Source organism: Hyla sarda, chromosome 2 (assembly GCF_029499605.1).
Source record: "Hyla sarda isolate aHylSar1 chromosome 2, aHylSar1.hap1, whole genome shotgun sequence".
In the NCBI taxonomy this organism is placed as follows: Eukaryota; Metazoa; Chordata; class Amphibia; order Anura; family Hylidae; genus Hyla; species Hyla sarda.
In genome coordinates this window covers 174,351,868-174,496,046 of record NC_079190.1, presented here as the reverse complement: position 1 = coordinate 174,496,046, position 144,179 = coordinate 174,351,868, and the positions used below count along the sequence as shown (strand labels likewise).

Genomic DNA, 144,179 nt, shown 5'->3' with positions numbered 1-144,179 from the left:
CTGGATCCTCCATGAGAATATTTTGTAGCCTACACCCAAGTGGGGTGACTCTGTTTAGTGTAGGTTCCCATTATATACTAGATCTGATCGGCAGCACACTGCAAGTGCATATATGACATATTTAAAGATCGGGGACGTGAATTATTGGATCAGAATATCTGCTGTGCACTGAAAGTCTATTACTATAGTATATAGAGCAGTAACACAGTTCAAAATAATTTATATATCCAATATTAACATATGCATAGCAACCAATCAGATCACTTCTTTCATTCTTCAGAGGCCTTTTTTCAAAATGAAAGAAGCGATCTGATTGGGAACAACTCGGCAACTTTCACTCTGGACAGGTTTTGATAAATCTCCCCTTATATGTTTACTCTAAAAAATATAAACCATCCTACAGAAAAAGGTTCCTTGGAGTTAAAAATGAAAACACATGTAATACTTTTATTGTTAGAATAAAAAAATTTGGTGCCAACCTAATCATACCGACCCAGAGAATAAAGTCCTGTTATTTAAATCGCCAATTGAGACTCCAAAATGTCCAAAATTTTAAGACCAAAAAGGAACAAATGCAAAATTGTTGTCTTTTTTTTCTTCCAAAAAATGTAATAAAAGTAAAATAACAACCTAATATATATATATATATAACCTTGTATGGAAAAAGGGGAATACGTTACACTGCCACTTGGTGATGTCAGCTGACACAGTGACTATTATGACATCACCGAGTTTCATACAAGGAATCATTGGTCAGGAGCTGTAGATCTCTTTGAGAGAGAAGTGATAGGAGAGAGAGCATTGCTCAATTATTTATCGTGTGTTTTGTGCATTTTGAAAATGATTTTCCAATTATTTTTCATTGTGTGTTGGATGTGTGCTGTTAGTAGCCGTCCTCTGCCTCCAGTTGAGGAAAATACCATCATCCCTCATTCTGGACATGATGTGCCCACAGACAGTGCCAAGGACCAGGGACTCGTGAGTAAGTATCCTCCTCTATGTGTATAGTAGGAAATAAGATAAATACCTGTTTTAATAACATGATTTTGTGTTTTTCAGGAATCCGGAGATCATTATCTTCACAGATTCAAGACCTAAGCGATCGCTTCCAGTATATACCACGAAGCGTTATTATCGGCACTCCGTTCTTGATGCTGTTCCTGGCCCTGCTTTGCTGCTATAGGTATGTAATATTTCACATGAAATAAATACAGTTCACGCCCTCTCTCTATATCTAGTATAATAATAACATTGTGTTTTTTACAGCATCTGCCTGGATCCTCCAGAGACCTGAGGAACCATCCACCTACTGAATGATCCCACGGACATGACCTCGGCTAAGTTTTATTGACTATGATTCCCACCCGACCATGATTTGGCTTCATTCTGACTGATCTCCCGGTGACGACCCCTGGCTACGTTCCTGAATTCTTTTAATAAAGAATTTTTTAGACCAATCAAATGGTTGTATTGATGTTTCTGCCTATTATGGCCTTCCTCAAAAAGTTCTATAACATATGTAGTAAAAACAATGATGAATGCACCTCTTCCATCCACAATGAGTAATGTCACACACAGATTTGCGTATGGTTTCAACCTATTAGGCCTCTCCCTATGAGCCAGAAAGAAGAATCCTTCACAAAGTCCTTATTCTGGTAGACTCAGGCTATCCACGTGTTTAGAGATAAGCAAATCAAAGCTGACGAATCCGAATTTGTTATGAATTTCAGGAAAAATTAGATTTGCAATGAATGCGAATATTGTCGTGATTCTATCGCGTGAATCGCTTCTTTAAAGGGGTACTTCCATGGAAAACTTATCTTAAATCAACTGGTGCCAGAAAGTTAATTGGACACTAGTGTTGCTCGCGAATATCGCATATGCAAAATTTCACCTATGGTAAGTTTTTTATATGCTAATTTTCGCATATGCTAATTTTCGCATATGCGCATTTTCGCATATGCGAAAATAAAAACGCGAATATTACGAATATGCGAATTTAGCGAATATATGACGAATATTCGTTCATATATTCACGAAATATCGCGAATTCGAATATGGCATATGCCGCTCAACACTATTGGTATTTTAGTACAGTCACACTGCTGCTGTATACTCTGCTTGGTATTTAGTACAGTCACGTTTCTGCTGTATACTCTGCCTGGCATTTAGTATAGTCACGTCTCTGCTGTATACGCTGCCTGGTATTTAGTATAGTCACGTTTCTGCTGTATACTCTGCTTGGTATTTAGTACAGTCATGTTTCTGCTGTATACTCTGCCTGGTATTTTAGTACAGTCCCGTTTCTGCTATATACACTGCTAGGCATTTAGAACAGTCACGTTTCTGCTATATACACTGCTAGGCATTTAGAACAGTCTAGTTTCTGCTGTATACTCTGCCTGGCATTTAGTACAGTCACGCTTCTACTGTATACTCTGCCTGGTATTTTAATACAGTCACATTTCTGCTGTATACGCTGCTTGGTATTTTAGTACAGTCACACTTCTGCTGAATACTGCTTGGTATCTAGTGCAGTCACGCTTCTGCTGTATTCTCTGTATGACTTTTTATCCATCAGGATGCCAGGTTAGGGCGTTTCGGGAGTTAGTAATGAATTAAATACCTATGTGTCTGTAGGTCATTACCTAGTGTATTGTTCTTTGTCGCATTACACTCAGAAGTTTACCGTACGGCCTCAAACTTATTTTGTCAATCTTACCTGTATGACTATTATTTTCGGTGACTTTTCTTCTAGGTTTCATAGAGTTTTGCCACTCTTCCTTACATCTGGCGCATAATACCATCAAATTTATCTGGCGGGCATTCAGCTTTTATCAATCTAAAGTACCCAGATAGGTCCTTGCTCTTCACATCACATGCCATCAAAGCTGCTTAAAAAGGGGTAGCTAAGAGTCAGGTTCTCAAACCTTCTAGTAGGCAGCCTCTCTCAGGGATACGGTTTAGGGATTTGTTAGACGCTTTTAATCGTTCCCCATTCGACCTGGAGTATAGCCTGTCGTTGAAAGCTGCATTTTTCCTAGGCTATTACGGCTTCCTGAGACCAGGCTAATTTACAAGTAACGCCAATACAGTGTCATTTCTCAAGCTGGGTCAGTTACAATGGTTCACTGATCATTTCGCACTTATACTGAACTTTAGGAAAACATCTCTTTCCGGTCAAGAGATTCATATCCGGTATTTCCCAACCTCTCATATGTGGTCCTCAATACGTTACTCGCATGTCGCACACATGCTAGTGTTGATAGCCCCACTTTGTTGTTGTTTAATAATCCTGCCCTTACTACTGCTGTTCTGTACGTTATTTAGTGGAATCTTTAGGTCACAATGCTTCTGTTGTCTCGGGACACTCATGTATCAGCTCAGCAGCATCTGTTTCACATCACGGTATTCCTGCGCATGTAGTTAGAAAGTCAGGTCACTGGAGGTTAAGTGCCTATATGCGATATAGACCTAATCTTAATCTGAAATGCAGAACGCTTTAATCGCTTGTGGTGTTATTGCTCTTAGTATAGTTTTCTGTTCTAATATCTGAGTTTTGCCCTCTTATTATGCTCAAGGTGTACCCTTACGCGGCAGTATATGGCACAACTCAAACTGCCTAGTTAGTTAGGTACTTAGGTCAGTTGCTGTAAGTTAGGTAGGCTCGCTATCCTTTAGCGCCGAGCACAAATATATATATAGCTATGAGGAAAATTAGAATATATGCATGAAATTACAGGTAACCTTTAATGTATACTTCTGATATATATAAAAACTGTTGTTGGGAGATAGTAGAATACAAGTATGCAAAGTAAAATAGTAAAATATTAGTATGCATATGGACATATCTACAGCATAATAAAAGCTATATTAAAAATATTAGAAATACACCAATAGCATATATATTATTACCTTAAATGAACACTAATGAACAGTGTACAGCTGTTCTCAGGCATCTGTCAAAAGATAAACAGAATCTAAACTTAAAAATAGCATTCTGCAGATAAAGCTACACCCACCAGGGACTAACAAAAGAACGGATATAGAATTCCAAGATCCAAAGAGAAGTTTTTCCTTGAATCCTAGAATTTGACAGCTACAATTGTTGTAGATGTAAGGGTGTTCGAACACAGTCATGTAGAAATAAAGATACTACAAGATGTTATGAGTTTAGAGATTCTGCATGGAACTGCATCATATGCCTCTATAGCAGTGATTCCCAATTGGGTTGCCCCGGTGTTCGGCACTGCCCGGGGTACCGCAGGATTTTGCCGTGAATTTTTAATTATTATTTTATTTTTTTAAATGTCCCGCCCCGGCCTGTGTGCCTATGACTCACGCTGCTGCAGGGGGGAAGGGAAGCCTGCGTGCACATCGTGGACACAGCATCCCCCAGCATCCCTCTTGCGGCTCAGTGAGCCAAAAATGGTGTCCTGCATGCCTTGGAACGAACTGCAAGCTGCGCTGGATTCCCGTGCCGTGGGACTGCAAGCTGCACCGGATTCCCATGCCAGCTTGTTTAAGGTACTGTACTCTGTCCACCCCTCCCCTCTGTTACCCCTTCTCAACCCTGTCCAAACCCCCCGTCACCCATGTCCACCCTCCTGTCATCCATGTCCACCCCCCGTGTCACCCATGTCATCCCTTCCTGTCATCCATGTCCACCCCCCTGTCACCCATGTCCACCCTCCTGTCATCCATGTCAACCCCCTGTGTCAACAAGCCACTTCCCTAATAAACCCTTAAACTGCACCATACATGAAAAAGTGTTGAAAGGGTCCGAAAAGGAACATTTTAAGCATACTCGTTTTCTTACAAAAAGTATAAAACAAATTCTATAAAGTAGTTTAAAAAAAAACTATATAAATTGAGTATTCTGGTATATGTACTGACCTACTGAATAAAGATAATGTGCCATTTTAACTGCACTCTGGTAGTACCCAGGAAGTGGGCAAGTCAACGCCCGCACAAAGTGGCGCCCGACAGGCCCTCTCAATGTATCTCTATGGGAGAGCTGAAGATGCGTTTGGGTATTTACGGCTTTCCCATAGAGATAGTAACATAGTTCATAAGGTTGAAAAAAGACCAGAGTCCATCTAGTTCAACCTATATCCCTAATGAGTCCCTACTGAATTGATCAAGGGTAAGGCAAAAAAAAAAACTCATACTAGAGGTAAAAATTCCTTCCCGACTCCAATTATGGCAGTCAGAATAAATCTCTGGATCAACATGCTGTCCCTAAATATCTAGTATACATAACCCATCAATGTTATTATTCTCCAAAAATGCATCCAGACCCCTTTTGAACTCTTTTACAGAGTTCACCATGACCACCTCCTCCGGGAGAGAATTCCACAGTCTCACTGCTCTTACAGTAAAGAACGTATCTTTAGAAAGTGTTATAGATACAGTCCTGGGTATAAATAGATCATGGGAGAGATCTCTGTACTGCCCCCTGATATATTTATACATAGTTATTAGATATCCCCTAAGCCTTCTTTTTTCTAAACTAAATAACCCTAACTCTGATAATCTTTCTGGGTACTGTAGTCCTCCCATTCCCCGTATTACCCTGGTTGCCCGTCTTTGAACCCTCTCCAGCTCCACTATATCTTTCTTGTACACTGGTGCCCAGTACTGTGCACAGTATTCTATGTGTGGTCTGACTAGTGATTTGTACAGCGGTAGAATTATTTCCTTGTCGTGGGCATCTATGCCCCTATTGATGCACCCCATGATTTTATTTGCCTTGGCAGCAGCTGCCCGACACTGGTCACTACAGCTAAGTTTACTATTAACTAAGACCCCTAAGTCCTTTTCCACGTCAGTCGTCCCAAGTGTTCTCCCATTTAATATATAACCCCATCCCAGATTCCTCCCCATGTGCATTACCTTACATTTATCAGTGTTGAACCTAATCTGACACTTCTCAGCCCAAACCTCCAACCTATCCAGATCAATTTGTAACATTGAACAGTATGAATTGACATACTCCCTTCCTGAGAACTGCCGGGATGCCCTGCAGGAGATCACTGGGGATCCCAGCTGTTGGACCCCCATGATCTAAAACTTATCACTTATCAGTTTATTACTAGAAAATAAGTCTTCATTCTTTTTTTGATGATCTGTGTTCCTGTTTTCCTGATGTGCCTCTGTCTTATCCCTCAGTACTTTGCTGTTTCTCCAGTGTATGATCCGGACTGTCGGCAACACTTGTGCTCTTATCAAGCATGCACCACCTGGCTGCATCTGAGCTTCTCAACTCTGCTTTGCTACAGATTCAGCGCTGCTATAACACCCTTTCAGCTCTGCTACTTTATACACTGCTGTGCTGAACTTCTACCAACTATAGTGTCGGCTCGCACCTCCTGCCTGCCTGGCCAACTGCCACCTAATCAGGACTACTCTTGCAGTAGAGACCTGGTATCTCCTCTGCAGAAGAAGTCCAACATCTGCATCCTGGAGCAGCATAAAGGGTGACAACCAGGGTAATTCTTAGATTCTGCTCCCAATTTAGGCCCAAAGTCAAACCGGTAGGTGGCACATCGGGTCCATACCCATGGGATGTTATACCAACACAAAGGATGAAATCATGAACCTATGTAGAAAATGCTGCAGATCAAAGAACTGAGAATGAGGGGGTCTTTTTTGCAAACCACAACTCAGCAATACTGACTTTACAAACAAACCAGAGCCTCTGCTTTTAATCCTCAGTAGTCATTGGCTTGTTTTTCAGTTAGATCAAAGTTGACTTTTTGCGACTCCTCACTTAGATGCACTGTCAGGATGTCTGTCTTCTCTCCAGTTGACAGTTTCTCTGTATCTGCCAGTCTTTCAGACAAGGAATATTAGGCTTCTAGTAAACAATTTTTGTAATGCAGTCTGCACTTTTTTTTGCACTGCAACAGACACAACTAGTTCAGTGTAGCCTTTTGTTCCATTAGAAGGAAGTTAGTCTCCTGTTGCTGTGTCTTGTACTTGTTCTTGAGCCTGTAAAGCCTATGTTTTGTTGTGCTTAATCAGGCTTGTAGGGCTGCAGCAGCTTTCACCCAGGATACACATGTTCCTGCATCCTCAGCAAGTTTATTTTAGGCAGCTGCCCTTAGCAACCATGCTCGTGTCTCAGCCAGTTGTAAATCGGGACGTCACCATGCATGCTGTGATGGTTGGTACTCAGAAACCAGATAGACACAAGCAGGATAACATGTGCAAAACAGGGTTTATTGAAGGAAAAATAACAGGATGCTGGTTTATTTCTTCAGCAAAACAAATTGTTTACCCATGGTTAGAAAAAGGTATTTTGGTGCCCTAGACAGATGATACAAAGTAATGCCCACTCTCAAACGCCCTAGGCATCTGGGGGCCAAAGAATGGCATGAAAATCAGTTATTCTGCCGCCCCGTAAAAAGCAAAAAACAAACACATACAAATACGTTGCTAACGGACACTGCAGACTATTGATTAGAAGTAAATTTTCATACATAGAAATTGTCTTATAGATATGTTTTTAAACAAGTTATGACTTGATTTGCATATTTGACCCTTGTGCAAAACATAACTGGTACCGATAAAAACTAAAGATCATGGCACATAAAATGATTATGGCACATAAAATGAGCCCACATACATCCCCATATACGGAAAAAAAAAAAAAAAAAGATATAGGGGACAGAAAAGAATAATTTTAAGCACTCAAATTTTCGTTAAAAAAATTCTAATTTTTTATTGTGTCAATTTTAAAGAAAAGTGCACTGTGTTGAAACGGAAACCCGCCAAATTTACAAAACGGTGTTTTGTTTAGTTTTTTCAATTGTGCCCCAAAAATATATTTTTTGTTTCATCGTAGATTTTGTGGTAAAAAGGGTAATGTTATTACAAAGTAAAATTGGTGATGCAAAACACAAACCCTCATATGGGTCTGTAAATGGAAATTTGAAAGCGAGGAGGAAAAAGCAAAAGCGAAAAAATGTTTGCGTCCTTAAGGGGTTAATTATACAGCCTTGTTTTGACCTTAAAGCAAACCACATCACAGAAAAAAATAATGCTTATAAATGTTACTCACTAGGTCATACAGATGCTTTACATGTCTGTTTTATGTGTCTAGCTTCTGCATTTGGCTCACAAATCCCTCTGTTATGCTGCTCACTCATTTTGAAATCCACAGCTCAGGAAGGGGGGTGTCTGAGGTATGCGTTTAGCCTGCCCTTACTAACCATGCATTTACTTCCTCCCAGAGTCTGCTGTGCAATGCTGGGTTTCTTCATAGAATCACTGCAGACTGCTATATAACTGTTTATTTTCATGCTGCAGTCTAATAGACAGGACAAGATTGAGTGCTAGTCCTGCCCTCACTTCTTAGACTTTGTCCCAGCCTGTGTTTTAACTTGGACACAGATGCAGCCAGACAGGGTTATGTTCTGGATGGTATGGGGACCCCTAGTGTTTTGTTTTTTAAATCCATAACTCTTTACAGTTTTCACCTACAGGTTGTCATGTATGGGCAGGGAAGATGTGCAGAACTGATCGCACCCACTCCCTCTATCCTTGCCTACTTGCCTATCCACCCTAAATAGCGGATCGACAACCTCGGTGACATTCCTTCCCTAAATATGTGATGGAAGTCACTGACAACAAAATAAACTGACAATACAGACACAAGTCAGGATACAGTAAGGGAGCACATAGACTAACAAAAAAATGTCTAACGCACGCACAATGAGTCAACTGTCCACTAGCCGTGTCAATACCAGGAGTTGTGAAAGGTGCCAAGTCATAAATACAGAGAAGAGTCTGGAAGCCAAGCCAGAAAGTCACAAATACTGGAAGAAAAGGAATACAGATAACACTTGAGCAAGCTCTTTCACAGGCAAGGCCTGAAAGCAGAATGCAGGTTTATATATAGGCAACACACAGGTGAGGTAACAAGGTCAGCTGACCTGCCCAGAACTAGGTGTAGCCAAAGCAACCAGATAAACAAACACTCTCATGGATGATTAACCCTTCTGTTTCTTACACAGGGTCATATGTTTGTTTTTTTATATAACTGTTTTTTTATTAAATAATTTTTCTTTAAAACAGATATTTGAGAATAAGAAAATAAAAGTACATAGAATAATAAACAGAGTCATTACATATTAAAAAGACCAGGTTACAATATGATAACCTAGATCCGGCTGTAAAGATGTTGTAAAGTCCAGATTATTTCAGGTCGGCTCTGTGGGTATCCAGGGAAGACCCCATATCATGAGACATGAAGCTTAGATAAAAGCCGTTATCTAACAGATAATAAAGAATGAAGCGAGGATAATATGAAGTGCTATTAGAGGATACTAATAATATTTTATGCAGGATCATTAGTACTTTGTAATGTCCTCATTAATTATATCACAAAATCTACAGCGAGGCCCAAAAAACATAATGACCTCATTAATTATATCACAAAATCTACAGCGAGGCCCAAAAAAAAAATTTTTTGGTGGCGTTTCATTTCTACACAATGGCATATTATCCTTCTGTAGGTTAATACATCAATACCCTATTTATATAGGTTTTGTTTTATTGTTCTACTAGCTGAATACCCGGCGTTGCCCGGTTTTTCCTTCCTCATCCTTGTTGGGGAGGAAAATCAACAAAGGAGGAAGCTTTTGACTTCATATCCCGTCCTCATATTTTGTTGTCATATCCTAACCTCATATCCCGTCCTCATACCCCAACCTCCTATCCCGACCTCCTATCCCGTCCTCCTATCCAGTCCTCCTTTCTCGTCCTCATATCCCGACCTCCTATCCCGTCCTCCTATCCTGTCCTCCTTTCTCGTCCTCATATGCCAACCTCCTATCCCGACCTCCTATCCCGTCCTCCTATCCTCTCCTCCTTTCTCGTCCTCATATCCCAACCTCCTATCCCAACCTCCTATCCCGTCCTCCTATCCCATCCTCCTATCCCATCCTCCTATCCCATCCTCCTTTCTCGTCCTCATATCCCGACCTCCTATCCCGTCCTCCTATCCCGTCCTCCTATCCCGTCCTCCTATCCCGTCCTCCTATCCCGTCCTCCTATCTCGACCTCCTATCCAGACCATCCGGTCCTCCTATCTCGACCTCCCATCGCGTCCTCATATCCCGACCTGTAATATGTGTACCAGGTATTGATATATCTCCAGCCGTACGGATATTATGTGAGAACATACATTTCCCTTTGATTTGCATGGGATGTTAAACAAAAACTCTGACCCTCACAAATGAGGGTAGTTAAGGGTTAAATTAACTATCCTATATTTTAAGTGGACATATAAATAACATGTGACCAAGTATTATCAAAATATCTCCAGCCGTTTGGAAGTTATGCAGTAACATATATTTCCCATTGACTTATATGAGACTTTAAACATAAACCCCGCCCCTGGCAAATGGGGGTGAATAAGGGTTAAATCACCTATCCTATGTTTGTTGCTGACATATAAGTAACATGTGTGCCAAGTTTCATGTTAATATCTTTAGCCGTTTGGAAGTTTTTGTGGAACATACATACACACACACACACACACACGTTGAGTTTTATATACCGTATATACTCGAGTATAAGCCGACCCGAATATAAACCGAGGCCCCTAATTTCACCCCAAAATCCCAGGAAAAGTTATTGACTCGAGTATAAGCCTAGGGTGGGAAATACATCATCCCCCCCCCCCTGTCATCATCCAGACCCCCGTCATTAACATCCTCATCATTATCACTTCATCATGCCCTTGTCATCATCCCCTTGTCATCATCCCCACCCCCCTTCATCATCCCCTTGTCATCATCCCACACCCCCCCTTCACCATCCCCTTGTCATCATCCTCTTGTGAACTATCCGCCATCAGTGGTCTTCAACCTGCGGACCTCCAGAGGTTTCAAAACTACAACTCCCAGCAAGCCCGGGCAGCCATCGGCTGTCCAGGCTTGCTGGGAGTTGTAGTTTTGAAACCTCTGGAGGTCCGCAGGTTGAAGACCACTGGGGCCTTCAACATCATCCAGCCCCCTCTCACCCCCTTTAGTTCTGTACAGTACTCGCCTCCGCTCGGCGCTGGTCCGGTGCTGCAGGACTGTCCGGTGGGGAAGTTGTCCGGTGGGATACTGGTTCCGGGCTGCCATCTTCACCGGGGGCGCTTCTTCTCAGCGCTGCGGGCCCGGAATAGAGGCGTTGCCTTGACGATGACGCAGAAGGACGTTGGTAATGAACGCACCTCTGCGTCGTCGTCAAGGCAACGTGACTATTCTGGGGCCGGGCCCGAAGCGCTTAGAAGAGGCCTCCCCAGTGAAGATAGCAGCCCGGAACCACTATCCCACCGGACGACCTCCCCACCGGACAGTCCTGCAGCACCGGACCAGCGCCGAGCGGAGGCGAGTACTGTACAGAACTAAAGGGGATGAGAGGGGGCTGGATGATGTCGAAGGCCGCAGTGGTCTTCAACCTGCGGACCTCCAGAGGTTTCAAAACTACAACTCCCAGCAAGCCCGGACAGCCGATGGCTGCCCGGGATTGCTGGGAGTTGTAGTTTTGAAACCTCTGGAGGTCCGCAGGTTGAAGACCACTGCGGGTGGAGTGTTGACTCGAGTATAAGCCGAGGGGGGTGTTTTCAACACGAAAAATCGTGCTGAAAAACTCAGGTTATACTCGAGTATATACGGTATATAGATTTTAAAAGAAATATAAGTTTTTGCAAGAAAATGAGTATGCTTACAATAGTCCTCTTCTGACCCCTATAAGACTTTATTTTTCCATATATGGGGCTGTATGATGGCTAATTTTTTGTGCAGTGATAGGACTTTTTGATTGCTTTTTTATTAATTGCTGACAAAAAAAATTATCAGTATTTTTTTAGGTTTAAGCTGTTCACTGTGCAGTTTTATTATCATTATATTTTCATAGTTTGAAAATTTACACATGGCGATACAAAATATGTTTATATTTATTATTATTTACATTATTTTATTTGGAAAAAAAATGGAAATGGAAATTAGGGGGTGAAGCTTTTTCATTTGTTTTACCTTTTTTATCCCCTTACCTTTTTTATCCCCTTAACGACAATGGACGTAAATGTACGTCATGGTGACGTGGTACTTAACGTTAATCGCGGCATCCTGAATCACGGCATCCTGAACAGCTTACAGGACAGCCGGAGGGTCCCTACCTGCCTCCTCGCTGTCCGATCCCCGAATGACTGCTCAGTGCCTGAGATCCAGGCATGAGCAGTCAAGCGGCAGAATCATCGATCACTGGTTTCCTATGAGAAACCACTGATCAATGTGAAAGATCAGTGTGTGCAGTGTTATAGGTCCCTATGGGAGCTATAACACTGCAAAAAAAAAGTGCAAAAAAAGTGAATAAAGATCATTTAACCCCTCCCCTATTAAAAGTTTGAATCACCCCCATTTTCCCATAAAAAAAAAACACAGTGTAAATAAAAATAAACATATATGGTATCGCCAGGTGCGGAAATGTCCGACTTATAAAAATATATTGTTAATTAAACCGCACGGTCAATGTCGTACATGCAAAAAAAAGTCCAAAATAGTGCATTTTTGGTCACTTTTTATATCATGAAAAAATGAATAAAAAGCGATCAATAAGTCCTATCAATGCAAAAATAGTACCGTTAAAAACTTCAGATCACGACGCAAAAAAGAGCCCTCATACTGCCCCATACGCAGAAAAATAAAAAAGTTATAGGGGTCAGAATATGACAATTTTAAACATATTAATTTTCCTGCATGAAGTTATGATTTTTTCCAGAAGTACGACAAAAGCAAAACTATATAAGTAGGGTATCATTTTAATTGTATGGACCTACAGAATAAAGATAAGGTGTCATTTTTACCGAAAAATTTACTACGTAGAAACGGAAGCCCCCAAAGGTTACAAAACGTCGTTTTTTTTTTTCAATTTTGTCTCACAATGATTTTTTTTCCGTTTCATCGTAGATGTTTGGGCAAAATGACTGACGTCATTACAAAGTAGAATTGGTGGCGCAAAAAATAAGCAATCATATGGATTTTTAGGTGCAAAATTGAAAGAGTTATGATTTTTTAAAGACAAGGAGCAAAAAACGAAAGTGCAAAAATGGAAAAAAACCCCGGTCCTTAACTCTTTGGGGACGAAGGGCGTATACATACGCCCTCGCACCCCGTCACTTAAGGACGGAGGGCGTATCCATACGCCCTTGGCATTTCTGATCACTGCCGCTCGCCGGGCAGTGATCGGACCGGGATGCCTGCTGATATCCATATCGGCGTTCGCAGCAAATCGCAGGTCAATTCAGACCTGCGATTTGCCGCAATCCGAGCAAATCGGGTCACTGGTGACCCGATCTCCCGGAAAATAAGACTGATCGGAGCTGTCAGAGCCAGCTCCGACCAGCCTAAAGGATAGGAGCGAGGTGGCAGTGTTGCCACCCCCTCCTATCACCTGCCATTGGTCGGTCAGGCTGACCACCAATGGCAGGAGGGGGGCGGGGGGTTAGAGTTCATTTCCCCCCGCTTTGCGCACCAATCGAAGTCGGTACAGAGCGGGGGGAACACGGGGGGGGAACACGGGCGGCGAGGGGTGGGGACATGGCCCGGCTTACCCGGACCTGCGGCGGCGGAGGCGGCGGCATCCCGGGTAGCGGCGTCATCATCTGAGCGGAAAGTGCGGCGGAGAAGGCTGCAGTGAAGATCGCGATAAGTGATCTTCACTGTGGCCTTCAAAAAGCTGCAAAACTACAACTCCCAGCATGCCCAGACAGCCAAAGGCTGTCTGGGCATGCTGGGAGTTGTAGTTTTGCAACATCTGGAGGGTCACAGTTTGGAGACCACTATATGGTGGTCTCCAAACTGTAGCCCTCCAGATGTTGCAAAACTACAACTCCCAGCATGCCCAGACAGTCAGGGATGCTGGGCGTGTAGTTCTGCAATATCTGGCCCTTCAGATGTTGCATAACTACAACTCCTAGCATGACCAGACTGTCCAGGCATGCTGGGAGTTGTAGTTCTGCAACATCTGAAGGGCCAGATATTGCAGAACTACACGCCCAGCATCCCTGACTGTACAGGCATGCTGGTAATTGTAGTTTTGCAACAGCTGTAGGCACACTGGTTGGGAAACACTGAGCTTGAGTCTGTTTCCTAACGCAGTGATTCCAACCCGTGTGCCTCCAGCTGTTGCAAAACTACAACTCCCAGAGTGCACTGACAGACCGTACATGCTTCGAGTTGTAGTCTTGCAACAGCTGGAGGCACATGGGTTGGAATCACTTGAGCTAGAGTCTGTTTTCTAACTCAGTTGTTCCCCACCAGTGTGCCTACAGTTGTAAAACTACAACTCCCAGCATGTACAGTCTGTCAGTGCATTCTGGGAGTTGTCATGGGTACATTCACACGGGCGGGTTTACAGTGGGTTTCCTTCAAGGAAACTTACTGTGAACCCCTGCCTGTGTGAATGTACCCTAAAAACACTACACTACACTAACAAATAATAAAAGGTAAAACACTACACATACACCCCCTTACACGTTGCCCGCCCCCCCCCCCCCCCCCCCCCCCCAATAAAAGTGAAAAACTTCTCATACGCCAGTGTTTCCAGCTGTGGCAAAACCACAACTCCCAGTGTTGCCGGACAGCCATAGACTCTCCTGGCAGGCTGGGAGTCTTGCAACAGCTGGAGGCACCCTGTGGGAGACACTGCTGTAGGGTTTTGGTGGAGACAAGCCCCATCCTTGTAACCGGGTCCACCCCTACTGCAAATTCCTTGCTCAGGCCTCAAATGCGCATGGTGCTCTCTCACTTCAGAGCCCTGTCGTATTTCAAGGCAACAGTTTAGGGCCACATATGGGGTATATCTCCGTACTCGGGAGAAATTGCGTTACAAATTTTGGGGGGATTTTTCTCCCATTACCCTTTGTAGAAATGGTAAATTTGGAGAAAAAACCTGCACTTTAGTGAAAAATTATTTTTTTCATTTACACATCCGAATTTAACGAAAAGCCGTCAAACACCTGTGGGGTGTTAAGGCTCACCAGACCTCTTGTTACGTGCCTTGAGGGGTGAAGTTTCCAAAATAGTATGCCATGTGTTTTTTTTTTTTTTGCTGTTCTGGCACCATAGGGGCTTCCTAAATGCGACATGCCCCCAAAAACCATTTCACTCTCTAAAATCCCATTGTCGCTCCTTCCCTTCTGAGCCCTCTACAGCGCCCGCCGAACACTTGACATACACATATGAGGTATTTCCATACTCGAGAGAAATTGGGTTACAAATTTTGGGGGGCTTTTCTCCTTTTACCCCTTGTAAAATTTCAAAAACTGGGTCTACAAGACCATGTGAGTGTAAAAAATTAAGATTTTGAATTTTCTCCTTCCCTTTGCTGCTATTCCTGTGAAACACCTAAAGGGTTAACAAACTTACTGAATGTCATTTTGAATACTTTGAGGGGTGCAGTTTTTATAATGGGGTAATTTATGGGGTATTTCTAATATGAAGGCCCCTCAAATCCACTTCAAAACTGAACTGGCCCCTACAAAATTCCGATTTTGATAATTTTGTAAATAATTGTAAAATTGCTTCTGAACTTTTAAGCCCTCTGATGTCTTCCAAAAGTAAAAACATGTCAACGTTATGATGCAAACATAAAGTAGACATATTGTATATGTGAATCAAAATATTATTTATTTAGAATAGTTATTTTCCTTACAAGAAGAGAGCTTCAAAGTTAGAAAAATGCAAAATTTTCTATTTTTTCATCAAATTTTGGAATTTTTCACCAAGAAATGATGCAAGTATCGACAAAAATTTACCACTAACATAAAGTAGAATATGTCACGAAAAAACAATCTCGGAATCAGAATGAAAAGTAAAAGCATCCCAGAGTTATTAATGCTTAAAGTGACAGTGGTCAGAATTGCAAAAAATGCTCCCGTCCTTAGGGTTATAATGGGCTCCGTCCCCAAAGAGTTAAGGGGTTAACCTTTCTAATATACTTCATAAGAATATTGTATTTTTATAGAAATCATGGCTTATAAAAAAAAAAACCTGTTAGGGGTTCCTATACCATCCAGAACATAAACCTGGCAAGCTGCAGTATTATCTTTGTCCAAGCTGAAGCACAGGCTAGGACAAAGTGCAGTAAGTGAGGGTGGGACTAGCACTACTCTTTACCCACTCCTTACCTATAAAACTCCTGACTGAAAACAGAGAGGATGGGGTTACAGAGCAGACTGTATATTGATTGGATGAAAAGACCCAGTACAGCACAGCAGACTCAGGGAGAAAGATGAGTCATGCAGAGTGAGCGCACAGCCCCTCCAAAGCACAGAATGACAAAGTGAGACAGAAGAGAGAAATATAGGTTCTAGACACACACAAATTATATGTACACGATCAAGATTAGTACTGAGTAACATATAACATTTTTTGTGGAATATGACAGGTACTCTTCAAATGCTATGCAATGATGCAGATGATCATTGGCGCTCTGCTTATACAAGCTTCCTGTATCTTCATAGCACCGATCGAACAGCGCAGATTAAGGTAGGGACTCTCTGACCATTATCTCAGCTAATCAGGACCCCATGATTACTCCACAGAGGTCCTGATCATCCCCCCAAACCCACTGGCACCAGTAATTTAGATTTTTAGATCCACCTCGGCATCAGCATAATTGTCAATGCCTGCCATTAGTGGTAAGTCCTGGCTGTTGACAGCAGACTTTCCTCACCATTTATGAAGTGACTGCAGCTCCAGCACTGGCTTCATAGACTGTTAAAGTGCAACTTTCAGCAAGAATATGCTTGTGAAGCTGCACACTTAGTGCACTAGGGCTTCACAAGCATATTCTTAGCATACCTTTACCAATAAATTCGGCTGATTTATACTTACTAAAACACAGTTTTATAATTGCTCCGGCAGTCAGGAGAGGCAGAGTCTGGAGTCCTCAAGTATATAACTAAAAAAGATATAGGGTCAGCTCACCGCTTCACGATGCCTCAGTATATTGATGGCAGCACATATGTCTCCGTGTCCCAACGTGGATGATCCATAGAAATACAATAGATTAATCCAGCTCCCATAATTAGATATTTATTTCACAAAAGTTAAAAACGCATAATGGACCATATCAAAAAGGAAAAAATATAAATATCACACACGAAACACCAATGCATTTCGATCTGTTAACAGATCTTAGTAATGGCCTCGTCCGCTCTGCTCCGGGCCACACTGCCTTTATCTGCTTACGTTGCGCAGCTGATTGACACACAGGGCTCTCCTGCTTGCCGGCTGTCAATCAGCTGCGCGACGTAAGCAAAGAGAGACGGTGTGGCCTGGAGAAGAGTGGACTCCCGGCTCTGTCGCTCCAACAATTGCCTGACTGACTGCACTGAGTGTGCAGATTCAGCAGCATATTCTTGGTGAAAGTTGTGCTTTTAGGTTTCATGACGCAAATATACGTAATTTCGTGTTAACGTATTCACACCAATGATCTTACTATACGTTAATAATCTACTACTGACCTGTTACATAGACAGTGTTAAAAAAAATGTCAGGGGTTACTTTTCTAGCTCCATGTTTAGTCCATTCAATTAGCCCATAGGAGAATTTACTATGGGCTAATATGTGGCGCATACCATTCTATTTGGGGCCTACTGCACCATTATAAGAAAGCTATGAGAACAACATTTTTTGTATATGAAGAAAATATATAATTTTCTATTCAGTAAATAAATAAAACAAACAACCATTCTGATGTGTGTCCACATTCTTTTAACAGCCTAAATCTCCTAAATTGTAGTCTGTCCTGTAAAAGTTTTTTTTAATGTTTTTTTTTTCTTTTCAATTTAAGAGTACCTCAAGCCAACCATTATCTGATTATTTGGGGGCTGAACAGGCACATCATTACTTGTCCACTTGTTCTTTCAGTCACTGCTACACATGAATAGTTTCAGATGACTTATAATCCAATGCAAAAGGAAATTCTATATTTCTCAAGCAGCGAGATCATTCAATAACAACATTTAGAAATAGTTTGATCTACAGGAAGTATTATTTTCCATTGAGAACTTAACAAAGAAAACTGCCTACCTTTCAGGTAGAATTCTTTATATTATCTACGCACCTTTGTAACCCTGGTTTTATTCATATTTCTGCTGACTATGCTCATTGTACTACAGGTGTTAGAAATATAAACCTTGTCATACATATCTGATACTCTTTGTAAACCTATGTGTACAACCATAAAGTTCAACCAAAAAAAATAAATAAATAAATAAAATATATATATTATATATATAGATATATATTGTAAACGGTTTCACTCTGGGATCGTCCTTTGCCGTAGCCAAAGGACACGTTTTTCCACAATAAACCGGCAAACAGCGAGTCCTTTCTGCAATTCTGGCTCCTCGCTAGGTTTATTAAATGGGGTGCAGGATAAACAAAATAAACAAAACATAAAAATAACTCCTAGGCCGTCTAGCCACTCACTACACATGTAGCATGCCCTGACTAATAACTGATGGGCTTTTCCCTGCCAGTTTAAACACAATAAGTCCTGCAGCCTTATAAGACACAGTTCACATTTGAACATAAAGTCCCATTCGTATAGCCACCTGCTATATGTTACAGGAGCCGCGTCTCTCACTCCGGGAGTCCTCAGCAGCCCTTGCTGTGCCCGCCTGGCACTGGACACTGATTACTGAGCGCATCAAGTCTTTTCGTACATCAAATTGCACATGGAATCTAGACACTGACAGACATAAGCTTTCCAGATTCTTTCTGGCTTCTTTGATTCTCGATATCACAGACAATTTTGTCCGAAGACTTCGGAAATGGATGTTACTGTAACGCTGAGCGCTCCGGCCCCTGCTCCTAGACCGGAACGCTCACTGTGTTTGTCCCCGCAGAGTTCCCTGGTCAGACTCACTGACCGAGGACACTCTGTTTCTGTCACCGGTGGGGATGCGGTCCGCGCTGCGGGATGTCCCCGCGCGGCCCATTCTCACTTACCCGCATCCGCTCCGACTCTCTCCTCTGCTCCCCGGTCACGTGGTTCCCGCACTATAGGGCGCGCGCGCGCCGGCTGTGTAAAATCTAAAGGGCCAGTGCACCTATAAATATATAGCTGTCCCTATAAATGTATCCTGCCCCTTCCTCCCCTTGCCGGATCTTTGTTGCCTCAGTGCCCAAGAGAAAGCATTTACTGTGTACTCCTTGCCTGTTGCTGAACCCGTTGCTAACGACTACCTCCTCTGAATCTGTGCTGCCTGCCCTGACCTTTTGCTACGTCTGACTACGCCTCTGCCTGTCCCTTCTGTACTACGCCTGTCTCAGCAGTTAGTGAGGTTGAGTCGCTACCGGAGGACACAACCTGGTAGTTACCGCCGCAGCAAAACAATCCTGCTTTGCGGCGGGCTCTGGTGAAAACCAGTAACTATCCTCCGGTACGGTCCACGCCATTCCCTCACTGACACAGGGGATCCACTTCCAGTACCGCTTCCTGCTACCAGTCCGGATCCTTACAGTAAGATCCGGCCATGGATCCCGCTGAGGTGCCCCTGCCAAGTGTCGCGGACCTTACCACGGTTGTGGCCCAGCAGTCGCAGCAGATCGCCCAGCAAGGTCAACAGCTGGCACAGTTGACCGCCATGCTGCAACAACTTCTTCCAGCACCGCAGCAGCCGCTATCTCCGCCTGCACTAGCTTCACCACCACAGCCTGTGGCCGCCGCCACTTCTAGAGTCCGTTTGTCAATGCCGGCCAAGTATGACGGTGATCCCAAGTTATGCCGCGGATTCCTGTCCCAATGCTCTCTTCATCTTGAGATGTTGGCTGACCAGTTCCCCTCGGAGCGAGCCAAAGTGGCATTTGTCGTTAGCCTGCTTTCTGGGAAGGCCCTGGCCTGGGCTACACCGCTTTGGGACCGCAATGATCCAGCCACTGCAACTGTCCAGAGTTTCTTTCAGGAATTGCAGAGTGTCTTTGAGGAGCCAGCTCGGGCTTCCTCAGCAGAGACTGCCTTATTGAACTTGTACCAGGGAAGTTCTTCTGTGGGAGACTATGCTATTCGTTTCCGTACCCTTGCTTCGGAACTCTCCTGGAATAACGAGGCGCTCTGTGCTACTTTTAAGAAAGGCTTGTCCAGCGCCATAAAGGATGTCCTGGCCGCACGAGAAGTGCCTACCAACCTGAGTGACCTTATCCATTTGGCCACCAGGATTGACCTGCGTTTTGCTGAGAGACGAGAGGAACTGCTACAGGAAAAGGGAAGTGCTCATCCCAGACGCTTTCCTCGTCTGGCTCCTATCTTCCAGCATCAACCGCAACCCTCTTCTGGGCCTCCCGCCGAGGAAGCCATGCAGGTGGATCGGTCTTGCCTGACCACTCAAGAAAGGAACCGCCGTAGAGACGAAAACCTCTGCTTGTACTGTGCTAGTACTGAGCACTTCCTAAAGGACTGTCCTCTTCGTCCACCGCGTCAGGGAAACGCCCGCACCTAGTCAACATTGGAGAGGCGTTGCTAGGTGTGAATACTTCCTCTCCATGTCTCATGGTATCAGTGCAGCTTTCCATTTCCTCCAAGTTCACCTTCACTGCCTCTGCCTTCTTGGATTCTGGATCTGCTGGCAATTTCATCCATGCCTCCTTGGTTGACAAGCATCAAATCCCTGTGGTCCGTCTGCCCAAGCCATTTTTCATTTCTACGGTCAACGGGGAGAGACTTTCTGCCACTGTGCAGTACCGCACCTTGCCTTTACAGATGGGCATCGGATTTCTGCATTCTGAAATGCTGGAGTTTTTGGTCCTTCCCTTCTGCTCCTCAGAACTCCTCTTGGGTTTGCCATGGCTTCAGCACCACAGTCCCATCCTGGATTGGTCCTCCGGAGAGATCCTGAGGTGGGGTCCCTCCTGCTCCGATCGTTGTCTCAAGTCTGTTCTTGTCAAACGGGACTCCGTCATTCCTCCGTCCACCTGATCTCCCGGAGCCTTATCACTGCTTCGCTGACGTTTTTTGTAAGAAGCAGGGCGAAGTTCTTCCACCTCATAGACCTTACAATTGTCCTATCGACTTGGTGCCCGGTTCTACTCCACCCCGGGGTAGAATCTACCCACGCTCACCACCAGAGACTCTCAACATGTAGGAGTACATTCGTGAAAATCTGCAGAGAGGCTTCATAAGGAAATCTTCCTCCCCCCGCTGGGGCCGTTTTTTTCTTTGTTACCAAGAAGGACGGCTCCCTCCGTCCTTGCATAGATTACAGAGTTCTAATCAAGATTACTGTCAAGAATCATTATCCTCTTCCCTTGATCTTAGAGCTCTTTGACCGTCTACAAGGAGCCAAGTACTTCACCAAGTTGGATCTCAGGGGGGCCTATAACCTCATTCGTATTTGAAAGGGTGATGAGTGGAAGACGGCTTTTAATACCCGAGACGGTCATTTTGAGTACTTAGTCATGCCTTTCGGACTCTGTAACGCTCCAGCTGTCTTCCAGGAGTTCGTTAACGACATCTTCAGAGACCTGCTCTATACCTGTGTAGTAGTTTATCTGGATGATATCCTCATTTTCTCCTCAAATTTGGATCAACATCGTGCACATGTCCGCCTTGTACTCTCCCATCTACGGAAGAACCGTCTCTATGCTAAATTCGAGAAGTGCCAGTTTGACCGCACCAGTCTACCCTTCCTGGGCTATATCATTTCCACCAAGGGACTACAAATGGATCCTGCCAAGCTTTCTGCAGTCCTGGGCTGGCCTCGTCCCTCTGGCCTTAAAGCCATACAGCGGTTTCTCGGATTCGCTAATTATTATAGACAGTTCATCCCGCATTACTCTACCCTTGTGGCACCCATCGTGGCCTTGACCAAGAAGGGGGCAAGTTCGAAGTCTTGGCCTCCTCAGGCCGAGGAGGCCTTCTGTGCTCTCAAGTCTGCCTTTGCCACCGCTCCAGTCCTGTCCAGGCCTGATCCTTCAAAGCCTTTCTACCTGGAGGTAGACGCCTCCTCCGTGGGTGCTGGTGCCGTACTCACGCAAAAGACTCCGAGAGGCAAGTCTGTTACCTGTGGATTTTTCTCTAAAACTTTCTCTCCTGCAGAGAGAAATTATTCCATAGGAGACAGAGAACTGCTCGCCATCAAGTTGGCTCTGGAGGAGTGGAGACACTTACTTGAAGGATCAGTACACCCAGTGAACATCTTTACTGACCATAAAAACCTATCCTACCTCCAGTCTGCTCAGAGACTTAACCCCCGCCAAGATCGCTGGTCTCTATTTTTTGCCAGGTTTAATTTCCTGATCCACTTTCGTCCTGCGAGTAAGAACATCAGAGCCGACGCTCTTTCCCGCTCGTCCGATGTCTCGGGAGATGAAGTCAAGCCACAGCACATTGTACCGCCGGAGCGTTTGATCACCGTAGCTCCTGTTGACCTGCGCAATCTCCCTCCAGGGAAGACCTATGTTTCTCCCCGTCTACGCTTGAAAGTCCTTAAGTGGGGGCATTCTTCTTTGCTCGCTGGACATCCTGGAGTTCGGAAAACTTATCTCCAGAAGATACTGGTGGCCATGCCTTGAAAAGGACATCTCAGAATTTGTGCAGGCCTGTTCTGTATGCGCCAGAGACAAGACCCCTCGTCAGAGACCCGGTGGTTTTCTCCAGCCCCTTCCAGTATCGGACTCCCCATGGTCCCATATCACTATGGACTTTGTTATGGACCTGCCACCATTTCACAGCAAAACGGTAGTTTGGGTCGTCGTGGACAGCTTTTCTAAGATGGCGCACTTTATCCCATTGCCAGCTTTACCATCTGCGCCACAGTTGGCTAAGCATTTCTTACGGCACATCTTCCGTTTACATGGGCTACCCTCGCATATTGTCTCTGACAGGGGGGTACAATTTGTGTCCAAATTCTGGAGGGCCCTCTGTGGACAGCTTAAAGTCAAGTTGGATTTCTCCTCGTCATACCACCCTCAAACCAACGGCCAAGTGGAGCAAGTAAATCAAATTTTGGGCGACTATCTTCGTCACTTCATCTCCTCCCGCCAGGATGACTGGGTTGACCTACTCCCGTGGGCGGAATTCTCCTCTAACCACAAGGACTCTTCTTCCTCCAGCAGGTCTCCCTTCTTCGTGGTTTACGGCCGTCATCCTCAGCCGCCTCTACCCTTGTCCTCCTCCTCCGGTGTACCTGCTGTGGATGATCTGGTGTGGGACTTTACTACCATCTGGCGCGAGACGCGTCTCTCCCTACTACTGGCCTCTTCCCGTATGAAGGTCCAAGCAGACAAAAAACAACGGTCCCCTCCTGTCCTGGTTCCCGGGGACAGAGTTTGGCTTTCGTCTAGGTACATCCGCTTCAGGGTCCCTAGTTATAAGCTAGGTCCTCGCTACTTGGGACCCTACAGAGTCAAGAAGAGGATCAACCCAGTGTGCTACCAGCTCCCCCTCACTTCCTCCCTCAGAATTCCAAACTGTTTTCACGTCTCCCTCCTCAAGCCAGCAGTGTTCAATCGCTTCTCCCCCAAGAATCTTCCTCCCACACCTGTATCCGGATGTCTTCTCCTTTCGGGAGATATTGGCCTCTAAGTTGGTTAGAGGGAGAAGATTTTTTTCTGGTTGATTGGGAGGATTGCGGTCCTGAGGAGAGATCATGGGAGCCAGAAGAGAACATCTTGGATCGCAATCTCATCCTCAGGTTTCTGGGTACCAAGAGGAGGGGGAGACCAAAGGGGGGGGGGTACTGTAACGCTGAGTGCTCCGGCCCCTGCTCCTGGACCGGAGCGCTCACTGCGTTTGTCACCGCAGAGTGCCCCCCATCAGACTCACTGACCGGGGACACTCTGTTTCTGTCATCGGCGGGGACGCGGTCTGCGCTGCGGGTTGTCCCTGCGCTCGGCCCGCGGCCCATCCTCACTTACCCGCACCGACTCTCTCCTCTGCTCCCCGGTCACGTGGTTCCCGGCGTGCGTCCCTGCACTATAGGGCATGCGCGCGCCGGCTGTGTAAAATTTAAAGGGCCAGTGCACCATTGATTGGTGCCTGGCCCAATCCAATTATAGCTGTCCCTATAAATGTATCCTGCCCCTTCCTCCCCTTGCCGGATCTTTGTTGCCTCAGTGCCCAAGAGAAAGCGTTTACTGTGTACTCCTTGCCTGTTGCCGAACCCACTGCTAACAACTACCTCCTCTGAATCTGTGCTGCCTGCCCTGACCTTTTGGTACGTCTGACTACGCCTCTGCCTGTCCCTTCTGTACTACGCCTGTCTCAGCAGTTAGTGGGTTTGAGCCGCTACCGGAGGACACGACCTGGTAGTTACCGCCGCAGCAAAACCATCCTGCTTTGTGGCGGGCTCTGGTGAAAACCAGTAACTACTTAGAACCGATCCTCCGGTACGGTCCACGCCATTCCCTCACTGACAGAGGGGATCCATTTCCAGTACCGCTTCCTGCTACCAGTCCGGATCCTTACAGTTACCCAACATGTTCACCCTCTTATTGGTAACTTCATTGTCAGACAAGATGACCAGCTGGGTATTCTCTGAGTCATAAGACACCGAAAAGGCTTCCACTGCCTTTGAAAAGTCTTTATGAGCCGATTCCTTTACGCACATCTGCTGTAAGTCTTCAGGAACTTTCAGCTTCACTTTATAGAAACTGTTCTTCACAACTGGTGTTCCAAAGACTTCCTTGGAGCCTCCTACCTTCTTCATGTAGCTCAAGGCAATGCCCTGGACACTGGCTGCAAACAAGGTAGTCCTTTCAGGCCTCTGCCTTCTCTCACCAAAGGCTGGACTGTAGTGTGAGCTTCTCTGGCCCCGACCATCCAAGTCTGTACCGCCTTTATTTTTCTGATCACAGACTCTGCATCCAGACTCCGGAGCTTCTTGTGAGACTTGCTTCAGCTGCTTTGTTTCTTGAGTCCTTCGCTCAGACTCTGACACTTTTAGAGGAGGCATCTCCATCTCCTGCAGCTTCTTCTGCAGACTCTCGGTTTTCATTCTGAGTTCTTCATACAACTGAGCAATTTGCGCTTCAAGTCTCCCAATGGCAAGTTTCTCTTTGTGCAGTTCTGCTGCAGCCTGGTCACTGCTTTCTTTTAGGACCTTCATGTCCCCTTCCAGCTTTAAGTTTTTCTGCTGCTCCCTCTTGAGTTTAGAGGAGTTCACCTTCTCTCTTTCTAGCAATTCTGTCAAGTTATTGACAGTATCATCCAGGGACAGCAGTTGTTGTCTCATCTGCTCATTGTCTTTACTCAGTAGCTCCATCTCGGACACTTTCTGCTCATAGACTTTTAGCTGAGCCTCTTGTTCGGAGATCTGCCTTCCCAGCGAATTAAAGGTAGCTGCATGAGACTTAATGTGCATTTCGTACTGCGCCTCCAGGCTCTGCACCTTATGAGCCATTACCACTTTCTCCTTCTCGAGCTCTTCCATGGCTACCAACCTAGCCTGGTGATCACTTTGTAGAGCCTGATATGCCTCAGACAGAACATTCACTTCTTCCTCCTTGAGTGACAACTGCTGGAACAGACTCTCCAATTCGCTCTCCTTGCTGGTCACATGACCCTGGGAGCGGAACAGTTCATCCTGCAGAGCCACAAGCTCACTTTGGTGGATCTCCATATCTTTCTGCATCTGAAGCTTCGCTTCTTTCTCTTTCTTCAAGTCTACAAGCGATTTTTTTTTTGTCCTCCATCAGGTAATACACCTCTTCTTCTTTTTGTGCCAATTTTGAAGAAACCATCTGTAAGGTTTCTTCAAGATTCTGGATCTGCTCTATTTTCTTACAAAGTCCAGCTCGGTTTTTCCGAGATCTCTTTCTTACAGCGGTCTCTTCACTCTCGCTGCAGGAACTTGAGACATTCTCTTGTCTTCTGACTGTCACCTGTCCTTGGCCTGTCTCTTCCTTTGAGCCAACTTGATCCAGCTCTTCTCCTCCTTTAGGAGTTGTCTTCCCGTTTGCAAGGGACTTGGTCCCATGGGCCTTAGGGTAGTTCCTGGACAGTTTCTCACTGTCTCTCTGCTCACTCGCAGACTTCTCTTTCACTTCAACACTATCTCTCTGCTGTCCAGCAGAGACCTCAAGGGCCTTGGGGTCTGCAACAACATCTGGTTTAATGGTTCTACCTTCCCAGTCAAGATCCATCTCTGGTCCAGATGTCACATTTCCTTCACTCAGGACTCTGTCAGTGACAGTAAGCGCAGCACCCGGCTCCACATGTACTTTCTTCAGCACTTTTGCTTTATCCACAGCCATCACTGTAGCTTCCTTTTCGGCCCTCATCTTCCCTTCTAGATGACCACGCAATTTCAGCCCCCCTTTTGGCTCATCTTTAACATGAGGATGGAACCTATGTTCCAGAACCTGCTCCGTTTCTGGTTTTACTGAAGACTCTGTTTCAGTCAGAGGCACACTCTTCACTTGAGTCTCCGGATCATCTTGGACTTGACTCACAGTCTGTTCTTCAGCTCTCCCAGCAATCTGGCAGACCCCTACCAGACATGTGTCTAGTGACTGCTGATACTCCCCGTCCTCAGCCTCTGCTGAGTGACTCTCAACTACTGTGTGGCCTATCAGGTGTACCTGCTCTAGTCACCTGACAGTCTTCCCATAATTGCTGAAAAAATGGAAAATTTGTCCCCAGTACTTTGTCCTCATTCTCCAAGGAGGGCGCTATTGCAACCTTGTGACTCACTGTACCATAGGGAGTAGAAAAACAGACATCAACAGTTTTATAACCCCAAAAATCAGCCTGTATAGACACTATGTCAGGATCTGGCTTACTGCTACTGGTCTTTACCAGACTTATTGTCATCCTTGGGTCTAGAATAGCCGCCATCTTTTTACCATCTACAACCAACTCACACAAGTTTTCTTTTGTCCTGTCTGAGTTGGTAGCAGTACACATTACTTCAGAAGACATAGGCATGCATGTTTCACACAACACAATATCACATTGCACATGTTCAGAATTGACAGGACAGTTCATATCTACATGACCTAACTCATGCAAATTGCCTTTTGTAATATTTTCTCCCAGTCCTGCATTCAACATTTTCTGTTCACTAGACTTTTTTAGTCCAACCTGCAGAGTGTGAACAGTCCCATCAGCCTTCATGAGGGGTGCCCCACCCTCAAATGATTTTGCACTTAGACATAGGTTGGAAACATCTTGGACAGAGTTCACACAGTCATCTAGCGAGACAACGCCAACCTTTACCTCAGGAACTTTTGTGTGCGATTTCTCTGGCACATTCTCCCCATTCCACAAAGGCCAAAAATATGGGAAGTCTCTGCCCAGTAGAAACTCCACATTAAGCTCTGCACACACCTCCATAACATGGCTTACTGTCCCATAACAAGTTTCAAAGTCAATCAAAACAGTCTTACCAGTCTCTGGTCGGGTCTTCAAAAAGGATAGTATGTCCGGCATGACTCTGGATACAGCCTTGCGACAATTCAGTTCCACAAACAGCGGGATACCACCTACTATCATCTCACGAGTCCACAGGTCCATCTTTTCTGACCTCCTGGCCAGAGACTTATCAGGTGTGAAGACATCTTCTTGCTGAGCTGCCGCTGATCTCTTTAAGGTGCTCACCACTCCATGCCTCTTGGCGATATCCGGTGGCCATCCTTGTTGGTTGCTCCAAGCAACGGCCTTGCCACGTCGACCCATCTTTGCACAAAATCTTGCACAGCTCACTGCTGCTTTGAAAAACTTGTCAGACACTCCTGCTGTACCAACAGTCACTTGTCAGAAGGATCGTTGCCCCTAGCAACAATTCCAACATGTTGCGATCCGTTGCCCCTAGCAACGCCTTCACCACAGGCTCAGTCCTGCTCCACTTGTAACATGCACAGTTGGTTGCTCCCGGCAACAACTCCACTGCAACTTGACCACTGGTTGCTCCTAGCAATGTGTGCCGCGCATCCTCCACCAATTGTAAAGGGTTTCACTCTGGGATCGTCCTTTGCTGTAGCCAAAGGACACGTTTTTCCACAATGAACCGGCAAACAGCGAGTCCTTTCTGCAATTCTGGCTCCTCGCCAGGTTTATTAAATGGGGTGCAGGATAAACAAAATAAACAAAACATAAAAATAACTCCTAGGCCGTCTAGCCACTCACTACACATGTAGCATGCCCTGACTAATAACTGATGGGCTTTTCCCTGCCAGTTTAAACACAATAAGTCCTGCAGCCTTATAAGACACAGTTCACATTTGAACATAAAGTCCCATGCTATATGTTACAGGAGCCGCATCTCTCACTCCGGGAGTCTACGCTTGTGTCCTCAGCAGCCCTTGCTGTGCCCGCCTGGCACTGGACACGGTGTCTCCCCCCTCTAACAGCCACTTCTGTCTAGGAGAGAGCCCAGATTATTCTGTTTCTCTTGCTTTTAAGGACCCTTCCCCTTTCTGCTGCCTCATTGATGGAGATTTCTGCAGGATCAGTGTGGGAAATGCACCCTTTCCTTGCCACACTGTCACAATATATATATATATATATATATATATATATATATATTTATATATATATATATATATATATATATATATATTGTGATAAAGTGGATGGGAAAGTGATGGATGGGGTGTATATTTCACCTGGTTTCCTCAGCCAGGCATAATAAAGGAAATCCAGAAGGTTGTTTGCTGCTTTGGCAGAGAGCATAGTCTTCTAGGGATCATTTGTTTGTTACATGGGCTGGATTTCCTGGACTGGAGGACAGGTTGGGAGTGGCAGTGCTCCAGTCCACACCTCTAGTCCACTACAGGTTTCCCTAATCCAAGGTATTCTCAGGTAAGGCCTCCTGTGCTGATTTCTAGGGAGGAAGCCCAATTGTAAAGGGCTGTTCTGGTTTGTGTGCTGGAGAGACTGAGATGAGAAGCAGCCACAGCCAGAACTGCACCTTAAACCTACCAGGTCTGAACCTTCCTCTATGGACATTTTGTGAGTTTCCTCGGGGACAGACATTAGGCCCACAGTATATATATATATATATATATATATATATTGTGATGAATTGTACAGGAAAGTGGTGGATGGGGTGTATATTTCACCTGATTTCCTCAGCCAGGCACAGTAAAGGTAATCCAGAAGGTTATATGCTGCTTTAGTAGAGCATAGTCTGCTAGGGCTCTTTTGTTTCTTACATGGGCTGGATTTCCTGGACTGGAGGACAGGTTGGAAGTGGGAGGGCTCCATAGACATTTTGTGAGTTTCTTCTGGGCCAGACATTAGGCCCACAGTAGGATAGTGAGGTATTCTGATGTTTAGTTAGAGCCGGACAGGCTTAGGTTTTGTTGTTTTGTTTGCACTGCTGTGCTTTGTGCCTAAAATCATTTAAATAAACATCCTCTTGGATGTTCGAAACCTGCTGCCTGTGTGAATACTGTCATTGCCGACCCCACCGTTTGAGCTGTTCCCTACTATATATATTATATATTCCCTAGTGAAAACTTGTCTTGACTTGACTAAATGCCTTTGTGAAAACTAGTATTGACTGCTTTTCCCCAGTGAAAACTAGTTTTGACTGAACATCTTTGTGAAAACTAGAACTGATTGCATTTTCCTAGTTAAAACCAGTTTTTACTGAATGCCTTTGTTGAAACACCAGTTTTTACTAAAAGCCTTTGTACAAACTAGAATATTTACTGAATGCCTTCGTACAAACTAGAATACTTACTGAATGCCTTTGTACAAACTAGAATTTACTGCTAATCAAAAACCAAATGTCAATTGAAACTGGTTTAAAATAAAATAGAGAAAACTAGTTTTAACAAAATGACTCAGTTAAAACTGTTTCCACAGAGGTCAAAGTTCATCTAGCTTACATGTGACGCTTGAGATCAAAGTTCATTTCTAGCTCACACATCACGTCACTAAGGGACCCCATTCCTTTCTCGGACACTGATTAGTCCCGGAGCAGCATTAACTTGTCCACGAGTCATGGACAAAAGATGGCTGATGGACAAAGCTGCGGATGGGGACTAGCGTTCTGCTGTGCTCGCTACCGGCCTGTCACTTTGCCTTGGGGAGCGTACGGCTGCAGGGAGTGAGCGTTCATGAATTTACAGCATCATTACTAGGAGCCTCTGAGGATCGCCGCACAAGACCAGGAGTTCATAAACTTTTATGGAGCTTCACTTCAAGGGACACCATTATATTTTTTCTGTAAATATTTATACTTTGCTACTGTTTGTTTTGTTTTTTTTCTCTGTGGTGGCAAAGTTCAGCACAGGGGGAAAACGGCTGATTAGATGTGGGATATTATGGTGCTACTGGCAGTGAAGGACTTTACAAGATATGTGACTTTGACTTCTGTAATATGCTGACAGCCAGGGGCATCACTAGATTAAAACATTCAGGGCTTGTTCCCCAAATAACTAGACAACTGGCCAAAATGTCAGCTGCTGAGTGATTTCCCAAGCAGGGTGCCTCCAGCTGTTGCAAAACTACAACTCCTAGCATTCTTAGATAGAATTGTAGTTTTGAAACATCTGCTTGGGAAACACTGCCATACACTCAGCAATCTTGGCCTGTCATGTACGTTATGGAAGGTTCTCCTGACCTGTGACGTACATGTACGTCATGCAGATAATGGCTGCCAATGAACGTGTAGCGCTGTGCCTGGTATGATGGTGGCTGATAGCCAGCCATCTTGCCTCAAGACCACTGCCCCCACCACCACGATCGCTGTACCACGCTGCAGCAAACAGGGAGAAAAAAATAAGAGCCACAGGAGGTATGTATGCCGGGGGGGGGGGGGTCAATTGCTGCCTGCTATGGAGGAACTGTTGCCTACAATGGGGGAACAGCGGCCTCATATGGGGAAACTGGTGCATGCTTTGGGGGAACTGCTGACAACTATGGAGGAACTACTGCCAACTATGAGGAAATAGTTGCCTACTAAGGGGGGGACATCTGCTGGATACCTAATGTGGGGGACATCTGCTGGATACCTAATGTGTGGGACTTCTGCTGTCCACCTAATGTGGGGAGCTATCTACTACCTACAAGCTACTATGGAGACTAACTACCAAGCTAATAGGAGGTGCCACCTACATAGCTTTCTGGGGGATTTACTTTTACATTCATTATCCTTTGTTTTTTGTTTTTATATAAAAAATAAAGCCCTTCCCTAATAAAAACTGAAAACACCCCATTTATAAAAAAAAAAAAAAAAAAAAAAAGAAAGAAAACCTGTCACATGACATTTAAAATAGTTTTGTAATTGGTATCGGTGAGTACTTAAAAAAAAGTATAAAATGATATCGGGACATCCCTAATAACTAGATTTATTCAGCATGGCTAAGATTCCACTTTTTTTTTTTCTGGCAGTTTTTGGAAAACTGCCATTGCAGTTTTTGAGCGGAAGCCAGAATTGTATTCAAAAGGAATAGGACATATAAAGGAAGGATTTACACTTCTCCTCCCTTATGGACCAACTTCTGACTTTGGCTCAATAACTAAAAATGTACTACTAATATAAAGTACAATATGTAAAAAAAAACAATAAAAAAAAAAAACAACCTCAAGCAAAAAACAAAAGTCAATTCTAGTTTTCACAAAGGCATAAAATCTAGTTTGTACAAAGTCGTTCAGTAAGTATTCTAGTTTGTACGAAGGCGTTCAGTAAATATTCTAGTTTGTACGAAGGCGTTCAGTAAATATTCTAGTTTGTACGAAGGCGTTCAGTAAATATTCTAGTTTGTACGAAGGCGTTCAGTAAATATTCTAGTTTGTACGAATGCGTTCAGTAAATATTCTAGTTTGTACGAAGGCGTTCAGTAAATATTCTAGTTTGTACGAAGGCGTTCAGTAAATATTCTAGTTTCTACGAAGGCGCTTAGTAAAACCTGGTGTTTCAACAAAGGCATTCAGTAAAAACTGGTTTTAACTAGGAATAAGCAGTTGTTCAGTCAAAACTAGTTTTCACTGGGGAAAAGAAGTCAATACTAGTTTGACATTTAGGTATTTAGTCAAAACTTTCACTATGGAAAACTAGTTTTAACTAAAAACATATATATATATATATATATATATATATATATATATATACCAACAATAAGTCCAACAGCTCTCACGGGTTCAAGTAAAAAACACAACCGTGTTTATTTAAACCATGTTCAAATGCAACGTTTCAGTGATATCCACCACCTTTTTCAAGGTGGTGGATATCACTGAAACGTTGCATTTGAACATGGTTTAAATAAACACGGTTGTGTTTTTTACTTGAACCCGTGAGTGCTGTTGGACTTATTGTTGGAATTTATGGATGTGGTCTGCGACTGGGACCACGTTTCTTTCCTATTGCACCCGGATTACTATCTCAAGACTTACAGTGGTTGTGCTGTCCTCCGCCATTTGGAAATATATATATATACACTCAACTGAAGTAACAACAAAATACTCCAAGATGTAGGTCTCCCTGATTAATGAAACAATGTCAATCAGTTGGGAACCTTTAAAACTTCACTTTTAATAAATTCTCTTAAAAAATGTTACCATAGAAAAACACACCGTGTAGAAAAATATATAAAACTTCATGCAATTGCAACCACCATCTTGAGATAGTAGCCACCTTTATATTACAATCACTCAGATTGAGCGAGTGGCTTGTTCACATCCTATTTCTCTGTAACATATAAAGACCATTTGAACACCAACGCTAAGATACTATTCACACTTGCAGCGTTCTTTGATAATCAATACCTTGCTCACTACATCTATAATGGTTCTGCTTCCAATTTCTCATTGCATCTATATTAGTTGATAATTGCAGGATGCACTATAAGTGGAACTATTGCCCGTGTGAACTGGGACATTCCAATGTGGGAGATGTGTTATGTGCTCCTTTATTAAGATGGGGAAAATATTTTGCAGTGCCAGTACAAATGCACAGTACATGTGTAAAAATCTAGCGAACTGTAATACGAAGGGAGTCATACATATATACTTACCTGTCCTTGTCTGGCCAACTATGACGACAAAACATTCAGACCTTTTAAAAAAAAGATTACAAGAAAATGTTGTAGACATAGTTCAAGGCCGAGACACACCAATAGACAATCATTTTTCCCAATTCCATGAAAGCTGTCCTGAAGGACTGACAGCACAAGTAATAGAAGTAGTTCCATCCGCAAAAAAAAGGAGGGAATTGGGATAAAATGCTGTTACAGCGGGAGGCTATATGGACCTTCAATTTAGTGAAATCCAGGGGACTGAACGATTTCATTGGTTACTCCTGTTTTATTTAGATTCATCTCTCCTCCATTCAGTTCCATAACTTATGGTCAAAACCTAAATCTGTATCAGAAACACTCCGCTTAGCCAGCCAACTAATATGCTAACTAAGAAGTGGACAGAACTAAACTCGGAAACGGGATATATTCCCCTGAGACGATACCTTCCAATCTTGCAGTCGGCACTTGGATTACTAAGGGTCAGTCGTCCTTGAAAGTACGTGTTGACATAGAAAGGAAGGATTGGATGCTTCAGCAATTGAGCCGCTAATGGGAGGGACATACACCTGTTAAGATAACACGTTGTGATTGAATCCGTGTGCGACCGCCATCAGAGTCAAACACATAATAATATTTCCACTTATAGTTCATCCTGTGATTATCAACTAATATAGATGCAGTGAGAATTTGGATGCAGAATAAAGCCTCTATATTTGAATCTATCAAGAAGGTTCTGAATATCAAAGAACACTGCAAGTGTGAACAGTATCTTAGCATTGGTGTTCAAATGGACTTTATGTTACAGAGAAATAGGATGTGAACAAGCCACTCGCTCAATCTGAGTGATTGTAATATAAAGGTGGCTATCATCTCAGTAACTACAAGATGGCGGTTGCAATTGCATGAACTTTGATATATTTTTTTACACGGTGTGTTTTTCTATGGTAACATTTTTTAAGAGAATTTATTAAAAGTGAAGTTTTAAAGGTTCCCAATTGATATATATATATATATATATATATAGAATCAAGTAGAAGCGGCACACCAGTTTACCCGTGAAAGCGTGGGTTTATTCACACATCTGTGCAGAAAAAGCTACGTTTCGGCTCGACAATAGAGCCTTTCTCAAGCATATCAAACATTATACAAACATGTGTATATATAGGCCCTCCAATTAGATACACAAATGAGGGGGGTGTGCCCAAACCAAAATCAAAACAAACTAAAAAAGTACTCCAATAGACCATCATCGGTCTCATATACATGTGTTATAAATACAGCGGTATACAATCATATATAGTGCTTACATATTATTCATATAATACAGTGATTCAATAGTGTACCGTGCATATAAATATTAATAAATTCATCTGAGGTCCGGTTCAAGAGGCGGCGTTCACCTGTTGACAGCAGCATAGATGTCCAATCAGGGTCAACTTCCGTTGAGAACAATGTGTTTGTACACAAAGTCAGTGCGCAGGTGCCGTTTCGTTACTTCCGGTCGTCGCCGGAAGTCGTCACCAATTACCGGGTAAGATGTCCAAATCTCCACAGCGCATGTGTCAATATTCTGTGCGCACGCGCACATCAACAATTATAGTGCGGGCGCCATGTTGAGTATTGGCAAGTTTAAGGGCAAGGTAAAGTACTGAAGATGACCATACTAACCTGTAAATAAGGGCAAGAACCATTTTAAATAATTGTGTCATATATTCAAACTAAAAATATGGTTTAATACTAATGTTTGTGATCCGCAGCCACAGACCATGAGTGAACTCTCTTTAAAAAACTGGGGGTTGTCCAACAAGAGTGAATTTGTTCCCCAGCTCAATTCCCAAACTGTGGAGACGTTTTCTGAGCTTGTGAACAAAGATATTGATGGTTTAAAGCAGAAACGTAGAGGAATAGTGTGGTGGGGACGACCTAATTTGTCTAGAACAGAAAGAGATGCCCTTGAGTCCCTGGTCCATAATGACGACTTAGTCATAAAACCTGCAGATAAGGGAGGGGCAGTCGTCATTATGGACCGGTGTCTATATTTAGAAGAACTCTATAGACAGCTTGATGATACATCTGTATATAAATGTACTATGGTAGATCCCAAAACTATGATTACCAATAGATTGAAGACATTGGTGGATCATGCATTCGCGTTGGATGTGATAGATAGTGAATTACACAGATTTTTACTACCGTCCCACCCGGTGACCCCGGTCATATATATCTTGCCCAAGATCCACAAGAATCTGCAACGACCCCCTGGACGTCCAATTGTTTCAGGGCGTGAGTCTATTCTGAGTCCAGCAGCAATTTTTGTGGATCGGGTCCTAAGAGAATATGCTATTACAGCACGGTCATATCTACAGGACACAACAGATTTTTTGAATAAGATAGCTGATGTAACTTTGCCTGAGAATGTGATTCTAGTCTCCTTTGATGTCACTAGTTTGTATACTAGCATCAACCATGATAGGGGTCTGGAGTGTGTGAGGAGGGCCCTGATGAGCTCCCGGTACTCGGATGAGTGTAGGGAGTTCATTTTGGGACTCGTAGAAATCATTTTGACTTGTAATTACTTCTTATGTGACGACCAGTTCTATATCCAATTAAAAGGGACGGCCATGGGGTCTAACATGGCCCCCACCTATGCCAACATGGTTATGGCAGAGTTGGAGGAGATGTCGGTCTATGTATCCCACCACTTCAGCCTTGTGCTGAAGTGGTGGAGATACATAGATGACATCTTTGCCATTTGGAGTGGCAATGAAACACAGTTGGGTGAGTTTTTTAATTTCCTCAACTGTATTGATCAGGATATCAAATTTACTATGGTGTATTCCAAGGTAGGCATACAGTTTTTAGACACCTGGGTTTACATAGCAGGAAGGAGACTCAAAACTGACTTGTATGTGAAGGATACGGACAGAAACAACTTACTACATTATAGTAGCCTACATCCGAAAAGGATGGTCCGCTCCTTGCCATACAGTCAGTTTTTAAGAGTCAAAAGAATAGTGGATGACCCAATACAGCTTGAACAAAGATTAGGTGACATGGAAGATAAGTTCATGTCTAGAGGGTACCCTAAAAAACTTATTAGGGAACAACAAGAGAAAGCCAGAGGATTAAATAGGTCCACACTACTACAGACGACACCCAGGATCAAACACCAAAATAGGATACCCTTCATCTCCACGTATAATGGATATAGCAAAGAGGTGGCACAGATTATCCACAAACATTGGTCGGTGATATCACACTCGTACACAAATGTACCAGAACTTCAGACTCCTCCTTTGCTCTCATATAGACGATCAGTCAGTTTGAGAGACAAGGTTGTGAAATCAGACATCTTTCCAGTCAAACATGACTTGGCCACACAACTGAGACCTGGATGTTATCCCTGTCTCAGTTGTGAAAATTGTAGTCTCATGATCAAGGGTGATTGTTTCACCCATCCTCAAACTAAATATAAATACAACATTAGGCATCATGTTACATGTAAGACAGATTATGTGATTTATGTGATTATTTGCCCTTGCAATTTAATCTATGTAGGGGAAACTAGCAATTCATGCAAAACTAGACTCAACAATCACAAATCTTCCATCAGGACTAAAAAAACGGAATTACCCATCCCAAGACACTTCCTAGACGTTGGTCACAATGTGAATCAACTCAGATTCACTATTATTGAACATGTCCCCATGCCCAAAAGAGGAGGGAATAGACAGAGAATTCTTAAGCAAAAAGAGGTGATGTGGATTGACAAATTAAACAGGTGATGTGGATTGACAAATATATACATACATACAGCAGAAAAGTCCCAAGAGACAGCACTGGACCACTCGGCTGTGCCCGTACCTATCCGGAGGGCCAATCCAGAGTCACAACAATCAAAAAAAGAGATGTACAGCACAAGCAGGAGACTCCAATAGCAAAGGAAAGTGGCTTTTATTGGTAGTTACCCAGATGCAACGTTTCGGCAAACAAACTGCCTTTTTCAAGCATGCTTGAAAAAGGCAGTTTGTTTGCCGAAATGTTGCATCTGGGTAACTACCAATAAAAGTCACTTTCCTTTACTATTGGAGTCTCCGGCTTGTGCTGTACATCTCTTTTTGGATATATATATATTTATATATACATATATATATATATATTTCTAAAAAAAAATGTTCCTTGTCAGTACTTTAAATGGGTACTCCGGTGAAAACCTTTTTTTTGTGTTAAATCAACTGGTGCAAGAAAGTTAAACAGATTTGTAAATTACTTCTATTAAAAAATCTTAATCCTTCCTGTACTTATTAGCTGCTGAATACTACAGTGGAAATTCTTTTCCATTTGAAACACAGAGCTGTCTGCTGACATCATGAGCACAGTGCTCTCTGCTGACATCTCCATTTTAAGAACTGTCCAGAGTAAAAGGAAATCCCCATAGCAAACATATGCTGTTCTGGACAGTTCCTAAAATGGACAGAGATGTCAGTAGAGAGCACTGTGCTAGTGACGTCAGCAGACAGCTCTGTGTTTTAAAAAGAAAAGAATTTCCGCTGTAGTATTCAGCAGCTAATAAATACAGGAAGGATTAAGATTTTTTAATAGAAATAATTTACAAATCTACAAATTAGCTGCTGAAGAAAGGACCTAGTGGGTCCTGAAACGCGTCCAGCGACCCCCCCCTAAAAGAATTGAGAGACCACCTGTACCATTACTACTATCCGCAGTCAATAGAAATCACATCTCATCACTTTACCGAGACCTGTCAATCACCCTGTGAGCGCGCGGTCTGTGAATACGAGCGTGCTCTGTAACCACGAGGACGCCACTGAGAATACCTGCTTGTGGAAGCGCCGCAGCCCCCGAGAATTCTGCCCACCATCCTGAAGCCCCGCGTCAATAGGAGTCGGCCGAGACTCCAGCGGTGCGCTCTCCGGCTGGAGAGCGGGCACGGGACGGCCGCGGAACATCATTTCCAGTAACTCAAAAGTGGTAAATACACGATCTACAATCTGCATCTGGACTGGTGAGCGATCTCTATATTTTATGCTATGCACATAGTTTGATCAATTGCCGGCATTTATTGTTGAAATCAGCGGTACTGCACTAAAAGGTGACAGAATCCAGAGATCGCTACCTTTTGGTATAAGGATACATAATCATCACAACTATTACATTGTGAGGAATTGTTACATTGCGAGGAACTGTGATCCTATTGGCATATAGTAATACAGACATTTCTTTTGACTGCTACAGCGCTTCAATGAACATTTATTAGCAGCTTTTCAGTGAATAGCTGCTATGATTGAACTATAAAGTATCATTGAGTATAAGCTAGTTATTTATTTATTTATTATATCTACAGTGGTCTTGTTATATATATATATAGATTATATTTTAATACCTTTTATAATATTATCTTACCCATTTAATCACTCTGAACCTGTGGATTCACAAGGGCCCTGTGATCCCAGATCTATCAGTTTGATATTTATCATCTAACAATTATCTGTTACGCCGAGCGCTCCGGGTCCCCGCTCCTCCCCGGAGCGCTCGCTACACTCCTCTCACTGCAGCGCTCCGGTCGGTCCCACGGACCCGGGGCGCTGCGATACCGCCTCTGGCCGGGATGCGATTCGCGATGCGGGTAGCGCCCGCTCGCGATGCGCACCCCGGCTCCCGTACCTGACTCGCTCTCCGTCAGTTCTGTCCCGGCGCGCGCGGCCCCGCTCCCTAGGGCGCGCGCGCGCCGGGTCTTTGCGATTTAAAGGGCCACTGCGCCGCTGATTGGCGCAGTGGTTCCAATTAGTGTTTACACCTGTGCACTTCCCTATATCACCTCACTTCCCCTTCACTCCCTCGCCGGATCTTGTTGCCTTAGTGCCAGTGAAAGCGTTTCCTTGTGTGTTCCTAGCCTGTGTTCCAGACCTCCTGCCGTTGCCCCTGACTACGATCCTTGCTGCCTGCCCCGACCTTCTGCTACGTCCGACCTTGCTTCTGTCTACTCCCTTGTACCGCGCCTATCTTCAGCAGCCAGAGAGGTTGAGCCGTTGCTAGGGGATACGACCTGGTCACTACCGCCGCAGCAAGACCATCCCGCTTTGCGGCGGGCTCTGGTGAAAACCAGTAGTGACTTAGAACCGATCCTCTAGCACGGTCCACGCCAATCCCTCTCTGGCACAGAGGATCCACTACCTGCCAGCCGGCATCGTGACAGTAGATCCGGCCATGGATCCCGCTGAAGTTCCTCTGCCAGTTGTCGCTGACCTCACCACGGTGGTCGCCCAGCAGTCACAACAGATTGCGCAACAAGGCCAACAGCTGTCTCAACTGACTGTTATGCTACAACAGTTACTACCACAGCTCCAGCAACCATCTCCTCCGCCAGCTCCTGTACCTCCTCCGCAGCGAGTGGCCGCTTCTGGACTACGACTATCCTTGCCGGATAAATTTGATGGGGACTCTAAGTTTTGCCGTGGCTTCCTTTCCCAATGTTCATTACACTTGGAGATGATGTCGGACCAGTTCCCCACTGAAAGGTCTAAGGTGGCTTTCGTAGTCAGCCTGCTGTCTGGAAAAGCCCTGGCTTGGGCCACACCGCTCTGGGACCGCAATGACCCCGTCACTGCCTCTGTACACTCCTTCTTCTCGGAAATTCGAAGTGTCTTTGAGGAACCTGCCCGAGCCTCTTCTGCTGAGACTGCCCTGTGGAACCTGGTCCAGGGTAATTCTTCCGTTGGCGAGTATGCCGTACAATTCCGTACCCTTGCTTCTGAATTATCCTGGAACAATGAGGCCCTCTGCGCGACCTTTAAAAAAGGCCTATCCAGCAACATTAAAGATGTTCTGGCCGCACGAGAAATGCCTGCTAATCTTCATGAACTTATTCACCTAGCCACTCGCATTGACATGCGTTTTTCCGAAAGGCGTCAGGAGCTCCGCCAAGATATGGACTCTGTTCGCACGAGGCGTTTCTTCTCCTCGGCTCCTCTCTCCTCTGGTTCCCTGCAATCTGTTCCTGTGCCTCCCGCCGTGGAGGCTATGCAGGTCGACCGGTCTCGCCTGACATCTCAAGAGAGGACACGACGCCGCATGGAGAACCTCTGCCTGTACTGTGCTAGTACCGAACACTTCCTGAGGGATTGTCCTATCCGCCCTCCCCGCCTGGAAAGACGTACCCTGACTCCGCACAAAGGTGAGACAATCCTTGATGTCCACTCTGCTTCTCCACGTCTTACTGTGCCTGTGCGGATGTCTGCCTCTGCCTTCTCCTTCTCTTCTGTGGCCTTCTTAGACTCTGGATCTGCAGGAAATTTTATTTTGGCCTCTCTCGTCAACAGGTTCAACATCCCAGTGACCAGTCTCACCAGACCCCTTTACATCAATTGTATAAACAATGAAAGATTGGACTGTTCCATACGTTTCCGCACGGAGCCCCTTCTAATGAGCATCGGATCTCATCACGAGAGGATTGAACTTTTGGTCCTCCCCAATTGCACCTCGGAAATTCTCCTTGGACTTCCCTGGCTTCAACTTCATTCCCCAACCCTGGATTGGTCCACTGGGGAGATCAAGAGTTGGGGGCCCTCTTGTTCCAAGGACTGTCTAAAACCGGTTCCCAGTAACCCTTGCCGTAACTCTATGCTTCCTCCAGTAACCGGTCTCCCTAAGGCCTATATGGACTTCGCGGATGTTTTCTGCAAAAAACAAGCGGAGACTCTACCTCCTCACAGGCCTTATGATTGTCCTATCGACCTCCTCCCGGGCACTACTCCACCCCGGGGCAGAATTTATCCTCTCTCTGTCCCAGAGACTCTTGCCATGTCTGAATACGTCCAGGAGAATCTAAAAAAGGGCTTTATCCGTAAATCCTCCTCTCCTGCCGGAGCCGGATTTTTCTTTGTGTCCAAAAAAGATGGCTCTCTACGTCCTTGCATTGACTACCGCGGACTTAATAAAATCACGGTTAAGAACCGCTACCCCTTACCCCTCATCTCTGAACTCTTTGATCGCCTCCAAGGTGCCCACATCTTTACTAAATTGGACTTAAGAGGCGCCTATAACCTCATCCGCATCAGAGAGGGGGATGAGTGGAAAACAGCATTTAACACCAGAGATGGACACTTTGAGTATCTAGTCATGCCCTTTGGCCTGTGCAACGCCCCTGCTGTCTTCCAAGACTTTGTTAATGAAATTTTTCGTGATCTGTTATACTCCTGTGTTGTTGTATATCTTGATGATATCCTAATTTTTTCGGCCAATCTAGAAGAACACCGCCAGCATGTCCGTATGGTTCTTCAGAGACTTCGTGACAATCAACTCTATGCTAAAATTGAGAAATGTCTGTTTGAATGCCAATCTCTTCCTTTTCTAGGATACTTGGTCTCTGGCCAGGGACTACAAATGGATCCAGATAAACTCTCTGCCGTCTTAGATTGGCCACGCCCCTCCGGACTCCGTGCCATCCAACGTTTTTTGGGGTTCGCCAATTATTACAGGCAATTTATTCCACATTTTTCTACCATTGTGGCTCCTATTGTGGCTTTAACCAAAAAAAATGCCGATCCCAAGTCTTGGCCTCCTCAAGCGGAAGACGCCTTTAAACGACTCAAGTCTGCCTTCTCTTCGGCTCCCGTGCTCTCCAGACCTGACCCATCTAAACCCTTCCTATTGGAGGTTGATGCCTCCTCAGTGGGAGCTGGAGCTGTCCTTCTACAAAAAAACTCTTCCGGGCATGCTGTTACTTGTGGTTTTTTTTCTAGGACCTTCTCTCCGGCGGAGAGGAACTACTCCATCGGGGATCGAGAGCTTCTAGCCATTAAATTAGCACTTGAGGAATGGAGGCATCTGCTGGAGGGATCAAGATTTCCAGTTATTATTTACACCGATCACAAGAACCTCTCATACCTCGAGTCTGCCCAACGGCTGAATCCTCGTCAGGCCAGGTGGTCTCTGTTCTTTGCCCGATTTAATTTTGAAATTCACTTTCGGCCTGCTGATAAGAACATTAGGGCCGATGCTCTCTCTCGTTCCTCAGATGCTTCTGAAATTGAACTCTCTCCTCAACACATCATTCCTCCTGACTGCCTGATTTCCACTTCTCCAGCCTCCATCAGGCAAACTCCTCCAGGAAAGACCTTTGTTTCTCCACGCCAACGCCTCGGAATCCTCAAATGGGGTCACTCCTCCCATCTCGCAGGTCATGCGGGCATCAAGAAATCTGTGCAACTCATCTCTCGCTTCTATTGGTGGCCGACTCTAGAGACTGATGTGGTGGACTTTGTGCGAGCCTGCACTATCTGTGCCCGGGATAAGACTCCTCGCCAGAAGCCCGCTGGTTTTCTTCTTCCTCTGCCTGTTCCCGAACAACCTTGGTCTCTGATTGGTATGGATTTTATTACTGACTTACCCCCATCCCATGGCAACACTGTTATTTGGGTGGTCGTTGATCGATTCTCCAAAATGGCACATTTCATCCCTCTTCCTGGTCTTCCTTCAGCGCCTCAGTTGGCTAAACAATTTTTTGTACACATTTTTCGTCTTCACGGGTTGCCTACGCAGATCGTCTCGGATAGAGGCGTCCAATTTGTGTCTAAATTCTGGAGGGCCCTCTGTAAACAACTCAAAATTAAATTAAATTTTTCTTCTGCATACCATCCTCAATCCAATGGACAAGTAGAAAGAATTAACCAGATCTTGGGTGACTATTTACGACATTTTGTTTCCTCCCGCCAGGATGACTGGGCAGATCTTCTACCTTGGGCCGAATTCTCGTATAATTTCAGAATCTCTGAATCTTCCTCCAAATCCCCGTTTTTCGTGGTGTACGGCCGTCACCCTCTTCCCCCCCTCCCTACCCCCTTGCCCTCTGGTCTGCCCGCTGTGGATGAAATTTCTCGTGATCTTTCCATCATATGGAGAGAGACCCAAAATTCTCTCTTACAGGCTTCTTCACGCATGAAGAGATTCGCGGATAAGAAAAGAAGAGCTCCTCCCATTTTTTCCCCTGGAGACAAGGTATGGCTCTCCGCCAAATATGTCCGCTTCCGTGTCCCTAGCTATAAGTTGGGACCACGCTATCTTGGTCCTTTCAAGATTTTGCGCCAGATTAATCCTGTCTCTTACAAACTTCTTCTTCCTCCTTCTCTTCGTATTCCTAATGCCTTTCATGTTTCTCTTCTTAAACCACTTATCATTAACCGTTTCTCTCCCAAATCTGTTCCCCCCACTCCTGTCTCCGGCTCCTCGGACATCTTCTCCGTCAAAGAAATTTTAGCATCTAAAAAGGTCAGAGGGAAAACCTTCTTTTTAGTGGATTGGGAGGGTTGTGGTCCAGAAGAGAGGTCCTGGGAACCTGAGGACAATATCCTGGACAAAAGTCTGGTCCTCAGGTTCTCAGGCTCCAAGAAGAGGGGGAGACCCAAGGGGGGGGGTACTGTTACGCCGAGCGCTCCGGGTCCCCGCTCCTCCCCGGAGCGCTCGCTACACTCCTCTCACTGCAGCGCTCCGGTCGGTCCCACGGACCCGGGGCGCTGCGATACCGCCTCTGGCCGGGATGCGATTCGCGATGCGGGTAGCGCCCGCTCGCGATGCGCACCCCGGCTCCCGTACCTGACTCGCTCTCCGTCAGTTCTGTCCCGGCGCGCGCGGCCCCGCTCCCTAGGGCGCGCGCGCGCCGGGTCTTTGCGATTTAAAGGGCCACTGCGCCGCTGATTGGCGCAGTGGTTCCAATTAGTGTTTACACCTGTGCACTTCCCTATATCACCTCACTTCCCCTTCACTCCCTCGCCGGATCTTGTTGCCTTAGTGCCAGTGAAAGCGTTTCCTTGTGTGTTCCTAGCCTGTGTTCCAGACCTCCTGCCGTTGCCCCTGACTACGATCCTTGCTGCCTGCCCCGACCTTCTGCTACGTCCGACCTTGCTTCTGTCTACTCCCTTGTACCGCGCCTATCTTCAGCAGCCAGAGAGGTTGAGCCGTTGCTAGGGGATACGACCTGGTCACTACCGCCGCAGCAAGACCATCCCGCTTTGCGGCGGGCTCTGGTGAAAACCAGTAGTGACTTAGAACCGATCCTCTAGCACGGTCCACGCCAATCCCTCTCTGGCACAGAGGATCCACTACCTGCCAGCCGGCATCGTGACATTATCATTTAATAAATAAGTGTGTACATTATCTAACGACCTTGAGCCTCAATATTTCTTATCATTTAGTAGTCTTTTTCAGACACCTTAGGTACAGGTGCCAGATTGGGCAGCTCGGGTCATTTTGCAAACCTTCCCAAAGGAGCCTCTCTATTTTTTGTAATATTTGTAATTTACAAATCTGTTTAACTTTCTGGCACCAGTTGATTTAAAAAAAAAAAATAGTTTTTCACCGGAGTACCCCTTTAAACTTATTTGAAAAATAGGTAATTTATAGGGGTTAATAAACACTGACATAGTGAGATATAAAACTTGACTTTTATTCGGTCATTTAAAAGTAATAGAAACATTTGTGAAAAATTTGAAAAAAGTATAGCATAATTAATTATAACAGGTGCCATCAATATATGCAACAAATGTTCACATCAAACATACTACTCAAAGGTATATATGTCTTTAGATATAGGAATCCACACATCCAGTGTCATGAAGCATACTCCAAATAAAGTCCAGCAATTAATAATCCTCATTACAGTATTTATGTCTGCAGAAAAACTATATCTTTACGAGCACAATAGTCATCCATGCAAGTTCATCATACATCAAATGCAGTGCTTATAAATGTATAGCTTGATAGTACATGCTCTTGCAAAGCTGCATATGTCCAGATAGCATAAATGTAACCATATAATCCTTTTGAGAGTCAATACACACTGAACGTTGGTGTCATATTGGTTCCATCCAAGGCTATTATCTCAGTGTCCACATAGTAGGTATCCCATACTCTCATCAAGAGGATAGTCAGTGTCTCTATAGTTATGGTCACTGTGATTAGGCGTAGTCCGTATGGAATCTTATATGCGGTGTGAATCCTCTATAGTCGAACATGTAACATATGATAGGACACCATTAGCAGTATTGTCCACAGGTATAGCACTTAGGCTGGGTTCACACCACGTTTTGTTAAATACGGTTCCCGTATATGGTTGGGAGGAGGGGGGCGGGACTTAATCGGGGCGCCCGCACTCAGCCGTATTCGGGAACCATATTTAATGTATGTCTATGAGCTGACCGGAGTGAACCGCAGCCTCCGGTCGGCTTCGTTTTCGGCCGTATGCGGTTTCCCGACCGCAGGCAAAAACGTTGTCGACCACGTTTTTGTGCCTGCGGTCGGGAAACCGTATACGGCCGAAAACAAAGCCGACCGGAGGCTGCGGTTCACTCCGGTCGGCTCATAGACATACATTAAATACGGTTCCCGAATACGGCTGAGTGCGGGCTCCGCAATTAAGCCCCGCCCCCCCCTCCTCCCAACCGTATACGGGAACCGTATTTAACAAAACGTGGTGTGAACCCAGCCTTATGCAGATATCAAGGCAGATTATTGTGAATGTCCCACTTCTTAGTAATATGATTATAGCACGGGTCTACGTATCACAGGATAGACATGCTCAGACAGATATTAAAAACCGGAATTCCCCGACTGGCTTCGTTCTTGGTGTGGTCCATAAGTAAGTAGATAAACCATTCATAGATTCAATGCGTTTCTTGCTGCTGAAGTCATCAGGAATCTGTTAAAACAGCATTTCTTTCTTTGCAATATTCCAGCATGGAAAGCTCATTGTGGCATGTTGTGGACACAATTCTGATGGCGGCAATGTCACATTTATAGGGGTTGTCAATGGAGCAGAAAAGGTCTTACCTGTTCTGCTTCTGGGCTCTTACTTCCACCTTATGAATGATGAGAGGGGAAGGGTGCCAGTAACAATCATCATGTTTGGGGCCAAACCACGTCCATACGCAATGTCCAATAGCTGCAGGGTGTCACTGCCATATCATGCAGCTATTGGTCACCATGTGCCAGCATAGTTTCATCCACACTCGTTGTTTCTGACTGGCACCTGTCCCCTCTCCTCTCAGAAGGTATAGTTGCAGATGGCAGAAGAAAGCACCAAAGAGAAGCACAAGTAAGACCCTTTTTGCTCCCCAGACATAATATGTATAATCAGGGAGCTTCCCTCTGTTTAATGCTGCCTGTGGTTTTAGCAGTATAAAACTGATGACAGATTCCCTTTAACCCCTTAAGGACGCAGCCCTTTTTCACCTTAAGGACTGAGCCCTTTTTCGCAGTTCTGACCACCGTCGCTTTACGAATGAATAACTCGAAAACGCTTTTACCGAATATTGTGATTCTGAGACTCTTTTCTCGTGACATATTCTACTTTATTTTGGTGGTAAATTTTCGGTGTTACTTGCATCCTTTTTTGGGGAAAAATCCTAAAATTTCATGAAAATTTAGCATTTTCTAACTTTGAAGCTCTGTTCTTGTAAGGAAAATGGATATTCCCTATAAATGTTATTTTTATTCACAAATACAATATGTCCACTTTATGTTGGCATCATAAAATGGACATATTTTTGCTTTTTGAAAAAATGAGAGGGCTTCAAAGTAGAGCAGCAATTTTCAAAAATTTCATGAAAATTCCAAAATCTGAAGGGACAGATGTTACAGAACTACAACTCCCAGCATATCTGGGCAGTCTAGGCATGCTGAGAGTTTTAGTTTGGCAACATCTGGAGGGCTACTGTTTGGGCACCACTGTAACAGTGGTCTCCAAACTGTGACCCTCCAGATGTTGCAAAACTACAACTCCCAGCATGCCTTTGGCTGTCTAGGCATGCTAGGAGTTGCAGATTGGCCTTCCTAGTGGTTGCCACAGTAAAGATCACTTTACTTTCACTTTCATTCCCCCATAACCCCCCCACCACCACCGTCGTTTCCCTACCTCAGCCAGGATCGTTGCAGTCTACAGCGACGATCAGCGGTTCCCAGGCATCTTCTCTTCCAGGTACTGGCCTCCATCTTCTCCCCATGTTCCCCTCGACATCCAGGGGTGGGCAGAATGGGGGTTGCCATGGCAACCCACTGCCCTGCTCTGCCATTGGTCAGAATCAGTTCTGACCAATGACAGAGGATAGGAGGAGATCGCAGCACTGCAACCTCACTCCTAGCCCTCAGGACGGTCGGGGCTGTCACTGACAGCTCCGATCATCCCTATTTTCCAGGTGATCATGTCACCAGAGACCCGATCAGCCCGGAAAAGCAAAAAATTGCATGTCTGAATTGACGCGTTTTTCTGCGATCGCCGACATGGGGGGGGGTCTCAGGACCCCCCCTGGGCGATGTGCCGGGATGCCTGCTGAATGATTTCAGCAGGCATCCCAGTCCGGTCCCCAACTGGCTAGCGGCAGGGACAGGAATTCCCACGGTCGTATGCATACGCCCCACGTCCTTAAGGACTCAGGATGCAGGGCGTATGCATACGCCCGGCGTTCTGAAGAGGTTAAGAAATGATGTGGTGGGGCTGTTCTTTCCTAGTAGTAGTTTCTCTCCATTTTTGGTTTCTAAACACATTGGAGGGGGTGATTTACTTACTCACCCCTACCCCCCACACACACACATTTATTGAGAGATACGCACCTCCAATGCACCTGTGATTGCCTGTGCACAACAGCTTTAGAAATCTATGGAAGCTACAAGCTGACATAAATGTTCACTATAATTTACACTAGATACTGGAGTAAACTACAAAAACTGTAGGGTTCACACCTTTTGCATTTGCAGAGTATTTCATGTTGCGGATGTGCCAATGACCATTGCGAGAAACAGCTACTTGCTTTGCTCATGTGTCCTACGCGTCTGCTCTTAGCACCAATCTGCTGCTTCAAGCAGACACACAGAGACCTGCGAATCTGTTGTAAACTGTGCATGCGTGCGCAGTTTACTCTCAGACATTGTGGCAGCTCTCGGCCTAGCTCAGGGAGCAGATGGAGCCACCGCGATGTCTTTGAGTAAACTGGGCATGCGGATCCCTGTGTGTTTGATTTCTGCTATGAGCAGACACGCAGGACACACTGACACAGCAGGGAGCTCACTCTAGATTCAGTCATCCTCCCTAGGTCATCCGTAAAATATGCTGCGGATGCACTATATGTGACCCTACCCTACAGGTAGCAGACCATGGTGGTTCGGCCCACCCTGCAGCAAAGCCACACTGACTTTTTTTTTAAGTGGCAGGCTTGATGAAAAGGGGTCAAAAAGTTAAAAAAAAGACATAGTAAAACATGGCAGCCTTGCCTCAGCATACAGAGCAATGCAACTGAACAGTACCTTTTTCAGGCTATTTTGTACTTATGTTGGTAAGCTGCTGCCCTCTCTTTATTACACATTACTTTACTTACTAAGGAGGACTCAGCGTGGACTGTCAAACTGACTTTTATCACTTTCCCTCAACCCCCTGGCAGCCATAGGAAGATACCACCTGAGAGCAAAACCTGACAAACTGTGGACAGGTCTATCAGATGTGGTATCCTGATCTTGACAGTCTTGGGAGGCAGCTGGGCAAGTTCAGGATAGATATAATGTACTCTTGCAGGGACAAAGTGGGTTCTAGGAAAAGTTTAAAAAGAAGTTTTATCCTGCCACCTGGTCGCTTTCTTTTATGACGGTAGTGTAGCAGTGCTGCCACCTGGATGGTGACATCTGGAAGTTAAAACTCTGTTCACGTTTACTTATGAATGGGTTTTATTTGTGAGGGTAGTTGAGTAATATAGCAATAGGGTGTAGAGATTACAGCTGGAGTATGAGAAAAGTAAATACATAATAATTCAAGAAAGGATTCATAAGAAAGGAGGCTTGATCAAGACAGGAGCTTTTAAGACAGAGTGGACTTAGTATAAGATTTAAGAAAGTTTAAAATAGTAAAAGTTGATAGAGGGCTTTAGAGCCATTTATAAAGTTATAAATCGGCCTCCTTGAAGTACTCAATGGAATCTGGAGGGTTACAAGCTTAGGGAAAGTCTTTATTGGGGAGAATGGGAGTTATATGTTGTACATCTTGGCAAAACATTGACCTTTCTAATATACTTGATACAAAAATGTACTTCCTTTTTATACAAATTATGGCTAATAAAAAAATAAAATAAATACCACTAGGGGTCCCTATATCATCCAGAATGTGGTACTGCCCAGCTGAAGCATTATCTCTGTTCCAGCTGAAGAACACGATGGAATAAAGCCCAGTAAGTGCAGGTGAGACTAGCACTCTTCTGTGCTCACCCCTGTCCTGTCTATCAGACTGCAACATTGAAACAGAGACAAAGGGGTTACAAAGCAGCCCACAGTGATTGGATGAAGAGACCCAGCACAGCAGACTCAGGGAGGAAGTGAGTGAGTTCGGGCTCAGTGCTTGCCTCGGACAAACCCCTTCCTGAGCCGTAGATCTGGTAAGAAGCAGAAAAGAGGGATTTGTGAGCCAAATACAGAAGCTAGACAGAAAAAAAAGCATGTAAATAATCTGCATGACCTAGTGAGAAACATAAATAAGCACATTTTTTTTCTGTAATATAACAGGTAAGCTTTAAAGTAGATAAAGAGGAAACATACAGTTATATGGGTAGTTGACGTCTCCATAGCATAGCTGAGTGGGATTTAAGAGGTAAACCATACACTGGATTAAGGAAGAATTGGACCAGAAGAGGCTTGACCAGGAGAGTGTATTTAGCTTAGTGGACCCATACAGGGGCTGATTCACCAGAAGTAGTTACAAATAGTTCTGCTATCTCGGCTGTTTTATAATATTTCATATCTGGGGGCAAGTAATCCTCCTAGCTTTTTAAGCAGGGACATTCCATTCCATCTAATTCTAGGGAGCGTATCAATTAAGGTCAATTAACTATGAGGAAGGTTTGTCCCTTTTTTTAAGTTCATGTTTTTGGACCTTTGAAGGGTGTAGTAGATCTGTTAGCAAAGTGCATAAAGGTGATTTTAACACTCATTCCGTAATGGGGATGAGTCACCATAGGTTGTGGTAAATTTCATTTTAAGTTTGCAAGAGTACTGGTACAGTCCCCAAGCTGGTCCCTGGATAACAACCCCCTGTATACCGTGTTTCTCCGAAAATAGGACCAGGTCTTATATAAATTTTAGCCCCAAAAAACACACTAGGGCTAATTTTCAGGGTAGGGCTTATTTATCTATGGTATGCACATTGAACAACATGGCGGTTCCACGGTATTTCCCCTCCCCCCCCCATTATCACGGTATTTCCCCTCCCCCCCCCCATTATCATCATGTGATATGCGCGAGCTGCGCATATCACATGATGATAATGGGGGGGGGATGTGTAAATGCCCCCCAACGTTCCTAACTCCCCCCCACCCCTGCCGGTTTATCAGCCCAGCGCTGCACCCCACAATCCCCACATCGGGGTACTGATCATTTGTCACCCGCGAGCGCAGCTTCTCTCCCCCCCTTGCCAAATAATTATCAGCCGCTCCGCTGTATCTATTCCTGTGCCCGGGCTGCAAATATTAAAAAGCAATCTTTAACTTACCTTCGTCCTCCGTTCCCCCGTGGCTAAGGCACCCGCCTCATGGTCCCTCCGCTGTTCTTGCTGCTTCCTGGTGTTGTGACGTCTAAGAGCCTTCAGCCTATCACCGGCCGCAGCGATGTCCCGCCTCTGGTGATGATAGGCTGAGCCGACTGTCATGTAAGAAGCCGGCCGGCGAGCGAGAACAGCTAAGGACAGCGAGGCCGGTTCCTTAGCAACAGGGGAACGGAGGACGAAGGTAAGTTAAAGATTGCTTTTTAATATTTGCAGCCCGGGCATTGTCTAGGTCAGTGGTCTTCAACCTGCGGACCTCCAGATGTTGCAAACATTTGCAACATCTGGAGGTCCGCAGGTTGGAGACCACTGGTCTAGGTCTTATTATCGGGGTAGGGCTCATATTGCAGCCCACCACGATAATCCAGCTAGGGCCTATTTTCGGGGTTGGTACTATTTTCGGGGAAACATGGTAAATATTCAAGACTCTGCTCAGAAGTATGTAGCTGGTACGTGCTGTGAGATCTGTGTCACTATAAGTCTGTACCAGCAGGTTAAAAATGATCTGGTAGTTCTACAGGAAGGGAAACTATTGCCACTTTACTTCTGCTGTAAGAGGAAAATGTTATCTTTAACATAATCCTCATTATAATAATGGGTGAGGACTGGAATGATAGTACAACCTCAGAGTGACAGATTTACTGTTCCCTGGATAGGCCTAGAAAGGCATGGCTCAAGCTGACAATGTAGTTTTGTAGTTTCTAACAGACAAAGGCAATGTCTTCAATAGGACAGCCATCTGTGGGAGGTTGACATCAGGAGATTGTCCCAGCTTTTACACACATGTACCATACACACACTCACATGTACGCTCATCGGTGATATGCTGAGTGGGCTATCACTGTTGACACAAGTACATTTTGGAAGGTGGAGATCTGGAGATCACTGAGTGTTCCCAGAGGTCAGATCCCCTGCGATTAGACACAAGTGTGTAATTGCCGGATATCTCCTTTATGTAAAGAGGTAGGCCTATGGGTTTTAGCTGATGTATGATCTCTATTGGGCATGTGGATGACTCTCTCATGCAAATATTTCAATCATAGTATTTTCTTCTTTTCATTCTTTGTTTTTCTTTTATAGAACTTTATAGATGATATGGAACTTGTAAGTAAAGCTAGTAAAAAAAAAAGCTAATTCTTGTCTCAGCAAAATCAGAACCAGTACTGTGCTACTATAAGAATGGAAGTATTCTGAGGGTCAGTTTAGCTTTAACATCTGGTAAGCATTGTTATTATGAATATGTACTTTATTCTCATAAAGCTATCAAATATATAAAGGTATATAACATACAACCATATGGTCAGAATGATGGCTTAGTGGTTAGTACTGTTGCATTGCAGTGCTGAGGTCCTGGCTTTGTGTGTTCTCCATTTGCCTTCAAGCAACACATTCCACAGAAAACAACAAAATATTGCTACATAGAATGTGTCAGCAGATAAGAACCATTTGGCCCATCTAGTCTGCCCAATAATCTGAATCTTAACAATAGTCCCTGGCCCTATCTTATATGAAGGATAGCCTTATACTTATCCCATGCATTTTTAAACTCCTTCACTGTATTTGCAGTGACCACTTCTGCAGGAAGGCTATTCCATGCATCCACTACTCTCTCACTAAAGTAATACTTCCTGATATTACTTTTAAACCTTTGCCCTTCTAATTTAAAACTATGTCCTCTTGTGGTAGTTTTTCTTCTTTTAAATATGCTCTCCTCCTTTACTGTGTTGATTCCCTTTATGTATTAAAATGTTTCTATCATATCCCCTCTGTCTCTTCTTTCTTCCACACTATACATGTTAAGGTCCTTTAACCTTTCCTGGTAAGTTTTATCCTGTAATCCATGTACTAGTTTAGTAGCTCTTTTCTGAACTCTCTCTAGAGTATCCAGGACTCAAGTCCTGCAGGAACGCGTGGGAACTGAGTTCCTGCACATTTTCCACAGCTGGAATACCGTTCCTATTTGTAGGAGTCCTGTGAGACCAGCCCTTGAGTGAAAGAGTTCCCACATTTTTTTCCCCAGAACTTGACCCCTGAGAGTATCTATATACTTCTGGAGATACGGCCTCCAGTACTGTGCACAATATTCCAAGTGAGGTCTCACCAGTGTTCTGTACAGTGGCATGAGCACTTCCCTCTTTCTACTGCTTATACCTCTCCCTATACATCCAAGCATTCTGCTGGCGTTTCCTGCTGCTCTATTACTTTGTCTTCTTAAAGCCTTACTAAAATCTAGATATGTGATGTCTACTGCCCCTCCGCCATCTATTATTTTAGTCACACAGTCAAAAAAATCAATAAGATTTGTTTGACATGATCTCCCTGAAGTAAACCCATGTTTTTTTTCATCTTGCAATCCATGGGATTTTAGATGTTCCACAATCCTATACCTATGCAGTTGTGCATTTATGCTGGGAGAGCAGATCCTGCGCTTGTGGTCCGTTGATAAGGGCAATCCCCAGCATAAAATGCATACAATAGGGGATGCCTGCAGCAGACCACAAGTGCCACAATGGCATCCTACACCCGATAAAAAGTGTGGCTGTGTAACATATGGAATAATACATACATTTCGGTGCACTACTGTGGTAGATGTAAACAGTAACATATGACTAACCCTCAAAATGATGTTAAAATTGAGACAATAGCCAGTATATCATTATATGAAGGACATACCTGAGCACACACACCAACGCCAAGGTTTCTCAAGTGGCACAGGACCTAACACTAAACCTACCTGTGCCTTATGGGCAATACCAGGGGCCAGTGGGCAATTACAGCCGCATTAGGTCTGACTCACAGCCTGTTCCTAGTTCACTCCAGTGTGACTAAGCACACATACAGTGGGAGCAGGGAGGAAGGCTAAGAACCCCACCCAAGTAGGCTGATATGTTGCCGGCCTCAGAGGTGCACCAAAATGCTGCCTATAATAGTGAATAAGGTGCATTAGATATGGAGTTTATACACCTCCAAGTACAAGATTTGGACAACAAGAAAAAAAAAAAGTGGTTTCCAATGGCAGGAAATGCTCAACCCCAAATCCAGTTGTGTATTTATGCTGGGGGAGCAGATCCTGTGCTTGTGGTCCATTGCTAAGGGCAATCCTCAGCATAAAATGCATACAATGGTGGATGCCTGCAGCAGACCACAAGTGCCAAAATGGCATCCTACACCCGATGAAAAGTGTGGATGTGTAACATATAGAATAATACATAAATTTAGGTGCATTACTGTGGTAGATGTAAACAGTAACATATGCCTAACCCTCAAAATGATGTTAAAATTGGGACATTAGCCAGTATATCCTTATATGAAGGACATACCTGAGCCCGCACACCAACGCCAAGGTTTCTTCTCCTGTTACCAGTGATTGGTTAAATAAATCTGTTAATGGTTTTGCTAGTTCACCGCTAAGCTCTTTTAATAATTTTGGGTGTATCCCATCAGGCTCCTGTGACTTTTATGTCTTAACTTTAGACAGCAAACGTAGAACCTTTTCCTCTGTAAAGATACATGCATCAAACGATTCATTAGTCTTCCTCCCTAATTGAGGTCCATTTCCTTCTGTAAAAACTGAACAGAAGTATTCATTAATTATTGTGCTTTTCCATATTTTGATACCTGCTTCAATTGTAAGGACACTGGTGGTGACCGGAAATTTTGAGATTGCTGAAATCCAGAGAGCAAAATTAGTTGGTATTTTCATCTGATTTGCCTCTTTTGAAACCCATAATTTATGTTGCTGATTATGCCACCAATATTTTAGTTGATTCAATATGGTTGCTCTATATGTTTCAAATTCCGGGCACCCCAGTCCTCCCTCTCTCATAGGTGCATATAGTATACGAGCCCTGACTCTTTCCTTACCTCCTTTCCAAATGTAACTCCAAGCAATGGTTTGCAATTGTCTTATGCTAGAAACTGGGTAGATAAAAGGTAGATCTTGAAAAAGATATAGCACTTTGGGTAAAATAAACATTTTTATTACAGCTATATGCCCTATCCAAGACATAGGGAGCTTAGAATATAGTTCCAAGTCCTTCTTTATATTCAGTATTAATGGATTCAAATTTAACAAGGGTAGGCAAGATAAATCATAAGATAACTTTACACCATTAACATTAATAGATCGTTGGCGAAAAGGCCGATTTTATGTTCCTTATTCCCTATCCTGACTCCCGTTATATAGGGCGACAATCGCACGAGTTCCGCAAATGGCTCCATAATGATGGTAAACAATAATGGGGACAGGGGACAGCCTTGACGAGTACCATTATGTATTTTAAATTTTTTAGACATAGCACATCCCACAAATACTAGTGCACATGGTACTAGATACATAGCCATAACCAAATTTATGAACCCTATTGGGAGTCCATATTTACATAGGACTTCTCTCAGATATTTCCTACTCCCAACTTACTCGGTCAATGCCTTCTCCGCATCCAAAGACAGGAGTAGAGAAGGCATTCGGCCGAGCTGCGCCTCTGCAATTATATTCAAAAAACAACGAGTACCATCAAATGTTTGGCAACCCTTCACGAAACCTACTTGATCCGCATAGATCCTAGCAGGTAATATTTCAGCCAACCGTAATGTTAGGACTTTTACGTAGAGTTTGAGGTGTGTATTTAAAAGAGAGATTGGCCTATAATTTTCTACATTTATTGTAAGTTTACCAGGCTTGGGGATGGTTACAATAACAGCCTCCAGCATCTCAGCAGGCATTTTACCTGTAAGTTGACCATCCCTAAATAACCTAGTGAGATATGGAACAATGATCTCTAAAAGGGACTTATAAAAATCCTTAACAAGACTGTCCAGGCCTGGGGCTTTTCCACCTTTAAGAGTTTTAATTGCATTCAATACTTCTATTTCTGTTATATCACATGTTAAACATTGTAATTGTTCTAATAAATTTGGAGGGGATATGTCCAATAAAAATGCTTTAATTGAAGCTAATGTCGGATGGACAGTGCCCGAGTCATTTATGATGTTATATAAACTAGAGTAGTACAGTGACCCCCCGACCTACGATGGCCCCGACATATGATCAAATCGACATACGATGGCCTCTCAGAGGCCATCGCATGTCGATGTCAGCATCGTATGTAACATACAATGCTTTTTTATGTCGGGGCCATCGCATTAATTGCTATCCGACAGCGCCAAATGCTTAAGCTGCTGCCGGATAGCAGCTTAATGTTCCCAGTGTGGTGCGGTAAGTATTACTTACCCCTCCACGATGCTCCGGGGTTCCCTCCGGGTCCAGCGCTGGTCTTCCGGTGTCTTCTCGGCCCTCTCCGATTACGTCAATACGCTGCTGCGCACGTCATCCAATAGGAATGGCGTACGCAGCGGCGTAATGACGTCGCTATGCAGGCCCAGTAAGGCCTTGCGGAAGAAAGCAGAGGACCGGAGAAGACAGCAGAGAACCAGAGAAGACAGTGGAGGACCGGAGAAGACAGCAGAGAGCCCAGCGGAGGCCCGAGGACACCATCTCGAGCGGCGGGGACAGGTGAGTACAGCTTCCTATACTTTACATTGCACGAATCCCTCAACATACGATGGATTTGACAAACGATGACTCGTTTGGAACGAATTACCATCGTATGTTGAGGGACCACTGTATGTTAAGAGTCTGCTATTGCTTGAGGGTTAAAAATTTTTGTTCCATCTGGATTCTCAAAATGTGTGATTGTTGATTTAGATTCTTTAACTTTTACTTGTCTTGCTAGAAATGACCCTGATTTGTTAGATTGACCATAATGCTGTACCTTAAGCTGCCTCATAGCTAGGTCATATTTATACAGATCTAACAAATGCAATTCCTCACTACGTTTAGATATACAGTTAGCCAAATCAGCTGAAAAGTGGAGCTTATTCTGCCTGTGTAAATTAGCTTGTTCTTCTTGGATTTTTATTCTCTGTGTGTAAGACTCACAGCAGACGGCAGGTACCCAGGGAGTAGTAGATCCGTAGTTCCATGCTAGTCTGGAGCGGGTGATGTAGTGAATCCGCTGGACCTATGTGGCAGATGATGCGGGCCATGCCAGGGAGCGGAGTCTAAGGTGCCACTGGCTTTCACCAGAGCCCACCGCAAAGCGGGTTGGACTTGCTGCGGCAGGCGACACCCAGGTCGCTACCCCTGGCACGACTTGACCACACAGGCGGCTGAGGTGAAGCGTGGCACCGAAGGAATAGGCAGGGCGTAGTCAGGCTGGCTAGAGGTCAGGGCAGGCGGCACAGGAGCGAAGTCAGTAGGGTAGCAGAAGGTCTATAGGCTGGCGGATAGAAGCACGGTCGGGTCACGGAATACAAAGGTCTGGTACACGGCAAGGAAACACTAAGACTGCTTTCTCTAAGATGCAAGGCAAACAAAGATCCGGCAAGGGTACTAGGGAGGTGCTAAAACTTATAATAATGGTGCAGGTGTTAATACTAATTATGGGGAGCACTGGCCCTTTAAAGTTCAAAGCTCCGGCGTGTGCGCTTGGAGGCGGGGGCTCACGTCGGAGCTGAGAGACAGAGGCCGGGGACGGAGGTGAGTGACGGGCTGGGACTCGCATGCGGGCGCGTCCCGCGATGCGAATCCCAGCCCCGCCGGGAACCGACATATATATAAGTAGGGTATCATTTTAACCGTATGGACCTACAGAATAAAGATAAGGTGTAATTTTGACCAAAAAATGCACTGCATAGAAACGGAAGCCCCCAAAATTTACAAAATTTAATTTTTTCTTCAATTTTGTCGCACAATGATTTTTTTTTCCGTTTCGCCATGGATTTTTTGGTAAAATGACTAATGTCACTGCAAAGTAGAATTGGTGGCGCAAAAAATAAGCCATTATATGGATTTTTACGTACAAAATTGAAAGCATTATGATTTTTAGAAGGTGATGAGGAAAAAATGAAAATGCAAAAACGGAAAAACGCTGAGTCCTTAAGGGGTTAACTTGAAAAATATCTGAGGAACCGGAGACAGGAGTTGGAGCAGAATTTTTTTCTTTGAGAATAACGGTTGATAACCAGAGGTTTGAGGAGAGAAACATGAATGGAGTTAGGAATACGTATAGAAGGTGGCAAGCGAAGTTTGTATGAAACAGGATTGATCTTTTGTAAGACCTCGAACGGACCCAGGAAACGAGGACCAAGTTTGTAACTTGGGATTTTAAACCGAATGTATTTAGAACATAAACAAACTTTATCACCAGGAGAGAAGGATGGAGGAGATCTTCTGTTTTTGTCTGCCTGAGTCTTCATTCGGGAGGATGCCAGAGATAAAGATTGCCAAGTCTGTCGCCAAATGGAGGAGAAATCTCTGACAAGTTAATCTACAGCAGAGACTGGAAGAGAGTGGGACCGGAAGAGGAGAGCTAGGATGATGACCAAAAACAATAAAAAACAGAGATGTCTTAGTGGACTCAGAGTCCTTCTGATTGTAGGAAAATTAAGCCCAGGGAACAATATCTACCCAGTCGTCCTGACGGGCAGACACAAATGGCGTAAATAAGTCTCTAAAGTTTGATTTATCCTTTCCACCTGACCATTGGACTTGGGGTGGTAGGCAGAGGAGAAATCCAAACTGATGCCAAGACAGGAACAGAGGGCTCACCAGAATTTGGACACAAACTGCACTCCGCGGTCCGAGACGATGTTTTCTGGAAGACCATGAAGATGGAAGATATGAAGTAAGAAGTGCTTGGCCAGTTGTGGAGCAGATGGGAATCCGGGAAGAGGAATGAAATGAGCCATTTTAGAAAACCGGTCTACCACAACCCAGATGACTGTGTTATTGTGTGATGATGGAAGGTCGGTAATAAAATTCATGGCATTGTGAGTCCATGGAATCTCAGGGATGGGCAACGGCTGCAAAAGTCCCACGGGTCTCTGTTGGGAGGTCTTGTCTCGAGCACAAGTGGTACAGGAATGCACAAATTCAGAGACACTGTGTTTCAGACGTGGCCACCAATAGGGTCGGGAGATAAGAAGAAGTGTCTTGTGTATTCCAGGATGGCCAGCCAATAAGGTAGAATGACCCCAGTTTAGAACTTTGTGTCTCAATCTGACTGATACTATGGAGGAAGCATCAACCTCCAAGGCAAAAGGTTTTCCCGGATACGGTCTTGATAGCACGGGCGCTGTAGCAAAAGCAGACTTTAAGCTGGAGAAAGCTTCCTTGGCCTCAGGGGACCACAACTTCGGGTTAGCGCCCTTCTTGGTGAGACCTACGATGGGAGCAACCACAGAAGAAAAATGTGGGATGAACTGGCGGGAGTAGTTTGCAAATCCCAGGAAACGTTGAATAGCCCGCAGACCGGTAGGGCGAGGCCAATCCAAAACCGCAGACCATTTTATCGTATCCATTTGTAGTCCTTCATAGTTCGTCCTAGAAAAGGAAGACTGGATTTTCAAAAAGGCATTTCTCCAGTTTGGCATAGAGATGATTCTTCCGTAGGCGTCGTAGGACCAGACGAACATGAGTACAATGCTCTTCCAAGTTGGAAGAATAAATCAGTATGTCATCAAGATAAACGACTACACAGGTACAGAGAAGGTCGCGGAAGATATCGTTGACAAATTCTTGGAAAACAGCTGGAGCATTGCAAAGGCCAAAAGGCATCACTAGGTACTCAAAATGTCCATCACGGGTGTTGAAAGCCATTTTCCATTCATTTCCCTCTCGAATTCCCATCAGGTTGTAAGCACCTCGTAAATCCAGTTTAGAGAAGACTTTGGCCCCCTGAAGACGATCAAAAAGTTCTGAGATCAGAGGAAGAGGATAACGATTCTTGACCGTGATCTTGTTCAGACCTCTGTAATCAATACAAGGACGGAGAGAACCATCCTTCTTACTGACAAAGAAGAATCCGGCTCCAGCTGGTGACAAAGACTTCCAGATAAATCCTTTTTGGAGATTCTCTTGGATGGACTCTTGCATGGCTTGAGTCTCTGGGACAAATAAAGGATAGATTCTACCCCGAGGTGGCATAGTCCCCGGCAGTAAATCAATCGGGCAGTCGTAAGGACGATGTGGAGGCAAAGTCTGGGCCTGTCTTTCGCAGAAGACATCTGAGAAATCTTGATAAGGTGTAGGCAGACCTGGCATGGGAGAAATAGCAGAAAGAATTTTAGGCTGGACCGACTCTAGACAACGATTATGGCAGCATTGTACCCAGCGAGTGACCTCTCCAGATTTCCAATCAAGCTGCGGGGAATGGAGTTGGAGCCAAGGAAGACCGAGAAGTATATGGGAAGTACAATGTGGTAGCACAAAGAATTCAATCATCTCCTTATATGAGACCCCCACTTGCAAAAGGAGAGACTCCGTGCGATATAGTACTCTACAGTCCAGATTTTGTTTTGTGACGGAAGAGAAGAACAGAGGCTTGGCAAGGCGACTCACTGGAAGGCGATGTTCGTGCATGAGTGTGGCATCAATAAAATTGCCAGCAGAACCAGAGTCCAAAAATGCAGTAGCGAAGAAAGAAATCTGAGCAGAAATGTGGACTTGAACAGAAATATTCAAACAAGAAGAGACGGTGCACACACCCAGAGAAGTCCCTCCTACATATCCTGAGTTCGGACATTTGCCTGGATTCTGAGAACGGGCAGGGCAGTCTTTGAGGAAATGTTCCGGACTGGCACAGTATAGGCACAAATTCTTGCTGCAACGTCGGTATCTTTTCTCCTGGGTGAGGCGAGTATGATCCTCTGGCATAGCCTTTTCAGAAAATCCACTTTCTTTTAGGAGCTCCTCCTGTCTTTCGGACAAATATACATTAATTCATGCGGCCAAATGGATCAGCTCACACAGGTTAGACGGAAGATCTCAAGCAGCAAGAGCATCCTTTATGCTACTAGAAAGTCCTTTTTTAAATAAAGCACACAAGGCCTTGTCATTCCATGTCAATTCAGAAGCAAGGATACGAAACTGGACTGCATAGTCTCCCACAGAGGAAGTCCCTTGACTCAGGTTAAGAAGTGCAGACTTGGCAGAGGAAACACGTGTGGGTTCTTCAAAAACGCTGCGGAATTCAGCCAGGAAAACTGTGAGGTTGAACGTAATTGGATCGCTACGATCCCAGAGCAGAGTAGCCCAGGCCAGGGCCTTTCCAGACAAGAGGCTGATCACAAAGGCCACCATAGCACGCTCCGTAGGAAACAAATCCGCTTTGAGCGCCAGGTTCAAGGAGCACTGCGTCACAAAGCCCCTACACTGCTTAGGATCTCCGTCAAACTTCGTGGGAAGGGGAAGACGAAGCTTAGATACTGAAGGAGCTGCAGGAACTGATGGTGACTGCTGCTGCATAGTCAGAAGTAGCTGCGCCATGGCGGACAGTTGATTTAATTGCTGATGGGCCAACTGTTGCGACTGACGGACCACTTCGGAGGAGAGATCCGAATCCTCAGGCAGAGGTACCTCAGCGGGATCCATGGCCTGATCTTACTGTAAGACCCACCGCAAATGGCAGGTACCCAAGGAGTAGTAGATCTGTAGTTCAACGGTAGTCATTACATTCTGAAAGTGCTGCAAACGAATTATGGAGAACCACAGACTGTGGGACATGTCTTCTATCCAAGACTCTAAATCTTCCAGAGCCTACAGTGATCCATCTGCCTTTTCTAGGGGGCATTTGTGGCAGTGGTATTGCAGAAGTCCCAGCCTGAGTTTGTTTTACAGTTAAACATCTCAGATTTCAAAAATTCTATTTCCTGCTGCAGTAAGGAGAACTGTCAACAGATCGGACAGCATCCAAACCTCCAATGAGTGGAACATGAAATAAATGCACAACAATTCCTGCACTGAACCAAGTCTGCCATTTTAACCCCTTAAGGATGGCGGGCGTATGCATACGCCCCCGTTTTAAAGTCCTTAAGGACTGAGGGCGTATGGATACTCCCAAGGGAATTTCGGTCCCCGCCGCTTGCCGGACGGGTACCGGGGTGACTGCTGATATCTATCAGCAGGCACCCCGTGCAAACCCCTGGGGGAAGCACGAGAACCCCCCATGTCGGAGATCGCTGCAAATCGTCGGTCAATTCAGACCAACGATTTGCGGATTTTGCGGGTCAATCAGGTCTCAGATGACCCGGTGACAGCCCCATACACCCTTAACCAGCAGGAGTGAGGTGGCACGGGTGCCACCTCACGATCACGTGATTGATCGGTCAGAACGACCGATCAATCACGACCCTGCTGGGCGGCGATCGGGACAGCGAAGATGGCAGAGATCGGCATCGGCGGGGGTCTCCTACCTTGCCCTGGTCCGGCGGGGGTCCCCTCAGGATCGGTGGCGGCGACAGGAGCAGCAGGATCGGCGGCAGCAACGTTGGAGGTCCTAGCGGAAGGATACGGCAGGAGGTGAGGCCTGTTCACTTCCTGCTGTTGCTAAGCAACAAATCGCAGCATGCACAGCCAAAGGGCATGCTGGGAGTTGTAGTTTTGCAACAGCTGGAGTTTCAAATACAACTCCCAGCATGCCCTTTGGTGGTCTGTGCATGCTGGGGGTTGTAGTTTTGCAACAGCTGGAGGCACTTTTTTTCTATGACAACTCCCAGCATGCAGAGACTACCAAAGGGCATGCTCGGAGTTGTAGCAGTGTGCCTCCAGCTGTTGCACAACTACAACTCCCAGCATGCCCTTCGACTGTCAATGCATCCTGATTGTTGCAGTTTTGCAATAGCTGGACACACATTGGTTGTGAAACTGAGTTTGTTAGCTAACTCAGTGTTTTGCCACCAGTGTGCCTCCAGCTGTTGCAAAAATACAACTCCAAGCATGCACTGAGAGACTGTACATGCTGGGAGTTCTAGTTTTGCAACAGTCGGAAGCACACTGGTTGCGAAACACTGAGTTAAGTAACAAACTCTGTGTTTTGCAACCAATGTGCCTCCATCTGTTGCACATATATCTGTTGCATCCCAGCATGTATGGTCTGTCAGTGCATGCTGGGAGTTGTAGTTTTGCAACAGCTGGAGGTTTGCCCCCACCATGTGAATGTACAGGGTACATTCACACGGGCGGGTTTACAGCGAGTTCTGCTGCAAATTTGAAATGTGGCAAATTTTCTGCCGCAGCTCAAACTCCCAGCGAGAAACTCATTGTAAACCTGCGCCCATGTGAATGTATCCTAAAAACACTACACTAACACATTATAAAGGGTAAAACACTACATATACAGATACCCCTAGTCCCCCCCCACTCCAATAAAAAAAATTATAATAAAAAAACGTATTGTACGGCAGTGTTTCCAAAACGGAGCCTCCAGCTGTTGAAAAACAACAACTCACAGTATTGCCGACAGACACTGACTGTCCTCAAATGTGCATGGCGCTCTCTCACTTTGGAGCCCTGTTGTATTTCAAGGAAAGAGATATGGGGTATCTCCGTACTCGGGAGAAATTGCGTTACAAATTTTGGGGGGCTTTTTCTCCTTTTACCCCTTATGAAAAGGTAAAGTTGGGGTCTACAACAGCATGTTAGTGTAAAAAAAAATGTTTTTTACACTAACATGCTGGTGTTGCCCCATACTTTTTTCACAAGCGGTAAAAGGAAAGTTAAGTGCTCTGCGAGCGCACAACATGGCTCAGAAGTGAGAGCGGGCCATGTACATTTGAGGTCTAAATTGGTGATTTGCACAGGGGTGGCTGATTTTACAGCAGTTCTGACATAAACACAAAACAATAAATACCCAGATGTGACCCCATTTTGGAAATGTCACCCCTCACGGAATGTAACAAGAGTTTTAGTGAGCCCTAACACCCCACAGGTGTTTGACAAATTTGCGTTAAAGTTGGATGTGAAAATGAAAAAAAAAACAATTTTTCACTAAAATGCTGGTGTTACCCTACATTTTTCATTTTCACAAGGGAGAGTAGGAAAAAAGCCCCCCAAAATGTGTAGCCCCATTTCTTCTGAGTAAGAACATACCCCATATGTGGATGTAAAGTGCTCTGCTGGAGCACTACAATGCTCAGAAGAGAAGGAGCGCCATTGGGCTTATGGATAGAGAATGTGTCCGAAATTGAAGGCCATGTGTGTTTACAAAGCCCCCAGAGTGCCAGAACAGTGCCCCCCCCCCACATGTGACCCCATTTTGGAAACTACACCCCTCACGTATTGTAATAAGGGGTGCAGTGAGCATTTACACCTCACAGGTGTCTGACAGATTTTTGGAACAGTGGTCCGTGAAAATCAAAAATTTAATTTTTCATTTGCACAGCCCACTGTTCCAAAGATCTATCAAACGCCAGTGGGGTGTAAATGCTCACTGCACCCCTTATTAATTTCTGTGAGGGGTGTAGTTTCCAAAATAGGGTCACATGTGGGGGGGTCCACTGTTCTGACACCACGGGGGGCTTTGTAAACGCACATGGCCCCTGACTTCCATTCCAAACAAATTCTCTCGCCATAAACTCAATGGCGCACCTTCCCTTCTGAGCATTGTAGTTCGCCCGCAAAACACTTTACATCCATATATTTGCATACTCAGAAGAAATGGGGTTACAAATTTTGGGAGGCTTTTTCTCCAATTACCCCTTGTGAAAATGAAAAATTTGGGGTACAACCAGTATTTTTGTGAAAAAATTGAATTTTTCATTTTCACGTCCAAATTTAGCGGAAATTTGTCAAGCACCTGTGGGGTGTTAAGGCTCACTGTACCCCTTATTACGTTCCTTGAGGGGTGTAGTTTCCAAAATAGTATGCCATTTGTGGGGGTTTTTTTGCTGTTCTGGCACCATAGGGGCTTCCTAAATGTGACATGCCCCCCAAAAACCATTTCAGCAAAATTCACTCTCCAAAATCCCATTGTTGCTCCTTCCCTTCTGAGCCTTCTACTGCGCCCGCCGAACACTTGACATACACATATGAGGTATTTCCTTACTCGAGAGAAATTGGGTTACAAATTTTGGGGGGCTTTTTCTCCTATAATCCCTTGTAAAAATGTTTAAGTTGGGGGGACACCAGCATTTTAGTGAAAAAAAATAAAAATTAATTTACACATCCAACTTTAACGAAAAGTCGTCAAACACCTGTGGGGTGTTGAGGCTCACTGGACCCCTTGTTATGTGCCTTGAGGGGTGTAGTTTCCAAAATGGTATGCCATGTGGGGTTTTCTGCTGTTCTGGCACCATAGGGGCTTCCTAAATGTGACATGCCCCCCAAAAACCTTTTCAGAAAAATTCACTTTCCAAAATCCTATTGTTGCTCCTTTCCTTCTGAGCCCTCTACTGCGCCCACCGAACACTTGACATACACATATGAGGTATTTCCTTACTCGAGAGAAATTGGGTTACAAATTTTCGGGGGGATTTTTCTCCTTTTACCCCTTGTAAAATGTGAAAAACTGGGTCTACAAGAACATGCGAGTGTAAAAAATGAAGATTTAGAATTTTCTCCTTTACCTTGCTGCTATTCCTGTGAAACACCTAAAGGGTTAACACACTTTCTGAATGTCATTTTCAATACTTGGAGGGTGCAGTTTTTATAATTGGGTTATTTGTGGGGTATTTCTAATATGAAGACCCCTCAAATCCACTTCGAAACTGAACTGGTCCCTGAAAAATTCCGATTTTGAAAATGTTGTGAAAAATTGGAAAATTGCTGCTGAACTTTGAAGCCCTCTGATGTCTTTCAAAAGTAAAAACATGTCAACGTTATGATGCCAACAAAGTAGACATATTGGCTGACATTTATCAATGAGTTTACACATTTTTTTCTCTGTACAAAAGGCGCTATTTTGGCGCACTGTGTGTTATTTTGCGTGTTAAGGTGTTAAGGTGCAAAAAAGGCGAAAAGCCACTAAAAAGTGTCTAAAACTACACCATCCCAGACCTGGCGTTGCTTTTTGGTGTATGTGAAGAGAGAAATTTCAGAAAATGTCTACCTGCACAAAATTTATCAAATGGTCTGTGAACATTTAATACATTTGGTGCTCCTACACATTACCAGCACAATAAAAAAGGGTGTAAAAAAATGCTTCACTTACACTACAATGATAAATGTGGGCCATTGTGTTTGTGAATCAATAGATAATTTATTTGGAATATTCATTTTCTTTACAAGCAGAGAGTTTCAAAGTTAGAAAAATGCTAAATTTTCAAAATTTTCATGAAATTTGGGGATTTTTCACCAAGGATGCAAGTAACAACGAAAATTTACCACTGTGTTAAAGTATAATATGTCACGAAAAAACTATCTCGGCATCAAAACAATCAATAAAAGCATCCCAGAGTTATCAATGCTTAAAGTGACAGTGGTCAGAATTGCAAAAAAGGGCTTAGTCCTTAAGGTGAAAAAGGGCTCAGTCCTTAAGGTGTTAAAGAGGAGAAATTTTTAAACAAACTAATCTTACTTTTTAGATTGTATTCACCTCTAGCCTACCTCCTGACTATCGCCCGCAATATCTCTTCAATGCACTTTGAATATGCAGCTAATGAATTAGGCCAGCTAATGAGTCAGTGCCCATATATACACACACTCCCTCACATGTTCCTCCCTCAACAACAAATGTAACCCCTTAATGAGCAGGGCTCATTAGCAAACACAAAATAGCAAACACCTGAACAAATTCCTTACCTGTTCTCGAACAGCGGTCAGCAAAAACACAGATGTTGCAGATAAAAATTCTAAGTCAGTCTCCGGCAATATCTCTCCAATGCACTTAGAATAGCAGCACTTTGAATATGCAGCTAATGAATTAGGCCAGCTACTGAGTCAGTGCCTATATATATATATATATAGACACACACACACACTCCCTCACAAGCTCCTCCCCCAACAACAAATGTAACACCTTAATAAGCTAGGCTTATTAGCAAACACCTGAACAAATTCCTTACCTGTTCTTAAGCAGTGGTCAGCAAAATCACAGATGTTGCAGTTGAAAATTCTAAGTTAGTCTCCTGCAATATCTGTCCAATGCACTTAGAATAGCAGCACTTTGAATGTGCAGCTAATGAATTAGGCCAGCTAATGAGTCCGTGCCTATATATGCACACACTCCCTCACACTATGTTACTTTAGAGTTTAGATAAAGGGGACAGATGACAATCTCTGTACAACACTGCAGAATTTGTTGGCGCTATGTAAATGAATGAAATAGCCTGGCATATATAAAATATGCTTATTTGCTTAGAAGCTGTTGGGAAAGCTGTGCAGGCCTAATGGAGCTATCTGACTGTGGCATGAGCATGTCTCCGGGGCCTATGCCATCATTGAGATGGGACATGCTGCCACCACAGATCACAGTAGAATATTATATCATAATTTTTTTGCATAGCAGACTAGGATTTCTGGAATATTATTTACTTTACTGCTGCAATACAGTATTTGTAAATCAAATCCTATCCTCAATGCTTATGATATGAGAGAACTGCTATATAGCACTTTCTCTAGGGATGTTCTGCTGTGTGCTAGTGATTGTATATCTGGGCAATCCCTCTTCTGTAAAGGGAAGATAGCAACACAACAGCCATCTGCTGGTGACTTAATAGAACACTGTCTGCTTGTTATTCTGCAGAAATGACATCATATCCTAATTTCTAAATTTAGCCCAAGCTAGCAGCAGTAAAGATAAAAAGGTCAGTCTGGGAAGGATGCCAGCTTCTATGACCAGCTGCACATTTTGGGAAGTTACAGTTATATCAGGGTTCAATGTTTTGTGCCAAATATAGAAAGATAGATTTGTAAATTGATCTTGTATTCATCTGAATAATAGTAGATTTAAGATATAGCTAAGAGTCATGCTACAAAATAGGCAATAGTGTAGGTACCTTAGTGGCAGACCATGCAGAACTGCATTGTCAGCAAATTATTGACCAATGGGTCATAAAGAGAAGAGTGTTGACAACCGGGTAATGTACTATAAGGCCAAGGTAAACATATAATTACAGAAAATTAGGGTTGTAGAGACGGCTATGTGTTATATGAGGAATTCAACGTGGATTTTGCTACAGATTGTACTCTTCGCACAGCAAAGTAAAATCTGTAAGTCATGTTATGGATTTTCATGCTGATGATGAATCTGGCATAGGATAAGCCTGGAATTGTTTTACTCTGTTACAAGTAGAACACTAGTAAAAGACATTTATAAAGGAATGGTGGTCAAAGCAAATGTGGAGGCCGCCTATTTTTCTCAATACATTAGTTCATATTAATTTCATAAATATGGCTTCAAAGAACTTAAGGGAAAATAGGAAGATGACTAAGGGTAGAAATCCTGAATAAAACAAAGAGGCCATAGTACTTTGGAAAGACAAACTGAACCATTATGGCACCATGTAAAACTGTGGCATTTAACTTTTGGATTCAGCTCCTATACCTGCCGAATGCTGTATAAGGGCTCGTTAACAGGACCGGATTTTGCTGAATATTTTAGTGCGGATTTTGCTGCAGATGTTCAGCTGCTTATTTTTAACTGCTTTTTTCTGCTGCTTATTTTTTGCTGGTAAGACAATAATAGCAGCAGATCAGCTGCGGAAAATCCGCACAAAAATCCCCTTGTGTGAACGAGCCCTAAGGGTGCGTTCACACGTAGAGAATCCTGTGCAGATTTGATGCGCAGGTTTTTCTGCTGCATATTTTAATATAAACTAAATGACAGAATACAGCTTCAAATCCTGTGCATCAAATCTGCACAGGATGCTGTATGTGTGAATAGGCCCGAACTGGCCTGGAAAATTCCCGATGGGCCGCGGCCCTGGGGCCGCTTTAAGATGTGGCTGCGCATTTTTTTCCCCTTCAGCCGCCGCCAGGGCCGGATCATTGGCGCTCATGGAGCGCCTGATATGGGCCCCGTGCCCCCAGGGGGCCCCGTCAGATTAGGGACATCCCTGTGTCCAGAATAAAAAGTTTCCCCACATTAGGTGCAATATAGTCCCCCACATTACGTTGGCAGTATAGTCCCCCCACATTAAGTGCAATATAGTCCCCCACATTAGGCTAGCAGTATAGTTCCCCCCACATTAGGTTGGCAGTATAGTTCCCCCACATTAGGCTGGCAGTATAGTCCCCCAAATTACGTTGGCAGTATAGGTCCCCCACATTAGGTGCAGTATGTTCCCCCACATTAGGTGCAGTATAGTCCCCCACATTAGGCTAGCAGTATGTCCCCCCACATTAGGTGCTGTATGTTCCCCCATATTAGGTGCAGTATGTTCCCCCACATTAGGCTGTCAGTATAGTCCCCCAAATTATGTTGGCAGTATAGTTCCCCCGCATTAGGCTGGCAGTATGCCCCCACAGGCATACAGCCTCCAGCGATACAGTATGGCTGGAGGCTGGATGCCTGTGTACTGCCCCATTTCAGTGTTCTGACCACCGCTCCGGCCATAGCAGGACCGGAGGATCGGTGGTCAGAACACCGAAGGGACGCGCCGCTGGTAAACACTTAACTACTACCAGTCCTTGCGTCTTCGCTTCTTCTCCGCTGCTCCGTGCTCGGTTGCTATGGGCGCACGCATGGGACGTCAGTGACGTCGCTGTGTGCGCCTGCTCCTGGCGGTCCCCGCGTTTTTAAAGTAAACGCGGGCCGCAGGGACTTCACAGACGTATCCTTGTGTTCCGAAAGCATCTTTCGGAACACAGGGATGTCCTAAGGCAAAAACACCCGGCGGACCGGGTAAATGCGCTCCGCGGGCTGTAGTTTGAGGACCCCTGATGTAAAGTAATACGCCTGCGCACACGGTGGCCGATGGCTGGCACAATGTGTTGTGGGGCTGGTATGCATAAATTTCCAGGGCTGGTTTTTATCCCCAGTCCGGCCCTGCGTGTGAATAGACCCTAAAGGCATAAAGTGCTGGTTGGACACAACACCTATGTACAGTAAATATTTAGCAATCCAAAAATAAGAGGCGGCACTTCACAAAGGTAAAGTAATGTAAAGCTGTGGTTTACTCACCCATACGTATGGTGCAATGTTATGATCAAGGGTTAAAAAAAGGGGTTGAATAAACCACAGCTTTGGGTACGTTCCCATGTACAAGATCTGCTGCATATTTTTGCAGCATATTTTGTTACCCATTAACTTCAATGGGTATCAAAATCAGCTGCAGAAAAAATATGCAGCAGATCATGTATGTGTGAACGTACCCTTACAATACTTTATATATGCCACCTCTAATCTTTGGATTGCTTTATTGAGTTTTAGATCTTGCATCAGCTCGTGGAGACCAGAGCACCTGACAGGTGTGCCTATTACTTATTTTTGTGTTTGGAAATTTATGCACACATTTTTATATTTATTATTTACTTACTTTCAACTAACATATTATCTACTGATATCCAACTAACATCTGACCTAATTCTTTTTTTTCATGTGTGTTTTTTTTTTTTAAAACAGACATGACTGGAACTACCCATATACTAAGGTAAATGATCCTTAGGCTAGATTTTCCACACAGTTTTTTTTATAACATTTTTATTTATTTATTTATTTATTTATTTATTTATTAACCAACGTAAGGCTAGGTTTTCACAAAGTTTTTTTTCTGGTGTTTTTTTTTATTTAATTTTTTTTCACAAAAAATGCCAGAAAAATGTAGCCTATGAGTGGAAATTGCATTTTTGGCTCCTTTCGCGTTTTTATCAAAATTTGTTGGGTGCCAAAAAAAAGGATGCAGTAGGGATGGAAAAAAGTGTATTTAATGAAATGTATGGTTCCAGCCGCAGCTCTTTGCGGGAAATATGAATCTGTGATGTGAATAACTTCACATCGCAGAATACAGTGCAGGGGACCAGAGAAGAGCGGCAGTTCCGCCCTCTTCTATACACTATATAGGAGGATCTGTCTATTAGTACAGGTACTACTACTCCCATCATGAAACAGTCTGTTCCATGCTGGGAGTAGTAGTACTACCTAAAAATTAAGAAATAAAAGTGAACTTTTTTTAAAACACACACACACACTATTAAACACATTAAAATACATTACTAATAAAAAGTTTAACAAAATACATTATTAAAAAAATGTATATTGTTACATTTAAATGGCATTTTTATTATTGCAGGCTACATTTTTTAGCTCCCTGCCCACTCACATAAATGGATCCCTGTTTAAAAATGTATTAAAATTTCATTATAAAAAATATAAATTTCATTGCATAAATTTTTTGCCATCCCTACTGTTTCTTTTATAATTTCTTTTTAATGGTACCCCATTTTATTAAAAAATGTACCTCCAGTCGAAAAACAGAATAAAAACTGCCTGTAAAAACACCATAGTTAAAACTCACATGACATTTTTCTTGGTGTTTTTTTCACTTCCATAGACTTCTATGGGAGAAAAACGGCGTGTGTGTGTGTGGGGGGGGGGGGGGGGGGGGGGGGAGGGGTGTATGGGCCCTGACACTAGAGACCTGTTAACAGCCAGGAGGTGTTATTATTTTAATTGCAAACCTCTGCCCATAGGTGAAAGTTTATTTCTACTGGACAACCCTTTTTATAAGGGGAAGCCTGAAAGATCATCTCAACTATAAAATTAGTCAGATTGTTTTCCATAATGTCTATGGTTATCTTTAAGGTCTTAAATGTAAAATAAAGAATCAAAGGTTACTCCCATGTTAAACACCCTGCTGCCCCAGCACCATTGCTCTGGTGCTTCCGGTTATATTCCTGGAAATATGATACGCAATACATCCAAACTATTGGCTGACACAGAATGTACACCACATCATCGACCACAAAAGCAGGAAGGGATTTGAAAGGGTAAAACTCTCAAATAAGACAAGTAAAATACCATTATTTTATATAGTTTAGGCAACATTATACGCAAGATATAAAATAATGTTCATATGCAGAGAAAAAAATACATACCTCTAAACAGAAATAAAGCATAATACATTACATTAATCAAAGCAATCACAGCAAAGATGGCATCTGGGGAATTCTTCACAATAACCTGAAATCTACAAATCCACACCCAAGCCTATCCCAAGTGAACACAAGATACAGTGAGAAAACTCCCTTGAATAACTGCCAGTGGGAGTGTGCAATGTTACGTTGGTTATACAGGGAAATAAAAGATATTGTACCTATTGATATCAGTTGCCAGCCCACTAAGTGGTGTACTCCCCGCAGTCAAAACAAAATAAGTAACTATGTGAGAATTAAATTATAGTTAAGGAAGTGCTCAATAAAACTTAACATTTATTAATGCAAGATAAAGGAAAGGTCATAAAATCACTAAATAGTGATGTATTATGAATCAGGCAATACAGTGTCTCCAATGCGACACGGATTTATATAGAGTAGAATCACTGTTAATAAATCTCCTGAAGTGTCAAGGAGAGAGAAGGTACCCCTTTTAGCACAAAAGAATTAAGCCCAACGCGTTTCCAGCGCCACTGTCTTTACGGCGCCGTCCTCAGGGGATTTTTTAGGGGATATATATAGCCCAACGGCAACATATAGAAGTCAATAGTGAATACACTTAATTATACATGTATCCCAAACACTGATATGCCGTCTAGTGGGCTTAGATGATGGAATCAGCAAATACAGGATTCTGGTTGGTACTCAGGTTACTCCTCCTGTTCGTTTACCGCTGATTCATTCCTGTTTCTGTCCGGGAGCGCTACAATCTGCATTGGCAGAGATGCCGGCTTGTTTCTGCCGAGCGCGCACCAGGGAGTGTAGCGCTCCCAGACAGACACAGGAATGAATCAGCGGTAAACTAACAGGATGAGTAACCTGAGTACCGACCAGAATCCTGTATTTGCTGATTCCATCATCTAAGCCCACTAGACGGCATATCAGTGTTTGGGATACATGTATAATTAAGTGTATTCACTATTGACTTCTATATGTTGCCGTTGGGCTATATATATCCCCTAAAAAATCCCCTGAGGACGGCGCCGTAAAGACAGTGGCGCTAGAAACGCGTTGGGCTTAATTCTTTTGTACTAAAAGGGGTACCTTCTCTCTCCTTGACACTTCAGGAGATTTATTAACAGTGATTCTACTCTATATAAATCAGTGTCGCATTGGAGACACTGTATTGCCTGATTCATAATAAATCACCATTTAGTGATTTTATGACCTTTCCTTTATCTTTCATTAATAAATGTTAAGTTTTATTGAGCACTTCCTTAACTATAATTTAATTCTCACATAGTTACTTATTTTATACAGGGAAATACAAAGCTATTGCTGCCCAAAAGTAAAATAAAGGGAATCTGTCACTAGCAGTATCAGACTGGGGTGCCCAAATTCCACCATTAGAACTGACTCTGTGGGCCCATCCACCATAAACCTACATACAAAATATTATCTCTTCTATTTTATGCATTCAGCATTCCAGAAAAGCATACCTTTTTATTTTTAGGTTGACATATTAGGGCTTTTTTTAAATAGCACTATTTGGTAAAACATTTATTTATTGATTTACTTTAATAAATTATAGGGATAGAAATGGAAAAACTATAGTAAGGCTAAGTTTCCACTTGTTTTTTTTCTGGCAGTTTTTGGAATACTGCCATTGCAGTTTTTGAGCCAAAGTCAGAAGTGAATCCATAAGGGAGGAGAAGTGTAAGTCCTTCCTTTATATGTCCTATTCCTTTTGAATACATTTCTGGCTTTGGCTCAAAAACTGCAGTGGCGGCTTTCCAAAAACTGCCAGAAAAACAAGTGGAAACTTAAAGGGTAGCTCCCACCATCCTATTTTTTTTTCTGTCCCTGCCTATTGCCAATCTATCCCTAACCCCCTCCCTGCTTTTAATTTTTCTTTTTACTATATTAAAAATAACTTTATGTCTGCCTGGTAGTGTGCTCACTACCAGGCAGACTTCCCCAGCAGGCACCACGTCACTGACGCCTGCTGGGGACAACACTTCCGCCCTTAGTTTATCTACACAGGGTGCCTCCAGCTGTTTCACCACTACAACTCCCAGCTTTCCCTGACATCTATAGGCTGTCAGGGCATGCTGGGAGTTGTAGTAGTGAAACAGCTGGAGGCACCTGTGTAGATAAACTATAAGTTAGTGCCATGCGCCGCCCTTACGGCGCTAGCCCGTTCCCTCCGTCAAAGCCCCCCCCCATACCCCGTTCCCTCCATCACAACACCCCCCCCGCCCGCATACCCCGTTTCCTCCATCACAAACCCCCCGCCCACATACCCCGTTCTTACAGATACTGCAGAGTACGGCAGCGGGCGTGCAGGGGCAGCGGCGGCGACGACAAGTGCGGGAGGAGTGGCCTCCCAGCCAGTGGCCGGGGAGCCAATGCGCTCGCTCCCGCCTGTCTGATTGACAGGCAGGGAGCGAGAGCAGCCTAAATTAAAAAGGACTGATTGCCAGGCCAAAATCAGTCCTTTTTCAGGCGTGTCACGTCACGCCAGGCTGCAGCCGGCCACTAGGAGGGAGACCCCTAGTGGCCGGTTTTCAAATGTAAATTACACCATGTTAATAAAATAAAAAATAATGAAACTATATTAGAGATAAGTTGTAGTACACATGTACTACAACATATCAAAAAAAAAAGTATGTGACAGTGCCCATTTAACTTTAGTGGCAGTGACTGCTATCAAGGGATTTCTGTAAGGCCAAGTTTCCACTTTCCACTTACCTAAGTGGAAACTTAGCCTAAATCTCCTATTGTTACATCCTATTACATTTTTAGGGTATGTTCACACTTCGGAATCTCCGCTAGCAGAATTCCGTTAGCGGAAGTTCAATCTAGTGGCCACCGCTGAAAACACTTCAGCAGTAGGACCGCGCAGCACTGTGCCATCACTATGCAGTGCTCATGGACTTCCGTGCAAAGAATGAACATGTCACGGAAATGTCCACCACTGAAATTCCTCAGTGTGAGCAAGTCTCGCAGGAGACCTATTTACACTAATGGTGATGTTCACTGTGTGTAATTCCACTCACAGAATTCTGCGGGAATTACACAGTGTGAATTTACCATTAGGGAGAAAGAATTAGAAAAAAGTTAATTTTTTGTACGCCATGTAATACAGTATAAGTACCATATTATTTTATTCTATGGGTCATTACGATAGAGACAGTACAAATTTGATAAATTTTTCTCATAATTCGTTTTTCTTACTAATTCAGTTATAGACCTCTGACTGCACCTTGGACATGGGAATACAGCCTAATATACCAATAAAGAGAAATACATCTATAGCCATAATACAAACATCACAGGGTGCAATTCTATGTTCTACAGGGTGGGCCATTTATATGGATGAACCTTAATGAAATGGGAATGGTTGGTGATATTAACTTCCTGTTTGTGGCACATTAGTATATGTGAGGGGGGGGGGGGATTTTTAAGATGGGTGGTGACCATGGCGGACATTTTAAAGTCGGACATTTTGAATCCAACTTTTGTTTTTTTCAATAGGAAGAGGGTTATGTGACACATCAAACTTATTGGGAATTTCACAAGAAAAACAAACAATGATGTGCTTGGTTTTAATGTAACTTTATTATTTCATGAGCTATTTACAAGTTTCTGACCACTTATAAAATGTGTTCAATGTGCTGCCCATTGTGTTACATAGTTAGTATGGGTGAAAAAAGACATACGTCCATCAAGTCCAACCAGGGAATTGAAGTGAAGGGTGTAAGGGGATAAGGGGAAGGGATGTCGTTTTATAATTCTTCATAAGCATGAATGTTATTTTGTTCCAGGAATGTATCTAACCCTGTTTTAAAGCTGTTAATTGTTCCTGCTGTGACCAGTTCCTGAGGTAGACCGTTCAATAAATTCACAGTCCTCACGGTAAAGAAGGCGTGTCGCCCCTTTAGACTAAACCTTTTCATCTCCAGACGGAGGGAGTGCCCCCTCGTCCTTTGGGGGGGGTTTAACCTGGAACAGTTTTTCTCCATATTTTTTGTATGGGCCATTTATATACTTATATACGTTTATCATATCCCCCCTTAAACGTCTCTTCTCAAGACTAAACAATTGTAACTCCTTTAATTGCTCCTCATAGCTAAGATGTTCCATGCCCCATATTAGTTTAGTCGCACGTCTCTGCACCCTTTCCAACTCCGCAGTGTCCCTTTTATGAACAGACGACCAAAACTGAACAGCATATTCCAGGTGAGGCCGTACCAATGCTTTATAAAGGGGGAGTATTATGTCCCTGTCCCTCGAGTCCATGCCTCTTTTTATACATGACAATATCTTGCCGGGTTTGGAAGCAGCAGCCTGACATTGCATGCTATTCGGTACTCTGTGATCTACAAGTACACCCAGATCCTTCTCTACCAGTGACTCTGCCAGTTTAATCCCCCCTAAGACATATGACGCACGCATGTTATTAGTACCCAGATGCATAACTTTACATTTATCCACATTGAACCTCATTTGCCAAGTGGATGCCCAGACACTTAGTCTATCCAGGCCATCTTGTAACCTATACACCTCCTCTATAGATTGTACCGTGCTACAAAGCTTGGTGTCATCTGCAAAGATAGAAACAGAGCTGTTAATGCCATCCTCTATATCATTGATAAATAAATTAAACAACAGTGGTCCCAGTACAGAACCTTGGGGTACACCACTAATTACCGGGGACCAATCAGAGTACGAATCATTGACCACCACTCTCTGGGTAGAATCCATGAGCCAGTGTTCAATCCAGTTACAAACTAAAATGTCCAAACCCAAAGACCTTAACTTACCTGTCAGACGTCTATGAGGGACAGTATCAAACGCTTTAGCAAAATCCAGAAACACTATATCCACAGCCATTCCTCTGTCAAGGCTTCTACTCACCTCTTCATAAAAGCAAATTAGATTGGTTTGACAACTTCTATCCTTAGTAAACCCATGCTGGCTATCACTTATAATACAATTATCCCCTATGTATTCCTGTATGTAATCCCTTATAAGTCCTTCAAACAATTTACCCACAATGCACGTTAGACTTACCGGTCTATAATTGCCTGGCGAAAACCTAGAGCCCTTCTTGAAGATTGGTACAACATTAGCCTTGCGCCAGTCCCTTGGCACAATACCAGACACCAGACAATCTCTAAATATCATGAACAAGGGTACAGATATTACTGAACTTACCTCTCTAAGAACTCTTGGGTGTAGTCCATCCGGCCCTGGAGATTTGCTTACATTTACTTTACTTAACTTACCTTGTACCATCTCTACATTAAGCCAGTTCAGTACATTACATGATGTGTTACCAGCACTGACCTGTCCAATGTCAGCTCCTTTTTCCATAGTGTATACAGAACTAAAGAACCCATTCAGTAGCTTCGCCTTCTCTTGATCGCCCGTGACAACCTCCCCATTATTATTAAGGGGTCCTACATGCTCTGTCCTTAGTTTTTTTGTATTTATATATCTAAAAAAATATTTAGGATTAGTTTTGCTTTCTTTGGCCACCTGTCTCTCATTTTGAATTTTTGCTGTTTTTATTACATTTTTACAGATTTTATTAAGCTCCTTGTACTGTTTAAATGTTATAGCTGACCAATCAGATTTGAATTTTTTGAAGGCTATTTTTTTTGTTGTTTATTGCTCTTTTAACATCATTTGTCAGCGGAATGTCAATGCAACCCTCTTCTCCCACTCTTCACACACTGATAGCAACACCGCAGGAGAAATGCTAGCACAGGCTTCCAGATGAGGGGGATGCCATTTCAGAGCTAGCAGTACTTCAGCAGGACTCTGCCTCTGACCACCAGGGGGCATGTCTGCTCCAATAATGAGGGAAGGAGGAGTGCAGGGCAGGCCAGATAGGTACTGGGGGACTCAATTATTAGGGGGACAGACAGGGCTATCTGTCACAAAGACCGGGATCGCCGAACAGTGTGTTGTCTTCCTGGCGCTCGAGTTTAACACATCGCGGATCGAGTTGACAGGTTGCTGGGTGGGGCTGGAGAGGACCCAGCAGTCATGGTATATATTGGCACCAATGACAAAGTAAGAGGTAGTTGGAGTGTCCTTAAAAATTATTTCAGGGACTTAGGCTGCAAGCTTAAAGGGGTATTCCGGGATTTTTTTTTTATTTGACTATGCTACAGGGGCTGTAAAGTTAGTGTAGTTCATAATATAGTGCCTGTGTGTGACGGTTTTCTCACAATTATGTGATTTTCACCCCAATATTTATTTTTAACAGCATACAAAATGACTGTTGTCTCAGATTTTTCCCAGGTTGCAATGCGGCCGAGACCTGACTCACTAGTCAGCTGATGACAGGGAGCCTGTCTGCTTCAATGGGTTGAGCGATCGCTTGGTGGGAGAGAGATCAATCTGCTAATGCAACAGCTGTAGGCACCCAGATTGAAAACCACAGGTCTATTGAATGGATGCAGCTCATTTATGTTTCAATGGGTGGGGTGGCTGATGTGTGGGAGGGAGGAAAATGGAATTATGGGATTTGTAGGCAAAAGAAGAAAACTCAAACAGGAAATACCAGTTCACAAAAAGATAGCCACAGTATTATGGTAATCTCACAACATAGCCATTTAGCCCCAAGACAAGCGCAGATCCTTCCTAAGCATGTCCATTTGTGTCTGCCAGGTATGTACTAAAATCAACTTATGGTGGATAACCCCTTTAATTCCTCTAGAACACGGGGGGTGAATGAGACTCCTATGAGACTCCGTCCGCTTTTATATTTTTTTCAAGCAGTTAAAAGAAGGCTAGGTTCATACTACAGAATTTCCGTCGGAAATTCCAGTGCAGCAGAATCCTGTGGTTGGCTATAGGATTCTGCTGCACACCACATCATTTCAGTTGGTGGATATTTCACCACTGAAATTCCACCACCAAAAGAATAATTCTTTTGGCGGAATTCACGCCAAAGACATTGCCATGTATGGAGACGGCAGTGTCCACGCGTTCCTATAGCCGTCTGACTCTCCAGACAGAATTTTCTGTCCAGAGCTTCCTCAGTGTGAACCTAGCCTAATAGAAAAACATGTAAACATGGGTATAATTTTAATTGTATTGACCCACAGAATAAAGATTACGTGTCAGTTTTACTATAAAGTGCACTGCATAAAATCTAAACACCCCAAAATTTAAATTTTCTTTTCAACTTTCCACTACAAATAGTATTTTTTTGTTTGTTTTTAAAGGTGTCATTACAAAGTACAATTAGTACAAAAAAACAAGCTCTCATATGGGTCTGAGGATGGAAAAACAAAATAGTTATGTCTCTTAAAAGGCTAAATGAAAATTGTCTGTGACAGGGCACAGACAATTATACAGTCAGGGGGTGTGAATGTACATTGAGGGACATGTATGCCTAATACACGCTGCCTGACTGTATAATCCTACTAATCACCCAATCACTCCCATTTTTTAAATTGAAGGAAACCTGTCATGAGTGTCACCTGTACTAACCTGTCGGTACAGACACTGATGACAATCATACTTACCTGATCCCGTTCCGTGCTCCCATTCTCTCACTATCTTCCTCCATATGTTCCAATCCGGGGCTGTCTTGGTGCATGGGCAGAGCTTCCTGATGTCACCACTGCTGCTTCTCTGCTAGGTTCCGCTGCTAGCAAACCGCAGTGGTGATGTCAAAAAGCTCCGCCTATACACCAGGTCGGCTTCGGAACAGAAGATAGCGGGAGAATAGGAGCAGGAAACTGGATCAGCTATTTAAAGGGGTAGTCCAGTGGTGAAAAACTTAGGATAGGGGATAAGTTTGAGTTCGCAGGGGGTCCGACCGCTGGGCCCCCTGCGATCTCTGTACGGGGGCCAGGCTCTCCGGCCAAATAGCGGGTGTCGACCACCGCACGAAGCGGTGGCCGACACGCCCCCTCAATACATCTCTATGGCAGAGCCGGAGATTGCCAAAGGCAGTGCTTCGGCTCTGCCATAGAGTTGTATTGAGGGGGCGTGTCGGCCGCCGCTTCGTGCGGAGGTCGACACGCCCCCTTCCCGCGGGCTGTCGGGGCTCCGTACAGGAGATCGCAGGGGGCCCCAGTGATCTCAAACTTATCCCCTATCCTTAGGATAGGGGATAAGTTGTTCACTACTGGACAATTCCTTTAATGATTTTTTGGGGGGTGGCCACAGGTCCTCTTTAATATAATACAATATTAGATAAAAAGTATGGCTGCTTTTTATACCTATTTTAGGGAAAAATCATACAGGGTTCCTGCCCCCATTAATCATATTCTTCGACATCCCGCCGACAACAGGATGCCAAAGTATACTATTAATAGGAGCAGCGGACCCCATTCACTTCTATGGGATATATCGGCATCCCGTTTTCAGTGGGATACTGACGGATGTAATTAGGACAGTGTGATTAAAGCCATTTGTTTTGTTCTTTTAAGACTATTTCAGTGTGTGTGCACATAGTATAGACCTTTTTTTTGTTTATAAGAATATAGGTAAAGCAGGTGATTCAAATTTGTATCATGTGGGATTTATTTCTGTTTTACAATTTTTATTATTTTTTAGTTCCCATATAGGACTAAGAACACTAAGAGTGTAAAAAAAAGCTACCTAACCACATGTCAGATCATAGAGACCATCTTCTAATGCTGCAGAAGCCATGGCCCTCTCTCTACCTGTTAGGGGCAGAACACTACGTTTTGGTCCCCGTTAATCGTATTCCCGCTGACGTATACTGTTAACTCGCGCAGAAGACCCCATTCAATTCTATTGCATGAAGTAGTCACATTGTCACTCCTTTCAGGATGTGTGCCCTATTTCAAAAGCGCAACAGTCCCTGTCATGAGTGCACTTAAAATAACCCCTATGCCCCGAACGGAGTCACTAGGGGTGACTCAATTCGGCAGCAGAAGTCAATGGGGCGCGCTGCTCCCATTTGACAGTACAGTGATCCCTCAACCTACAATGGCATCAACATACAATAGTTTCAACATACAATATTCTTTTCTGGACCAATTTAAGTTGAAACCAGACTCAACATACAATGCTTCGGACAATCCAGATCTGTGCAACGTGTCAATGGCCGTAAGAACCGACCAATCACAATAGGCAATTTACTGGTAAAATACCTGTATTACTGAAACATATGCACTGACTGATGTCTGGTAGCGCTCCCTACAGTACAGGGAGGTATTACATGTTCTGTACACTTTACCTGTATCAGGGCTGCTCCTTTGGACACCAGGTAAGGGCGGCTCCATGTTACTTTTTTAGGACATTGGGGGAGATTTATCAAAACCTGTCCAGAGGAAAAGTTGCTGAGTTGCCCATAGCAACCAATCAGATCGCTTCTTTCATTTTTAACAAGGCCTCTGCAAAATGAAAGAAGTGATCTGAATGGTTGCTCTGGGCAACTTTCCTTTCCACAGATTTTGATAAATCTCCCCCATTGTGTGTACTGTACAGGACCCCGAAGAAGCTCCTGTCCTCTACATAGACCAGTGTTTCCCAAGGCAGGGAGCCTCCAGCTGTTGCAAAACTACAACTCCCAGCATGCTAAGGCTGTCCGGGCATGCTGGGAGTTGAAGTTTTGCAACAGCTGGAGGCTCCCTGCCTTGGAAACACTGACATAGACAGTGATTTACAGCTCCCAGCAGATCTTTCTTACTTTTATATGGAAGGATTTGCTTTATCTATATTAGTTATCTACTTATTTTTCTTTAATCCTCACCATTTCCTATTTTTTGGATGACATTTTGGTGCCTTTAGAACCAATAACCAGGTTTCCATAGAGTTCTGGTCTCAATATACAATGGTTTCATCATACAATGGTCGTCTTGGAACCAATAAATATCGTAACTTGAGAGACCACTGTATACGTTGGCACTCCCGTTTTTATTAAGGGGGGGGGGGGCCAAATTGTAATGTGTTCCGACCCTTATAAAACGACAGCTTCCATGTCCTGACTAGAGATGAGCAAACTTGCAGTAAATTCGATTCGTCACGAACTTCTCGGCTCGGCAGTTGATGACTTATCCTGCATAAATGAGTTCAGCTTTCCGGTGCTCCGGTGGGCTGGAAAAGGTGGATACAGTCCTAGGAAAGAGTCTCCTAGGACTGTATCCACCTTTTCCAGCCCACGGGAGCACCTGAAAGCTGAACTAATTTATGCAGGATAAGTCATCATCTGCCGAGCCGAGAAGTTCGTGACGAATCGAATGTACTGTAAGTTCGCTCATCTCTAGTCCTGACAGCATGATGGGAATTTCACTTTTGCAACAGCTGAAGGGTCACAATATGAAGAGTACAGATGAGTCTGTTGCCCTAGCGAGCAATCATAATGCAGCGTTTACTTCACTAGAGCAGTTCCAGAAATGAAAGCTGTACAATGATAGGTTGCTATGGGCAACATAGACAATTTGAAACCGTTTTGATAAATGTGACACTCTCAAACACAGAGTCCAGAGATCCGCGCGCCCCTCCGCCAATGGCTGCCAGCCGGCCTAGTCACGTGATGGCGCTATGTATACAGAGCCATGCCGCTATGACGCCTCCCCGGCAGTGAGTTAGCAGGGGGCGGGGTTCCGCGTTACTCCTCCCCCCAGCCCCGGTGTGTGAGTGTTTGGGTGCGTGTGCTGCAGCTCCTCGGATGATGATGTCGGTGTGTTCGGAGCCCGGCTTCTCCAGTGAGGAGGTGCTCAACCTCCGCTTCCCTCTACACCGAGCGTGCAGGGACGGAGACCTCGGGTGCCTTCAGTCTCTGCTCCAAGGCCCGCCCGGGAACACCGCGCAGCAGCTCGGGAAGGAAGACTCGTGCTACGGCTGGACGCCCATACACTGGGCCGCTCACTTCGGGAAGGTGACGTTGTGGGGAACGGCGGCGGCTGTGTCCTGGGGTAGAGCGGGAACATCACTGAGGAGATGGAAAGTGGGAGGGGATAGCGCCATTTTCTTCGGTTCCTTCCCGTTTAGTAGAGGCGGGCTGACTGAGAGGACCAGAGACAAAGAAAGGGGGCGTGGTATGCATATTTTATGGGCGGGGAATGCTTGTCTGCTGAGGCAGCGGCTGCTGCTAAAGAACAAAGGTGGGAGGTGTGCGCCCTGTACACACTGGAGGGAAGCGCGGCCGTCCCCTGTCTGGCGCGGCTCTCGCCTGATTGAGTTGTCTGTAGAGTTGGCGCAGCTGTATGTCTGCTGCCCAGAGAGGGACACGTGACATGTACTTGGCTCCTGTCACTCACTGCCTGTACACTGATGGGGAAATATAAGGCTGTGTTCACATGGTGCTCTCATCAGTCTACGATCGATTGTCTGCAGCTGCCATACGCCTACCTGTATAGACTCCTAAATCTGGCCGTACATGCCGGGCTTTGGTTACACACTTCTGTTGTAGATATATGGGGGAGATTTATCAAAACCTGTCCAGAGGAAAAGTTTCCTGTAGCAACCAATCAGATCGCTGCTTTCATTTTTAACAAGGCCTCTGCAAAATGAAAGAAGTGATCTGATTGGTTGCTATGGACAACTGGGCAACTTTTCCTCTGGAAAGGTTTTGATAAATCTCCCCCATGGAGTCCTGAAAAATACTGTCAGATTGGGATCTTAATATGAAATGTTCTGGAGTTAGATCCACCCAATGGCCCAGATGTATCAAACTGAGAGAGAAAAAAATGAAGTGGTTTTCACACAACAACCAATCACAGCTCAGCTAACTAGCTAAGGTAAAGTGAAAGCTGAGCTGTGATTGGTTGTTATGGAAAAAAATCTATTTGATAAATGCGGGCTAATGTGCTCTGTCTGGCCCGTCTGTGTGCCATACAGAAACTTACTACTGTTATGACCTTGTGTAGATTTCTGTGACTTACGCCAGTTTTTGGCATAAATATACTAAATCTGTCGGGCTGTAAGGCCCACAAAGTGTAGTGCATTGGCAAGAGTAAAAATCTACAAATTTCTGGTGAACACCACAATATGTGACCTATATTTGCCAGAAAACCGGTGTAAGTACAGTAAACTCCCACCAATATTGTGTACCTGTACTCTAGATGTTTATAAACCTGACTGGGTTTTAGATTAAAGAGTAGCTCCCACCATCCTCCTTCCCCAGCAGGCACAACATCACTGATGCCTGCTGGGGCCGACACTTCCGCCCTTAGTTCATCTTCATAGGGTGCCTCCAGCTGTTTCACCTCCCAGCTTGCCATCTATTGGCTGTCAGGGCATGCTGGGAGTTGTGGCTGCGGCGCAACTCCCCCCCCCCCCCCCCCTTGTCAGCGATTTTGCTGCAACAATCAACTCTATAATACACACACTCCCCCCTCTTACCAAACTGGCGAGGCCAGGGAGCACTGTTCTCAGCGCTCGCTCCCGCCTGTCTGATTGACGGGCCGGGAGCGAGCGGAGGCTGAATGAATTTGGACCGATGACCCCCTAGTGGCCGGTTTTCAAATGTAAAAGTATGTTAATAAAAAAATAAAGTATATTAGAGAAGTTGTAGTACATAAGTACTACAACATATCAAATAAAAAAAGTTGGTGACAGTGCCCATTTAAACCTTTAGAATGGTGACAAGGTGATATTAGCATTGTCGCTGCTGTTATTACGCCTCTAAGTCCATATATACTAATATATGGACTTCCTCCCATAGCCACCTAGTCAGTCACAGGACAGCACACTCTTCTCTGCTAGGCCCTGATGTAGGGCTGGTGAAAGTGCACTGAGCATGCTGCACAGTTTTAAAGGAGATAGATCATGGGGGAAAAACTTATCACCTATCCAAAGGATAGGGGATGGGTGTTAGATCGGAGGGGGGGAGAGAATCAGACTGCTGGTACCCCCCACAATCTCATGTATGAGCCCCCACACTCCTCAGAAGCAGCGTGTCACGATCCCTGCACAAAGCGGTGGCTGACACGTCCCCTCCTTATATCTCTATGGGAGAGCTGAAGATAGCTGAACGTCTCTTCAATAGAGATATATGAAAGGGGTGTGTTGGCTGATGCTTTTTGTGGGGGTCGTGATGTGCTGTTCCCGGGGAGAGCAGCGGCCCATACATGAGATTGTGGGTGTCACCCTTTGGATAGGGGATACGTTTTGTCTTCTGTTTTGTCCCCCCCCCCCCCCCCCCCCCCCCAAAGTGGAAGCAGGGTTTTAAAGGGAATTTGTCAAGTGTCACCTGCACTAAACTGTTGGTATAGACTTGAAGTGCGGTTGACGCTGATAAAAATACTTACCATGGGCCGATCCGTGACCCAATTTGCCTGTTAATCTCATTATTTAGTTGATGACGTATAGCAGCAGCCATGATGTCACTGTGCTCCTGAAGTGCCATCTGTGCACCAAGCCTGCTAAATGTTATCAACCAAATAAGGAGAAAGGGCAAACTTGGTCATGTGTTGGCCCATGGTAAGTATCTTTTTCAGTGTAATCCACACTACAAGTCTGTACCAACAGGTTAGTGCTGCTGACACTGATGACATTACCTTTTTAAGGATCTATTCACATGTATGGTGTTCTGCACATACTTGATGCACAGGATTTGAAACTGCAGAGTTATGTAAAGTTCAATGTAAAGTAAATGGGGGAGATTTATCAAAGGATTTAGACTGGTTTTTCCCATATAAACTTGTCATACAGAAAGTCGGTCTAAATATGTGCGACTTTTGCTTTAGAGGATTTTTAGAACATGATTCATTCTAGTCTAGTTTAGACGGAAAACTGCATTGGTGCTGAATTGATCAAAAGCGACTTTTCAGCGACAAGTCGCATCGGCTGAAAGTACGCTGAAATGTCAGACCATACTGAATCAGGTGTAAATACAGTCTAAAGCATAGATCCCAAAGTCTGTGGGCAGAATTTATCAAGAGCCGTGCGCACAATAGACCAGTCTAACCCTCTGTAGTTTGGTCTATATTGATGCGGGACATAGACAACTTTGATAAATCTCCCCCAATGTCTTGGCACAGCTTTAAACCCTGTAAATATGCACAGGATACTTAAGGGTAGGAGTCACACGTAATGCATATTTGCCGGTTACCCTACCCATTTTGTGCTTCCAGCTGTTGCCACTGTTTAAGAAATAAAAAATAGGCCTGTGGCCACCAGTAAATTATTTTTTGACATACTCTACTCAGGAAGGAGCCTGTCCGAGACGGGCACTGAGCCTCCCCCAACTCGCCCTGTATTCACTTGTGCCCTGAGTCTGCTTTGCTGGGTCTTTTCATCCAATCCGTGCAGGCTGCTCTGTAACCTCCTTTACCTACTAGTCCAGCCCTCACCTTCTGGTCTTTGTCCCAACCTGTTCCTACAGCTGGGCCAAAAATTGTGTTGTCAGTTGCTGACAGCGCTGTTTGTATTCACTTAGCGCTGCCTAGCAACGAGTGACGCTCGGCGCTGAGATATGCGTCACCGGAGGTGAGACTTCACCACCGGAAGTGACACACGGCGGCCTGTGATGCGCGCGCGATTTCTTTTCAGACACGCATAAGTACAGCATGGGTGTCCGCGGCAAGTTAGCTAGGACACCGATCGGCTTAGTGCGCTGCCCACCATTGTGGGAGTGCACCTGGGTATACCGCCACTGCGGCAACCCGTGGTAACCGTGAGTAGCCACCTGCTGGTATTCTCTGCCAGTAGACAACAGACACTATTCGCACCAGTACTGCCTGAACTGGATAGGTGCTTAACTGTAGGTAGACTCGTGGTATTTCTAAAACTGTAAATATTTTTGTAATTTCTATCTGGTGATAGCCCTTACTTTGCTATTTTTTGATATTATTGTAACTATATATTGGTAATATTGATTCCAAATGTTTTTGTATTTTGCCTGGTTAACCCCTGAGGAAGCCACCGATGTGGTAGAAACGCATCGGGTATACCAGAGCAAGGGCATGTGCAATATTGCCAGGGATTTATAGGGCGTAGTCTAAGGGATATTTCGGGGCAGGGGTCACTCTTTTTATGGCGAGTGCCCCGACGGTCCCTGTGGGAGCAGGGGTAGTCTTCACTACATCTCCCCGATAGGGAATTCTAGGGTGATTTATGCACTATTTTGGGACCCTGCTCTCCTCATTATCCCCCATTACAGACATACTTCCATCCATTGTGGTCTGTTTTTGTATATTTTAGATCTGGTGTCAACTCCAATTACTGGCTAGTTGTTGTGGGGCCTGTGCTATTGATAGGTTTTAGACGTGTCTGATTAAAAGTTTTATATTTTAAAGTGTGTACCCCTCTGTGAATTTTTGGGACAAAAATGATGCTGCAGCCAAATAGGACCATGTGGTGTAGTTGAACGTTTTCTTACACCTTTAATTTGTGGTGTTGGGAATGTGTACATGTGCCTCATTTATTAAATGGTGCAGATCATGTGATAAATATGGTGCTGGAACACATTTTAAAATTTTTATTTTATTTAGTACATTCCTTTGTAAAACGTCTACCTGATGTAGATTTGTGGTGTTTTTGAGGGGTATTCGACTTGTTGTGCAACATTAGCGCTTGATAAATTCATTACCACTGCAAAGTATGAACTAAAATTGACTTTCAAAAGGTTGGTTTTCAGGTTTATGCATACTTCAAAAAGTCCCATTAAAAAAAAGTTCATAGACGCATGTGCACAATGTCACGTGCCAATTGTAAGCAAAAAAAAAAGACAATGATAAATGTCCACCCATCTTCTGGATAGTATGGGGACTCCTAGTGGTTATGTATAATTTTTTATATAGGAGATACAATTTTTCAACGAAGTATATTAACCCCTTAAGGACCCGGGCTTTTTCCATTTTTTTCATTTTCAATTTTTCCTCCTTAACTTTAAAAAATCATAACTCTTTAAAATTTTCACCTAAAATTCTATATGATGGCTTATTTTTTGCATCACTAATTCTTCTTTGTAATGACATTAGTCATTTTACCCAAAAATCTAGGGTGAAACGGGAAAAAAATCAATGTGCGACAAAATTGATGAAAAAACACAAGTTTTGGGGGGCTTCCGTTTTTACGCAGTAAATTTTTCGACAAAATGGTACCTTATCTTTATTCTGTAGGTCCATACGGTTAAAATGATACCTACTTGTATAGGTTTGATTTTGTATCCCTTCAGAAAAAAATCATGAATACATGCAGGAAAATTTATACGTTTAAAATGGTCATCTTCGTACCCCTATAACTTTTTTTTCTGTGTTCAGGGCGCTATGAGGGCTCATTTTTTGCGCCGTGAAGTTTTTAGCGGTACCATTTTTGTTCTGATCAGACTTTTTGATCACTTTTTATTAACTTTTTTTGTGGTATAAAAAGTGATCAAAAATGCGCTATTTTGGACTTTGGAATTTTTTTTGCGCGTATGCCATTGAACGTGCGGTTTAAAAAGCGGTATATTTTTTATAATTCGGACATTTCCGCACGTGGCGATACCACATATGTTTATTTTTATTTACACTGTTTTTTGTATTCTTGGAAATGCCGGGTGATTCAAACTTTTATTAGGGGAAGGGATAATTGAAAGGGTTAATGATTTTTTTAAACTTTTCTTATGCCATATTATAGCCCCCAGGGGGGCTATAACATGGCATTAACTGATCTTTAACACTGATTGATTCATCTCCATAGGAATGGATCAATCAGTGTTTTCGGCGATTGAATGCTCAAGCCTGGATCTCAGGCTTGAAGCATTTAATCAGCGATCGGACTGCAGGAAGGAAGGTAAGAAGACCTCCTCCTGTGCTACAGCTGTTCGGGATGCCGCGATTATACCGCGGCGATCCCGAACAGCTCCCTGAGCTAACCGGCCCTTTTTACTTTCACTTTTAGCCGCGTGGCTCAGCTTTGAGCACGCGGCTAAAGGGTTAATAGCGCGCGGCACCGCGATCAGTGCTGCGCGCTATTAGAGGTGGGTCCCGGCTTCACTATGACGCCGGGCACACCGCGATATGATGCGGGGTCACCGTGTGACCCCGCATTATATCGCAGGACCGGGACCCAGGAGGTACTCACACGTCCTGGGTCCTTAAGAGGTTAAAAAGGTTAATGTCTTGCCAAGATATACTACACACAGTTTTTGATTCTGACACTGCCAGTGACAAAAAGCCTGCATACTTACCTCACCTGGTCCCCCTAATCTTCGGCTGTTATTTATTTGCTGCTTCCATTATTAGAAGTGTAGGGGGGGGGGGGACTGCTAGTGTTTTGCAGTACCCCTTTGGACTGCATACCTTCCTGTACAGCTGTCCAGGCATGCTGGGAATTGTAGTTTTGCAACATCTGGAGGGCCACAGTTTGGGGACCATTGCTGTACAGTAAAGGTTTGTTTGTTTTATGGCTACCAAAACTGTCAATTTTCAATGTGGGTTTTACATTTCTTATTGAAATCAATATGATGCAGATTTTGGATACAGAATCCTCATAAAATATACTTGGGATAAGACTAAAGTGCCACTATTTAGGTTCTGTTGTATTGATATGCTTTAATTTCTTTCCACTAGATTAGATTTGACTTGTAATTCTTCCCAGGTATGTGGAAATCTTGTTGCCCGGGACATGCAGTTCCGGGCTCCAGGCAGGTGACTTTTTCATGCATTTAACTCCGCTTTGGACAAGCAGGGTGGGATAAACTTTCCCCTTTGATTTTATTATGCCAGTGCTCGGGTGAATGGAGCGGGCTCCTGACTCGAGCCCGCGACATACCTGGCGACCCCCAGTTGATTCTGGTAACTGGGAGCAGTCGTGGCCAGCTATTAACACTTTAGATCACTGCTGTCAAAGCTGCAAAATCCCTGGTGGTCTAGTGGGGTGGATTTTTCTTATTTTTTTGTTAAACCTTCATATCCCAGAAATGTTTTTTTAATTAGAAAAACATGAGTGAAACTATAGTAAAACATGACTGAAACTAAACACATTTGGTATTGCTGTAATCAGGCTGACCTAAAGTATCAAAATAACATGTGAGTTTTACCAGAAGGTGAATGGCATGAATAAGAGAACCCCCCAATTATTATTTTTTTGTGTCTGAGCATACATTATGGAACCCTTATGGGTCTGTAGATGAGAAAAAAAGTTATGGCTATTATAGGATGAGGAGGATAAACAAAAGTGCAATAACTAAATAAACTAATAAAGAACTTATTTATGTACTATTTAAGTTGAAATTATTTTGTGTGCCAGGACAAGGGCATTTTCATGAGGGACAAGTAGTTTTTTTTTTTTTTTTTTTTTTTCCACACCCCTGTTACTTATTGAGTTGCAATTTTATTATCTATTAATTGATGGCATTTCTGCTTTTGTTTTCACAGTTGGAGTGCCTGGTACAGTTGGTAGGAGCAGGATGCTCTGTTAATGCCAGCACAACTCGGTTTGCTCAAACTCCAGCTCACATTGCCGCATTTGGGGGACATCCACACTGCCTGGTATGGCTAATTCAAGCAGGTGCCCATGTAAACAAACAGGTAATTAATCGGCAATAATTCAACTAATGCTGGATATTTATGCGAAAATGCTTTTCTTTAGCATTTTTATAAACCCCTTGTTTTTGTTTTAAAGGGGTACTCTGACAAAAAACATCTTATCCCCCTATCCAAAGGATCTCCGGGCCGGCAGCGGTGTCCAGAACACTGAGGCTTGGAGCTTCCGTGTTCGTGATGTAATACCACTCCCCCTCCATTCATGTATATTGTAGTGGCCTTAACAGCTAGTGCGTAGCCATTACTTCTCTTCCCATAGACATGAATGGAGGGGACATGGCGGCTGTAGTCGCCAGTCATCCGGCATGGAGTTCGCTCCGTGCATGGATGTCTGGGGTGCCGCATCGGAGACCGCGGGGGTCCCCAGTGGAGGGACCCCTGCAGTCAGACATCTTATCCCCTATCCATTGAATAGGGGATAAGATGTTTTTCAGCGCATTACCCCTTTAAAGATAAAAGGTGGGTGAATAAATTTTTTTTTTCTAAGGTTGGGATATTTTTATATTTTTTAAAAACATATTTTTTATTGCACTTTCAAGATGTCCTGCGGTAAGAAACTTATCCCCTAGCATCAGGATAGGGGGTGAATGTCTGATCTCGGGCGACTCGATCACTGGGACACCCACGATCTCCCGTATGGGGCCCTGACTAGGCCCCTACTCTACTCCTGGCACATGAGCTGGTCAAAACACGCCCCCTTTATTTATCTCTATGGGAGAGGCAGAGGCGCAGCATTCGCATGTCTGCCTCTCCCATAGAGATGAACGGAGGGGGCGTGTTTCGACCAGCTGACGTGCTGGGTCCGAAACTCCCTCTAGCAGAGCAGTGCCCTGTACGGGATATTGCGTGGGGTCCGAGTGGTCAGACCCCAGCGATCAGACGGGATACATTTTCTTACAGCTTGACATTTTCTTTAAGTCCTTCTAGGGGGCTTTCATTAAATTGGTTATACTGATCAATGCTAGGCTTACTAGTAGAGCCTTTTTTCAGGGAGGCTAGAAAAGTGCCAAATCATCAATGCAGCAATATCCTCAACTTTTGATTTCAAATAAACAGTTTTTCTTCTTTATTTTTATAGCATTTCATATAATCAAGAGCAATATACAAACAACTTGTTGCACGTTTTCTGTAGATTTTGGTACAAACTTTTTCGGTTTACGGTTTATATCTACCTTGGGTGAACTCTAAATTAGGCTTTCCACTGACACACACAAAGCCAGTTACCTTTTAGGTCAGTATTAACCCCTTAACGACGCAGGAAGCAAATGTGAGCTGGTACTTAACACACCAGGACATGCATTTACGTCTTATACATAACTGCGAGCATCGGAGCAAAGTTCGGGTCATGCGCCGCAAGTCCCGGCTGCTGATAGCAGCCAGGGACCCGCCGGTATTGGCCGACATCCGCGATCGCGCGGATGTCCCCCATTAACCCCTAAGATGCAGTGATCAATACAGATCACACCATCTGCAGCATTGCGGTCACTAAAATGGATGATTGGATCTCCCGCAGCGCTGCCGCGGCGATCCGATCATCCAGAACGGCAGACGGAGGTCCCCTCACCAAAAACGAAAACATTAAATAAATGGGCTGAGTCCTTAAGGGGTTAAAGGAAATCTGTCAGCAGTACCGTATCACCCGCACTAACCAGCCGTTCTGCCACAATTCGCTTTTTTCTTTTTATGCATATGAGGGCCTAAAATGATTATGAATATTGATGAGCCGGGCGGAGCGCCCACCTGGCAAGGATGATATCGGTGTGCCCCTAGCTCAGGGAGCTCTGCCCATGCCCCAAGGCCCTCATTTGCATAAAAAAGAAAAAGGCAAATTGCCTCGAACCGCTGGGCGAATCTGGAAGCCAGGAATATCGTTTTGATCAGCATCACGCGCACTACAAGCCTGTGTGACAGCTTTAGTGCGGGTGATACTGCTGACAGATTTCCTTTTAATCTTGAGAGAGAAAAGGGAATAATACTAAACAGATTCCATAACACTTTTAATGTTTGTTCCAAGATGTGGAAAAATATATTTTTTTAATTGTCAAACAATTGCTTGTGCCTTTATTTTACTTTTATGATGTTTACTTTAATTTAGTTCCTCTTACTTTTTTTCCTTTTTTATTTTTTTCTAGGACTATGTGGGTGAGACCCCTGTCCACAAAGCAGCAAGGGCAGGTAGCATGGACTGCCTTAAAGCCCTTGTATCCAATGGAGCTCAAATAGAGTATGTGACTTTTTTGTTTTATTTCTTATGCTATAACACATTTTAAGAGAAATCAAGTACGACACATAGACAGGCATTCTACATAACAAATGAGTAGACTCATTTGTGGAGTCCTGTTTGGGCCAAGCCATCTATTATTTCTTGCACATTGCTGAAAAAATTAAAATGCATGGTGCTTTATATTAACGCTCACATACCACATTTATACACATATTCCATTGATAAGTCTTCTGTATTAGTAACATACTAGATACATTATTGTGCTGTTTTATGTACATTGTTTAACCATTTTTGTCTTGAAGGTTTTTATAGACTTCCTTCTAAACTGCTTCCTACCAACTCAAGTAGACGTATTTGCTCATACAAATCACAACAGTGACCGGTATATATTTGCAGTCATGTGACTTTAAAGCAGGTTTTGTTTTTTACTTTTCATCTTAATGCTGCAGACTTGTAAAAAATTGGAAATTTTCCTATCGGAAAATTTGTATTTTAATAAAGACAAAACGTGAGTATTATGCTTAAACCTCTTTTTACTGACTCAGCAGCAAATAGATACTGTATGAATTAAAGAAAACATTTTAACAAATAGTGTATAACCGTGCAACCCAGTATGATGACCTATTATGATAACCAATCAGGTAGCATCACAGGTGATATAAGTCCTTGACACTCAGGTAACTTCCTTCTTCTTTGCAAAGTATTATCAGATGAGAAGATTAACAGGAACAAAGCTGGAAATGGAACACCGGTGGAAGATTAAGGAAATGACGAAACCATGAAGACCCATCTATGTTGGAACGGAAGGGTGGTTGAAGTTCACTGTGGAGCTGTTGAAGCAAAATAGAGACAAAATAGAATTATAGGGATGGGCTCAGGGAGGGATAATACTCGCGTCTTGTCTTTATTTATATATATTTATATTACACTATAATAACATACATGTGGGATTCAGGTCTAAAATAAAAAGTCCTGAAAGTAGAAACAGAAGCCCAGTTGGCTGCTTTGAAGAAGTCTGAAAGAGAAGCACCAGATTGACAGTTTAGTGGAAACTGCACTCCTAGTAGAATGGGCAGTAAATTTTGAGATATCAATGCCAGCTAGATGCATTGTTTGACCCATCTGGCGAGAGTGGGTGAAGAGACAGGAGCATGTGGTTTGCAAAGGGAAATTAATAATTGAGAAGAAGGAAATCTGAGAGATTCTGTTCTGGATTCGTAAGAACGAAGGCAGCGAAAGACAGAGTTTTTCATGATGAGGAAAAGGGTAGAAAACGGATTGAATGTTTTTTGTACGTCGATGAATAGAAAACACTACACCTTGAGGTGTTAAGTGTCTGCAAGAAATATCCAAAGATCTGACGTCAGAAACTCGTTTGACAGAGATTAGACCTAAGAGTAGTAAGTTTGAAGGAAATAAATTTTAGAGATAAGGAATCATTGTCCTCCCAGGAAATTAACATATACAGGATCAAATTCACATGTGGAAGTGCATTTAGGTAAAGGTGGTCTACAGAAGCAGATGCCCTTAAGAAGTTGGCAAACAAGAGGATGTTTACCAACAGGGAAAGTCAATAGGGAGGTGTTTGGAAGAAATAGCCGACCGGTAGAGATGGTTCTGTAAGAAATTTAAGATGTGATGTATAGGTGCTTGTAAGGGATCCAGATGTCGTTGATCGCACCAATGAGACCAAAGTCCCCAGGCAGATCTGTAAGCTGATTTGGTACCTGGGGCCCAAGAGTCTGAGAGGATATCTTGAGCAGATTTTGAAAATTGGAAGTCGGGTCTTGTTTACCTGAAATCAACCAAGCAACCAGAGTTAGTTGGTCTGAAAGAATCAGAGGATGGTAATTTCCTTGAGGATCCTGAAAAGAAGGGAGGAGACGAGGAAAATCGATGAGATGTAAGATCTGAGGAAACCACGGTTGAGTTGGCCACAGTGGAGTGATGAGGACCAATGTGGTCTTCTGAATGGATGTTTGAAATAAAACCCAGGAATAAGATTGAATGGGGCAAACGCATACAGAGTCTTGAGGCCAAAATTGAAGGAAGGCATCTACACCTAAAGCCTCTGGATCTGAGCACCAGCTGAAAAATAGGGGTAATTGAGTGTTGAGACGGGAAGTGAAAAGATCCAGATGAAGAGGACCCCATAAAGAATTGATTGATTTGAAGACTAGAGGATGAAGTGTCGTATTGCTGGAATCTGTCAGATAACGGGAATACCAATACGCTACCGAACTGAAAATTCCCGGAAGATATTCCGCCTTCAGGATGATGTCCCTGTCCAGACAGAAATGCCAAAAATCTTTGGCAAAATCTGCAAGAATTTTGGAATTCGTACCTCCTAAATGATTGATATATAGGACAGCGGAAATATTGTCCATGCGAAGGAGGATACAATATTGGGATAAATGTTTTGGAAAACTTTAAAGCAAAAAATCCCGCTAGCAATTCTATACAGTTGATGTGTAGGTGAGATTCCGATGGAGACCATTTTCCTCCAGTAAAAAAGGGAAGCGTAGCGAGCTCCCCATCCGGAAATACTCGCATCTGATTCTAGGATGATGTCTGGATTTGGATGAAAAATCGCTTTCCCGTTCCAGGACTCTGTGAGCGAGCCACCAAAGGAGTAGTTCTTTAGCTTCTGAAGAGAGGGGAATTTTGTCGGAATAACAGAGACTTTCCTTTAGATGCCGTATCTTCAGGCATTGGAGAGCTCTGTAATGAAGAGGAGCTGGAAAAATGGCTTGAATGGAGGCTGAAAGGAGACCCACGATTAGAGCTATCGTCCTCAAAGAAATTGAGTCCTTACGGAGAACCTGACGGATCTCCTTCCGAATAGTTTTTAGTCTTCTTGGGGGAAGACTTAGAGTGGTCAATTGGGTATTGAGCATGAACCCCAAAAACTCTAGTTCCTGAGATGGAATTAGAACCGACTTCTTTAAATTTCTGAGAAAACCTAATTGGGTCAAGAGTCACTGTCCAATTCATATGAAGCAAAAGTAACTCTTTTGATTGGGCCATGAGAAGTAGATCGTTGAGATAAATGATCAGACGAACCCCTTGACTTCTGAGAGGCCGCCACTGGTTTCAACAGTTTTGTAAAACACCAGGGGGCTGAGGATAGGCCGAAGGGAAGGCAAGTGAATTGCCATTTTTGTTTTTTTTCAAAGGAATTGTAGGAACATTTGAGATGAAGGATGGATTGGAACTTTTAGATATGCATTCTTTAGATCTATCTTCACTAACCAATCGTGTTTTAATAGAATGTCTCTTGGTAAATGAATGCCCTCCATTTTGAAGTAGCCATAGACTACTAGATTGTTTAGGAGTCTCAAATTGATCACTTGGCTTTGACCTTCATCTTTCTTTTTTACTAGAGATAAGTTGCTTAGGAAACCCGGAGAATGGGAAGGAACTGGAATTATTGCCTGCTTGGAAACAAGTTCCTTGACTTGGTCTATAAGAGATTTGTCTGATAGGGAAAATTTGAATCGGATGGGGAAGATATGTTTGGATAGCAGGGGCTACAAATTCTATTTGGTAAACGTTGACAGTGTTTAGTATCCAAGAGTCGGACGTAATCATAGTCTAATTGTGGGAAAAATACAGGAGTCTTCCCCCAATGGGATATCTGGGGAAGAAGACAGAGGTAGAGAGAGACTTACCTGTGAGGTATCTGGATAGGGAAAACCTCTGACCTCGTGCTCTCCATGGTCTGCCCCAGTATGGGGAAAAAGGGGGGAGGAGCATAGGAGGGTACTGCAACTTGAGTGGTTGGTTGGGGATAGGAGCCTTTATGATATTTATTTTTTTGGGAGCCTTGGCTGGAAAAGCGGCTCCATCCTCTTCCGGCCTCTGCCAAAAATTATTTGGGAAAAAATTTTCTTCACTTAAACTTGGGCCTTATTTAGAGATGAAGAGACCCACATATTTGCTTAACTCTAATGAAGTCCTCACCAAATAGCATCCCCTCAGTGGGGTTGGAAGGTTCAGTTGTAGCCAAATTGGTTAACTGAGGGAATATTTTAATTAATATAGACCTTTTTACGTTCAGTGGATAAGTAAGCATTGGCATTACGAAAAATACAGATGGCTCTTTGAGCCCAGCCTTTGAGGGTCTCTGTATCCACAGTCGTGTTAGAAGTGGCAGCTTCCTCTACTAAATCAAGAATTTTGGTGAACGAGCCAAGCAAATCCATTAGTTTGTCCTGGCAGGACTTAAAGCTTCTATCCACACCCTTTTTTGGGTTTTTCCCAGTCTTAAATAGAAATTTGGAAAGGAGTGGTTCTAATTCTGGGGTGCAGGAGGCATTTTTAGGTAAAGTGGGGCAAGGGCATTCAGCCTTCAATTTATTCCGTGATGGGCAATCTAATGGCTTATTAGCCCATGTGGAAAGGAATTCGGCTACTTTTTGAATTTTGGCAACCATTCCCCAGATCTTGAGTGACATATCAAAGAGGGGTCAAAATAAGATTCCCCTGTTTCGGTTAGCATAGCATCTTCCTGGGTACCAGGGTCATCATGATCCGAGTCACTTTCTCCCGAGACACACAGGATTTCATCTACATCTTTAATGTTTCAGAAGAGGCTACTCGGAAAGAGTTTGGTTTAGCTCTGAAAGCTGAAGCTAATTGGTTGTGTTTCCTCGCGGGCTGAGGGTGAAATACGTGTTTTACTAGATCCACTGCTAGTGATGTCTAGTCTAGAATCAGGATTATGAGTTTGTAAATTGTCTTGGCGCACTCCTGAAATATTGTTTAGATTTTTTTGAGGAGTATGGCCGTCATAGGTATGGCGTTTTTTGCTTTTCGCCTTTCCAGGGGCTTTGAACCCTTTAGCAAGTTGAGAAGCCGATTCTTTTGGAGACCAATAATGGTCAGATGACGTGTGGGGAGGGAAAGCTCCTGTAGTCGCTGCATTGGAGCGAGCTATTGCCATAGAAACGGATTTCTCTATAGTCTTGTAAAGCTGAGTGTAGATTTAACTACGGTATGAAGAGACTTGGATACAGAAGCATCCACCAAAGATTGTAAATTGGATTGGGCAGCATTTTCTGCAGCATTGGTTTTATTTTCATCAGACATGTTATAAACAAGAAAAAACAATTGGAGGGAGAGAAATGTATATAGTTAAGGTAAATAAATTATAATAAAGATATGTAAATATATGAAATATGTCAATTATTAATATATGAATTAATAGAAGAGTGTTAGGAAATGAATTAATGTGTATATATTATTAAATGAAAACAAACCCTGTATAGTCAATGTAAAACAATGAATTTTCACAGTAAGTCTGAATATTAACCACCGGGTGGCAGCAGACGTTGAGAAATGGATATACTGACCGGAATTGACACAAAGTGATACAATTATTAGATACAATGAGAGGATATTATGACCGGAGCCGAGAGACGCATCTGACGAGCTCTGATAGTCTGAGGAGAATGACAGAGCGCACAAAGTTTGACAGGAGCGGACTTCGCTGTCATCAAGTCTCACGAGATTTAGAGCGAGTGCTCGAGCAGAGAGATGGTCGCGTGCTGGGGAACAACCATGGCGGCGGTGACCCAGAAGAGAGATGAAAGTAGCACTAACGGAGGATGTTTAGTTAAATAATAATGAGTGATATAAGAGGGACGTTGGAATGAACGTAACACGAGGAGGATATTCAATATCAGGAATGAGATATAAAGGACCACAATGGAAGAATATTTATGCAAAATATATATTAGGAGAATATAGGATGAAAAGAGAACTGGTATGGAATAAGGAATAAAATAAGGGATAAAATGAAGTAGCAATGAAAGAATTATGCAATATATGAATATATATAAAATAAGAGTACATTTTTTGTTGTTAAGGTAAAAGGGAATGGAAAAGATTCTGATAAGAACAAAATAATGAAAAATGAATGGGATTGACATAAATGAAATAAAGGAAAAATATTTTAAGATATTAAATGTACAAGGAAATATTTGAAATGAGGAGAATAAGCAACACTTATCTTCATACTCTGCTGAGCAGCAAAGAAGGAAGTTACCTGAGTGTCAAGGACTTGTATCACCTGTGATGCTACCTGATTGGTTATCGTAATAGGTAATCATACTAGGTTGCACGGTTATACACTTTATTTGTTAACATTTTTTCTTTAATTCATACAGTATCTATTTGCTGCTGAGTCAGTAAAAAGAAGTTTAAGCATAATATGAAGCATCTTGTCTTTCCTTAAAATCCACATTTATTAGTGTTTTTTGTTTCATTTGACTATGATTTCTGAATGATCTTTCTGCTTTACAAATATCTTTCTATCTTTAAATTATTGGAAAGTTAGTTCATCCTATTCATAAGCAATATTAAAATTACACTCACAAGTTATGATGTATATGTGGTTTCCAAATGTTAAAGGATACCTTCCCTTTTTTAAAAGTTTTAAAAAAGTCATAGTAACACAGATGCTTTGGTGTTGGTCCAAGTGCTAAAATGAAGGATGTGATCATGACACCCATCGGTCCAGCCAAGACACTAGAGATAGTCTGGTGCAAGGGTTAAAGCCACCAGACATCTGGGTATCCACTACTAGTCCCAGCAAGTCCCCAAATTAACACTTTTACTTCAGAAAGGTGAGCTCCTATATTTAGAGATCAAAGGCCAGAGCTGATTAAACATTTAATCTTAAAAAAGGTATCACAGTGCTACGTATAAAATAAACAAATTACATAGAGGTACAGAAAAATAATAAGAGTTCGCTAAGACAAGTTCAGAAAATAAGTCCTTTACAGCATATTGGTATAGCAATCCTTGAGAGTCCAGCTGTATCTTAGGATATCTTGTCAGCTTTTGCCACAGGCCTGAACAAAGGTTTGTCCAGTATCTCTCAGTTTTAGTGTCTTGTTTAGGAGGGAAAAGGGAATTCATGTGACTGCCGTCCCTTTTATATTTGTTTTGATAGGACCAGAGTGCCTGACTTCAGAAGACCACAAACTGCCCCCCCCCCCCCAAAAAACAAAACAAAACTGGAATACTCAAAACAGATATAGTCTGAATGATCCCTCACCGATGCCTTAGATTATACATCATGCACAAATACAACTATGATACACATGTATGATTCCATAATTAGGCCTTGGGCCTTACACCTCCCCCATAAGATGGGGACAGAGAGATCTTACCTCTCCAGGCTGATAGATCTGTCTTCATTAGCCATTTTTCTTTTCTTGACACCACAGGCCCTGCATTCCCGGGCAAAGATTGCACTTAAGGGGCCTATTTCCTCATTTAGCTGCCTTTTCTTTGCAGCTGAGAGCTGTGAATTGATCTCCACATCCAGGGATCTCTGGCTCTTAGCTTACTCCACTAGGTCCAGTAGAGGATCACTATGCAGCCCTTCCTCTGGTGCACTGCATGCACTGAATACTACCTCCTCAGGGTCATAGTATGCCATATTAATGTGGTACAATCTCTGCCTTTGACCTTTCTCATCAAGGGCAGCTACATATGATGTGGGTTCTAGGTGCTGCAAAAATGGGGAAGGGACCCTCCCAGTCAGCCTGCAACTTACTCTGCCTGATGGGGCTCAGAACCATTACCTTCTGTCCCACTTCATAGACTTGTTCCCTTTCATTGCGATCATACCAGTACATTTGCCTGGACTGTTTGCTGTGAGGTTGTCATGTACCAGCCCAGTAAATGCCTCCATCCTATCCCTGAATCTCAGAACATACTCCACCACAGAAGCTACCAAGTGGAGTACACTTGCCTTCTTGCAGAGACTTTGCATTAGATTGGACATGAACTGTGTGCCCTGATCAGTGAGCGTTTCTCTGTGGAACTCCACCCTGCAGAATATACTGATCAGTGCATCTGCCACCTTATCTGCCCAGACGGAGGATAAGGCAACAGCTTCAGGGTCACTGCCACTTGTTAAAAAGGTACAGATATGACTGGTAGGGGCACTAGGGGAACAACCCTAACGTCCCCAGACTTACCCAACTTCTGGCAAACACGACAGGATCTACAGTAATTTGCAACAGCAGTGCCCATACCTGGCCAGTAGAAATTGTGTGCCAACCTTGTCTTTGTCTTGGCCACTCCCAAATATCCTGCCAGGGGGGTCTCATGGGCTAACCTCAACAGCTCCTGCCTGTACTGCCTAGGAACTACTAACTGCCTGTCTCTCTCCTGGGGCATGCCTTTGGAAAGAGACTCCCAGTACAAGATATTGTTTTCCCAATATACCTGATGCCCATCTGTGTCTGCACCTGGCTGTTCAGCACGTTGTCTCAGCTCTTCAAGGGAAGGGTCACTGTGCAGAGCTTTCCAGAAATGCTCATTGCCCTCCCCCATCTCGTGGCATCAGGAAGCACTATTCCCTCATGTGAACTAGCATCTCCACCTTCCTCTGCTTTGGCTTGCAAGTCACCCAGCTTGCCCCTTGCATCACCATCCTCCATTCTTTTTACAGCTGCAGCCCTGGTATGCTGCTGACGTGTTACCACCATTGTATGCCTCCCTGGGGTTTACCTTCCTCCCCCTCAGTCCCAGACATAACAATGTTACAGGCATCATACACAGGCCCATCACTCCTTCCCTCCTCCTCAGCCATCTTAGGCTCACAGGATATCACTCACTGCTGGTCCCTCATCCTTACATGTCACCAGGGACACACCAAACCCTAGCCCATCTCCACTAGGTTTTAACATTGGTAATTCATTGTAATCACATTTTACAATACACCCCATTTCACTTTTGGAGATCATCACTTGCTCAGTCACAGGTAAACATTTATCAATCCCCTGCACTCCCTCCCAGTTATCACATTTCAGTGTCTCACACAGTACCTCAGAACGAACCGGGCTCTCTCTTTAGCACATCTGGCATGCAGGTAGTGTCCTCTGGGGCATAATGACATCCGACCCAAATCATTCCCCAGCAGAACATTAACGGGAATGTCCTCAGAGACCCCCACCTCCCGCAAACCTTTGCCTGTACCCCAATCAAGGTACACACGGGCCATGGGCACAGCAGGTCGCACACCTCCAATTCCATTTAAAGCCATGATTCTTCCAGGGATGATGTCGTCTGTAGCCACCACTTCAGGCCGCACCAAGGTAAATGAGGCTCCAGAATCTCGTAAACCCACTGTCACCCGGTCAACCACAGTTACTCTGTAGGTTATCTCCTCTTTTCTCCACCACTCCAGACACCAGAAGAACGGATGTCTGTCCTCCAGCTGCCGGTAGAGAATTCTTGTTGGGGCAAGTGGCACTCAGGTGCCCAATCTTATTGCATCTGTAACATCGGTGGGTGTTTCCTTGATCCATTGTGGCTTCTGATGCTTTTGGTGATGATTGCAAGAATTTCCCGTCTGGCCTGGTGGTGCTTTGTGGTTGTGTGGTTCCCCGCCCGGTTCTTGCTCCAGCTTGTGAAGATCCACGCTTTGCTGTTGGTGCCCGGTTATTGGCAAAGTCATCTAGTTCTGCTGCTTTCGCTGCTTTCTTGGACTTGCGGTCCAGAATCCACTCTCTGGCTTCAAAGCTCCGAGTTTAAAAAAACTGATCCAGGACCGTAAAGTCCTCCAGGACCTCATAAGTAGGCCCCCAGACTATTACCTGAATGCAGTCCTTAGCTGATCTGCATGTTAAGTGCAGCTTTCTGTGACGTTTTTTTGCTAAGTCCCAAACTTTTTCCGATAAGCCTCTGGAGTCAGATTAAAACTTTTTAGCAGGGCATATTTTATTGCATCATAGTCCTGGTCACTCTGAGGGAAGAGAAGCAAACGCATCCAAAGCTTTCCCTTCCAACTGTGGGGATAGGTATCATTCCCACTGTTCCTTAGGTCGGTGGAACTGCCGGCAAACCTTTTCAAATCCCCTCAGGAGCATATCCAGATCACAATCTTTCTCCAACATGGGGAAATGTTCCAAGTGAGGTTTGTGGTCTCCTTGATCTCCTGCATATCACTGTGTGCAGATAAAGCATCCCCTCTCAGCCTCAGAACCTCCAGTTCATGCCTACGCTGGGCCTCTCTGCAGTCTGCTACTGGAGAAGCAGTTGGAGTGTCATATTGGCATCCACATTCCCAATGTGTTGTAAGGTAGTCCACATATAAGAGTCCAAGGCCTCATGTGGAGGACTGTCCTGATAGGGAGAAATGTTGCTGTGTTCCTCAGGAGATATCAGTCCTTGGATGACAGTTCCAGCTGTAGGACTTTGTCTCATGTCACTCAACTCTGCTGCACGGGCATCAAACTCCACAAGATCAGCAATACGTTCTTCCTTGTTCTTTCCTGCAGTAGGGATCTCCTCTTCTTGGCACATTAGCTCCAGTGCAGGCTTGGACTGCTTGGGAGGAGGGGGGGGGGGGCTGCCATCCCTCTTTCCTGGTCCCTTATCTTAGTTTGATTTATGATGGCCAGAGTGCCTGGCTTCAGAAGTATACCAACAACAGCCCCCCCCCCCCCCCCCCCCAATAAAAATGGAATGCACAAACAGTCTGAATGAACCCTCACCCATGTCTTGAATTATACATTATACACAAATACAATTATAATACACCTGTATGATTCCATAATCAGGCCTTGGGCCTGACAAAGGTGCTGAAGCACTGCTGGGCACTGTACTCGTTTCGTTTTTTTTTTCTCCGCTTACCATGGTGTACCATTTTACCATGGTGTAGTTTATAAAAAAATGTTTGTCCGCATTCTGATGAGTCTAGGGGTGCCATGAGGAAGTGAAGGAGAAGCTCAGCTGGGTTGCTCTGCCTGTTTGTTTTAGTGACCAATGGGAGGCAACTGTACCCCAGTGTTCAAAATGTATGACGTGTCAGAAACATGTTAAAAATAAAAAATAGGTAAAATAAATAAAAAATGCATCATACTAGCAGATATATTCCCCTATCTCTGCTTACAGTCCAGTGTGTGACTGGAAGATAACTGTTGCTGAAGGATGTTTTTGCAATAGGAGATGAGGAACTTTAAGCCTCTGCTCCCTTGCCACCAGCATAAAGGAAATAGATCAACAGAAAATGTACTTGTGTTCTTTGCAACAGTTTGTTACATGAGCATGCAAAACAAATCACATAGACTAAATTTAAATAATATTTAATTTATTTTTTTTATGCTAAATTACTTCAAAATGATTACTAACAGGCTTTTGGGACTTTGAATGACAATGATTCATGGAAAAATTCCTTTAAAGAATTTCAGTGGCTAGGTTTTCTGGACCAAAGTTATTGATGACTCAGGATAGGTCATAAAGATCAGATCAGTAAGATGTCAACACCTGGCAATCTCATCATTCTGTTTTCCAAAGCCTGAGTTTCGGCAGCATGTACAGAGCCAGAAGCCTGCAGCTCTGTTTAATGGCTGTGCTGAGTAACTTCAGATCAGCTCTCGTTGAAGTGAACCACTACACAGAAGACAAAGCTGGCTGATTCCCGTTCTGTTCTATGCATACATACGCTGTGGCTCTGGCAAAATGCGGGGTTTCCAGATGTCGACATCTGACTAATCTGATATTAATGGCAAGGGAAGAACTCATTAAAAAAATGTTAAGACCTATAAAAACATCAGTGTGATTCCTTAAGTAATATTAATGGGTAAATTCTCTGTTAAATAGCCCACCTCCCACCCTAAAAGTGCTTAATAGGGACTGCAGAAAAAACTTTTCTCAGTTCCATAATGTATCGCTTGTTCCTGAAAAGCATAGTGTCATGAAACAAATGTTACGTGGTTTTCTTACCACTGCTTAGAGGGATCATATAGGGCACCCAGTGACTCCACAGAACTATGACCCCTGTTTAGTCCTTTTATGGGGCTGAAGGCCATTTACCCAGATCTTTTATAGTGATTGTTCAGTTAGAAGAGTCCTGAACATTTTTACAGACATTCATGTTGGCATATTTAACTTCTAGAGCACATCTAGCCAAGCCTGAATAAACCAAAGATTATGCAGTGTATGTTCAGTACAGTGACTTAAACAGAGCTATATGCTGTTATCACACGTAGTGCACACTCCCATGTTATATAGAACCAGATAACTTTTAGCTCTAGTGTCTGAGCATGTTTAAAGGCTACAAAACTAGTGTAGAAACCATTTGGAATTGAAATTGAGAATTTTCCTATCCTGGGTGACGGAAAATTTGGATTTTAATAAAAACAAAACGCGAGTATTATGCTTTTAAACTTCTTTACTAAACTCAGCAGCATATAAGTAATGGAAGTATCATAGAAATTTTTTATATAAATAAAGTGTAAATAAACATCAGGATACTAGGATGCAACCTAGAATGATGATCATGGCCTCGACCAATCAGGCGACAGTACAGCAGATATCAATAACTGTCATATAGATAACTTCCTTCTTCTTTGCGAAGTAGACAGGAACAATTGGTAACAGGTAGTCGTAGAACAAGAAAAAACCAATGTGAATCGGAATGCAATAAGGAACTCCTTCGATGAAAATCGTCATAACAGGAGAAGATGAAGGGATCATTGTTGAACTGAAAGAAAGAAAAACATAATTACAGGGATGGGTTCTGGGAGGGATAATACTCGCGTTTTGTTTTTATTAAAATCCAAATTTTCCGTCACCCAGGATAGGAAAATTCTCAATTTTAAGGCAAAACAAAACGCTTCGTATTATGCTAGTTCAAAGCTATTAATAAAGATTATAAACTCTAATTAGTACAATAGAGAAAGAAAATAAAATAAATTATAACAATAACATGGAAACATGTGATTCAGGTCTAAAATAGAAGGTTTTAAAGGTTGAATCAGAAGACCAATTGGCAGCTTTCAGTAAGTCCGATAAAGAAGCACCAGATTGGAAAAGTCTAGTGGAAACAGCACTTCTAGTAGAGTGGGCAGTAAATTTGGAAGTATCGACACCAGCAAGGTGTAAAGTTTGTTTAACCCATCTGGCCAGGGTAGGAGAGGATACAGGTGCATGAGGTTTGCAAAAGGATATTAATAATTGGGAATGGGAAGTATTCCTAAGAGATTCAGTTTTTTGTTCGTAAGATCTAAGGCAACGAACAACACAAAGTTTTACGTGATGCGGAAAAGAGGGGTAGAAAACAGATTGAAGATTAGTTTTGGTACGACGATAAATAGAAAAAATAACACCTTGAGGAGTAAATTGTCTATGAGATATATCAAGGGATTTGACATCAGAGACCCGTTTCACGGAGATAAGACATAGAAGGGTAGTGAGTTTGAAGGAAAGAAATTTTAAAGAGAGGGAGTCATTATCATCCCAGGATATAAACATATTGAGAACTAGATTCACGTCCCATGTGGAAGTATATTTTGGTAAAGGTGGTCTACGGAAACGAATACCTTTAAGTAGTTGACAAACAAGAGGATGTCTACCAATAGGAATGGAATCGATAGGTACGTGTTTAGAGGAAATGGCAGAGCGATAAAGATTAATGGTTCTGTATGCTTTACCAGCATCAAAAGAGGCAGATAAAAAATTTAAGATGTGGTATATAGAAGCTTGTAAGGGATCCAAATGTCTTCTATCGCACCAATCAGACCAAAGTTTCCAGGCTGATCTGTAAGCAGATCTGGTACCTGGGGCCCATGCGTCAGATAGGATGTCCTGAGCCGATTTTGAAAGTTGGAGGTTAGAACTTGGTGACCCGAAATCAACCAAGCGACTAGAGTCAATTGTCCCGACAGAATCAGAGGATGGAAGTTCCCTTGAGGATCCAGAAGAAGATTCTGAAAAGAAGGTAGAAGATGGGGAAAATCTATCAGAAGATGAAGAATTTGGGGAAACCAAGACTGGGTTGGCCATAGCGGAGTGATGAGAACCAGAGTGGATTTCTGTATTGAGGTTTGAAATAGAACCCGAGGAATGAGATTGAAGGGAGGAAAGGCGTAAAGAGTCTTCTGGGGCCAGAATTGCAGGAAGGCGTCCACACCCAAAGCTTCTGGGTCTGGGCGCCAACTGTAAAATAGAGGTAATTGAGTGTTGAGACGGGATGCAAAGAGGTCTATGTGTAATGGACCCCAAAGAGAATTGATCGATTGGAAGATTGGAAGATGAAGTTTCCAATCGCTGGAATCGGTCAAATAACGAGAATACCAATCCGCTACTGAATTGGAAATTCCGGGAAGGTATTCCGCTTTCAAGGTAATATTCTTGTCTAAACAAAAATGCCAAAATTCTTTGACAAAATCTGCAAGAACTTTTGAAGTTGTGCCTCCCAAATGATTGATGTATTGGACAGCGGAAATGTTGTCCATACGTAGAAGAATACAGCAATGGGAGGAATTCTTTGCAAAACTTTTTAAGGCAAAGAATCCTGCTAGAAGTTCCAGACAATTGATGTGAAGGAGGGACTCTGAAGGAGACCATTTGCCTCCTGTAGAAAGGGAACCGCAACGAGCGCCCCATCCGGAAAGACTCGCATCCGATTCGATGACAATGTCTGGATTCGGATGGAAAATTGCTTTTCCATTCCAAGACTCTATGTGAGTGAGCCACCAAAGAAGTTCCTCTTTGGCTTCTGAGGAGAGAGGAACTTCGTCTGAATAACCAAGGCCTTGTCTTAAGTGGCGAATTTTCAGGCGTTGGAGAGCTCTGTAGTGAAGAGGAGCAGGAAATATGGCTTGAATGGATGCTGAAAGGAGACCCACAATTCGAGCTATTGTCCTCAAAGATAAAATGTCTTTGTGAAGAATCTGTCGGATTTCTTTCCGAATAACTTTCAATCTCCTTGAAGGGAGACTCAAAGTGGTCAGTTGAGTGTCTATCATGAAACCCAAAAATTCTAGATTTTGAGTTGGAACTAAGATGGATTTCTTGTGATTTATGAGAAACCCTAGATGAGTTAAGAGGTGTAATGTCCAGTTCATGTGGAGCAAAAGTAACTCTTTTGATTGGGCCATAAGGAGAATGTCGTCTAGATAGATAATAAGACGAACTCCGCGGCTTCTGAGAGAGGCAACTACTGGTTTGAGTAGTTTTGTGAAGCACCACGGAGCCGATGAGAGGCCGAATGGGAGACAAGTAAATTGCCATGTCTGATCGTTCCAGAGAAATTGAAGAAAATGTTGAGAAGACGGATGGATTGGTATTGTTAAATAAGCGTCCTTCAAATCTATCTTCACTAACCAATCGTTTTTCAGAAGAATGTCTCTTAGAAGATGGATGCCCTCCATCTTGAAGTGACGATAAACAACCAGGTTGTTTAAAAGTCTTAAATTGATCACAGGTCTGTGACCTCCGTCTTTCTTTTTTACCAGAAAAAGATTGCTTATGAAACCCATGGAATGTGGGATTACAGGAATAATTGCTTGTTTGGAAGCCAGTTCTTGGACTTCTTGGTCTATGAGTTTTTTGTCCAATAGGGAAAATTGGATTGGATGAGGTAAATGGGTTTGGACAGGAGGGATGACAAATTCTATTTGGTACCCCATGACTGTATTTAGTATCCAAGAGTCGGACGTAATCATAGTCCAATTGTGGAAAAAATGAAGGAGTCTTCCCCCTAATGGGATATGTAGGGAAGAATACAGGGGTGGACTTACCTGTGGGAGGTCTGGAGCGAGGATAACCTCTTTGGCCTCTGGAGCGCCATGGTCTGGACCTGTAAGGGAAAAATGGGGAGGGAGCAGAGGGTGGAGCTGCGAATTGTACTGATGGGTTGGAATAGGGGCCTCTATAAGCTCTATGCTGGGATGACCGGCCGGAAAATCGGCCCCGACCTTTACCGGCCCTCCCAAAAATTCTGCTTGAGAACACTTTCTTCATAGAAACTTGCGCTTTATTAAGCGAGGAAAAAAGACCCACATATTTATTTAGTTCTCTGATGAAATCCTCACCAAAAAGCATGCCATTGGTGGGGTTGGCCGGTTCGGCAGTAGCCAGATTGGTCAATTGTGGGTCAATCTTCATGAGAATAGACCTTTTCCTCTCAGTGGAGAGAGCGGCATTAGCGTTGCCGAATAGACATATTGCTCGTTGAATCCACCCTTTAAGGGTTTCGGTATCAACAGTAGAATTGGAGGCGGATGCCTCATCAGCCATGTCCATAATTTTAGAAAGTGGACCCAGAAGGTCCATTAATTTGTCCTGACAGGACTTAAAGCTACGGTCTACTCCCTTCTTTGGGTTTTTTCCTGTTTTAAACAAGAATTTCGCCAGGAGTGGGTCCAACTCCGGAGTAGCCGAGGAATTATTAGGCAAAGAAGGGCGAGGGCATTCTGCCTTCAATTTGCTACGAGATGGACGATCTAAAGGTTTATTAGCTCTTAGTGCTAAGAATTCGGCAATTCTAGAATTTGGAAGCCATTCGCCTGAGCGTGGGTGGCAAATTAAAGCGGGATCAAAGTATGAATCCCCAGGATGTGTCACTGTAGTGTCTTCCTGCAAAGCAGGGTCATCGTGATCCGAGTCACTGTCCTCCGAACAATATAAAATCTCCTGAACATCTTGAATGTCGGAATCGTCCGATTCCTCAGAAGACTGAATTCGGTAGGAGTCTGGCTTCGCTCTAAATGTAGAAGCCTTGACAGGCTGGACTTCCTCTCTGGTGGAGGGTGAGGAAAGTGGTTTCTTTGAACCACTATTAGATGGTTCTGGTTTGGAACCTGGAGCATGAGCGGTATTAGTTTCATGGCGAGTCCCTGAAGTGTGTTGTACACCTTTAGAGGGATAAGGTTCTTCAATTGAGGTATGGCGCTTTTTTGATTTAACTTTGCCAGGACCTTTAAAACCTTTTGCCATATGAGATACCGATTCGGCAGGAGACCAGTAATGGTCGGAAGGGGTAATAGGAGGTAGAACCCCAGGAGTCATATTGCCAGAGCGAGCCATAATATTAACTAATGATTTTTCAAAAGATTCTTGCAGAGTGGAAACTGCATTTTGTAATGATTTGGACACTGAAGCGTCCACTAAAGACTGCAAAGCGTCTGGATTGACTTTTTCTGTGGTAGTTTGGATGTTGTCCTGAGACATACTGAATATAATTATGGAGATCAGTAATAGGGAGAAAAAGAGATATATATATATACTGTATATGATATAATTAAGGATAATCAGTAATAAAATATATATATGAATAATAAAATATTAATTATGAGGTAAGTAAAATAATTAGATATATAATCAATTAAATATACTGTTAAATAAAATATAGGATAATAGTGTAATAAATGAATAATGAATTTAATATGAGGTAAATTAAAATACTACTACTATGAAAAGGGAATTAAATAAATAAAGCATGAATTAATCAATTAATTAAATAACTAGAATAATTAATTAATAGATAAGTTAATAAATAAATAGGAAATAAATTAAAATCAATATATTAGTGCTTGAAATTCACATAGTGAAAAAATATGTAGGGAAATAGACTAAAATAGCGACCGGGCAGCAGTGGAGGAGAAGAAATACAGATTTACACTGTTTTTGGCAGGAGGCCAAATTTTAGCAATGAATTAGGATACGCTATGACAGAACACAGGCGAGCGCGACCTCCGGGCTTTGACAGCTGTGAGGAGAATGTCAAAAGCCCGGGAGCGCTTGACAGGAGACGACCTCGCTGTCAGAAGATCTCGCGATAACGAGCGGAGCGCTCGAGACACGAGATCAAAAGAACAGTTGAAGCAGGGGGGGAGGAAGACGGAGCTCGCGCTGAATATGGCAGTGATGACGCAGTTAAATAAGAAAAGATGCGCAAGATGAAGGTAGGAAAAACAAACAATAAAGAATTAATGTGAATAGGATAAGGAAGTGAAAGTAATAAAAGGGGAATATCGATAAGTGGAAAATAGCATAAAAGCTATAATGGAGAAAAAAGGAAAAATGAAAAACAACCAGAAAATACAGGCAATTTTTATGGAAAACTGAATTTAAGGATGAGAAAAAGGGATAAAATATATAGATATATATATATCCATCTATACATACACACATATATATATATATATATATATATATATATATATATATATATACACATACTCACAATGAAATACAATAAAACTAGATAATATATAGATTAAGAGAATTTGAATAAATGAATGAAATAAAATATGAAAAATTATGAAATCATTAAATGAATATATATAAATTGATATAGTAATACAATATGAGAGAGAAAAAATATTACATAACTTCACTGTTTGCTGAGCAGCAAAGAAGAAGGAAGTTATCTATATGACAGTTATTGATATCTGCTGTACTGTCGCCTGATTGGTCGAGGCCATGATCATCATTCTAGGTTGCATCCTAGTATCCTGATGTTTATTTACACTTTATTTATATAAAAAATTTCTATGATACTTCCATTACTTATATGCTGCTGAGTTTAGTAAAGAAGTTTAAAAGCATAATACGAAGCGTTTTGTTTTGCCTTAAAATCCAAAAGTTTACCCTTTCATTGGAATGTTTTTTTTAGTTTTAAACAAAACTGTACGATCTTGATTGATATGTATGAGTAATTCCATGCCCCAGCTTTTTGCTACTTACATCCTGACTGATCAATAATTTACGTGATTTTTGTTTTTTACTACTGCTTCGTTTTCAAAGTCAAACCTTTATAAGGACAAGTTTTCTTCAAGAAAGGTTAGAAAGTGTTTGATCAATAGTCTTTTGGTGCACAAATGTGCTTAAAAAGCAGCTTCACTCAACTTGTCATTTCTTTCTTTCTTCCTTTGTTCAATTTTTATATTTTTTATTTTCCCCCAGATCTATTGGCTCTGAGACACTAGATTAAATACTGAACACTTCTATTCCCTTCTCAAGTCCCCCTTCTGTTCTGAGCTACTTTTGGTTCTGCATAGAGTTGAAGAAAAAGTTGGGGGAATTTTATCATTTGTGTGAAAATTTGTTACATTTTTCTTAAAATTTTCACAGTTTTTCTGGTGGGATTTTTGTGTAAAATTTAATGTGCACGAAAAATAATAAATTGTGATTTTTTTTTTTTTTCTTAAAGGATGCTTAATGATGGGAAAGAGATGCAACATTGAATTTCTCTCATCCTAGCTACGTATGGGGGGGACATGTATCATTATTTGTGTATGGTAGAAGCAGTTTACCCCTTCTCCCGAATTCTAAATTATGCGCAGAAGCGCTAAATTTATCAATCAAGCGCAATGAGCTTAATAAATTGCGGGTAAATATAGTAATCTCCTCAATCCACTCTTTGGAAAATAGAATCGATGATTTAGAGCATCTTGCTACGTTAAGTCCAAGATGGCTTCTATTTGCGCAAAAAAAAACTGCTCTTGCGGCAAAATTTTTGGTGTAAAGGAAAAGTATGCAGTTAATAAATCCATGCGTACTATAGATGTCACTCCAAGGTACCCTGATTCGGCCACATCTGGAGGACATGCTCTACCAAAACGTGCGCAAAAAAAAAGGCTTACTCAAAAAAGTACACACAAAACAGGGGTAAAATCTTTGATACATGTCCCCCATGGAGTGGAATATTTTTTCTACACACAGTGCAAAAATGAAGTGAAGAAAAAATGGTGCAAAAGCCATAAACCACCACTCAAAACACACAAAAATATTGCTTTTGAGCAATTACAAAAGCTCTCCATAATGTATATTTTGCATTTTTTTTGCCTTGCTTCTTACTTGTGGAGACTGTTTAGTAAAGCCTTAATTCATCACTTTTATGTGTAAATAACCATTTTTTTTTACTGTTTTACCCTCAGAATATATCGCAATTGATCAGACAAAACTTGAAATCCTCCGAAATCGTTCATTATTTTATTTTAATTTTATTTATTTATTTTTTTATTGTACAGAATGAAATGTGTTCTTTTGGAACACTTCCTAAATATGTATACTTGTTATGGACCATCCATTTTTTAAAAAAAATATATTTGAAACGTATTCTAATAACTTTAGAAGGGTAATGAGACACTTCTGTCAAACTATAGAAGTGTGTGTGTGCGCGCGCATGCAAATACTCCGGGAAGTCACATGAATACCCTTTTTATCTTATTGTGCAAAGTAACATTTGTTAAATTGTGCAAAGTAACTTTTTTTTTATATTGTGAATTTTTATTTTAAAGTGGAGTCTGAAGGTGGCCGTATACATTTAGTAGTGGTTTAAAAACTAGCCCACTTCTATCCAGCCTTCATCTAAACGATCATTTTAACCCTGGATTTTTTTTTTTTTTTTTAGTTTTATTTTTTTATTTATTTATTTTTTTCCTTTGACTATAAAGTAACTTGGACTTTTATCTGTCTGATCTTGCGTTTCCCCTGAAGATGAGTGGTGCATGTCTATAGCCTTTAATAATATTTTCCCCTGCTGGTTATTTTGCGCCAAAAAGGTGAAAGTTATTTCTTCTAATCTAGTGCTGGGTGGTGTGACCAAAATGTGTATCATGGTATTTTTCAAACTTATGGCGGTTCCACGGTATTTGATGGTATTTTTTTTTTTTTCCCCACTCATTTCCCCCTTACCAGCATACTCTTCAACCCCCCCCCCCCCCCCCCCCTTTCGAATGCAGTGCGCTGGCAAACTAATCATATATGACCCGTGGGGGCTGTCCTCCTTCCCCCCCCCACCCCCAATGAACGATCAGCTGCAGTGCTGTCCCCACATCGGAGGACTAATCATGTTACCCACAGGCGCTGATCTCCTTTTCCTCCAGTGAGCCGCGGCGCTGGAAATGAATGAGTTGTGAAGTGCAGGATGGAGAACGGATGCGGTCACCTCCTCCTGCAAGCACTGAAAGGCAGTGGGTGATGCAGGGCTTCTGCAGCGCCCGCGCCCCACTGGCTTTCAACGCTTGCAGGGGGAGGTGACAGTCTCCGTCCTGCGCCCGCGGCTCACAACTCATTAATTTCCAACGCTGCGACTCACAGGAGGAAAAGGAGATCAGTGACTGCGGGTAACATGATTAGTCCCCCGTCGTGGGGACAGCGCTGCGGCTGATAGTTAATTCGGGGGGTGGAGGAAAAGCAGGACAGTGCCTGCGGGTAGTTCCCAAACACACTGCAGCTGATCATTCATTCGATGGGGGAGGGGCCTGACCGGTATAGGGAAAAATTCATACCGTACAGAAAGAACACACTATTGTTGAGGGGGCAGAAATAGAACGTGCAGCAGGTGGAAGAGAGGAATGAGGGGCAATTAAGAGGGCACAGAAGGTGTGGAGATGCCACATTTCTATCTATTTATGGGCTGTTGTGGTTTTTCTGAGTCTTACTGGCCTGTTTCTTTAAAGTGTACCTGTCGCCAACAAAAACTTTTTATATAATGTTGATAATACCATTATATGTATATTTGTAATATACATTGATTAAAAATGTGTGTTTTTGGGTGAAAAAAAGCGGTCTCTGTAGCTATTGCATGTGTGTCTCTATGAGGAGTCCAATAACTGGAAGTGAGGACAGAACCATCAGGGCTCTGTGCAGGCTCCTGGCTTGTCAATCATCCTGCTGTGTGAGCCGGGAGAATGTTATAGAGCCTCCGTGCACACTGTCCTGCTTTTCCTTATTGCACAGAGCCCTGCTTGTCCACCCTCACTTCTTATATTTAGACTCTTCATAGAGACACACAAACAAAAGCTGCAGGGACAAAAATTATACACATTTTTTTAACCAATGTATATTACAAATATACATATAATGGTATTATCTACATTATATCTAAAAGGTTTTTGTTGAGGACGGGTACACTTTAAGCTTTTCTACACTGTTCCAATGTTTAGAAAGTTTCATCACTAGAAATTTTTTTTTTTTTCTTTTCATCCAAAGTGAGTTAACCCCCCCGCCCCTTCCATTATGGTCACTTCCTAAGACTCTCTTCCTCTGAGGAGTTGCACCTTCTCTTGTGAACTCAATAAAGAGCCCATTTGTCCTTTTTGCTATTAGTTTCTTCTCTCCTTCTTTTATCTAATTAGCATGTTATCTAAGATTGTACCAGAGTTGTTTAAACAAAACAAATTGCCTTTTGGAAATCAATTGACATTTCTTGCAGCATTTTGATGAAAATAAAAAAAATTTGGGTAAACTGCACCAACGTATCGGTCTTTTTACAATTAATTAATCCTTTCTTATTTAAGCAGCAGTTACTCCTAAATTGTCATTTTAAAACATTAAATGCCCTTTCAAATGAATTTATCAACATAGTTAATAAACTTTTTATCCTTTGATAAAAGCCCTAATATCAAATTGTAGTGATCTATTTCTAAGGTGGTCCATGGTTTACAAGCCATGATTATTCTTTGGGCTCTAGCGCTCTTTATTTTTTTTTTTTGGGGGGGGGGGGGGGTTTGATGTCAATGTCATTTAAATGTTGGATACAGATATGTGATCACTTACAGGATCAGTTTTCTGTTTATTTTTCTGTAATTTGCCATTTCCCTATTTTAAATTAGACGTTTTTTTAAAAGAAAAAAAAAACTGTAAAAACTACACATGTCAATGTTTTACAGCTACGTAATTCGAATTGACTTGATTTTTTCAAGTAATCCTAGAAAGGGGAGCATCCCAAATAGAAACTGCTGAAACTGCCACAGGTGCTTCTCCGAAAACCTTACAGTTGTGGCAATGAGTGTTCAGTATCGCTTCCTTTCTGCACACAAGGCATACTGTTGAGGTATTTGTTGCGGTGATTGGTTTTAATGCTAATTTAGGAATTCAGTTATAGAAATTTTAGACTTGCATGCATATATTACCCTAATATACAATGTAAGCCTTACCTATTAACTAACAATAGCCACATGGAGGTTAGTTATTTTACTGTTGTAAAGGGAGTATGATATCAGGTGATTTCAATTGTCTGGTGGCATTTACATAATGGTGCTAATTTATCCTTTAAATTACATAAATAATGTATCCATGTCTTAACTTGATATGATCTTATATATAAGAATGTACTGATGTCTTTAACTGTTTCTGGATTCTTGATCCAGGCTAGAAGGTCAGTATGAAAACGTTTAATAGTCAATGTCTACACAATGCTGTAATCCTACTGGTTTGTCATCTTAATATCTGCTGAAAATCTGCAAATTCCCTTTGTTTATAGCATGTACATCTTGTGTTTTTATCTTATTTATTTTGATACTTTTTGTAAATCAATCTAGAATTAAGTTAAATGTGGATCACTGGCCATGTCCTCTTAGAAATGTATTTTGCAGATGCACCCACATTTTCTAGGCTCATTCATACTATTACTATGTTAAGAGACTAGTTTAAATTAACTACTTATTCTGTGTTCTGAATTGTGAATATTGCCTTCTTTCTATGACTTAAAAAAAAATAAAAACCTTGTCCACCATCTTTTATGCATTTTTATTGCTGATTCTGAATTGGCAAAGACTTTGGGGGTAAAGAACTTTGTTCCCATACTATAAGAAATATCTGCATATATACAACATTAACATTTCTCCAATTCATTCCTTATTTGAATATGTACTCCCCCCAAACCCCCCCCCCCCCCACACACACACACACACACACACTTATAGCTATGAAAAAAGATGCATATTCTTCATAAATAGCATAAATTTTAATTTCAAAGTTTGGTCAGGGCTGGAGGGAGTTAGCGCAAAAATGCTTGCAGTTGCGGTTTTGCAACTCTATAACTGTCTCCTATGATAACTAAGGGACTACTGCAAAAACACATTTTACTTTAACCGGTTTTTTGCCAAGTGTGCTCTAGATAATGTACACATAAAAGCTGTGTAAATAAAATGACAAATTCCTCCTCGTGTTTTTCCCATCTCCCCTTTCAAGATTGATCTAAAAAATGCTTTCCATAGGCTATTTAGTGGTCAAGTTGATTTTCATGGTTTTGATAACTTAACATTGAGCAACATGTCATCAATACTTCACCTTCTATGACCACTTTAATGCACCTTAATCTCCAGTCACCGTGTGTCTTGTAAGAGGCACAAAGTTGTGATGTCCTTCCACTTCACTGGTCAGTAGTCTAACTGTAAAAGGCATCAGAATATTATACTTTATTGCTGACACAAACATTTACCACCAAAATATCTATTATATAAATGTACTTCCACACTGGTGGTCAATGTCCTTCTTCCTCTTAGTGGGTAGAATTTAACACCTTTAAATTTTAATTACAATGTTAGACATTTTAATGGTGTCTCAAAGGTTTTTTGTTTTTTTTAAATAACCAGTCCTTAAAAAGCATGAAGATATGAACAAAAACTGCTGAGTGTTATATTTTTATAAGAAAATACCTCACTGAGAATCAACAAAAACCTACATGTATGAATACATACATTCTTGTTTCTCTAGTACTAGTTACAAGTGATGTAACCACAGATCTACGAATGGCTTCACTGCAATCTCCATTCTGCTCCACGGGAGGCTTCTGTCCTCCCAGCTCGCCTTAGGACACCTGAGTTACGGTTTTACAGGTGTACCGCCCCAGCCAAACTCAAGTGGACTTTTGTGAGCTACTTTGTCTACTACAATAGAACCTCATAATATAATAATAATAATTCACATTGCTGTATTCTCTATGCCTACACTTTCAATATAGTTACAAGCCAACCATTTTGCCTTTCACATGTATTTAGTGACTTGTGTTTCAACTTCACCCATATCTTATAGTAAATACCTTCTCGCTTAAATTTTCATTATCTCCAATGAGGGATAGATAGAGATTATAATATATGTATATATAATATAATCTATCAATGTCAAACACAGGCAGTACTCCAGATTAAGGTGCAAAATAGAAGTGGCTTTATTCACACCAAATAGTGCAAGGCGACGTTTCAACCACCTCTCATGGTCTGCATCAGGCCTGATGCAGACCACGAGAGGTGGTCGAAACGTCGCCTTGCACTATTTGATGTGAATAAAGCCACTTCTATTTTGCACCTTAATCTGGAGTACTGCCTGTGTTTGACACCGCTGTATCTAGAGGGACTTTGGGGCTCAGGTCCAACCACAGCGTGCAACCTTTACTTCTGGACTATCTTGTGTGCTGCTCTACTTGCTATATATATATATAATTATATAATTATTATTTTTTTTACAGTAACTTCAACTGTCCCCATATTAGACATTTAACTGCTCAGATAATCTATTTTGATAAGCTCCTTATTCTATCTATATTGTCAGAATTTGAAAGAGATACACACAACCACTTTTAGAAACTTTGTTAGCTCTTATACAGCAGCAGTAGTTGTCAGATTTCTACAGACCACTTTTAGTTTCATAATGGGGCAGCAATGTGATAATTTGCAACTGTCCCTTTAAACTGAAAAGAGCTTTCAATAATTATGTGCATGCTGAATAATGTATGGAACTTTCACATTTACTTGTAAAGTAACCATTTTATAGCAAATATTTTCTTAAAGGTGACTGCTAAATGTTGTTTATGGATATGTAATATTTGCTTTGCAGTCACCCAACGTGCTTAAATAAGTTACATCCCCATACTTTTTGTTTGTGTTACATGAATTTTTTTGAACTCCCCTCTAACAAATTCTCCAGACTCCTCACATTTATAAAAATCATAAAGGTGTCAGAAATGCAATAGGAGATAAGCAAAGTAAAAAAAATACTTGAGGATCTCTGAGTACCTTGGCTTACATACAGTGTCTAATTCATATTATATATATTTTAGCTGTTTTTATTTTGCTCTCATTTTGCTATTCCCTTTACACAACTGCTTGTATTTCTTTCGCTTTTACCATTTCATGTAGTATTACATTTTACAGCTTTAGCCTTGCATAATGCTTGACTTTATAATGGATAGGCAATACATAAAATTCTACTAAAAGAATAAAGTGTAAATATTTGATCTTTTTTTGCCATCCCTTTTCTGTTATTTCCGGATATTAATTCCTTTCATCTTTCGGATAGATATGTCTATCATAGGCATGTTTACATTCACTTACCAGCCATATCTGTTGGAAGTTTGCCTGAAGAATCCACTTACAGTATAATAAATGGTTCTGATTCCATCCCCCTCCCCTAAATCATCTCACCTCAGATTGTGCCCATTGTTTTAGTTTCATATTAAAAACACTTGCTTCATGAACTGAACCTTATTTAATCCTTTAACGTATTTGAAGGGTTCAATCATGCTTCCCTTCCCCCTACTTTCCTGTACAGATTAAGTGATCTATAACTCGGTGTGGAATTGTTTTTTCCTAATCTGTGTAGTTGTCTGACCGTGCCTGAGACTAACACAAGAAAGTGAGAAATAGAGGCTGTATATTTCAATGTAGTCAGTAACCAAGGATTTATCCACAGCCTAAACCTTGGGTAAGCTTACGACTAGAGATGAGCGAACTTACAGTAAATTCGATTCGTCACGAACTTCTTGGCTCGGCAGTTGATAACTTATCCTGCATAAATTAGTTCAGCTTTCAGGTGCTCCGGTGGGCTGGAAAAGGTGGATACAGTCCTAGGAAAGAGTCTCCTAGGACTGTATCCACCTTTTCCAGCCCACGGGAGCACCTGAAAGCTGAACTAATTTATGCAGGAAAAGTAATCAACTGCCGAGCCGAGAAGTTTGTGACGAATCGAATTTACTGTACGTTCGCTCATCTCTACTTACAACTTCAGTTCCCCATTTACAGTAGAAATGACACTTATGGCCGTTCATGGTAAATGCTTCTAATTTATGGCTTTTCAGAAGCTGCTTGGCATTTTTATTTTCATTTAATTAAATTTCTTCATCTAGCTTTAGTTTCAAAGAATATAAATATGTCATTTTCCTTTTATATTTGCCGATCACTTTGATGTTATAATTACATTTTATGATTATGGATAATGCTTTGCTTAAAAATCAAAAAGTGGCATGTGATTGACTACAGTGTCATTACTTAGATGCTCTATTTTGAGTGCCAAACATGACCTTCTAAATGGTCTTATGGTTTGCCAAATAGCAGTATTAAATGTAGAAATGTCATTGGTTTATTCATTGTGAAAGTTCACAGCCCCATTGAATGCAATTCCCTCTATATTTCAGAATTTAAGATCATTCTTGAAAAACACTCATAACAGATCAACTTCTTGTAATATACATCAACCCTTAGATTACCCAGGTATTTTGGGCACAATTTCATTACAATACCATAGATTTAATGTTTCCTAGAATTAAATGTTGAAATGGTGACAGGTCCTATGTGCCATTTTGTAAAATCATGATTTTTTTGACAAGCCCACTTTACTAGTGCAGGGTTTGCTAGCGGTGCAGAATGTGGAAACGGTCTTAACCCCTTGCCGCAAAACGCAGTTTATAAACAGCGCTGCGGCATGGCAGGGTTATGAAGCAAGCTCAGGAGCTGAGCTTGCATCATACCCGCACGGTCCTGGCTGCTAATGCCGGACATCGCAGTTCAGGCAGATGTCTGGCATTAACTCTTTAGACAAGGCGATCAGTTGATTGCCGCATCTGAAAGTGAAAGCAGTTCAGTCGGGCTGATCGGGACCATTGCGGTGAAAACGCTATGTCCCGATCAGCTAGGAGGCATCAGGAGGGTGCCTTACCTGCCTCCTGGGCGTCCAATCAGCGATTTATTTCTCCAAGCCTGAAATCCAGGCTTGAGCAATTGACCGCCGATAACACTGATCAATGCAATGCTATGGCATTGATCAGTGTATTGAATCAATGTACTGCATGTTGTAGTCCCCTATGGAGGTTATAACATTGCAAAAAAAAAGGTAATAAAGATGATTTAACTCTTTCCTTAAGTCTGAATCTTCCCCCTTTTCCCATTAAAAAAAAAAACTGTACATAAAAATAAACGTGTGGTATCTCAGCGTGCATGAATGTCCGAACTATAAAATTATATAGTTAATTCACACTGTCAATGGCGTACGCGCAAAAAATTCAAAAGTCCACCCACCTTTGCGAGCTCTCTGCAGCGCTAGAGGCTGTGTGCAGCGCAATGTCACGACTCCGCCCCGTGTGACGTCATGGCCATCACACCCCTCCTGTAGACTTGCATTCGGGGTGGGCCGTGACTTCACACGGGAGCAGAGTCGTGACGTCACTCTGCACCCTCGGAGCCTCCAGCGCTGCAGAGAGCTTGCAAAGGTGGGTGCTGAATGACAGATTGCGGGGGATCTCCAGCGGCGGGATAGGGGATAAAATGTATTAGGGCCGGAGTACCCCTCTTAATTGGTTAATTAATGACCGACAATAACTTGCTTTCTGTGTTTTATTCTGGCTAATCAGTTCTTGTGGGGTTACTGCATTTTATCACAGATTTAAAGCCTTCCTACATCTAAATATGCCAGAATATCGATCTTGCATTAAGCACTTGCTTTGCAAATATATTAAGATTACAAATGTGATTTCTAGAAATTTGTGATCTTGTACCTAATCTGCTTGCTTTCATGTCTATGCCATAAAGCTTTCAACCAGTAGGAGTTACAGGTTGTGTAACATCCTTGACAAATACCCCAGCATTTGATATTCAATAAACCGACATTGGAAATGCCTCAGACAATTTTTATTTGGTAGCATTTAGTATAGTTTTTCTGTGTCATACTCTTTTGTAGTGTAGGAATAATACATATTTCTCTATCGGCTCCATTGGGGGACACAGACCATGGGTGTATGCTGCTGTCTCTAGGAGGCTTGAGACTGGCAACAAGAAAAGTCGGCTCCTCCCAGCAGGGTATACCCTCCCACAGGCACCTGAGGTAATCAGTTTTAGTTTAGTGTCTTTAGGAGGTGGACATGGTCTGGCGTTCTCCAGACCAGGTCTTATGTTTTATTTTCCTAGATTAGGGATGTGTTTTTTTATTCCTTTTTCTTTCCTGTTTTCAGGTGGGGACTCAGGAACTGCGGCTCATTGTTTCCCCATTGTGATTGAGGGGGCACAGACATAGCATATATGTGCTGTTAACCCCCTCTCGCCAACGGTCAGCGCCTGGGGTTGTACCTCATGGGTACAGGTCCCCCTATCTCCCTGCTCGCCTCGCTCGCACATGGTAGCCCGGCGTGATGCAGGTAACTAAAGCTGACTGAAGACTTCACTGAAGACTTCATTAGGTAAGTTCTTCTGACTGAGGTGAGTATTTTTCCCTTTCTCCCTTAGGTGCAGATTTGCAACCTCTGGAGACCCTCAGTTTTGGCCCACCTTTCTCAGGGTCTAATGGGGCTGGCCTGGACAGGGGGGTCTCTTTATTACTGGGGTGAGCAGTGGCATTTTGGATGGGGCACAGCTTACTTCACAATGCATTCAAACAGATGTGGGTGTTTTACTTTAAGTGTCTGACAGCCGCGGCGTTCTTCTATGCGGGCGCACGGAGCGTCAGCTTACTTTCACTTTCAGCAGCAGGCTGCTGCCGGTGGCGTCCCGGCCGCTCAGTTCCCTGTGACCACCAATCAGCGCTGTGTGCGCGCGATTATGGTGGCAGGGGCCAATCAGCAATGCCCCTGCTTCTGGCACGCCCCTCTCTTGCTATTGGCTGGCATTTCTCCCTTCTCTATCTACACTAGAGCGGAGTTCTCACAGCAGCTGCCCTGGGGACACAGACTTGGGTGTGAGAGTTCTTTTTTCACTATTTCCGTGCCCAGAACTGTAACTCCCTCTAAACAGACAACTGGAACGTTAGTTTCCCATTTTGTCTGTAAATACTGTAAATCCAAAATGCCCAGTTCTGCTGAACCCACTTGCTCTGCCTGCTCCACTGCTCCCCAAGACCCCCCCTGCTATTCTACCCCGGTTGTCTTCCAGACCCGGTGGGTTCGGCCGCCCCTCCAGCCTGGGTTTTCTCCCTCCCCCAGTCTATATCCGACTTGGCTCAGGTCTCCCGTTATGTGGTGACTGCATTGGAGTGGCCCTCCTGGTCCTCCAGAGGGTCCCACTCTCCCCCTATACTGACGCTCTCGCAGTGTCATAGGGGTGTTTTTCATCTGACTCATCCTCAGAGTTTTCTGGCAGGCACGGGCGCTCCCCTCACAGGCATCGCCCCGTCACTCCGCCTTGTAGCAAGCGTTGCTCCCCTAGAGGACGCACCCATGGTCGCCGCTCTGGCTCTCCAGACCCCCGTACCAGGTCCGTCTCCCTCTCTTCCAGGGCCACCTCACACGTTCCCATTCACCTGGAGATCTTGTGGATGAAGTTTCCGATTCGGCCTCTGATTCAGAGGACCGCACGGATATGTCGGACATGGTGCACTCATTGGTCTCGACCATAAGAGACACCTTCCATCTAGAGGACCCAGGAACTTCGGACGTGGCTCCAGAAGTCTCCTCCTTTCGTGCCCGACCGGCACCCAAGACCTTCAGCTCTCGCTGAATTTTACGCCCTGCTGGTGTCCGCCTGGAGGCACCCTGACAAGAAGTTTAGGGAAACTAAGAAGGTTCAAGCACGGTATGCCTTCGCCAAGGACCTCATTACTCAGTGGACCTCCTCTCCAACTGTGGATCTGCCGGTCTCCCGCCTCTCTAAGGCGACTACCTGGCCGTTGGCTGATGCGGCTGCCTTCAAGGATCCAGCTGACATGAAGGTGGAGACTTAGGCAAACTTTGCCTTTGAGACAGCAGGATCTTCCTGCTTTTGCTTCGGCCTGGGTGTCAAGGGCCCTTTCAGTATGGTCTCCCATCTCCGCCAGGGTAGTCTTCAAGATCCCTCTGGAGGATTTATTTCATCTAGCTCTCCGATGCTCCACAGCTGTAGATTTAATGTGTTCTGCTTCCATGCGCAGCCACTGAGCTGCCTTTGCCACAAGCTACCTGGTAGCCGCCGTCCCTCCATGTGGCTTAAAGCCTGGAATGTGGACGTCGCCTTCAGGAAGTGAGGCGACGGGCGGAAAATAGTTCATTACCTCCTGGATAAGGCTCACAGAACCGCTTTCTGTCGTAAGTCCTCCTTCGGGTTCTGCGGACCTTTGGTGCCACCAAAGGGTACCAACAAAGGGTCCAGCCGGGCGCCTTCACGGGAAGAGGGCTCCCTCCTTCCGGACCTGTCCCTCCCGGAGGTCGGCTATCCGTTCCGGCAGTTTTGCGGCCCCATCAGACACCCGTAGGCCTTCCTTGGTCTGAAGGGTCACCCCCCACCTGCCAACCTTTCTCGGGTGGTTGGTCGCCTCTTACTCTTCTGGGATGCCTGGACCATGCACATTCAGGATCCAGCTCCTTTTTTATCCAGGTAATTGTTCTGGTTCCTTCAGGGGAATGTTTTCGAGGTTTATTCCAACCTCTTGTGGTCTCCAAGAAAGGCGTTTCTGTTCACCCAATCTTGGCTCTCGAGTATCTCAGCCAGCATTTTCTGCTTTCCCATCCCGAATGGAGTCTCTCCATTCGGTGTTGGCATCCCTGGTTCATGGGGAATTTTTGTTCCTCGGTGGACATCAAGGATGCCTGCCTCCACATCTCATTGTTCCGGTCATCACCGGTACCTCCGCTTTGCAGTTCTGGACTGTCATTTTCTATTGTGGCTCTCCATTTCGGTCTGACCACTTCTCCGCAGACCTTTACCAATGTCCTGGCGCCTGTGATAGCCCTTTTACGGACAATAGTTGTTTCCGTAATTCCTTACTTGGACGACCTCCTGATCAGAGCTCCAGCCAGGGCAGAGATTCTGGAGAGTCTTAGTCTCAACCTCCAGACCTTGTCTCACTTCGGTTGGATGGTCAATCGGGACAAGTCCAACCGCTCTCCTTGGGCTCCAGTTTGATGCGGCCTCTTCCCGCTTCGACTCCGCCGACCAATCGGCTGACTCTCTTATCAAGAGTCTGACTTCGGCACCCTGCTCCAGTTTCCATTCGCTTTTGCATGGATGTCCTGGGTCTGTTAGCCGTGGAGGCCGTGCCATTTGCCCAGTTTCATCACCGACCTCTTCAACTGGTGATTTTCTTCTGGTGGGACAGGTCTCCATTGTCTCTCGACCGCAAGATCGTTCTCTCTCGACAGTCTTGTCGATCCCTTCTATGGTGGCTTTGTTTCCCCCATGCTTTTTCGGGGCGCTCCTTCCTGCTCCTCCCTGCCAGTCTGTCGGGCTGGGGAGGTGTTTTCAAGGACCGGCCGGTCTGGGGCCTTGGTCCCTCGAGAAGCCCTTTACCCCTTCAACATGTTGGGGCCTAGGGCATTCCTTTCTTTGCTTGCTTCTTGGGAAAATCCCTTCTGGGCAGAACTCAGGTTTCTGGCCATCTCGGCGCTCTTCATTCCGGGCGTCTCTGGGATGTGGTCTTTCTCAGCCTGTCCTCAGCCGTCTAAGGCGAGTGGTCCCTACATCTGGAGGTGTTTGCAGTGATCTTCTACCTCTGGGGCGCTCTGGGCGGGGACCTCTGCACGTCCCGCCACAACCAAGCGTTCCTCTCTTTTGGTTGGGCTTTGCCCTACCTTATCTGTTTCCTCCCCTTCCTCTCTTTTCGGGGTCCTGAGGAAACTCACAGCAGAGGGCATTCCCGCCATTCTCGTGGCCCAGACTGGCCCCGGCGGGCATGGTACGTCGTTGTGGTCAGGCTCCTGAACTACTTACCTCTGCACCTTCCCTATCGTCCAGACCTCCTATATCTGGTCTCCTGTGCCACCCCCTATTTGCCGTCTCTCCTTTTGACAGCGTGGCGGTTGAGACAGCGGTTCTGAGGACCTGCGGTTTCTCTTCCCAAATGGTACGCACCATGCTGAGGGCTCACAAGCCTTCCTCTGCATAGATTTACCACCATACCTGGCGGTCTTATTTCTGTTGGTGTGAAGCTCAGCCTTTTTCTCTGGTCGTGGTTCGCTTTCAGCTCCCTTAGGGGTCAAAGGTTCGGCCGTTTCCATTCTTTTTCAACGTTCTCTTGCGTTCAATTAACAAGTCTGAACCTAGTTCAGGGAGTGGCACAAGCTGCCCCTCCTTATCAGTCCCCTTTTTTCCCTTGGGACTTGCACTTGGTCTTGGATGCCCTGCAAGGCCCCCCTTTTGAACCTCTCAGGGACATTTCTCTTCGCCTCCTTCCCCGGAAGGTGGCGTTCCTTATTGCTCTTCCCTCTGTTAGGAGGGTGTCAGAGTTGGCAGCTCTCTCCTGCCGTTCTCCCTTCCTGGTTGTATACCAGGACAATTTGTTTTTGTTTTCCGTCCAGGTCCGTCCTTGGTACCTGATATGGTTTTGGCTTTTTCATCTCAATGAGAACATCGTCCTTTTGTCTGACCCCTTCTCATCCCTGGAAGCGTTTGTTCCACAACCTGTTGTGGTCGTTGGACAAGACAACCATTTGGGAGCTTACCGCTGCAAGGGGAAGATCCCACCCTTCGGGGTTTTGGCTCATTCCACCTGTTTTTCGGGGCATCCTGTGCCCTCCGCTACGTGGCTTCGGCCTTGTAGTTCTGTAAGGCGTCCGTGTGGTCGTCTTTGCACTCTTTCTCAAGGTGCTACCAGATTCATACCTTCGCATCAGTTGATGCTACTCTGGGCTGTAAGATGTTGCAGACGGCGGTGGTTCCATCGTCCACCTGTCTGATTCCTTACCCACCCAAGGGACGGCTTTGGTATGTCCCATGGTCTGTGTCCCCCAATGGAGCTGATGGAGAAAAGGAGATTTATTATGCTTACCGTAAAATCTCTCTTGAAGGATCCATTGGGGGACACAGCTCCCACCCTTTTTTTTCTGGTGTTCCTATTTCAGTTATCTGTCCGAAGGTGTGTTCAGTTGCCTTTTCTTCTGATTGCTCGGACATTTGGTGGTTTTCTCTTGACCTGTCTGTCTTCTCCTATTGCTCTGGGACTAAAACTGATTACCTCAGGTGCCTGTGGGTGGGTATACCCTGCTGGGAGGAGCCGACTTTTCTTGTTGCCATAGTGTCAAGCCTCCTAGAGACAGCAGCATACACCCATGGTCTGTGTCCCCCAATGGATCCTTTGAGAGAGAGATTTTACGGTAAGCATACTTTTGTGTTAGTGTTAGTCATTCTAGGCACTGACATTTTCAGGTTTTGTTTTTGTTTTGAGTTTTGAAATTTTAACAAAGCATTTAACATTTTATTTTCATGAAGAATTAGTAATGTTTGTTTTTAAAAGATTCTACTTTTATTTAGAAATAGTTGAAATCTTCTGGAAAATGAAAGGCCTCATTAGATGAAATTAAATAAACTTTTTTAAGTTTTGCAGTATGGTTGTAAGATTGTTTAGCCTTCAGATAGTTAGCCACTGAGGGCTCACGCTATGCAAAATGTTGTATCTAATTCAATTCTTTGTTATGCAGCTTTAGGAATGCCAATGGCTTGACAGCGGCTGACCTTGCGCACTCCCAAGGCTTTCAAGAGTGTGCTCAGTTTCTCCTTAACCTCCAGAACAGTCAACTGAACGGTTTTTATTACTGCAACTCCTTAAACGGAGTCCTCCAAGGAAACTCCTCTAATTCTTTTAATGGAGGCACAATAAATCGTAAGCGATCCTTCAATGACTTAGAAGCTTATGCTATCAAGAAGCTTAGAACCGAAGGTGAGAAATTACTTGTGCTGCCATTAAAGCTGCATGTTGTCTGGCAGGTTGCCTTTTAAATGTAACGCTGTGTTGACATTGTAAATCACTGGCATACATGGGATGGGAAAATGACATGCCTAGATAGGCATGGACCCCTTTTGACTTTAATGGCCCAAAAGTTTGACTTAAAAGCATTACTTCTATTAAAAAATCTTAATCCTTCCAGTACATATCAGCTGCTGAAGTCTTTTCTGTCTAAATGCTCTCTGATGACACCTGTCGGGAGCTGTCCAGAGTAGGAGCGAATCCCTATAGGAAATCTCTTATGCTCATGACAGTTCCTGAGACAGACAGACAGACAGGTGTAAGCAGAGAGCACTGTTGTCAGACAGAAAAGAACAACTCAACTTCAGCAGCTGATGACTATTGGAAAGATTAAGATTTTGTAATAGAAGTCATTTACAAATCTGTTTAACTTTCTGGAGCCAGTTGATCTAAAAAATAAAATAAATAACATTTTCTGGAATACCCCTTTAACCCCTTAAGAACGTCCTGTTGCGGTGGTACTTAACACACCAGGACGTACATTTACGTCCTGTGCATAACCGCGGGCATCTGAGCGATGCCCGTGTCATGTGCAGCTGATCCCGGCTCCTGATCGCAGCCAGGGACCCGCCGGCAATGGCCGACGCCCGCGATCTCGCGGACGTCCGCCATTAACCCCTCAGATGCTGGGATCAATACAGATCCTGGCATCTGTGGCAGTACGCGATTTCAATGAATGATCGGATCGCCCGCAGCGCTGCTGCGGGGTTCCGTTCATTCAGAATGCCGCACAGAGGTCCCCTCACCTGCCTCTGTCCCGCTCCCGGCGTCTTCTGCTCTGGTCTGAGATCGAGCAGACCAGAGCAGAAGATGACTGATAACACTGATCTGTTCTATGTCCTATACATAGAACAGATCAGTATTAGCAATCATGGTATTGCTATGAATAGTCCCCTATGGGGACTATTCAAGTGTAAAAAAAAATAATGTAAAAGTTTAAAAGTGAAAAATCCCCTCCCCCAATAAAAAAGTAAAACGTCCGTTTTTTTCCTATTTTACCCCCCAAAAAGCGTAAAAAATAAATTTAATAGACCTATTTGGTATCGCCGCGTGCGTAAATGTCCGAACTATTAAAATAAAATGTTAATGATTCCGTACAGTGAACGGCGTGAACGTAAAAAAAAGTCCAAAATTGCTACTTTTTTATATGCAAATGTGGTATCAAAAAAAGTACAGATCATGGCGCAAAAAAATGAGCCCTCATACCGCCGCTTATACGGAAAAATACGTTATAGGTCATCAAAATAAAGGGATTATAGACGTACTAATTTGGTTAAAAAGTTTGATTTTTTTTTCTAACCCCTTAAGGACCAAGGACGTACCGGTACGTCCTTGGTCCTGCTCTTCTGATATAACGCGGGGTTACACAGTAACCCCGCGTCATATCACGGCGGGCTCGGCGTCATAGTGAAGCCGGGACCCGCCTCTAATAGCGCGCAGCGCCGATCGTGGCGCCACGCGCTCTTAACCCTTTAGCCGCGCGCTCAGAGCCGAGCCGCGCGGCTAAAAGTGAAAGTTGCCGGCTAGCTCAGTCGGGCTGTTCGGGATAGCCGCGGCTAATCGCGGCATCCCGAACAGCTGACAGGACAGCGGGAGGGCCCCTTCCTGCCTCCTCACTGTCCGATCGCCGAATGACTGCTCAGTGCCTTAGATCCAGGCATGAGCAGTCATGCGGCAGAATCGTTGATCACTGGTTTCTTATGAGAAACCAGTGATCAATGTGAAAGATTAGTGTGTGCAGTGTTATAGGTCCCTATGGGACCTATAACACTGCAAAAAAAAAGTGAAAGAAAAAAGTTAATAAAGATCATTTGACTCCCCCCCCCCCCCCCCTATTAAAAGTTTGAATCGCCCCCCTTTTCCAATAAAAAAAAGTGTAAATACAAATAAACATATATGGTATCACCGCGTGTGGAAATGTCCGAATTATAAAAATATATCATTAATTAAACCGCTCGGTCAATGGCGTGCGTGCAAAAAAATTCCAAAGTCCAAAATAGTGTATTTTTGGTCACTTTTTATATCATTTAAAAATGAAAAGTGATCAATAAATCCTATCAATGCAAAATTGGTACCGTTAAAAACTTCAGATCACAGCGCAAAAAATGAGCCCTCATACCGCCCCATACACGGAAAAATAAAGTTATAGGGGTCAGAAGATAACAATTTTAAACTTATTAATTTTCCTGCATGTAGTTATGATTTTTTCCAGAAGTCCGACAAAATCAAACCTATATAAGTAGGGTATCATTTTAATCGTATGGACCTACAGAATAAATATCAGGTGTCATTTTTACCGAAAAATGTACTAAGTAGAAACGGAAGCCCCCAAAAGTTACAAAACAGCGTTTTTTGTTTTTTTTTCAATTTTGTCGCACAATGATTTTTGTTTTCCCGTTTCACCGTAAATTTTTGGGCAAAATGACTGACGTCATTACAAAGTAGAATTGGTGGCGCAAAAAATAAGCCATCATATGGATTTTTAGGTGCAAAATTGAAAGAGTTATGATTTTTTAAAGGCAAGGAGCAAAAAACGAAAATGCAAAAAACGAAAAAAAAAACGGTCCTTCAGGGGTTAAGCACAACAATAATAGAAAAGTATGTAATAATGGGTATCATTTTAATCGTATTGACCCTCAGAATAAAGAACACATCATTTTTACCGTAAATTGTACGGCGTGAAAACGAAAGCTTCCAAAATTAGCAAAATTGCGTTTTTCTTTTTAATTTCCCCACAAAAATAGTGTTTTTTGGTTGCGCCATACATTTTATGATATAATGAGTGATGTCATTACAAAGGACAACTGGTCGTGCAAAAAATAAGCCCTCATACTAGTCTGGCGATGAAAATATAAGAGTTATGATTTTTAGAAGGCGAGGAGGAAAAAACGAAAACGTAAAAATGTAATTGTCTGAGTCCTTAAGGCCAAAATGGGCTGAGTCCTTAAGGGGTTAACTGCCAGCTATTATATCCTACTTGGTTAAACTTGTGCATTTCGACACTGCTAGCAATGTTAATGACCTAAGTAGATGCTCTGGTTTTACTTTTTAGCATCTTGTGTTCTTTCATGTTTGTTGCTTTCTTCCTTGCGATCAGTTTTGCCCTTGATTTTTGTCTTTCAGGAGGCAGCATTCATTTACGGTCTGATTTGACTGGAGGGGTAGAAGACGAGAGCATGCATGTAGAAAATCACTCACAGATATCAGGTGGGGTTGGGCAATTTTCTGACAGATGCTGCAACTTACAGCTGGTTGAAGATCTGAAACCACAAGCGAGTACATCTGTTAGGCCAGCAAATAATATATGCACAGTGTCTCCAATGCAAACACCATTTCGTTGCATCAGCCAGTATGCTTATTTTTAAGTATTTTCATATATGAAGTAATGGTATCCCTATCATCCTTCTCTAATTTGTATCATAACTTCATATGTAACAAGACATAATAAAGACTTTTAGGAGGGATCTACATAGCCTGATAACTAAGGAGCATTAACCCCTACAATACTTGTATAAAGTATTATATAGATCTGTTCTATGACTTTCAGGCATTAACCTCCATGTCAGTTTCTTTTTATTCTATTTCTTTTGAGAAAGTGATTTTTTTTCTTTGTTTACTGTATATATTTTGAGTATATGCGTTGAACATTTTATCAGCATGAATGTTGTAGTTATTAAAATTGGTACAAAATTGGTGTGCACTTGTTGTGGTTTGAAAAAAATGCATACATGGAATAGCGAAAGCAGATACTGCTGAAGAATGTGCTTAAAAAAGGCAGCTTTCAGTTTGGCTGGACATTGAAGGGTATTCAAACCCCAAAAGTAATTCCCTATCCACAGGATAGGGACCAACAAGCTGATACCACTGGGACCCCTTTATTTAGAGAGCAGAGAAAAGATGTTGCACTGATATGGTATTTGAAGCCAGTGCTCTGTTCATTTTCTATGGAGGCTTTCAAACATTGCTGAGCCCCATAGAGAATGATCGGAGCACTGGACGCATGCTCCATTCAGTGGACAATCCTCCTCAGATATTCAGATCAGCGGTGCTTCCAGCAATCTGACCACCATTGATCAGCTTGCGTTTTCCTATCCTGTGGATCCATGTGCTGGGCTTGTCTAAAGTGCCTTTTCATCGTTCGCAGTGCTGTTAACCACTGGATACAGACAGTAACGTGATCCTGCCCTTGCACATTTAAAATCCTGAGAAGTAAAGTGGGTGGGGGGTTCATCTAATGGAAATTGCATCGCTATGCTCCTCCCTATGTTTCACGCTGTCTCTTGCTCTTTCCCTTAAGGACCCGGGCTTTTTCCGTTTTTTTCATTTTCAATTTTTCCTCCTTAACTTAAAAAGATCATAACTCTTTAAAATTTTCAACTAAAATTCTATTTGATGGCTTATTTTTTGCGTCACTAATTCTACTTTGTAATGACAGTCATTTTACCCAAAAAATCTACGGTGAAACGAGAAAAAAATCAATGTGCGACAAAATTGATGAAAAAACACTTTTGTAAGTTTTGGGGGCTTCCGTTTTTACGCAGTACATTTTTAGGCAAAAATGATACATTATCTTTATTCTGTAGGTCCATACGGTTAAAATGATACCCTACTTATATAGGTTTGATTTTGTATCACTTCAGAAAAAAAATCATGAATACATGCAGGAAAATTTATACGTTTAAAATGGTCATCTTCTGACCCCTATAACTTTTTTATTTTTCTGTGTTCAGGGCGCTATGAGGGCTAATTTTTTGCGCCATGATCTGAAGTTTTTAGCGGTACCATTTTTGTTCTGATCAGACTTTTTTTTGATCACTTTTTATTCACTTTTTTTTGTGGTATAAAAAGTGATCAAAAATGCACTATTTTGAACATTGGAATTTTTTTGCGCATACGCCATTGAACGTGCGGTTTTAAAAGTGGTATATTTTTATAATTCGGACATTTCCGCACACGGCGATACCACATATGTTTATTTTTATTTACACTGTTTTTTTTATTCTTGAAAATGCCGGGTGATTCAAACTTTTATTAGGGGAAGGGATAATTGAAAGGGTTAATGATTTTTTTTTACACCTTTTTTTTTATGCAATATTATAGCTCCTATAGGGGGCTATAACATTGCATGTACTGATTTTTTACACTGATTGATCCATCTCCATAGGAATGGATCAATCAGTGTTTTCGGCGATTGAATGCTCAAGCCTGGATCTCAGGCTTGAAGCATTCAATCGGCGATTGGACTGCAGGAAGGAAGGTAAGAGACCTTCCTCCTGTGCTACAGCTGTTCGGGATGCCGCGATTATACCGCGGCGATCCCGAACAGCTCCCTGAACTAACCGGCAACTTTCACTTTCGTTTTTAGCCGCGTGGCTCAGCTTTGAGCACGCGGCTAAAGGGTTAATAGCGCGCGGCACAGCGATCAGTGCCACGCGCTATTAGAGGCAGGTCCCGGTTTCACTATGACGCCGGGCGCGCCGCGATATGATGCGGGGTCACAGTGTGACCCCGCATTATATCGCAGGACCGGGACCCAGGACGTACCCATACGTCCTGGGTCCTTAAGGGGTTAAAGGGGTATTCCAGGAAAACTTTTTTTTTTTATATATCAACTGGCTCCAGAAAGTTAAACGGATTTGTAAATTACTTCTATTAAAAAATCTTAATCCTTTCAATAATTATCAGCTGCTGAAGTTGAGTTGTTGTTTTTTGTCTGGCAACGGTGCTCTCTGCTGACATCTCTGCTTGTCTCGGGAACTGCACAGAGTAGAAAAGGTTTGCTATGGGGATTTGCTTCTAAACTGGGCGGTTCCCGAGACAGGTGTCATCAGAGAGCACTTAGATAGAAAATAACTCAACTTCAGTAGCTCATAAGTACTGAAAGGATTAATATTTTTTTAATAGAAGTAATTTACAAATCTGTTTAGCTTTCTGGAGCCAGTTGATGTATAAAAAAAAGTTTTTCCTGGATAACCCCTTTAACATCCACCTTCTCTGCAAAGCCTGTGGCCCTCCGGCACTGTTACTGCCCAAATAATCCACTGTTGTCTGAAGTTGTGTGCGTCTCATCGCTATTAATGCTCCCACCAGCAGCTCTGTCTCCCACCCATTTAAGGATTACACAAATACCGGTAAACAATTGACTGGCAGTAAGAGGAGCCAAGAACAGGCGAGTGGCGTTTCAGACAAGTTGAACATGCAGAGAGCAGTATGTTGATCCAATATGACAGTCTTTTAATCACTATCCATCAACCAGAGTTAAGAGCCATTGCCAAGATTCTCAGTCTCTCTGCATTACATATATGGTGCAGTATAATGACTTTCGCTGTAGAACCATTTGCTCAATCTTAATAGTTTGATACTCCCTCCATGTTAGGATATCATTTTTATGATCTATCCAAGACGGATTACTTTTTAGAAAGGGTTTTCTGGTTTTTCTCTTAGTAATCAAAGTCCTATTCTGACACTGAATTTTCCTGTGCTCACAAATTCCTAGTTTCCGTCATGACACAAGGAAGTGGCTTCTCAGCCAATTACTGGCTAAGGAGGGCCCCTACTGCGACCAGTGATTTGAATGAGTAGCCATTTACTTGTGCAAAACAGGGACCACAAAGTGGGACTATGTGAGTACAGCTTGTTTTTGTTCAACTCTAACCAGTTATCGATGGCCTATCTGTAGGGTAGGCCATCCATTCTAAAAGGTTGTTTAAACCCATTTTACTTATTGTAATGTATGTTGTAGCAAAGCTGAATTTTTTTTCTGAACAGTTCCCGTTGTGCAACAAGATAACTTTACCTGTTTAAAAAAAAATAATAATAATAATAGGCTTATCTTAGCCTATCTTAGGCTTATCTCACACTGTCGTGTGACGGCTGTCGGGGGAGCCGGGGAGAATAGCGGAAGAAGGAAAAAAAAAAACTGCTTGCGCCGTCTTTTTCTCCCGCTACAAAGTAATGGCACCCAACAGACCACATTATAGTAAATTGTATCCATCGGGACCTGATGTGCCCAGTCCCAATAACTGCTGAGAAAGGGAAGAAAAAAAAATAGCGCCTAAAGGCCATTTATTGATGGAGCACAACGGCAGTGTGAAAGTAGCCTTAGTTCTGCTATACATTATCTGATCTACACATACTGGCTTTCTTTTTAAACCAAATTGTATGGGGGAGATTTATCAAAAGCTGTGCAGAGGAAAAGCTGACAAATTGCCCATAGCAACCAATCAGATCGCTTTTTATTTTTTTATAAGTCTTAAAATTAAATCAGCGTTCTGATTGGTTACTAAAGGCAACTGCTCAAATTTTCCTCTGCACAGGTTTTGATAAATCTCCCTATGTGCGACGATTCAAGGCTATTGTAAAGATTAGAGATGAGCGGACTTACAGTAAATTCGATTCGTCACGAACTTCTCAGCTTTGCAGTTGATGACTTATCCTGCATAAATTGGTTCAGTTTTCAAGTGCTCCCGTGGGCTGGAAAAGGTGGATACAGTCCTAGGAGACTCTTTCCTAGGACTGTATCCACCTTTTCCAGCCAACCGGAGCACCTGAAAGCTGAACTAATTTATGCAGGATAAGTCATCAACTCCCGAGTCGAGAAGTTCGTGACGAATCGAATTTACTGTAAGTTCGCTCATCTCTAGTAAAGATCATCAGCAGGTGACTCGTTTGGAACTTGTTTAGTACTAGAGTTTATAGTGTATATATGGTCTACATAAAAAAATTAAAAAAAACTAGAAACTTATACCTTGCACTACCAATTATAGCTCCTCACAAACTCCTTTTATATATGGGATTCTTATCTGACACATAACAGGCCAATCAACAACGTGTTGGCCATAAATCCCCTCTAATGCTCAATTACTATTTCTCATATTAGTAAGCATGTTAAAAGAAAATGGTCACCCATTCACCCGCACTATAACCCAATACACCGGGTTATAGTGCGGGTGAATAGACGACAGATGCGGGGTCTCGGACTGCTATACCTACCTGCAGTCCGAGACCCCGAAGGTCCCCCTCTTCCAGCGTTGACTTGTGCTTTGAGATGGGCTCGCCGGCTAGATTTTAATATTCATAAGCGCCGGTGACGTGAGCGCTCACGATTCTAGCGCTTATGAATATTTAAATCGAGCAGTACATGACACTTCTGGGGCCATGTTTTTAGTTAGGAGCATGAGTTTTTAATGTGCACACATGACAGCATTATACCTTTTTGTAACTTAACAGTTTACCTATATGAGCCACTTAGAGGTGTATAATATATGAAACACTGCATGATATGTTCCCCTGGTTCCATATGTACAAATATACTCATACACTTAACATAACCAGCCTCAATATATACTTTAAATGGAAATATTTAGTGAGTGTTCAAGGCTTGTGACAGATTTGTTTCTTGATACAGATGTGAATGGTAGCTACACTACGTTAACAAATGGACAAGCAAGTCATGGATTTAATACACCACTTGGAGACATGGAAACAAGTCCTATGAAGTGCCTTCTATTGTCCCAAGGATTTAACAATGTTACAGTCACAAATGGCAAGAAAGAGAGCCCTGATGAAAACGGGACTTTTGCTGAAAATAACGTTGATGCTATGAATTCTCAAGCCTGTGGCTCTTTGCATGTCAATGGGAGTCCCAGTAGTTGGGTAGCCCCTAGGCCTTCTTTGGGTGATGGGGTTACTGATGTCTTACAGTATGGCTACTACCATGGATTTGGAGACTCTGCTGAAAGCTTACTTGAGTACAGTAGTCTTACTGAACATTCTGATTCAGTTAATGTTGAAAGTAGGTATAAAAATACATTCATAAGTACACTTCATCAGTATCAGGGATTCTGAGGTTGTAAACTGTTCCTAAAACATGGCATCTTTATTGCCCATTTATATACCTATCATTTTTTTATTTCTATTTTTATTTCTAAAACTAAATTTAAAATTAGGCATCATTGCCTATCTGTAGTAGAGTTTTAGTTCCCTTTTTGAAGTCAATCAATACAATTGCACACAGAAGTTACTTGTGAAAACAAACGTTCAGAGACAGGACATATGTGTAGGTCAAAGCTGTTTCCAATAATGTGAGGCAAACTATGGAGACTGCATGATAGGATGGGCATCTAGATGTTGGTGTACATGGCAAGGACATAAGTAATGCTGTGTCACCTTTTGGCTATGAAAGCAATGTTTTTGTTCACTTTGTGTCAAATTAGTTATTTATTTTTTTTTTAACAAGAAAATGGTAAAGGAAATACTATATCTAGCAACTTGTTACATTGGTTAAGACTTTGAGGTTACATTTTTTTTAATTGGCTTTATAATATCGGAAAACTTGCATTTGCTTCATTTGCTTCATTTGCCCTTACCTTTGGGTGCATATAACTCATTCCATATTGTGGTGGTGATGTTTTTTTTTATTACCTGTTTTAATTAAAAATGGTAATGGCATACCTATTTTGAATCTTTCTTTGAACAGGAAAAGATAAAACAATTCAAGTTGAATTTAAATAATTTTTTTATATTATAGGAAACCTTGCTTCTCAAACTTTTAAGAAGCTTTTCCCATTTTTCAATGTTTAGATACTTTCTTCGGAAAGTAAATTTGACACTTCATTTCATAGGATTTTTTTTATTGTAAAGAGGGCTTTTCTTATGTTTTGTAGTAGATGTTTCTTCTAAAGGCCTTTTGTACTGTAAATAGTTAAACAAGGGAATATGATTTGTACTTTGTGAAAATAAACCTGAGCGTGGCTGAAAGATGTATAGACTAAATAAGTGTGCACAAATTCCAGCAAGAGCAGTCAGCATTTTATTTGGGTCTATGTACTATTTCAATTTAGTATTGATCATTGTACTATGTAAAGCATTAAGCATGAAAAAAGTTACATTGTATCTAGATCTTTGTCATTGCTTCTGTGTGTTTTTTATTTTAAACAAGCATGAAGTCCTTTTTACATTTTGCATTTGTGTAAACCCTCAGTGTATCAACATTTGTTGCAAGTGCTTTATTATTCCTAATTCTGCCACTTACTCAATGCTTGGATTGGATGGTTACAGTGTACTGAACTGTATATATTGCTTATGCTTGGAAAGCTTTTTTTTCTTTTAATATGAGTGATTTATGTCTGATTATTTCTTAATGAAAATAAATATCTAGCCATGTGTTGCATTGGTTAAGACTTTGACAATCGATTTTCTTATCCTATTTTCAATGGTTCTCTTAACAAAACACATCTTATCCTCTCTGAGTCAGTGGCATAGACATTTTCTCTAAGTAAAAACTGATTTTCTCATTTTTGTTTTCCATTTATATACAGCTGAACATTGCAAAGGGAAAGCATGTGCCCTAAGATTTGTGTTAAATAAAAAATAGTTAAGCTACTGCATAATTTTTTTTTCTAACCTGTAGAATCCCTTTAATAAAATATTATTGTAGATGGGTGATCCATAATCTTGGGAGAGGAACATATAAAATATATATCGAGATATCTATATCTCTATATCTATAAAAATGTTGCAGTATCTTGTAATACCTTTTTTATTGGACTAACAGAATTTTGTAGAGACAAGCTTTTGGGATTACTCCCTTTATCAAGTCTAAAGCAAATCTAAGCTCACAAGCAGAAGACACAGGTTACATCTCACAAATATGCAGGGGTTAAGACAATAGATGTGGAGAAATCACACTAAGATGGGCCATAAATTGTCCTGTTATGGGAACAAAGACTACATAGATAAGAAAAAGGGAGGAGCAGGGGAGAGAATGTAATTAAGCAGGACAAAGTGAGATGCAAAAGAGAAGACAGTACAGGTTCTAAGAAATTTTATTAATGAGATAAGCTCAAATCTACATTGAGTCCCCTGTTTTTCGACTTTGTGAGCTTAGATTTGCTTTAGACTTGATAAAGGGAGGAATCCCGAAAGCTTGTCTCTACAAAATTCTGTTTAATAAAAAAAGGTATTACAAGATACTGCAGATGCAAATCAAAAAATGTTGCATCATTGGACTAATACGGCTACTCAAATTTAATATATATATATATATATATATATCTCAATGAGTATGTTCCAGCATCACATCCAAACGGCTAAAGGTGTTAACATGAAACGTGGCACAAGTGTTACTTATGTCAACAACAAACATAGGATAGGTGATTTAACCCTTACTCCCCCCCCCCCCCCCCCCATTTGCCAGGCACAGGGTTTTTGCTTAACCCGATAAGGACCATGGAAGTCTATGCTCGTCCAGTGGCCGTTAACTGGGTATGACGCAGGCTCCCAACTCGAGCCCGCATCCTAACCGGCCAGCCCCCAGCTGATTCCAGTCGACAGCGGCATCTGAAGGTGCCTGTATGCATGACTGCTGGGGAGGAGCGCACGTGACAGGCGGACGTGACATCAGACGCCTAAGTCCGGGTGGTTTAAAAAGGAAGTCTTTTCTGCCGCCCTACCTCCACTGCACAGAGGACACCTGTCTAAAGTTGCAAGGAAGTGTATGCGGTTGGCCTCCAGGAGGGAGGGAGGGAGAAGATGAGGATTCCAGATCTTCTACCAAGGTACTGTTTCTGGCAGGGGTGGGTGTCATGGCTCTTTATAGTATAGCTTTCTTATTGTCATTCTGTTTCTGGATATTCATAGGGCATGCCTTATGTGCAAAGTTACGTTAGCATAAAAAAAATTGTTACGCAAATTTTATTTTTATTTTTTTAAGAATCTCTAACTTTGATTATGCAAATGCAAAACATGGTTAGGAGCCAGATAGAGTCCACCCTGAAAGGGTTTCTACCAATTGTTTCCCCTCTGCAGCCGAAAAATGGTCCCTTCTGTCCCTATTAAGGTTGAGGAGGAAGAAGGTTTGATTTCTATCCATTCTGTTTCAGGTATTTAATTTTATCTGATAGTGGGTTGTTAGTTACTTTACTATGAGGTAGTCATAGTTATATATTCCCTACAGGGGATGACTCCCGTTCATCGGAGCATGACTTATCTGGGAAGCCTCTTTTTCTGATGGAGGATTCTGAGCAACAGGTTAAAGCTTCGAGATCCACCTTGGGGCTTGAGGATGCTAAAGAACAAAAGTCTATTCAGGACATTATGTTCGAAGGCCTCGAAGAGAAATAAAACCGAGGGTTTTTCCAGTTCATAGATCAATCTCTCAACTGATTAAGAGTGGGAGTCCCCAGATAAGACTTTTATTCCTAGAGCTATTAAAAGGAAATATCCTTTTTCGGAGGCTGACACCAAACATTGGGATCACCCTCCTAAAATTGATGTCGCAATAGCCAACATCTCTCTCTAGGTAAGAGTCCTTGCCTTTTGAAGACCTGGGTACCTTTAAAAGACCCTATGGACAGGAAAGCAGACATTTTTCTTAAAAAGGCTTGGGAGACTGCAGGGGCTGCCCTAAACCCTCGGTAGCTGGTACCACTGTGGCAAGGTCCTTGGTGATGTGGATTGGCCAAAGAGCAGACTCTTTAATGGCATCAATTAAAAAAGCCTCTGCCTTTCTGGCGGATTCATCCTCAGATAGTCCTCTCTGATGTACTAGATAAGGTGGGTGATAGGAAAAACGGGTTCCCATCCTCCCAGCCACCTCGACAAAATAGACTTTTTCGTTTTAAGGGGAAAAGAGGTGGAAATTAAAAATAAGATTCTTCTAATAAGTGGAAGTTTTCCCGTAAAGGGAGTGGTTTTATGTTCAATACACTTAGTACTTCCACCAAAAAAGCCTGACTCCCAATGATGGGATCTCCAAGTAGGTGGCAGACTTAAAATGTTTTTTCCAGAGTGAGAAAAGATTTCCAATAGTTCTTGGTTAATCCAGACTATTCGTGACTGTCTCAGTTTGGATTTTTATTAGGTTGCCACCTACTCTGTTCTTGGTTACTAAACCCTCTCAGGACCTTCAGGTCCTTCATCATTACAGGGAGAAGTTTTATCCGTTATTGAAAAAGGTGTTTTGGTTCCTGTCCCCCCACAAGAGCAGGGCCTGGGGTTTTATTCCACTCTTCTTGTGGGGAAACCAAATTCAGGGTGATTATTAATTTGAAACCTTATTTGATTTATAATCATTTTAAGATGGAGACAATAAAATCCACAGTTAACCTTTTGTTTTAAAGGACAACTGTAGTGCAAGACTTTTATATATTGCTGTGCCCGGGCTGCAAAAATAAACTTTAACATACCTTCCTACATGCCACAGTCGGTCCGGTACCCACCTCACGGTCCAGCAGTGCGAACCTCATTCAACTTCCTGGGCACTGAGCCGTCGGCGTAGCACTGGCCGCAGCGATGTCCCTCCCCGGCCGGTGATAGGCTGAGCGCACTATCATGTAAGGAGCTCTGGCCGGATTCTTACATGACAGTGCGCTCAGCCTATCACCGGCTGGGGCGGGACATCATTGCGGCCAGTGATAAGCTGACGGCTCTGTGACATCTCCATCCCCAGGAAGTTGAATGAGGTTCGCAACGCTGGACCGTGAGGCCGGGACCGGACCGATGGGGGCACGTAGGAAGGTATGTGAATATTTGTTTTTGCAGCCCGGGCACAGCAATATATAAAAGTCTTGCACAACAGTTGTCCTTTCAGGATTGTTTTATGTCGTCTTTAGATTTAAAAGATTCCTATCTACTCAGGTTTCCAAAAATATTTGAGAATTGCAGTTTTTATTAATTCTGAACTCCTTCATTTACAGTTTTGTGCCTTTCCCTTTGGTATAGCCGTTGCCCCTAGGGTTTTTACAAAGGTAATTTCTGAGATGGCAGCCCATATTGGAGAGGGGGATGGAATTTTTTTCTCCCTACCTAGGTGACTTTCTGCTGGTAGCTGCGTCAGAAGTCAAGGTAAAAATGTTTTTGTCTCGTACTGTTGATATTCTTCATAAGTTGGGATGGCTAATAAATTTGGAGAAGTCCTCCTTTATTCCCTCTAACCAAAAAGTTTTTTGGGGCATTTTACTTGACTCTTCTATACAAAAATCCTTTCTCCCTCTAGCTAAAATAGAGAAGATTATGTCTTCAGTTAAAGAGGTCCTTAGTTCACCCTGTATATCAATAAGGAAGGGTATGTCAGGTTTAGGTTTATTCACATCGGCCATTCCAGCAGTCCCCTGGGCTTATTTGCATGCTCGGGCCCTACAATTAGAACTCCTTGGGTCTTGGGATGGTTCCCAGCGGGATCTGGATAGACGCATTGTGTTAACCCCTCAGGCACTTACCTCTCTAGAATGGTGGTTAGTGTCATAACCTTTCTAAAGGGGTAGATTGGGTTTGTCAAGATCCTGTTGTCCTCACTACTGATGCCAGTTCTTGGGGATGGGGGGGCTCATATAAATAGCCTAAACTTTCAAGGCCTTTGGGAGGATGAGGTGGTGGCAAAATCCTCTAAATTTTAGGGAGCTTTTAGCAGTATCTAGAGCTCTTGAATCTGCCAATGAGATTGATAGGGATGATGTCGACACTTAGCAGTATATAGCAGCACAGTCAATCACACTTGAAAGCCTCACCTCAAGCCATCCCTGACAAGATCATTAGAGGTACAAAGATCTTCTCAGATAATACCACCACAGTGTCTGTCATAAATAGACAGACAGGGAACTACGCAAAGTCCAAACCTTATGAATTTATCTTTTCAGGTCCTGTCCTTTGCAGAATCCCATCTAAAGACAATCTCTGCAGTACATATCAAAGGGGACCTAGATTTCAGGGCAGACTTTTTAAGCAGTCATTCAATTTTGCAAGGAGAATGGCAGTTGAATCCAAAGATATTCCGCAAGATCTAAGTTCTTTGGGGAACCCCTCAAGTGGATCTTTTTGCCACCAGACTCAGCAAGCAGGTCAGAGACTTTCTTTCCCTAAATCCAGCGGACAGTCCCTTAGCGGTGGACTTGGGTTTGGGACTTGGCCTACGCCTTTTCTCCCCTGGCCCTAATCCCCAGAGTCATAAGGAAAATCAAGGAAGATAGGGCGTCAGTCATTCTAAGCGCCCCATTCTGGCCACGAAGAGCGTGGTTCTCCTGTCTAAGGACTATGTCTCTTGCAGATCCTTGGGTTCTTCCGGAAACCAAGGACCTTCTCAGTCAAGGCCCGGTCCTTCATCTGCTTCCGGAGCTCCACTCGTCAGTGTCCGGAAGTTTATTGTTCTGAACGGCTGTGTGCGGACTTCAGTGTTCAGGGCCACCCCTTGTGACCTCACGCCCTCCCCCTCGTGACGTCACGCCTGCCCCCTCAACGAAAGTCTATGGGAAGGGGGTGCGACAGCCGTCACGTCCCTTTCCCATAGACTTTCGTTGAGGGGGCGGGCGTGACGTCACAAGCGGCGGCCCTGAACACGGAAGCCCGCACACAGCCGTTCGGAACAATAAACTTCCTGACACTGGCGAGCGGAAAGCGCGGAAGCAGGGCAGCGGAGTACCCCTTTAACCTCTTAAAGGACAACTGTAGTGGTCAAAAATCCCTGCCCAAATGTTCCCCAAACAAAAGTTATACAATTCAGTCAATTAGTTCTATTTACCTATATGCAGCCGTTTCTGAGATATTAGAGTTGCCAGCATAGCCCAGTAGTCCTGCGTCCGTCCCCTATTCATTACATTGCAGCTGCCATCTTGGGGACGGAGATCTCTTCCTCCCAGCAGTGTTTGTGCTCCCCCTAGCCTCTGTCAGGTACTCCCTGCTTATGCATATGCATGAGCGGGTGCTTTCTGAGGCAGCCATAGGCTCAGCCTCAGAAACACCCCTATCTATAAGATTCAAGCAGGGGGAGAATGAGGATGTCCACAGCTCCTCCCCCCTCCCCTGCTCTGTCTACATAGGACCTCACTTATCACAGGGAGGTTTCAAGTTTTCATGGGGGAAACACAGAGCAAACCACAGAGCAGGGAGGGGGGAGGGGAGGACGTGTGTGTGAAGGAGACATATTACACTGCACGGGCTGGTGGTGTATAGACTACAGGGAATAAATATCATACTGGAGATGACACATGCTGGGAGTTGTAGTCCCTGTTATGTGTGTGTGTATGCCAGTGTTTCCCAACCAGGGAATGCTGGGAGTAGTAGTTTTGCAAAATCTGGAGGCACCCTGGTTGGGAAACACTGGTGTATGAACTACAACTCCCAGGAGATTACAGAGATACAATAGAGGTGTTGGTGAACTACAACCCCCAGGAAACTACAGAGATACAATAGAGGTGTTGGTGACATACAACTCCCAGGAGACTACAGAGATACAATACAGGTGTTGGTGAACTACAACTCCCAGCCAGGAGACTACAGAGATACAATATAGGTGTTGGTGAACTACAACTCCCAGGAGACAACAGAGATACAATATAGGTGTTGGTGAACTACAACCCCCAGGAGACTACTGAGATACAATATAGGTGTTGGTGAACTACAACCCCCAGGAGACTACAGAGATACAATAGAGGTGTTGGTGAACTACAACTCCCAGGAGACTACAGAGATACAATATAGGTGTTGGTGAACTACAACTCCCAGGAGACTACAGAGATACAATATAGGTGTTGATGAACTACAACCCCCAGGAGACTACAGAGATACAATATAGGTGTTGGTGAACTACAACACCCAGGAGACTACAGAGATACAATAGAGGTGTTGGTGAACTACAACTCCCAGGAGACTCCTGATACAATAGAGGTGTTGGTGAACTACAACACCCAGGAGACTACAGAGGTACAATAGAGGTGTTGGTGAACTACAACTCCCAGGAGACTACAGAGATACAATAGAGGTGTTGGTGAACTACAACTCCCAGGAGTCTCCTGATACAGTAGAGGTGTTGGTGAACTACAACTCCCAGGAGTCTCCTGATACAGTAGAGGTGTTGGTGAACTACAACTCCTTTATACACTCAAACAGCAGAAAGCTGTCACGGCATGCTTGGATGTATAGTCTTACAACAGCTGGAGTCACCTCTGCAACTCCAAGCATGCACATACAGCAGAAAGCTGACAGGGCATGCTGGGATTTGTAGTCTTGCAACAGCTGGAGGCACCACTGGAATTCCCAGCATGCCCGAACAGCATATAAAATAACTGGGCATGCTTGTAGTTGTAGTTGTGAAAAAGATGGAGGGACCAATATCAGGACAGTTTTATAGACAAACAATTATGTTTTTTTTTTTTTACCATTTTTCCTTTCACTATCCACTCTCCAGTGCCCACACTACAGTGAGCACGGAGGCAGCTGCTTCATCACTGGACAGGAGCCAGCATGGGGAGGGGGAGATGAGCAGAAGGAGGGTGTATGCATAGGGAAGGGAGATGTGGGCGTTACAATATAATAATTTGCTCGGGGGGGGGGGGGGGGGGGATAGAACAGGGGGAGGGCAGCAGCTTACAGGAAGTAAGCACAAGGCATGATGGGAGATGTAGTTTTATTTTCACTTCTCCTCCGTAATTCGTGTGCTGATAACGGGAGAAAGACTGGGCCAATTTTGATGGGGGAGACATCGTTGGAAAGGTCTTTCAAAGACCTATTAAATGAGGTAAAAAAAGTTTTTTTGCCCAGCACTGCAGATGTCCTTTAAGGACCAAGGATGTACCGGTACGTCCTGAGTCCTTTCCCTTTCAATAACGCGTGGCCCCGCGTCATAGCGGGTCGGGCCCGTGGCTAATAGCGTGCCTCA

General features: G+C 43.3%; 1 protein-coding gene across 2 annotated transcripts; it reads left to right on the top strand.

Moving 5' to 3' along the window:
- The first annotated feature begins 81,742 nt into the window (after positions 1-81,742).
- On the top strand, positions 81,743-135,876 carry LOC130355531 (ankyrin repeat domain-containing protein 10-like). Of its 2 annotated transcripts, none has more exons than XM_056555778.1 (6): positions 81,743-81,955; positions 89,683-89,835; positions 91,983-92,074; positions 126,204-126,442; positions 129,653-129,736; positions 134,937-135,876. In XM_056555778.1, the coding sequence occupies exons 1-6, from the start codon at positions 81,917-81,919 to the stop codon at positions 135,374-135,376; spliced, it is 1,047 nt and encodes a 348-aa protein (XP_056411753.1). In that variant the 5' UTR covers positions 81,743-81,916; the 3' UTR covers positions 135,377-135,876. The 2 variants fall into 2 exon arrangements, with proteins under 2 accessions (XP_056411753.1, XP_056411752.1); XM_056555777.1 differs by lacking the exon at positions 81,743-81,955 and adding an exon at positions 81,976-82,253.
- Positions 135,877-144,179: the final 8,303 nt, after the last annotated feature.

Excerpts from the sequence above, each read along its gene's own strand:
- LOC130355531 (XM_056555777.1), top strand. The coding sequence starts at position 82,044 with ATGATGATGTCGGTGTGTTCGGAGCCCGGCTTCTCCAGTGAGGAGGTG. Across the intron at positions 126,443-129,652 it reads CAAGAAGCTTAGAACCGAAG|GAGGCAGCATTCATTTACGG; the intron begins GTGAGAAATTAC and ends TTTGTCTTTCAG. Across the intron at positions 129,737-134,936 it reads AAATCACTCACAGATATCAG|ATGTGAATGGTAGCTACACT; the intron begins GTGGGGTTGGGC and ends TTCTTGATACAG.